General features: G+C 48.7%; 1 protein-coding gene and 2 long non-coding RNA genes across 5 annotated transcripts; 2 read left to right on the top strand and 1 right to left on the bottom strand.

Annotated features, from left to right (window-relative positions):
• Positions 1–46,013: 46,013 nt before the first annotated feature.
• On the top strand, positions 46,014–69,814 carry LOC110347217 (uncharacterized). The gene is made up of 4 exons (XR_002391671.2): positions 46,014–55,227; positions 55,808–58,135; positions 58,613–66,061; positions 67,724–69,814. It is a non-coding gene; the product is annotated as an uncharacterized LOC110347217 (long non-coding RNA).
• Positions 69,815–71,322: 1,508 nt separating this feature from the next.
• Positions 71,323–122,423, bottom strand: Smug1 (single-strand-selective monofunctional uracil-DNA glycosylase 1). Of its 3 annotated transcripts, XM_087209704.1 has the most exons (5): positions 122,288–122,386; positions 121,190–121,294; positions 118,324–118,625; positions 117,210–117,329; positions 71,323–79,858 (listed from the first exon to the last, which is right to left on the bottom strand). In XM_087209704.1, the coding sequence occupies exons 3-5, from the start codon at positions 118,612–118,614 to the stop codon at positions 79,379–79,381; spliced, it is 891 nt and encodes a 296-aa protein (XP_087065830.1). In that variant the 5' UTR covers positions 118,615–118,625; positions 121,190–121,294; positions 122,288–122,386; the 3' UTR covers positions 71,323–79,378. The 3 variants fall into 3 exon arrangements, with proteins under 3 accessions (XP_087065830.1, XP_021106223.1, XP_004872841.1); XM_021250564.2 differs by lacking the exon at positions 121,190–121,294 and having other exon boundaries at positions 122,288–122,423; XM_004872784.4 differs by lacking the exons at positions 71,323–79,858; positions 121,190–121,294 and having other exon boundaries at positions 114,135–117,329; positions 122,288–122,423.
• Positions 98,350–103,164, top strand: LOC106008492 (uncharacterized). Its single transcript, XR_001182825.3, has 4 exons — positions 98,350–98,548; positions 99,650–99,744; positions 101,983–102,005; positions 102,178–103,164. It is a non-coding gene; the product is annotated as an uncharacterized LOC106008492 (long non-coding RNA).
• Positions 122,424–126,545: the final 4,122 nt, after the last annotated feature.

The following is a 126,545-nucleotide window of genomic DNA, read 5'->3' as shown; positions in this document are numbered from 1 at the left end:
AGAGAAAAGTTTTCTTCTTTTAGGGCTCTTTTGGGATGAGCTATTGAGGATGATAGTCCCTGGAAATCTAGTCTCCTTAGAAGATACAGGTTTTGAGCTGATGATCCTGAAGCAGCAAAGTGACCTGTCAGGATTGGCTTCTCTGTTTGTTTAGACTTGGGGAAAAGGGTGAAGTAGAGGCCAGAGGCCTGAGAGCACCCCCTGCATGGGTAGGCCTCAAAGGCTGATGCCTGGAGATAATGATGGGCTTTTATGCTTTCTCCTAACTTTTCTCATGGGCCAGTCAGGTGTTGAGAAAAGAATCAGAAAGAGGCAAGGACCAACCCTCTTCCCACAGCCTCCCAGGTCCTGGCAGGGTGTGGGGATGACCTGAACAAGGCTCTCTGACTGATAAATAAATAAATATATATATATGTATGTATGTTTATATGTATGTGTATATGTATGTATATTTCCTTATGGCTAAGAAGAAGAAGGGGGGAAAAAACTAACTTGGATTACTTGAAGAATTAATTCAAGCCAAAGGCTCCAAAATAAGTCTGGTCCTGGAGATCAAGCCCTAAGCTAGGCTTGCTCAATTTTTTGCTTGTTTATTGGAAGATGGTTGGCGGAGGGCAGTTGGTGAAACTCTTCCCAGGCAATTTATTCAAATTTTAGAACGGAGGGTAATGAGAAGTAGAAGAGAGAGGGAGAAGCAACCTAAGGTGCTTAAGGATACCCCTTTCCTCTATCCCAAATTCTGGAGTGAAAGGCAATAGTGGGACCAAGTTGTGAAGATCTGTTTGATGTGTTTTAAATTTATTTCTTCTTAAACTACTTGCTGAATGTTACTTGGAATAGGGGGTGTGTGTGTGTGTGTGTGTGTGTGTGTATGCAAATGTGTTTGTGTGTTTGGGAGAATCACTTAGTCCTTTAGGTCTACTTTCTCCTCCCTCTATGATGCCCTAGAGACAGCAAAACATGCTGCCTACAGTGTGAGGAAGCAGGGCCAACAATTATCTGGAGTTATTTCATGTAATCAAGTGAATTAGAGCCTGATCTGACTGCAGCCCCTATCATCTTGAGGCAATTGCCTTTGGACAGGAAAAGGGGGGGGGGTCTAACTTTCCTTGGGAAAAGAGAAGGAACGTCTGAGAGCTGGACCAGGATGTCTTTGTAAGCCTGTAAAGAAGCTGAGGTGGAAAGGAAGTTGGGGGATGATTGACTTCAAATCCACAGTTCTTTCCTAAGCTTGCTCATTTGGAGAGATCAGAACTAGGAGGGGGGAAATCACTACATATATTTATTTTCTTCCTGAACTTACTAAAGGTTCTATTTAACTCAGGAAAAGCAGCTTTTAAAAGATTGGGGCACTTATTTCCCCTTCTTTACCACCTTCTGTTTTCTTTCTCTCGTCACACACACATAGTCTCTTCTCTGGTGTCTCTTTCTGTCTTGATCTGAAAAGGAGAAGCATTAAAAATCCATAATTTTTTGCCTATGACACAAAATTAAAATTCTCTAAGTTGAATTTTTGAAGATTTTGGCCTCTAGCCTTCCCTCTAGTGGATTCAATTTTCTCCACTTCTCCCAAAGCTCTCCTTTGCCTTGTACCTGACCACCCAGAATGGGCTCTGGCTCCCAGGAAGGGGGGGGGGGCAGCCAAGCTCCAGCAGTGTTGGTCCCCATGGCTCCACCTGATGCTGCTACAGCCTCACTGGGAAGGCTTTTATTGAAGTTGGGTTGAGCGGTAGGGAAAGGCTCTGGGGGAGGACACGGCCCAGGTTCACGGGGAGGACACAGCATTTTCTCTCCCATCGCCTTTATATTCACCAGCGCCTCTGACCTCTCCCCCACCCCCACCTCGGACCCTCCCAAGCCAGCCTTGCTCAGCCCCATCTTCAGATAGGATGCCACTGCTTTTGTAGGACTGGGGATTTCTTGCCCAGAGTCCTGGGAGAGGCAAGGCTCATGAATGCCTTCTAGTGCAGCTTTGCATCTCTCTGTTCAGTGGCTAAGTTAAAAAGAAGAAGGGGTGAACCGGAGACACCAATCTTCCAATTCCTTCTCTCCAAGCATCAGGAGATCCCCACAGGTCCCAAATCCCCTTGGCATGTAAGTAGTTAGCACTCGTTTGCTCTGGGGTGAGGAGCACAAAAGTTGAAACTGTCTGTTTGCCACTAGATTTTTGTCTCAACTCCTGGTGTTAGGGAGGGAAGTCAGGAGGTCCGATTGTGGATGGAAAGAATCTGCTTGGGGAAAACGGAGTTTCTCTGCTGGGTACCTGGGGAGTGAAGAAATTTGGCTGAAAAAGGAGAAAAACAGAGCCCTGAGAAAAATGAGACTAGGGGGAAAAACTGGGGCACTTTGTATCTCTGAGGATGTCTTGCTGCTGTTTGTACAAAGTTTCCTACAAAGTTTTCTCTGCAGTCATGCAACCACTTTCTTCCTATGTGAATTTACTTGACAGATTGAAATCCAGAGATGTCTTCTGTGTTTTCTGTGTTAGAAGGTGTGTGTGTGTGTGTGTGTGTGTGTGTGTGTGTTTGTTTGGGGAGAGAGTGTGTAGTAAGGGGTTTTCCAAATCTTGAGTGCTCTCTGCTAGGCACAGGTTTCTCCTAGTCCTGCCCTAGGTAGGATTTGGGGAGGCTGTCTCTGAAAGAGGCCCTTGAGATTGAAGGTGCCCCGCAAGGAGGAATGTGCTGAGGCAGTTCCATCTTTTGCTGGGCTTTTTGCTAGGCCCTGAAGGAGTTTAGTATTGCGCTACTCACAAACCCACTTCTCTGGGTTTCCACAGCTTTTATAGGAATCTCACCTTTAGAAAACTAATTCTAATTCAAATACTGGCCTTCCAAGAGACCTCTCCTAGGTCTGGAAAAAGTGATGGAAGATTCCCCAACTCCAGTGGCTACCAGAGCAGAGGGAATATTTATTACCTCTCTGCATGTCATTACCTAAGAATACAATTTTATGAACTTCTTAATCTGTTAGCTAGATTTATCTGGATGGGCAAAAGCCCAAATTAAACATTTGGGGGAATTTGGTGGGGGGAAAAGTCTGCCTTTGACCAATCTTTCTAATAGAACTGACCACCCCTCTCAGCCTGCTTTTCTGCTCCCCATATCACTAGCCCCATTTTCATTTTTCTCCTGTTGTGTGTGGCTGCTCTGGTATACAAGTTTTAGAGTTTTAGCTGCCTCTTTTGAGAATTAAAAATGGTGGGATGTTTGTTTACCTGCAGGGCTCCCTCAGACACCTTAAAACCTTCAGTGCAGGGAGCTCCATCCCCTTTTGAACTTGGGGGCACTGAGAGAAAATGAAGACTCAAGCTGATGAGGAGGTTTGCTCATCTGCCCACCAGGACTAGGAGCCCCTTCTCAGACCTGGCTCTCCCTCCACTTCTTGAGGGTTTTTTCCTTCTCTCTGGTGTCAGCTCTGTGGCTTCTTACAACACAGGGCCAGCTGATCTGGCGAACAGGGCAAAAGGCCTCTACCTTCCTGCTTCCCTTTCTTGCCAGGCCCAGGAATGAATCAGGAGAAAGGGAAGACAAGGCTGGGTAGGGAAGGTTTCAGAGTGTATTTGCGGGTGCACAGGGTTAAAGAGCCTAATAAAGAGGAAGGGATTGTTCTACACTTCCAGTTTTCATCAACCATTGCCGGGTCCTCTAATATGCCTGCCTGAGGGATATGGGTCAAGCCAAAGGAACTGTCATCTCTACTCATCCCTCATTTTTTATTCCCTCTATTTCTGGCATCAGAGATTAGGAGAGGAAAATGTATTTGAATTTGCAGGGGGAAGAAACCTTGAAATGGAGTGTGTAGGAGGCACTGCCAAAGGGCCAAGCCAAACCCTAGGTTCTGGCTTCCAGCCTTTGGCTTCCTGGAAAGCCGGGCCACAAAAGAATGGGGCAAATACCACAGTTTTCATCTGCCTGGTGTGTTTGCGTTTGGCAGTGGGGCTGTCTGCTCCTTTTCTTGGAGTACAGAGGTCTCCAGAATCACAAAATTGGGCGGCCCGGGCAAAGGCGAGGTTGGAGAGGCAGCAGCCCTGCTCTTCTCGGGTTCCATGTCTTGCATGCGCTGGGCTCGGTGTTGCGTTCGGCTGGGTCACGACCCAGGGCTCCAACAGCGGACAATAGGTCGCAGGACTGGGACGAGGGCTGCATGGCTGGCTGAGCGGGTTCACTGAGCGGTGAACTCCGATCTGCCTGGGGTCTCGCTCGTAGATCCCAACCTCCCTTTTCTTTCCCTACATCGCCTTCCAAATTTATTTGTTTGGGTTTTTTGGTTTTTTTTTTGGTACTGGGGATCGAACTCAGGACCTTGCACTTTCAAGCCAGGCGGCAGAATCACTGAGCTAAATCCCCAGCCCTTTATTTGTTTGTTTTTTGAAAATTCAGAGAACTTTCAGTTGCTCCTCCACCAATATCCCTACTGCTACCACCAAATCAGATTTCATTTTCCTTAGAACTGAAAGGACAGTTTTCTCCTTGTTAAAAGAACAGGAAATGGAACTCTCTCAAGAGTCTTTGTGAGGAAGAAGGCAGATGTAGTTCTCAGTAGGAACAGTCTGCAAAGGGCCAGCCCACACCCAGGACTTCCCAGAAAGGTCCCAGCAGGACAAAGCAAATCCCTGGTAGGAGGGATTCCAAGCCAAGAATGCCTGCTTCCTGCCCCAGTCACAGGTAGAATTACCTTCTTCTGTCCCCTGGATTTATCCCCCTGAATGCCAGCCTAGGATTAGGGCTATTATGAAAAGGAAAACACCCTTTCAAATCTGATAGGCAAGGATGGGGCTGAGCCATTGCAGTGGGAGATGAGTCACTTGGGAGAAGTCCCCCAAGCTGGTTTGTTCTTGTTGGGGTGCAGTCTCCCCACCATGATAATAGTCTGGCTCTTACTTGTGACTCTGCCCCTTTGGGTAGCACTGGGTAACTTTGTGCATGTGGAAACTTTCCTCTTAGCTAGAACAGATTTGGGGAAATAAGGGTACAGAAGGAGTAGGGCTTCAGTTCTAGCTGGAAGAACAAAAAGGCATCTAGCTAGCTAGTTTGAGGAGAGGAGAAAATGGGTGCAATACGGAAAACTCCCCATGTACCCTTGCTTCGCCTTGAGCTGATGTGCTCCAAGTGCCACTTCATCCCTATAGCCTGACCTGGCTCAGATGTGCTGGGGGCCTGAGTCTGCCAGCTGCAAACCTCTCTTTACCGGCTCAGTCTCTGATGATTTCAGCCCATTCTAAAATGTGACTGTCTCCAGCTGTCTGTCTGTCTCTTCTTGACTGTATCTGGGTGTGTGCCTAGCATTTCTGCTGCCTCCTGTGCTCCATATTTCCCTATGTCCTTACTCCTCTTCCCATCTCATGCTGCAATAATCTTCTGGCACAATCCCTAGCCCCAGTGCCCCTCCTAAGACTCCCCTCCAACTGTAAAAGCAGAGGAAGAAGCACCAAAAGGTGGGGGTGGCAATCTTGGAGGGCAGCTGAGGCTCAGATTCCTGGCTGGGCCCCCAGGCCTAGCCACTTCAGGGCTGATCTGACCACTCCAGAGTGGCCCCTGAGCCAGCAGCAAAAAGAATGAGGTTTTATAGCCAGGGCAGATGTTAGTTCAGCCATCTCACTAGATTCTCCTTTATCTCTCATCCACTGCAGAGGCTCCCATCTCCACTATACCTTTGTTCTCTTTCCTTTCCCACCTCCCCCTCCTCTTCTTCTGTTTGATCCTGCCACTCCCCCCCCCCCATTGCTTCTTTAGATCTGGAAGCATCTGTTCTTGTCGGCACCTCCCCCCAGCCCCTTCCTCTTTTTTCTTCCTCCACCTTAAGCAGTCGAAAAAGGCCCCAAACAGAAGGCCCCTTGCTTCTGGCCTATTCTGATATACCAGTGTCCAGGTATCTTTGAGGCTAAACCTTGAGACCCCTCCCTATCACACAGTCTCTTTTATTCCATTCTCTCAGATGAGGAGGGCCCTGGAATCCCACAATTTGCATCTTGGCCCCCAGGGTCCAGTCTCTTCTCTTACTGGGATAATTTATCCATTAAATTCAAGTAAAAACAAGGAATCCGGAGTTGAAGGATTTGGTGCTGAGTAATTTAGATAACTGCCCCAATTCTCTGCTGCGTTTTTTGGGGGCCCTAGATTTGGGGCACACTTTTACATTCTGACCACAGAGAGGAGATTGTTCACTCTTTTTCGTTTTTATTTTATTTTATTTTTCATACTGAAGATTGAACCCAGGAAGGCTCTGCCACTGAACTATATCCCTAGTCCTTTTTTACTTTTTGAGACAGGATCTTGTTAAGTTGCCCAGGCTGTCATTGAACTTGTGAGCCCCCTTTCTCAGCCTTCCAAGTAACGGATGTCTGCCCCCACACCCAGCTCTCTAACTGGTCACATCTTATCACCCCCTCCTGTCCTTCCCTTGATTGCAAAGTCATTTTCTGAGCAATCAGAAAGGCCCCTAGTGCCTCCTGGAATTTCCTAATTTAAACTAAAGAAATTAAGGCAGTACCTACCTTCTGCACATTGGGGGACTTCTTTTCTCTGATTTGCAAAAACGTATTTTAAAAAACCAAAATGACTTCCTCATATTCTCCTTTCTCTCACTTATCTCCAGGGAATACATGGTCTTCAAAGACTGAAAGCCAGTATGATAAACCCAAATCTAGATAGACATAGTCTGCCTTTTCTTTCTTAGTCAATCCACTCTGAGTCCAGATAATTAAGGTCCCATCCTCTTGAACTCTGCCTTTTAGATTTGTCTCTAGCAAAAACCTACTGTGTATCCCTGAGGTCCAGACTAGAATAATCCCAAGACCCTTGTCTGAGTACCCTCAGTTGAACACTGGTGGAAAAGAGTGACTCTGTCACTCTGCTTCCTTCAGCTTCATCCTGAGATCTAGACCCTGTCTAGGATCCTGTCTTCCTCTATCCTAGAAGAGCAGCAGTTGGCCAAGGGCTCCAGATTTTCCTGCCCCCCAGAGGATTTGCTCCTTAGTTTCCATGGTGATGAAAGACAATTGAACTACCTACCACCTTTTACGAAAGCACGCACGCACGTACGCATGCACACACACACACACACACACATATTGATTGGGCACACCTGGACCAGTTGAGATAGTCTGTGGGAGAACTATAACCCCAAAAGATACAGGGGGTAGGATTTTGTGATAACATCTTTGCTAGTTTAGGAAGAAAGAGGGAAGACAATGGAGAGAGTTCTTCCTCCCAATTACACACAAGCTTTTCTCTCTGCACACATGTTACCTAGAGGCATACCCTCAAACATACATGACACATACATTATAGGATCTGGACACACTCATTTCTTCTGATCATATATGCATTTGGTAGGCGATTTTGTTGCAGGTGATGTGTGTCTGTGTGCATGTGGCAGCAATGAGGGACAGACAGAAAATAACATCCCAGCCAGGCACCTGGGAAATGGGTTCTTTGATTTATCACTGATGTCATTAGTGACAGAGGCTTTTTCTGTCCTGCCTTCCAGATAAACTGCTCTAAAATGCCTGCCCTAGGGCCAGGGATTTAGCTCAGTGGCTCCACCACCTGCCTCGAAAGCACAAGGTCCTGAGTTCAATCCCTGGTACCAGAATAAATAAATAAATAAATAAATAAATAAATAAAATGCCTGCCCCTTTGCTGAGGACCATATGGCCTGAGGGTCATCCTTGTCCCCGGAATTGGCTTCTTAGGCCTGGGGTGGCTAAAAAGAAAGGAGGCAGAAGTCAGAGAACTTCCTAGAAGATCAGATTTCTCACTGCTCTCTTTATCAAAGCTAAATCAAAACTATAAACATTTATGTTTCTCCAATCTATTCTACCCATGAGTAGGACCTAGGAAACAACCACTGCCACGATAATAATAGAATCAACAGCCAAGTAACTATCTGCAAGGGTTGTTAACTGCCTTACAGTGGTATTGGAGGTTCAATAGATTAATGCATGAAAGCACTTAGATTAAGGTTTGGCACAGAGTAAGCTTTCAATGAGTGCCGTCTACCATTATTAACAATAGTAGCCATTTACTTATGCACTTGCTATGTACAAGGCATTCACTTGATTTGTTATCTCATTCCAGCACTACAATAACACGGTGAGAAAGTTAGTATATTCCCAGTTGACAAAAAGGGGAAGCTGAATGAGGCTTAGGAGGCCAAAGTTGTGCACCACTGAGATAGCCGGGACTCTAGTCAGATTTCTCAGATCCTAGGTGCGCTGAACCATGCCAACTCTTTGCTCATGATACATAGGCACTGGCTGTTAGGATGGGACAGTTTGGTAGGGAACATTTGTGAGGATGTGGACACAACACTCGCCTAAGGCAAATGGAACCTAGAGTAGCCTGGGCTTTGCTTCCTGGTTTGGTCTCACCTTTGCAGGTTCTTGTCCACTGGGCCTAACCCTACGGGTCTCAAAATTTTTGGTCCTAGGACCCCTTTACATTCTTAAAAATTATTAGAATTTCAAGGAGCTTTTTCTGTTGTTGTTTGTTTTTTGTTTTTTGAGTTACAGGATCTCCCTAGGCAGTTCACTTTGCACTAGTTCAAGGCTGGCCTCTAACTTGTGAAGATCCTCCTGCTTCATCCTCCCAAATGCTGGGATTACAGGCATGCACCACTATTCCCAGACCTCAAGGAGCTTTTATTTATGTATCTATCCATATTTACCCTATTAGAAGTTAAAAATAAACTCTTTTAAAAATCTTTAATACTAATAATTACATGCCAACACAACTACCTTTTTATTAGATATGACTTTTTTTGTGGATTGAACCCATGACCCTCACCCTGAACTACATCCCAGCCCTTTTTTATTTTATTTTGAGACAGGGTCATGGTAAATATATAAATTGCCCAGGCTGGACTTAAACTTGTGATCCTCTTGCATTAGTCTTCAAGAATGCTGGAATTATAAGCAGGCACCACCATGCCTAGCAAATATAACTGTTTTTCAAAACAAAAACTACTTAGTGCAAAGAAGGTCATTGTTTTACATTTTTGCAAATCTTTTTGAATGTATAGTTTCATAGAAGATGGTTGGATTATCTTACCTGTTGCTACATTCTATTTGTTCTGATATGCTGCTTTGGTCCAAATATTTAAAGTAAATAGTCTCATGTAGATATATAACTGTGAGCCAAAGGACCTGAAGAATTTTTAAAAGTGTCTTCAAGCTGGGCATCCTGGCATACTTGTAATCCCAGCACTTGGGAGGCTAAGGCAGGAGGATTATCATGAGTTTGAGGCCAGCCTGGGCTACACAATGAGTTCAAGGCCAGCCTGAATTACACAGTGAGACTGTCTCAAAAAACAAAAAGCAGGGGCCAGGGATTTAGCTCAGTGGTTCCAGTGCCTGCCACGCAAGTGCAAGGTCCCGAGTTCAACTCCCAGTACCAAAAAACCCAAAAAACGAAAAGCATCTCCAAGACCCGAGGGCTACTGGGATCACACGTTAAGGACCACTGATCTAACTAGCTGAGATAACTAGCAGATGTCACTCTATAATAATTATATTGGACATATTTTTAGCTCTTTAGTGGTGGGTGCTTCTGACTCTAAAACCCATCATCCATTTTACTAGTCTATGCTGGAGGTTGTGTGTGGTTGTGCGATTTTTGTTTTTGCTTCTTTTTTTTTGGTGGTACTGAGAATTGAACCCAGGGCCTTTGCACTGAGCTACATCTCCGGCCCTGTTTAATTTTTTATTTTGAGACAAAGTCTCACTAAATTGATAAATAGCCAAGACTGGGCTATGATTTTCCTGCCTCAGCTTCCTAGAGTGCTAGGATTACAGGCATGCACACACCACCATACCCAGCTTTATGCTATATTCTAACTGAGTTATCTTGGGAAGTTACTTAATTTTGCTATGTCACAGATAGGCAGATAGATAGAGAGATGATAGATAGATATGCTAGAAGTGTTATCAATTCACTATTCATTATTTTTTAGTATGAATATGCAGAGTAAAACATAAATCAATGGATAAAATAGCTTTTACATATTCAGCATTGTTTGAGGCAGGCAGCTCAACTATCATTATTAGGACTGGGGATGTAGCTCAATGGTAAAGTGTTTCCCTAGCATGTGTGAGGCCCTGGGTTGAATCTCCAACTCTGCCAAAAACAAAACAAAAAAACACATTACTATCAATCCCGTTCTCGGGGGGGACACTGAGAAGGATGATATGACTCACTGAAGATGACACAGTCAACAAGTGGTGGCCAGTAGACTAGAACTCCTGTCCTCTGACCCTTAGCCTGGGCTCATTCTCACAGCAGCCCTCCTCGTGTAGACATAGGTATATAATATGTGTAAGGAAAGTGGATGTACATGATGCTGGTATTTATCTGAGCATGTCTATATATGAGATAAGGAAATGTCTTATATTCCTGCATGCAAAGTTACAACTTTGCTGAGAGTTACCGGGTACCATCTGCTGGTGTTTTCCCTTTCTCATCAAATTCTCCATAGGTCTACAGTCCTGGGCTTAATATGTCCAATGTCAGGGATGCCTATTCCTTCTAAGTCCTCTGTTGGAATGTTCTTTCCAAGATTATATAGAAAGTTCAGCTTTTTACATGGCCACACCAAACAGGTATACCCTGGATAGCACTCTAATTCTTTTCTTCTTTTTCTTGTAGTATCTAACATACCATTTCAAAATAGATAGTCTACAAGAATACAAATAAGGAAAGCATAGCTGTATGAGCTAGGTGTGTATGTGCCTTTGCTGATGCAAATGTAGAACCCTCAGGTGTCTGTATACCTGCCTAGATAAGCCCTATGAAAATGTATGAGCAACTTGAGTCTCAACTCTTTCATTAATCTAATAGGCATTTATTCACAAATTCTGTATTTTATGGCTGTATGGTGTTCATGTTTATGCACAATCCAATGAGAAGAACCCTCAGTGGGAAGTCAGTCTGCCTGAATTCTAGCCAAACTTTCTGTTCCCAGTTGCCTTGAGCAAACCACTTAACCAGTGAGAGCTTCTACTGCATCATCCATATAATGGGGCAAAATAATTACAGTCTCAGCTACATCTCAGGATGGGGGGCGGTGATAGGAGGAGGAGATTCCTGAGCGAATGTGATTCATTTTGCCTATCAAAAGGTCCAAACAAAATAGTAGAGAGAATAACATAATCAAACACTCATGGGCCCATCACCTCACTTCAAAAATGACCACAGCCAATCTAGTTTTATGTATTCCTATACCCAGTACTGCCTCATATATTCTGAAGCAAATCTAAGACATAATATCATTTCTTCTTTAAGCAACGTCTAACAATGCAGAGCAGCTGACTCCCCTGTGTTGCATGCTCAGGGTTGATTAAAGTCAATGAGAGAAAATGAGGATGGGGAGAAAATGATGAAATTTCCTTTTTTATTTCCATCTTAAAACCCCAGGCCACCTCCAGCTCCTCCTCTTTACTCATTAGGTCCATTAAAAATGAGCTAGGAGGAGACCCTGGAGGTCTAGATGTGGTGGAGGGAGCCAGAAGAGGCCCTTGGAAGATACTGTGGACCTTATCTGGAAGAAAATCAGAGTTGAGCCAGAGGTGATCTGCGCCAAGGACCTGCCCAACGATATTCTCCAGCATCGGATTTCTTCCATGGTTTGCCAAACATTTGAGAGATGTCTTAAGTTATTTTGGAGTTACTAATCTCCAACAATGTGCAGATACATGTGATAGCATCCTCATACAGAAACCCCAAAACAACCAGTACAGAGGTAAGGTGAGCCTATCTGCCACATACAAACACACGCAAACATCCAGAGACAGATGCAAACGTACAAGGAACTGCCAGCAAAATTGGGCATATGAGAAAACACAGCAATCCAATTCCAAATACCTAGATGTGAATGAATATATAGGGATACAAACATGCAAGTTCTAGAACCAAATACAAAATTCCAGAAGCAAGCAGATGTACCTAGGACTGTCTGAATCACAATCAATTAATACGGCCAAGCTCCAAGTCTAGTTGGCTCTTTTCCCTCTCACAACAGCAAACAGGAGAAATTTTGACCAAGGCTACAATCTGAGTCACATTTACAAAAATGTGCACCTTAGATAAGTCATCCCAAGGCCTTGCCAGCACAAATTCTCAATCCCTCAGTGTTCTCTCCTTCCTAACGGCACCAATGAGAATGGCAAGAAGTGGTGTGATGTGTATGTGTGCTTGTGTCCACATGTACACACATTTCTTCATCCTGATGTGTCGAGGAGAAGGACACTAGCCATGTATAGACTTCAAGTCACCACAGGCTGACAAGGGAACATTGTTTTGCCTACACTGTGCTAAAGCTTTAGATTGTGCTGATGTTTCACTGAATTGATTGACCAAAGTTTATGTTTTAGCACGTTATAGACAAGACCTAAGGATGCTTTCTCTGTGTCTGAGTGGGGTTGATTCTTCTGAGTGAATTTACCAATCAATTAAAAGAATAAAGGTGATAGAACTGGTTGAATTAGGTTGTTGACTAGGATTTGCATGGCCGCAGAGTGATTCTGTGTCAAAAAAGATGGACAGAATCTGAAAGTTTAAAAACAAAGTCCATCAATTAAATAAAGATAAATCAGTGGGCTCCTTGACACTGTGTTCAGTAAAACCAGTCAATTGACTAAAATGCTCTCATTTCAAGCAATTTTGTGAGCTGCAGCAGCAGCAGCAGCCCAGTCAGGGACCCAAATGTGTTTGCATTGAACTCTGGCTCTCCACTGGCATTTGGGGTAAGGGAAGGGCTGTGTAAGTGACCACATTTGGAAGGAGAACACAGTGGCACAGGCTGTGTATGTGACTACTTGAGTACATGTATCTACAGCTTAACACATCATTGCAAGGAAGTAAAGTTATATAGTATATTTGGGACTTTTCCTTTATATGGACTCACAGAGTGTTAGATATTAAAAGGACCTTAAAGCCTATGTAGAAGCTGAGGCTTGGAGAGTTCTAAATGACTTGTCCAAGGTCATACAGAAGTAAACAGCTGAGACACATTTAGATGCTATTACTTTGCTACTGCTGTTATAACAAAGAACCACAGATGGGGTGATTTAAACAACAGAATTTTTCTCACATCTCTAAAGTTCAAAATCCAAGATCAAGCCAGGCATGGTGGCACATGCCTATAATACCAGCACTTGGGAGGCTGAGGCAGGAGGATCACCACAAGTTCAAGGCCAGCCTGGGCTACATAGTGAATTTGAAGCCTGCCTGGACTACATGGTGAGACCCTGCCTCAAAAAAAAAAGAGGAAGCAAAGTCCAGGATCAAGATGTTAGCAGCAATAGTTCCTCCTGAGGCCCCCTCCTTGGCTTGTAGACAGCTGTCATCTCCATCTCCCTCTATCCTTACTCGGTCTTCTTTTGTGTCTGTCTGTGAATTAGTCTCTTCTTAAAAGGACAGGGGACAGATCGGATTAAGGCTCATCTACATGATCACATTTTAAGTTACTTCTTTAAAGTCCCTATGTCCAAATATAATCACATTCCAAGGTATTGGAAGTTAAGACTTCAGTATCTGGATCTTGTTCATTTCCTCTGCGGTGCTGGGCATTGAGCCCAGGGCCTCCTGCATCCCAGGAAAGCACTGTACCAACTAAGCTGCAACACAACGGATTTAGCTCAGTGGTTCTGCCGCCTGCCTCTCAAGCGCAAGGTCCTGAGTTCGATCCCTGGTACCAAAAAAAAGAAAGAAACTAAGCTGCATCCCTAGCCCAACATTTGATTCTTGAAGGGACACAGTTCAGCCCATAAGAACCATTGTGTCCACATCAGACTAAGTGATCAGGTGGATTTTAGTCTTGGAACAGTGCAATTTTGTTTTGTTTCTTAGAGATGGAGAAGATGTTGTTTAGAGACAACATGAGACTGAACAATATTTTCTGGAGCCAAAGCCCAATGGGAAATGGAGGGAGCACTGGTCGAGGACCCTGGAACTAGACAAAGTGCCAGATCCTGGGAAACGGAAGTTTCTATCCAGGCTCTGGACTATTAACTTGACAGTCTCAGCAGGATGAGAACTTACCAGACACATTCAGGAAACACAGGTGTCTGTCAGCTGTCAAGGCTGACAAGTTCTTTCTTAAGTATGGTATCAGTATATCGGTTTAGGAATGCTTTTATTTGCAAACAATTTGGTTCGCAAACAGAAGCATTTGGCAAAATTTTGTTTTTATTTGCAAACTCTGCATCAGGTGACAAACATGACCACGGCCATCTTTCCCACACAAACACAAATGTGGCCATCTTTTCCAATTTTGTAGAACTAATTAAATTTGTGAGCCGAGGCACTACTGATGTAGCCAGCATTCCCCTGCTAAGCTCAACCCCAACACTGGCCTCTTATCCTCAGAGCTGGACAGAAGGATAAGCCCCATCCAATAAGAAGTTCTGTTTTCTTGAAGTTTGAAGAAGGCTTAACAATATCTTAAGGAAAGTTTTATTCAAGATGGTCTCTTTATCTCCTCACCTCAAGGTAGGAGTGGGGAAATTAGAGGCAAAATATGGTAGCTTGCCTTCACCCTTTTGCACTCTGTCCTGGGACCTCCAGCTCACCCCCACCCCCAGGCCTGGGCCAGCTCTAGGAAATGGATCGAGGCGAGTCAAAGTATAATGTGGCACAGAAATAGAGGGAATTTATTGTCACACAAATCGTGGATGAGTTCCAGTGGGATTCTGGAGCATGGAATATGATAATTCATGTGCCCAAAAGTGGCCGCAACCAGGAAGGAGGGCCCACTTTATTATGATCTTTGGTGACTGTGTTCTCTTCCATGGAAATCAAGTTAACATTCTGGGATCTGGAGAGAGCAACTCCAAACATATCTAGCTGAAATACAGAAAGTCAGATTCTGTCAGTTCTGAGGGGAATACTAGTTTGGAATTAGAATCCTGGATTCCCATCTCTGTCTGAGCCTCAGTTTCCCTTCCTCCACAATTAAGTGGTTTGATGAGCTTATCACTAAAATCCTTCCAGCTCTGACTCTAAGCAAAAGCTGGAGGATGCTGTAGGGCAGGGAGAAGGAATACTCTTTGGAGCAAATCAAATGATGGACTATGTGTCTCCGTGAACTAAACCAGGCACAGAAAACCCTCCATCTTCATTCCAGAGTTGGTGGGGGTTGGGGAGTAGGGGGTGTCTGCTGTGGTGTCTCCTCATTTGACAACTCAACCTTTTCCACAGAGCCCCTGCAGACATGCCATGGGGAACTGTTTTCCTTAAGGACCCTGCCCCTGAGGGGAGAGAGGCAGAGACAAGATGGGGCAGGAAGATGGGGAAGATGTCTGCACGATGCCAGCAGCCAGGTGAACACAGTGAAATCAGCCCACTGTCTGCTTAGTTTCAAATATCAGAATAAAGGGATCCAATTTTGTAGCTTTCATCTGAAGTTAATGGATAATGAGATGCAGGATCAGCCTTATGCGGTGAAGCAGTTTAAAGCCCCTGGGAAGGCTCTGTTTCCCCCTCCCCAATTATCCTGCCACTGAAATGCCTCAAGTTCCACCATTAGAACACATGTTGTTAAGTACAGCCCTCTGCAGATCACATCCTTTAAAATGCAAAAGCACCATGGGCTACTTTATCAAACAAGGGTACAGCCAGAGAAGTAGTGCTTAGAGGAGATGCTCAGGGCAATGAGGGGCTCTGAAGATCAATCTCTAGATACTAAGTTTCACAAGCCAACCCTTACAGGATAGCTGGACTCTGCTGGAAGAAGCAGGAACTCAAGGACTCCCCTAGAAACCAGAGGCCTGCAGTTATGGGTATATTCCTCATCTTGGGAAAGAGGTGGATTCTGATGACGGTAGTGATCATGCTGAAAATCACAGGGGCCTTTGATAAATCTGGATTAAATTCCTTTCATATACTTGCACCTGGGTCAGCCACAGTGGAAGCCAGTATAGAAGTGCCTTGTGGAGCTGCACTCTATGTACCCAGAGGATATTTCAGAGGAAAAAAATCCATTTCATTTCCATGATTTCTGCAGTTTATCTAACCTGTAAAGTGTGATTTGGAAGTGTTAGAACCTAGCAGATAGGAAAACACATGACCAGGGTTCAAACCCAGCCATGTGACCTTGGGTAGATGACTTAACCTTTCTGAGGTTACATTTCCTCATCAAATTCAGCATAAAGCATCTGGCATATAGTAATCTCCTACAAATGGAAACTATTACAATTATGAGTACTCAGGGGCTGCAGGACACTATGTATAGATTGGACTATAGTTATGGGATAAATTATCACCATGGTCAGAACAAATTAGAAGCCCAGACCCTGGTAAATTCATATATAATCTTCTTACCTAGAAGAATAAATTTTTCCAATTTATTTTTATTTATTTATTTATTTTTTCCAATTTATTTTTATTTTTCAAGATCTGGCAATAAAGGACCTGGGATTTAGCTCAGTGGTTCTACCACCTGCCTTGCCAGCACAAGATCTGGAGTTCAATACCCAGTACCAAAAAAAAAGATCTGGCAATAATAGAAGCAAAGTTCTGCACCCCTCCAAACAACCTGCTAACCTTAGCTTGGCCTTAACCACAGACATGATGTGGGGGCTATCAACATGATATGATTTAAGGAAAGTTATAAACCACCATCATTCAAATCTGTATAATGCCACCTCCCATATGGGTCTGAAATTCCATCATTTATGTCTACTTCCCCCCTTCTGAAGGAAGACCCATACCAAAAGCCACACAGTTGCCAGGGAAAATGTGTGCATCAATATATTGGTGAAGTTTTCTAAAGCTGGCAATCTGGCTGTTACCTAGTAAAGACTAACTAGGTATGGGCTGGGATACAAGACAAGTAAGTTTTAACAGAATTGGAGTTATTAAAAGGCCAGACCATAGGTCTCTTCCTTCTAGGAGGCATACAGTGTAATGTGTGGAGAGCAGAAAGACAGAGAACTATAGAAAAGGAAAAAGCACCAACTAAGGATGGGACCCATCAAGGGTGTCAACTTTGCTGTCTGTGATTTAGGGAGCTAAGATCTGTATTCAGGTTTTTTTGTGTGTTTTTTTTGGTACCAGAGATCAAACTCGGGTCCTTGTGCTTGCAAGGCAAGCAATGGAACCACTGAGCTAAATCCCTGGCCCCCTGTATTCAGTTTTAACTTGATATTGACTCCCTGGCCCTTGTACCTTCCAGCCCAGGCATGCTTCCATGCTTCCTCCTAGGGGCAAGTGTGTCCTTGGACAGGGAAGTGGAGGGCTGATACAACCACCTGGGTAGACTGACCAGCAGCTCCCAAGGTCTCAATGGCTGAGGCCAAGCAGCTCTGTCTCTGACCAAGATTACCACAATAGCAACTACAGTCCTGCCCTCTGGGGGGGGGTCAAGGAAATGAATGACAAAGAGTGTTCTACAGATAACTGGGACTCTAGGGGTCCTTTGAATTGGACCAAAAGTCCACCCAGAATCCATGTGTTTTGATCATAATGTCTAAGATGATACGTATTTATATTTTAAAATGCAAAGAAACTATTTTGAATAGCATTTGAAATTGAACCCAGGGCCTTCATACTGAGCTAAATCCTAAATCCTAGCCCTACCCCCATTTATTTATTTATTTATTTAGAGACAGGGTCTCACTAAATTGCTAAGTTGCCCAGCAGGACTAGAACTTGCAATCCTCCTGCCTCAGCCTCCCAAAGTGCTGGGATTATAGTCATGTGCTAAGATGCCTGGCTACTAAGACACAAATATTTTTTAAAAATATAGCTGCTGCCATGGTTATTTACTCAGGAAAAATGTGTTTGTGTGTCAGTATGTGTACACACACATATTCCTTCCTCCTTCCCTCCCTCCCTCCCTTCCTTCCTTTCTTCCCTCCTTCGAAAGAGACCAACGAGCTCTGTGGAACCTGACAGTTCTGAGGTCTGACCTGAACAGCCTGAAGGCCAGCAGAGTGGATGTTACATTTTTCAGGACTGGCCATGCTCCTACACTGGACTCAGACATCTGTGTATCACAGCAGCATGCACAAGTCTCTCTAATCCTTGCTGCCTTAAAAAGAGCAACCAGGAAAGTCAGGAGTCAGTTCCTCCCACATTATCCTCTATATTGATTGTTACAATATTAAGGAAACGATATTAATACCTAGGACAACCACAACAAAGTAGATCTCTCTAGGTTTCAAGGACTCCCCCTCCCAACACTTTCTTCTTTGAAGTATGGATAAAATTCCTTAACAAGGATGAAAAAACTGGAAACGGGAGAGATTTGGGCATAGGGAAGGATATGTCAAGCAGGTGTAAAGCACAGGAAGGAGTTCTGTCTCAGAGAGGTGACTGTGGATGGCAGGAGGAGAAGGAGCTGAAGGCTGGTAATTAGCTTATTATTGTATCCCCTGGGTGTTGTGAGAATTCCTTAGGAGACACTTGGAAAAAAGCAGAGAGAAGACAGTAAATACACATCTAATGATATGCTAAATAAATTATTATTGTTATTATTATGACTATTATTATAGCAATTGCAAGTTGCTCCTGGCATCCGAGTTTCCACTAGAGATGGGAATTGGTCCCCCTACATCCAAGCCTCCACTGCTGCCAATATACGCCCCCCCTCAGGAATTAGTTGAGTAATTGGGCAATAGAGATCAGTCTTCAGCTAACAGTCCTACTTTGCTGTTTTCTGTGGGAGGAGAGCTGATCAGAAGCTCCACAGACACACACTAGGCCTCTGCCAGGTGCCTGCTCTTGTGAAAAAAAAGGGGGGGGGAGCTTTGCCAAGAATGGCAGGGGTTAAACTTACAGAAGAACTTCCTGACCACCCCCCCACACAAGGGGACCCAGAGAGGAAAAGGAAAGGAAGACAAGGAGAGGAGACGGTCTCGGAAAGAAAGGAAAACTACAAATTAGGAACGTGCTCACCCTACAGAACTCGGGCTTCTAGGACTCCTTATAATCCCTGAAAGGACAGAAAAAAACAAACAAACAGTTTTTGTCAGCTTCTCAAAAGGGTCTGGGACCCTGAAACAGCTAAGAGCCCCTTGAGCCCAGGTAGCGGGACCCAAGATCAATAATAGTAGCCAGTGTTTCTTGGTTTCCTGCCTTTTGGCTGAGGATAATCGCTATCTGAGCCCCCTCAATCCTGGTCAGAGCCCCAACACCCCACTGGCCCAGAGTCATTTTTAGGCAAATATATGTAAATGCAGTCCTTTTGCATTTCTTTAGGGAAAAGATAATTATCCCTGGGGAATTGTGCTTTGGTTGGGAGGGAGGACTAGGAGCCTAGGAAAGGCTGAGGGACTAGGAAATAGGACTCCGGTTTACTTTAGACCCCTTTTTGACCTTACTCCTAGACCTGAAAGTCTTTGTTTTTCTTTTTGGGTACCGAGAATTGAACTCAGGACCTTGCGATTGCCAGGCAGGTGCAGTGGCTCTGAGCTAAATCCCCCGCCATACCCAAGATTCTTAGGGAAAATAAGAAACCAAATCTGGGATCCTTCCCGCGCTATACCTTAATAGGAGAGGGCAAGGCTGATCTGTCCCTGCAGGTAGGGATCCTCGCTAGATGGAGACTCGCAGAGCTGCCCATTTCGTCCTATTTACTAACAGTGATGGACTTGGCCCCAAACTCCTGGGAGGAACCAAACAAGGGAAAGTGGAAACAATAAAAAATAAATATGTGAAACAATCTGATTGGAGAAATTTCTGTATCAGAAAATCTGTGAACTTTTAAATTATAAATTAACATTTTTAGATATGAAGCCTGATCTGTTTGATGTCCCCAGATCAGGGCTGAGGCATAGAAAAAAGCCTTTCCTTGGCCACACTGTCTGTTTCCTGCTGATTTATTTTTGTTTTAATTGTGTATTTCTTAATGAATCGAGTGGTAGTTCCTCTTTAGGCCCCTCAGGCAGACAGACAGTTCCTTCCCAGCCCAGGACACACTCAGGTTTAGTTTTCCTAAGTCTGGGGGTCTAGGGGCAGAGGAACACTTTGGGTGAATGGCGTGCATGGGCTCCCTCTATTTCCAGGCTGAGTGCCTCACTCCCTGCCCCAATCCTGGGCTTGGTCACTCTCCCACCATAACCAGAGCCCCCACAGCCCACCGCATTATCCCCCACCCTGGTGCCTGCTGGCCAGCAGTGGCCACAGCGGTGCTCAGAGCCACAATGAGCTTTTGCATTGACTGCATTCTGTTCACCTCATCCTAGGGATCTGGGTTCTTGGATCTCAGAAGCAGACTGGCTACCCAGACTGAGTTCAGTCCTTCACACCATTCGGCATAGATACTTGTGACTCCCTGGTTAAAAAAGAAACCAACTAACCAACCAAAAATAATCAAACTGGGGTATGTGTGTCTTTTTTCTCTGGGATGGTTGGTGGCAGGGAAAGAATTGTGGAGTTGTGGTCCAGTGGTGCCTGGACAGGGAGTGACAGAGCTGTCGATTTTCGTAGAAGAGAGGTCTAGGGGCTTAGATCCATGTTCCTGCTTATTAAAATCAACCTCCCCCCAAACCAAGGCAGGACTTTAAAGTAGACAGTACCTACAGGAGAGGGAACCCTAATTTGAGGAACAACAAAGTACTCCTGAGGAGCAGAATTAAATGACTGAGGCCCAAGCCTGGAAGGGGCTGGTGGTGAGGAAGCCTCTCCCAGGCCCCTCCAGCAGGCTCAAGACTCTCAGATTCACCCTTCAATCCACAAGGCCCCCCATCCCAATCATACACACACCTGAGGCACGGATGGCCCAGGTGAGGGCTGGTTTGATTTGGACTCCTTGCCTCTTTCCTGGCTTTGTGATCCTGGAGCAGCGGTGGTGAAAGGGTACTTCCTTTCCTGCCGGGCTCCTTCCTACACCTCTTCACCTCTGAAGCCCTTTCTCTGAGACCCAAAAACTAAGGTTGAGAATTCTAGAGAAACATCCTAGGAATGGGTGGGGAGGACCACTCCCTCCTACCTTTAGTGCACTAAAAGCCAAACCGAAGCCCAAGGGCACCTCCAGGCGGGGCAGTAAGAGCGTCACGGTCTTCCTTCTGTAAGTCCCTAGTTCACACCTGTCTGTGCCAGCACCTCAAGAAAACCGCCGATGCCTTCTGACATACTGTGTTTACCGCTTTCCCTCCTCGGTCCTCTATTGCAGGGAAGCCCCAGTCACCCTCCGTTGGTCTCCCCTCTGGGATGCTTCCCATGCGCTATTTACCCTTTTGTAACTCCATTTCTCCCTGAGTAAAGAACTCTGCGAGCTAGTTTCCTGGATGGCCAGATACAGTTTTTCAGTGGGCCCTCTGCAGTTATCTCCATGAACAAGTCTCTCCCGGGGGCCCTACACATAAATATGTCTGTTCAGAGATACACTGGCCTGAATCCCAATGCGCACACATCGCGAGATAATTACACCTTATATACATACGGATCTCTATAGAGTTATACTCAAAAGTGTCTATAACTCTAGAGAGAGATAGCAGCATGTACATATAGGACTATAATTACTTATGTCTATTTTTATAACTATGTGGTTATAAATAGATATGCCTACATATAGTGATAATAATATAGAAATATCTCCATAGTCATATATGGCTGCAAGTGAATGCTCTAACTACTCTATATCACAATCAATAAGTATATATCTCCTGATACATAATTCTAATGATATACATTTATCTATACAGCTGCTCAGAGATATAAATCTGTCAGGATATCAAATGTCCATAAAACTGGATGGCTGTAAGAGAGTCATATATTTTCCCATATATAAATCTGCTCCTATAACTATTGTATATGCACAAATACAATGGAAATAATTATATTTTCCTCAAGCATAAATCTGTAAATACAACCACAGAACATTTAGGTATGGTTAGAGATAGAGCAATATTTTGTAGGCATCAGTCTGTCAATAGAGCCACCAGTGCCTCTGAATAGAAAGAGTTATAGAAGGAGTTATAAATAAACCCTCCAGATGTGGATGGATCAGTACAACTAGATGTAAACACGGCTCCCGAGTGAGCTGTTCTTTCTTCTTCTTTGTACAATATTCCTGAGGGAGCCCGGTCACATAGCACAGGGGGCTAAGGTGCCTGGGTACAGGTATTTTTTCCCCAAGGAGGGTTGGAGGTCGCTGGACTTTGGGAAGCCAAGCAGGAGTGGGTGGGGGGCAGCCCAGAAGCCCCTTCCGTCAGTGTCCTGGTGGGTGAGAACTGGGCAAGTAGAGAGGCCTACAGGAGAAAAATGAAAAAGCAGAAGCTAGCTTGAGTCACTTTGCCCCGTCTTGGGCCCAAAACCCTTTCACCAGGGAAGCCGGCCCAGCCTCTGGCCGAGCCAGTGAGCCAGAGGGCTGGCTGGGGAGGTGGGCGGCCGGGCCCATCGGTCTCCAGTGCCCGGCGCCCACCACCCTGGACCTCAAGGCCTGGGCCTTCTCCCTCAGCTCAGCGCTTTGCCCAGTTTTATTTTATTTTATTTCTATTTTGTCCTCCTGGTTATCGAAGTGTAGTGTCCTCTGTGTGGTATTGTTCTCCTCTCTAATATGAGGAGCTCCGTGCTCCCTCTGAATCTTTACCTGCAGGGTTTGAAAAAGGTGACTCAGTGGGTCCCGTATCTCTGCATCTCTTTTCAGACCAAATGGGTCACCGCTGTTGAAAAAGAATCCAAACCTCTGAAAAGGCTTGTGAATTAAATCTTTTAGAAGTTCTCGTGCTTGGAGATGGTCGTTTTCTTTTCTTTTTCTCTCTTTTAAAAAGTTGGTTGTGTGATATTATATTTTTTTCCTTTTGTTTTTTGTTACAAGTGTCTTTAAAGGAGGGATTTCGTTAGACCCGAAACGGTGGGTGGGGCGGCTTTTTCTCCCGCAAACGACGTATCACTACCCCTCTGCCTCCCACCTCCCCCAAATAAATTAATTGATAAAATTATCAGAAAACTGTACCTGGAGAGAAGGAGGCTGACACTGCAGGAACCCGGACCTCGGTCTTCGCTTCCTTTACAGAAATCCGCTGGGCTCTAATCTCCAGGAGGAAAATTCAAGGCGCCTCAACCTCTCCTTTCTTTTTAAAAAGACTCCAGGAAAGGAACTTTCACTTGCAGGAGCCCCAGCCTCACTCGCCCGCTCTCCTCACTCCCGGGCGGGCGGCCATAAATATTTTTCTGCTTTCTCCCCGGCCCCGCGGCTCGTCCTCGGGCACTTCGGCGCCCGGCGGCCAGGACCGGAGACTGTGGTCATCGCCCCGTCCTTCTTTGCCCCTCGGCCTGACTCGGCACATTTGGCCTCCTCTTTAAAACAGGGGTTCTCAGAGAGCCCCCAAAGCTACTAACCACCCCATATGTGGAGTAAACGCCATAGAAAAAGCAGCAGAAAAGTGGCCTCCTGGCTTTCCTCCCCTCCTGTGGGCCAAGAACCCAGTCTGGGGAGGGGATTCCCAACCCCAGCCCCTCAAAGGCATTTAAAGAAGCTAACTTCCTTCCTTTCCAGTCTTCCCTTTAGATTCTGAGATGGTGACTCCTTCACTGGCTCCTCAAAACGCCTCCCCTGACATTTTATTGTTATCCTACTAGGGAGGGACTGTTAACTACTGTTTTTATTAGTTATGTTATTTATTGTTATTATGATTGCTGTTAGAGATTTGTTCACCAGGTTCAGGGGACAGCAGCCTGGCCCAGAGGGAGGCCTCCTTGTCACACGTGCGTGGGGCAGGCAGACACTCACACCTAACACAGTGCACACACAAATATATGTCCACAAATGCCTGCTATGTTTAGGCCCTTGCACGGCAACTCAAAGGAGGCAGAGGTGCTCATACCCCACCACACAAACCACACGCTGCCCACGCACACCAGCATTCACGCAGCATACCACCCCCAGACCAATGCGAAAACCCACACGCACCGAGCTCCTAAGGCAAGGAAAAAATATAAAAATCCCTTCTCTCCCACAATCTGGAGGGGCGATTCAGGCCTCTGTCTCTTTCCCCCAGTCTCTCTCGCTTTCTCTTTTTTTCTCCTTGTTTACAGCTTCAGAGAGCTCAAGGCCCATAAATCTTGAGGGGCCTACAGAGCACAGAGCACATTTGTATGCATCGTTAGGACTCGCTAATACCTAAGCCCATTAACGGGCGTGTATGCGCGTGGTTTCCGGTGTGTATTAACTTATAGTTAAATTCTGGAGGAAAGGGCATTGTGAGTTAACATATAGCAAATCCATCACAGGCTTTTGTCATATAAGATTAGTCAGCCATGAGTTTGGGGGACCAAGTTGCCAGGGTCGGGTCGAGGTGTACGAACCCTCCAAACTTTTTGGCGTAAACCTGGGGACCAGGAGAGAGAAGCGCTCTCCTTTGCAGTCCGGGTGATTCTGCTGCTCCGGGGTCGAGCGGCTGCACACCGGCTGGACGACGGTGGATGGTTCCCGAGGTCGCCGGCACAGGGAGGCGGGCGGGCGCGGGGAGGCACATCCGGCTGCGGGCCAGGGTTGAGCTGGGGCCGCTCGGCCCCATGGCCGTTGGGCAGTCTGGTTTCCTCTTTCCGAGGGAAATGCAAGGAGAGGCAAGTGGAGTCGCTGAACTTTAAACAGAAAAGAAGACAGTGGGAGGAGGAAAACGCAAATCGGAGGAGGAGGCTGCGGGCCGAGAGGCCGAGGAGAGGAAGGGAGCCCTGCCTGGCTCTGCAGAGCTTGGAGATCTCTGCCAGGGGCTGGAAGCTGGGTCGCTGTAGGGTTTTCCTTTCCCAGTCCCAGCTACTCCGCCTCAGTGAGGAGGCTAATCCAAGCCCTCTCTAAAAGAAAAGGTAAAGAAAGAAAATCTAATTAAATGGTGTGATTTCAGCCAAGTAATCCTCGTCCCAGTAACTCAGAACCTATGGGAACCCCAAGGATCGGGATAATAGGGCCTATACAGAGATGAAGGATGCGTGTTCTCCAGGGAGGATGGAGAGAGCCCATCTCTTGGAGTCCTGTAGAAAATACCGAAGAACAAACAAGCTAAATTTTTGTGTCGGTGTAGATCTATTTGACTACTTAAATCACAGCAGACTTGGGTCGGGGGCGGGACGGAGAGGCTAGCCGGAACCTTTGCTTCGCGGACCCTCCGAGGGCCTCCCCAGAACGCAGGCTGCCCAGCGAGTCGGGCAGTGCCGGGCGGGCGGGCTGGGTCGGGGCCGGCCGGGCCAGGGAGGGGGATGGGCGGGGGTGGGGTGGGGTGGGCCCTGGGCCCTCCCCCTCCCCCTCCCTCCCCGGGCGCTGTGAACTTTAGCTGGGCCGCCGCCTGTCAGCCCCAGAAAGCGTTAAAGGTGCAGCAGCCCGCGCCAGCCTCCGCAGCCGCCTTTGTACGCGTGATTTATGACTTCAATCTTGGTTCACCGAGAGTTCACACGGTTTTCGCTGCTGTTGAAGGTTAAAAGATGGTCTTCGCTTGACAAGTGGGACTATTGAAAATTCCTTCTTCTTCGTTTTTTTTTTTTTTTTTTTTTTTAAAGAAGCAAAGAGAGAGGAAAAATTGGGGAGGAGGGGACGGGGGTTGCAGGTGGGACAAAATGGTAGGCCAGGAATGTTTGGCCCTATATTTAAATTTTTGTAGCTAAGATTTGTATGTGTGTGTGGGGGGGTAAAGAATAGGAGGGAGCTAGGGAAAAGTTTTAAAGATCTCTCATATTTGGAGGCCAAAGGAGTAACATTTTGAGGTGGGGGGGAAGATCACTGCTTCCAGAGTTAATTATTTGGATAACTTGAGTTAAAGGCCCTATCCCATCCTCCTCTTGGGACCAAAAGCGGGTCAAGTAAAGAGCAGGGTGTAGTGTTCTTGTGGTAGTAGTTTCCTCCCAAGTGTACCTGGCTGATTATCCACCTTGCCTGGGAAACTAGGTTTCAAGTGCGCTCTTGTACCCATGGATTTGGACAAGGGTATTTCTGGGTCTCAGTTTTCCAGCTCCCTACATCCTGTAGGTTTAGCCTAACAGATGTGTTTGATGCAAATGAAGAGGAAGTCTTTAAGGTTGGGCCAACCCCAAAGCCCTTTGGTCCATGATCCAGTCTCTCTTCCTTGCAACACTTTGGAGAAGATAGTGCCACAGCAGATGTAATGGTTTAGCATATTTGGAAGAGCAAGAATCTGTCCTGGTTAGATTCCCTGAGGCAGAAAAGGAGATCCCCTGGAGCTATGAGGTAGGAGCTCTTTGAGGTTCCTTTAAGATATTTTTAGCCAAGTATGGTGGCTCACACCTGTAATCTCAGCACTCTGGGAGGCTGAGGCAGGAGGATAGCAAGTTCCAGCCCACTTTAGGCAACTCAGTAATTTGTGAATACCCTGTCCCACAAGTGGGGGAGGGGAGTCGCTCAGTGCAAAGTGTCCAATACCAAAAATAACATAAAAAAAAAATTCCAGTGTGGGAATTTGGTATTATGAGTGCTGGGGAGGGGAGGAGTTGAGATCAAATGACTTTTTTTTTTTGGAGGTGCTGAAGATCAAGCCCAGGGCCTCAAGTGTGCTAGGCAGGTGCTTTACCACTGAACTACATCACCAGCCCTGTAGATGTCTTTATAGGAGGTCAGAGTTGGCCTCTCAAATCCATATCCAGGATCCAAAGGCCACTTTGGCACCAGGAAGGGCACTTCTTGTCTCTCCTCCCTCATGGACTTGGAGAGACTTTTCACCATAACAGAACTCCTAGACACTTCCCCCATGAGATGGGAAAAAAAGAGGAAAAAGAGCCAGGAAGATGCTGCATCTCTCCAGTACTCCCGGCACTGGCCCCTCCAGCAGGGGACCACATCTATAAATAGCAGAACAGAGAGCAAAGCACAAAGAGGCCCCAGAAATCCAGAGTCCAGGTTCTGAGATCATGTTGGCAAGGATAGCCCTCTGGCCTCAGGAAGAACAGAGAGGCAAATGTGGTGGTGTGTTTAGGGACATGGGAGTAGGGAGGGGGGCGTTAGGATGAAAGGCCAAGGAAGCTAATGAATCTCTTCCAGGGTCTGGTTGGGAAGCAGAGGAATGAACTTAAATGGCTTCTGGAAGTAATGGCTATACTGAAGTCCCCTTTCCACTGCCTCTGTGTTCCTCTCTGGGAAATAATTTCAGGGGGCTTGTGCTTATCTTCAAGATGGGAATAATTATGAATTATTAATTTATAATTAAGACTGTTGATTGTGACCATTGCTCTCCAGTGAACATGTGAGGCAGAAGGCAGCTTCAGTTAGCCCCTGCCCTCTTGCCCTCTGTGACAAGCAAACTGAGGCCTGGCCCCTCTTTAATGGTACTTTTTTTTTTTTTTTTTTTGGTACCAGGGATCGAACTTGGGTCCTTGCGCTTGCCCAGCAGGTGGCGAAACCACTGATCTAACCTCCCCCCGCCCCCCCCCCCGGCCCAAGCATGGCCCCTCTTTAAGGCAGCCCTTGAACTCGGTTGTGTGTGGAATGGTTGCCTCATTATTAGTCAGGTCATGTTGCACCTCACGGAGTATTTGTGCTCAATGCAACCACCTCCTATTAACTTCAGATTTCAAAGTGCTTTGTAGGCTTGGCTCCTGGAGAGAGAGAGTAGGGACATGAGTGAGACTCCAGCAGGGAAAGAAGCTTGGGCCAAGCTGTAGGTGGAGACAGGAATGAAGGCCAGGTGGTAGGACTCCTGGGGTCAATGCCCAAGCAATGTTGGATCAGGAGTGGACGTTCTAGCTGGGTGTGGTGGCTCACACCTGTAATCCCAGCACTCAGGAGGCTGAGGTAGGAGGATGGCTGCAAGTTCAAGGCCAGCCTGGGCTACACAGTGAGTTCAAGGCCAGCCTGAACTACATAGTGAGACCCTGTTTTAAAAAAAAAAAAAAAAAAGGAGTGGACTTTCTGTCTCTCTTACCCTCAAGAGATGCTGGCTTCCCCCAACCTTCTAAATATACATTTGGCCATTTTTTTTTTAATCTCCTTTTTCCCCATCTCCTTGCCACCTCTATTGTAGGCAGGCACAGGCATAGACACACTATGCTCCCTAACAGCTGGAGGTGGGGAGGAAGTATCAGCCCGTTGTTTCACATCTGTAAAGGCCCAGAGAGGAAGAAAATCCTTCTATCCCAAGAGATGGTGTCCTTCTAAGTCCCTGCCTTCAATTCACCTCCCCCAGCATGAAATAGTTCACTTCATCCTCTTTCCTATCCTCTGGAAATATAAAAGGTTGAAAGCAGGTAAGACAGGTCCCATAGCTGCACCTCCAGAAAGAGTCAGAAGTAGGAAATGGGGAAAGGGTTTCAAATCTGTGGCTTCCACAAGCTTTATCTCCATCCTTAAAACTCAGATCAACATCTCCTGGAACCAGGGCTGGAGAAAGTCTGTCCCCCCACTCTCTCTTTCACAGGAAAGGATCTCTTTTTCCCTCCTTAAGGCCACCACTGCTCCAAAATCTTTATCTAAGAACATTACTGCTTTCCAAGGCACATTCAGGGACCCAATCCCATGCACCTCTCAGTGCCTATCCGATCCAAGGAAGCCAGTGGTCCAGCCAGCACAGTACCATTGGCCCTGCAGTGGGCCAGCCCATGGAGGCACCTCAACCTCCATCCCTCCGCTCAGACCTCACCCGCTTTTCCCTCAAGCTACCCCTGCATTCCTTGGTCTGTCCAAAGCCAGGGGACAGCTAGGAAGCCCATCCAGAGGGTTTCCCTGAGCTAGCTGTTTAATGTACTGTTAGATGGTAAATAAAGAGACTTTGGGAAAAAAGGGAAGGAGCAACTGCACCTGGCATCCTCCCACCTGCCCCTCCTCTGGACATTGGCTTTCTTGATGAAACAGTGCACTGTTGTTCTTGGACAACCGTTCCCCACCATCTCTGTTCGAAGGTTTTGAGTTTCACCCTCCGTTCACCCCCATTAATCACCCCAGTAGCTAAACATCACCCAGCCCCCTCTAGCCCTTTCTCTTCTTCTTGCCCTTAGTATTCATGGCGGAGCATTCCTCAGTGCTGCAGGCCTCACAAAGACCCCTCCTCCAACACAAGGTCCCTCCCCCTGCAGTTACCCAGGCTGTGGTAGGCACTGCTCACTGTTCTGGGTGTTCTGACTGTCAGCTCACACTCCTGGGCCCACTCTCCCGCTTTCTCCATAGCCACTGCCCCTCCCCATACACAGCATCGCTCACCAGCTCGCCACATCCTCCCTCAGGCCCTGGATCCCATCCCCACCCTCCTCCACCATTCCTTCCTCCTGCCCCACCTGATCCTCGCCCCCAGCCTTCCCACACTTCTCCTTTCTTCTCTTCTCTTTCCCTCCCCCAAGACCTTCCCTAGATCCTTCAGATAATGGCTTTGAAGTCCATTCCCCTCAACCTTGAGCAGCTGAGAGGCAATGTACCACAGTGGTTAGTTAAAACCATGGTTTTTGTATTCACATCCCAGCTCTGATACTTGCTAGTTGTACAGCTGTGGGCAAATTACTTAACTTCTCTGAGCCATCCATAAAATGGACATACCCACTGGCCTCCCAGAGTTGCTGTGTAGATCAGATTAAATTTTATTTGCATAGATCCAAGCATTCAGCAGGGGCTTGATAAATTGTAGTTATTTATATCAGAAGCTTCTCCTGGAGAAAGAAAGGGATGTTCTTCCGGTTTCAATAAAAGTGAACGAGTTGCCCACTGCCGCCCCGAGAGGGTGGGATAAACATGACAGAACCTTTCAGATAAGCAGGACCCATTTGCCAGGAAGCCATGCTCTTCTATTAGTCCTGTAGGGACTCAATTTTGGTGGCACATTGGAAGCCCCTACCCCCTGGAGAGTTTAAAAAACTCTGATGCTTGGGCCCACCTGAGATTCTAGTTTGGTTTGCCTACAGTAAAGTCTTAGCAACTGGATTTAAAGAAAAGAAAAAGAAAAAATGAAACTCCCCAGGTGATGCTAATATGCAGCCAGAGTTTGAGATGTAGCCCTAGGAAGGGAGACACAAAAGGCATCACTGGTGTCTCAGGTGTGTCCCTGCCGGGGGAGAGAGGAGGGATGTTATCAACATGGGGTACCCACCCTCCAGCCACATTGCTTTGGGGAGGGAGAGGTGTCACTCGGGATGAGTTTCTCTTGAAATCTCAGAATTTCAGGCTCTCATCCTTGCATTTTTGACAGCTATTATGATTTAGAAAGGGACCACCCCAAGATGAGACAGGAGAATGGACAAACTGACCTCTTAGCAGCCCTTCTCTCATCAGAAAATCAGAGTACCCAGACCACCAATGGCAAAGACAAAAGCAGCTACCTTCAGTAGTAGGAATATTTGTAGTTATTTAGTAAATGGAGTTTTTACCTGGTTGCTACAATAATAGGCCAAGCAATTAGGATACAAGTTTCCAGAATCTTTTCCTGTATTTCCAAAAAGATAAATCACCCCCCAGGAACAGAATCTGCATATTGTAATTAAGTGATAAATATTTCATGCCTGGTTCAAACTTTCCCTTCTTCTATTTAATGGCCACAAACTTGAGCACTCAGGAACCAGGGGGATGAGGAGAGTGGGGGTTTTGGGAGGGGTTCTACATCTCAGCTATGGGGGAGGGAAACACTGTCTCAGTGACGTTTTTATTTACTTTCCTCCTGTTCTTTTAAAAAAAACATTGCTTGGGCCGGGGATTTAGCTCAGTGGTTCCACCGGCTGCCTTGAAAGCTAAGGACCCGAATTTGATCCCCGGTACCAGAAAAAAAAAAAACATTGCTCACCTAAAGCAAGTCAGATCACAGATGGTAGAGGGTGTGACTTAGGCTTGTGGCCTCAGCACTGACCTCTTCCAGGAGAGGCCAATCCCTGGTGACTCTGAGAGCTGCAGGGAATGGCAAGCTTTGGAGTCAAGGGCCCAGTGTTTAAAAACAAGATCTGTTCGATCCCTGGTACCAAAAAAAAAAAAGCCAAATAAAAACAAGATCTGTTCTTTTAAACAGGATGGCTTCAGGCAATGTATTTACTTTACCTGAAATTTAGTTTCTTTATCTGTAAAAGAATGGCAATATCAGGGCTGGGGATTTAGCTCTGTGGTTTCGCTGCCTGCTGCGCAAGCACAAGGACCTGAGTTCGATCCCTGGTACCAAAAAAAAAAAAAAAGAGAGAGAGATAAGAATAGCAATATAGATTGATTGATTGATTGATTGATAGATTACAGTACTAGAGATTGAACTCAGGGTCTCCTGCATGGTAGGCAAGTGCTCTACCACTGAGCTACATCCCCTGACCAGGCATAGCATTTACCTTGTAGGATATCCTATGCCCAGTAGGTCTCAGAGCCTGGTGACTATCATTATCAAGAATAACAGTCCTAGGACCGGGGGGTTTAGCTCAGTGGTTTCACCGCCTGCTGCGCAAGCGCCAGGACCCAAGTTCGATCCCCGGTACCAAAAAAAAAAAAAAGAAAAAAAGAATAACAATCCTAAGTAAGGCCAGGGATTTAGCTCAGTGGTTCTGATGCCTGCCTCGAAAGTGCAAGGTCCTGAGTTCGATCTCCGGTACCAAAAAAAAAAGAAAAGAAAACACCTAATTAATTGTATTCCATTGTACCCCTTCTCTCACACAAACACGCGCCAGTGGGTAGGACACCTAAACAATTGAATCCTTACTGTGAATATGGTGAATGCCTTATCTCATTTAATTAGCACAACAACCCTATGAAAGGAATATCTTTTTATTCCTGTTTATTACCTGTGTTTTGCAAATGAGGGAACTGGGGCATGTATAAAGTATGGTGCTGAGGGTCACACGGTTAAGTGGTTAAGAGTATGGGCCCTAGCTAGGGATTTAGCTCAGTGGTTCCACTGCCTGCCTTGCAAGCGCAAGGACCCGAGTTTGATCCCTGTACCCCCCAACACAGAAAAAAAAAAAAAGAGTATGGGCCCTACAATCTGTGTGGCTTCAAATCTGGGTTCTGTCTGCCTAGGATGTAGCATAGGCTACTTAACCTCTCTACTCAGTTTCTAGTTGTGACAGTTAAGTGAGAAAGGCATATACAGTATCTACCTCAGTTCTGGCACATCACAAGTGCCTAATAAATATGAGTCCTTTTTATCATCATTCATCAGCATCAGCACCATCGTCATTGTGCCACTCTGCATCCCAGGGCCATGGGGCCCATGCTCTTTGGTGTTTGGGAAGTGAGTGTGCATGGGGTTCCTTCAGAGGACACAGAGGTATTCTTCACTACACACATACACACGCGCGCACATGTGTGCGCACACACATACACACTTCTAGGACTTGGGGAAAAGGACGCTAAGCAAATTATGACTCCATTTCAGGAATTAAATCAAAACTAACTTGATTTGGCTTCTGAGGAGAGGGAAAGGTTAAAAGGGAATGAGGAGGCGTCTGGGTGCATAACTGGTCTGGATCAACCTCAGCCCCACTGCAGGGCTATGCCCAAGGGGGATCCTCTGGGTGGAGGAGTGGAGGAGCCTTAAAACTCCCACACACTGGAAGGTGGGTGGGGGGCTGACACACTGTCAGTAATGCTACCACTACCGCAAGAGGGATCTTCTCTCACACCACCTCTGCCTAGCCCTGGATTGCAGGTTACCCCAAGATTGGATGGGACTGAGGGCCCAGACTGGAGGCAGCAGTCCCTGAAGAAATACCAGAGCCCATACTCTTCTCTGTGAGGACATCCAGGCAGGACTGGTGTTACTATCTCTTATTTTCTGATGTATTTACTAACCTAAAGACATACATGTATGTGTATAAAAACTGACGCTTGCCGGGATTTAGCTCAGTGGCACCACGCCTGCCTCGAAAGCGCAAGGTCCTGAGTTCGATCCCAGGTACAAAAAAAAACAAAACAAAACTGATTCTCAGCCAACATGGTGGTGCACACTTGCAATCCCTGCACTCTAGGAGGCTGAGGCAGGAGGATTGCAAGTTTGAGCATAGTGAGACCCTGTCTCAAAATAAAAAATAAATTTTGAGGGATGTAGTTCAGTGCAAAGGCCCTGGGTTCAATCCCAGTATCTCAACAACAACAATAGCAATATCAGTAACAAACATTATCTATGTGAATAGCTACTTTGCTCTTACTTAGCTTCATAACTTTAGCTCAGATAGTTTCGAGCACTGCATACTGAAGTAAACAAATCCACTTGAGGGAGAGTGGTAATTTTACCCAGCATTCTCTCCTTTGCTCCCAACACTCTCCATCTAGCCTTTTTAAGACCATTACAGAAGACCACTATACAGAAGGGGAAACTGAGGTTCGTAGATGAGTTGCATATTCAGAATCACAGACACAAGTGTGGATCCAAGCAGGATTTCAAACCAGAAACAGAGGTCTTGAGGGAGAGAGGGCAGGGAAAGCCCCCAACTCTGCCCTAACCAGGAGGCCACTGCCCACTCCCCCCAAAAAGCCCAGGAAATTAAGAGCGCCTGGGAGGCAGGTGCTGTGGAGGGAGGGAGCAAGGGACTCCTGGCTTTTCAAACAGCGGGGCCTCGGGGCGAGAGCGTCTCCAGCGCGTCCTCATTCTGCGATTACTGTCAGGGGACCATCCATCAGCGCCGCCTGGGACGCTCAGGCCAGACTGCCCGCCGCCCGCCCGGGTCTCTCCAGATCGCATTAGCGAGGGGCGAGGGCGCAGTGAGGCACCGGCTGCCAGCCAGCGACGGGCTGGCCTCGCTGGGCGTGGGCGGGGGAAGCACAGCGGGCCACCGCGGGGCAGGGGAGAGGCTACTAGGATCCCTCCTCTTCCCCCAACCTCCCCTCTGAGGTCTGAGGTTGATGACTGCAATAGAAGAGGTGGATGTGTTTGCCAGAACAGAGGCTCCAGAGAGGGCCAGGTAGTGGCAGAAGGAATATCAGAAGGAAGAGAGGGAGAAACACCTGTACGGGAGGAAGGGAGAAACTGAGAAAGGGTGCAGAGGTTGGGGAGGTGGGGGTGAATCAGCAAAAGGCAGATGAGAAAGTAGGGGAATAGAAAACCAGATTGTCAGGGGTGGCAAACAACTTACACATAATTCCCCCCCCCATTTTACAGATGAAGAAACTGAGGCCTGGGGGGAATCCCTCATCCACACCCACTAGAGCTGCTGGCTGGGCCAGCTCCTGCCTGAGGCTTATGTAGTCCTTCGGGGGATGAGGACACTGGGCTGCCCAGAAGACCCAAGTTCCTCCCCCCAAAAGCTGTGTCTTGCCTCAGGGGAAGGGGCTGAGCCTCCAGAGGTGCTTCCTTCCCCCAGGCCAGGAAGGTTCCCTGACCCCACCTCCCCATTTTCCCCAAACCCACCTTTCCCCCTGCTGTTCAGCTTCTATCCTCTTGAAGCAGGCCAGTCCATTGGACAAGGCAGGCACTTGAGAGTTGGCCAGGCTTGCACCCTCCCACAGCGAAGAGGCCAGGCCTAAGAGCAAAGCCATTCCCTGCTCAGTTTACCCTCCACAACTTCATTGTTCTGTGAGTTCAAATTGAACTGAGGACTGAGGTTGGATGTGAAGAAGTGCTTCCAGGTCCCACAGTCTGGAGCCATTTTTGCTGAGACTTTAAAGCAGCTGACTGTCTCTGAGCACAGAGCTGTGCCATCTCCCATCAGGGTCTCCAGATGGTCATGTGGGAGGCTTTGTGTAGAGCATGTTGGGAGTTCCAGGTATCTGGTCTCTCTGCTCTAGATATGGATGGCCTGACATTGCTCTGGCTTTCTCCCCACTTGGTGCTGGCTCTGCAGTGTCATGGAATCCCCACATCCTTTGCAATTCCCAGATCACCTGCCCTTCCTCCTTCCTCTAGGAAGACTGGGTGAATGGTTCCATATAACCCTTCACAACCACTCCCCTTAAATCCATTTCCTGATGATCAGGAAGTGCACCTTGTATCTAAACTTCATTCTTCCTATTGCTGTGGCCCAACATTAGCACCTTGACTTGGCCTTTTGTCACAGGGGCTCAAGTAGCTCACTTTTTTTACAAACACCCCTCCCTCCCAATGATGTTCACCCAGCCCTTGATGGCTAGGCCAGGATTGGAGGCAGCCTCCTAAAAAGAGCTCAGGACAGCCTCTTTCCCCTCTCTGAAACAATTGCCTGTCTATTCTAAGGGATGGCTGTCTCAAGGGATTATCTTTCCTCCACAGTCCAGCTTACATTTGTAGGCAAATGTGAGCTTCTAATCCCAGCATCTTAGCCTCTGTACTAATCCCCTCTGAGGCATGGGGCTCAAATAAAAAGAGAAATGACCAGAGCTGGAAAAGGAACAACTTCCATTTCCTATCCCCTTGTTCCAGTCCCAGCTACTATGGCCAGGGCCCCCCACAGGGCAAGCCACAGACTAAAGACCTACAGACAAATTTTAGCATTATTCATCTTGCAGGCAAACTGATATCCTTGGGATCTAACCAAATGGAAAAGCCTGGGAAATAGGCTATTCTGCAGCCCTTGACAGTTCATCCAGAGCAGATGTCAGCTTCAGCTCAGGAGCAGCAAGGAAGTGGAGAGTTTGGGAATAGACTGGGAAGTACGTTTTCCCAGGGTGTCCCAGATAAAGAGGTAGAGCACTCAGTCTAGAAAAGCTTCCAAGGAAGGAGGCCTAGGAAATAACTCTCTGCATCTTGGTACTAAATTCACATACATTGTCTCATGCAATCCTCAGTGCCAAGTCTAGTGCCTGGCACAGATTACAAATGTACGAATGAAATTCTTCCAGAGGAAGGTCAGGATCTTCAGTTACAGATGGAGAAACAGACACAGAAAGGTTAAATGACTTGCTCAAGGTCACATGTCTTTTCTAGGCAAGTTTCAGTGGAAAAGCCAATTTGATGACAGAAGGTGGTAGAAAGGAGGGAGGCAGGAAGGGTGGGAATGAACTATCAGATACCACATAAGGGAGGGGTTCAGAAGAGAGATCCATAAAGAGATGACCACTTGGGAAAGGAAGCTTTTAAGACTGTATACCTTTTTAAACAACACATGGAAGGTTGCTTGGTAGCTTATGTAAGTTCTGCAGTTAACATGGAGAGGTCAATGGGTAGATCAGGATATTGAAGACCGAAAGAGAAAGCTAACACAGAGAGTCTGGACAGCCACCCTTGAGACCTTTGCTAGATTTTAATGTCTTGTGACCTCAGAACAGTCAATAGCCCATTGCCTTCCCAAGCTAGAAAATGAGGATACCAGACTTGAGGGAGAATGCACATGGGCAAGAAGAGCAAAGTCATTGTTCTCAGGGTAAGAGCTGGAGCTATCAAGTTCCTGCTTCCTTTGATCTATCCGTTCTTGTTATTCTTACTGCTTTTGTCTGATTTTAATAATTTGTCTTGAATAGGAAATGTACAAGGCTCAAAATTCAAAAGGCACCCAAAATTATGCAATGACAAGTAAGTATCCCTTCCATCCCCAGGCCTCCCGGCCACCCAGGTCCTCCATGCATTATAACCACGATAGCCATGGTCTTGGATTAACCCTCCACAGGTATTTATACTTCTTCAGCCTTGTATCCTGGGGTCACCACAAAGCTGTGTTGATCACTGATGTTTTGGGGAGAGATAGTAAGGGGACATACCTTGTTGGGTCTTAGAGTACTAAATACTCTCCATATCCCTTCCCACCCTGGAAAGATGCAGAAATGCTGGGGAAGGAGAGAGGGTGAGTGGCTGCGAGCTTAAGAATTCAAAAACCTTGGAGGACAGGGTTCAGGAGCCAGGCAGAAGCAGGGACCCTCCCTATGGATCTAGTCCCCATATTCCTCCTGCCCTGGAACTGCTTAGAGCCTCAGGACCCCCCACCCAGCCTGGCTGAGGTGTATACCTACCTGATTCCTGCTCAGGTTTTCCAGGGAACAAGGCTCTACATCAGCCCTGTACCACCTGTTGCATTGTTGGGAGGTCTTTCTTGATGTCCAACTCAAGTTCCTTCTACTTTAGGTGCAACCGATGGCTTTTTATTCTGCCCTCTGTGGAGAAGGAACATCCTCAATGGCTCGGTAGCCTCTAGTGGCTGAGTTTCCTTCTCCCACTTGCATGAAGTTGTCTGTCAGAACCTCTCTTTCTGCCTCAATCTTAGAAAAGATGTGTTGCTCTGCTGTTTTTCAACTACACTCCCCATTCCTTGAAGGTTGCTGAGTTCCCAGCCTAACTCCCATTTCCAACAGCCTCGTTCCTACTTGGTATATCCCTTTGGTATTATTATTATTTCAAAGGATACTTTGGTCATGAAGATGATGAATCCCAGCATAAAACCAAGTCCTCTATCAGATTCAGGGATAAATCCAATTGAGTCTCTTTGCAATAGAATCTCCCATTTTGGGGATGCCCTAGCACAACTCTTGAATTTGTGCCCATCACTCATGAGTGCTAGATCCGCCATCATGGCCTGCTGGGAGGTAAGGCACAAGTTAACCCCAAGGGTGAGATGGCTTCCCTTTCCCTTCCCTTCCAAACTCTGCCCTGGTTAACCTTATTTTTCCATTTACTAATTAAGCAATTATTATTGAGCACTATTCTAGGTTCTTGGAATACACTGGTGACCAAAATTAAAGAAAGATTCTTGTGACGTAGAGCTTGTATCCTAGCAGGAAGACAGCTAATGAACGATGTACTCACTAAATAAGTGAATTACATCACATATTGAAAATGGTAATTGTCACAGAAAAAAATAGGTCCAGGAAAGAGGATCAGAAGAGGGGAAAATCGGAGATTTTAAATATAGTATTCAAGGAGGTCTCACTGAGAATATAAAATTTTCACAAAGACTTAGAGGTGACAGGTAAGTGAGCCCACAGATATGTTGGCAAGAATATTCTAAGTAGGGTCAGGGATTTAGCTCAGTGGTTCTGCCATCTGCCTCGCAAGCACTAGATCCCAAGTTGGATCCCTGGTACCAAAAAAAACAAAAAAAAGAAGAAGAATATTCTAAGTAGAAAGAATGGCTCATGCAAAGGCCCTGAAGCAGGAACATGCTTGGCAAATCTGTGGAATCTGGACTCTCACACAGCTGGAAGAGAGTGGACTAGGAGAGTGGGAAGGGTTGATATCCAGAGGTAACAAGGAGCCAGAGGATGCAGGGTTATCTAGGCTAATCTAAGGGCTTTGCTTTTCACTGGGAGGAAAGGGAAAGCAAAGACCTGATCGGACTTCAGTTTTTAAATGGTGCTTCTTCTTATTGAGAATGGATGGCAGCAAGGTGAGGGAAGGTGCAAAGAGACTTAGAAGTCTAATGGATAGCTTGGGCCAGAGTGGCCGCAGAGTGGATGTGGTAAGAGGGGCCCAGATTCTGAATTTGGTGACAGTTCCTCCTCCTCAGCTTCCTTCCTTTTGCTCTCTTCACTTTCTAGGTTGTGTTTTCTCTTTCCTCAAAGGCTGACAGCTCTCTGAGGGTGGAGCTCAGCTCCTGCCCAGGGTTCTGCCCCAGCACCCAGGCCAGGACTCCATGCCAGAGGCAACAGGCCCTAAAGCTGCCTAGGAATGGGCTGACAAGCAGCACAGCCTGCAGCCCTCCCCAGCTCAAGGCTCCCTGAGTGAGGAGAGGAGGCTGCTGTCTCTAAAGAGGATGTGATGGACAGTTATTGAAGGCGCTCAGCTGGGGCCTCCACTCAAGTCTTAATCTGAGCCGCCCTCAAGGAAATCATAACCAGCTCTTAAAAACATGTTAAGACCAAAGCTGGTGTGTGTGTTTGAGCAGAGCCTCAGACAGCTACTTAACACTGGAGGCCTCCGGGCCTTTGATTCCTCTGCTCCTTGCCTTGCCCTCTCCCCCATCTGGCTGGTGTTTATCGCCAAGAGGTTTAAATCACACTCGTTTTCTGTAAACATTTCACTGGAAATGCCATCCTCTGTTCCAGAAATGCATCTATCACCAGCGTGGGGTGTACTCACGGAGCTTTGGGGTGATGGCTCCCCATCTCTCTCCCTTGTCCCCTGTCATTCCTCCTCCTCTGGCCCACATTCTCAGGTTTCATGCCTTAAGAACTGCTTCCCCTCAATGAAACAGGGCACTTAGTGCCAGGATTATTTACAATGCTGAGAAGGGAACAGGCGCTGGGGAACAGCCGGCCCATGAACACTTTTTCTTTCAGAACTCGATAAATATACTGGGATCGCTGTTACCACCTGATGTCTCAGCCTCCTCTGTGTTTCCTGCTGGTTTCAGGGGAGCGTGAGGGGATGGGGGAACATGGATCTGGTCCAAGACAAGGCTGTTCTCAGAATTTAAGGTGCTTGTAAGCCCGGCCCCAAATAAATTTATCCCCTTGCTATACCTCTGGGCCTGGTACTTCCCTACCCCAGGGCAAGCACTTCTTGGCAAGGAGCAGCTGGTAGAGCTTATTGTTTCCCAGGGGCCTCCTGTCTCCCCAGGAAGGCTGACATCACGCTCCCACCGCAGTGGCAGAGCAAGGACTCAAGCTGAAGCCATCTGAGCTGGATTGGAATAGGGGTGTGGGAGATTCTGGGTGCTCCTTCTGGCTCAACTCCTTCTATAGCAGAGACAGGAGGGTGGATGAACTCCCTTCCTGAGGACTGAAAACTTTCTTTCTCTCCTCCCCAGCCATAGCCAATCACTTCTTCAAAATCTGAAGATTCTGCTGGTGTTTGGCACTGGAGGATCCTAACCCATTTTACAGCTCCTCTCCCTGCCTCATTATTTTCGCTAGTGTTGCAGTAAGGAAAAGCATTGCCAGACCTCCTCGTCCTTCCCAAGGGCCTGACCCAACTCCTCTCCAGACACTGAGGCATTGCCACCTCCTTCCTTCCACACTCATGACACTCCCCACACTGGGGAGACTCCTGGGTGAGTTCCAGAGAGTCCAGGCGAGAGGCTGTAAGAAGGTAGAGAGGGAGCAAGGTTGAGCCAAGGTGGGACAAGCAGGGGAGGCAGCCCCAGTCTTTGGGGGTCAGGTAATGCCCCTTTACAAGCCAAATGAAGAAAAGAAGTTCTAAGGGGACCATATGACTCCATAAAATAAAAGGACATAATTGGGAGCGATATCTAATTTATCTATTGAATGCCTCCTACGTACTCTTTTATCACTTAGATGGACAGAATATAATTGGTGCGCTGAACGCCATCAATCTCAAGGCCTGGGCTTCCTGTGCTGGCTACACCTATTACTGTCAGATTATGACACTGTAATACCAAGATCAATGACATTTTAAATGTGTTCCAGTTATGGGCAATTGCTGACAATAAAAACAGTGACAAATTGATGAAACTTGGGCAACGATGATCTGATGTCAAAAATAAACCATAAATAATCTGCTTTCAAAACTAGGAAAGGTGCCTGGGACACCAGCTTGGGGGAGACGGCCCAGGGAGAGGAGACCCTATTCCCTCCACAACACCTTGGCCACTCAAGGAGCCCACCTACTTTGGAAATCTCCCTCCAGCTGGACCTACAGGGCCCCAACGGGAAGATGGAGAGACCATCTTTGGGTCCTTTTAGAGAGAATCCCCAGCACTGAGAGTCTGAGAATGGTCTGTGTGTGGCTGTCAGGGTGGAGGCCATGCAAGTTGATGGAGGTGCTGGTGGAGGCCTCTCAGTGTCCTCCCGCACTGAGGTGTTAGGGGAGAGTGGCTGAGTCACAGAATCAGCCGCAGCCAACATTGAAGCTGAGAAAGACCTTGGTAGTCTCTCTTTGTGCAGGGTCAACCTATGTCCTCCAACCTCGCTCGGCAGGTGGACCTGGATCCTACCCATCCTGCCTCAACCTGCTCCAGGCATTAATTCTCCAGGGCAGCCCCCTCCCACCCATTGAAGGCAACTACAGACCTTCAGCCAGCACAGCTATTTTGGGGTACACTAAGGTAGATCCTCCCCAGCTCCTTATTTTTAAGGGACTGCCTTACTTTATAATGTTGCTATCACACATATCTCTCATTTTAATAATCACATGTTAAAAATATGGGTACCATTGCTAATATTACTATCACAAAGATTATTACTATTGGCAAGCATTTGTTGAGTGACTACTACATGCCAGATTCTGTCCAGGTGTTTCACGTATGTTATTTTTAGTCCCCGTGTGATTAGGGATTATTTTTCATATTTAGGAAGCAAGGGCCCTGAGGCTAAGAGACCTAGCAACTTGCCTAAGACAATATAGCCAGTAAGCAAGAGAGCAAGACAAGACTAGGATGCTGGCTTATCTTTTTTTCCATTGTCCCTTTCATCCCATTTTATAGATGAGGCTAAGGAGCTCCCTCAAGAACTTGTAATTAGTCAGGGCAGAGCTACACAAAACCTAACTTGTCTGACTCTTCCTATGTTATACCCGTGCTCTTTCTAGATATAGCACAACAGCCCCCTTTCCCTCTGGGCTACTACTCACCCAGCCAGGGCCTCCAGCCTTAGTCTCTAGGAGGTAACAGGAGACTCAGTCTGCTTTGGAGCTGAAATTCAGAGAGGTGTTTGAATCATCACTCTACCACTTTACAGCTGTGTGACCATAACCCAGCTACTTCTCTTCACAGAGTTTTTATTGTTTTGTTTTTTTTTGGTACCGGGGATCGAACTTTGGTCCTTGTGCTTGCACAGGAGGTGGCAAAACCACTAAGTTAAATCCCCGGCCCCAAATATGATCTCTCAATTTTGTTTTGTTTTTTTTGGTACCAGGGATCGAACTCGGGACCTTGAGCTTGTGAGGTAGGCGGCGGAACCACTGAGCTAAATCCCCAGCCCTTCACTGAGTTTTTAGTGGTTATGAGAATTTAAACTGCATAATACAAATAAAAGCATTTGGCATGGAGCCTGGCACACAGTATATGCTCACTAAATGGTAGCTATTAGAGATTTAACCTGTGAGTTGCAGGGAGCTTTAACAAATTGAAAATTCAGAAAGAAAAGGAAGTCATTTGGGGGTCACAATTTGCACCACCTCTTATCTGGTGCAGTTGCCCCAGGGCCACACTCCAAAGATGGTGTGCTGGGGTGTTGCAGGATACATAAGAAACCTCTCAGAGCCACCGGGAGGATTGTTTTTTATTTTGGGATTTTGTTGTTCTTGTTGTGTTGCATTGTGATGTGTTGTTTGTTTATCTTTTGGTACCGGGGATCGAACCTGGGTCCTTGCGCTTGCGAGGCAGGTGGCGGAACCACTGAGCTGAATCCCTGGCCCTGTTTGTTTATCTTTTGGAGACAGAATCTTACTATGTACCCTAGGCTGGCCTTGATCTCATGGTGATCCTCCTGCCTCAGCTTCCCAAGTGCTGGGATTACAGGCCTGCACCACCACACCTGGCTAGAGCCACAGAGGATTTTTTTATGACAAATGGTTTAAAGCATCATTTTTATTTTAATATGTACAAAACATACAATGTAATACATTGCAAAGTTTTGCATATCTGGACCTATTTTCTTATTAATAGAAAAAATCCATTTTTCTGTTTGTTTTGTGTGTGTGTGTGTGTGTGTGTAACTGGGGATCAAACCCAAGACCTCACATCCCCAACCTAAAAAATCCTAATTTCATATAAAATAAATAATAATATGATGCATCCTACTCTTTTTTGATTAAACATGCTTTAAAAAAGAATTAAATGGGCTGGGGATTTAGCTCAGGGGTTCTGCCTCCTGCCTCACAAGCTCAAGGTCCCAAGTTCGATCCCTGGTACCAAAAAAAAAAAAGAGAATTAAGTTCTTGCTTATAGCCTTTCAAGCTAAGCTGTGAGACTGCTGGTCCAAGTTCACCCTCTTCTCCCTAATCTTGTAGGGAGTTTGGCAGAAGAGCTGGGGGGTTCCTATGTCAGGGAAAGAGCCTAGACAAGAGCAAAGGTTTCCAACTTCTTCACTCTTTAAAAGAACAAAAAAACCAACAACATTGTTGCTTCTACCTTCCCACTGTTTTACATTCAAATTTAACATTAAGGATAAGAAGTTTTCAGCCAAAATGTATGATGCCTGTTTCTGGTTCTTTCCTGTTTAATTTAATAATTACCAGCTAATCTCTAATCATCAACTGAGTGAATAGTCACACTTTATAGAAGGCTGCAAAATTACTTGGATTCTTAAGGAAAAATACAAAAGCTGTCGCCTGTCATTTAGATTTCTTTAAATTAAATTATATACCTGTAGGGGAATTTGAGCATCTATACCTTGCTTCGAATGGTCGTTGTCTCTTTCCAGTGTTCCTCTAGCCCTGCACCAATCATCTGTGGGTACCTTTTGTAGGTATTGTTTGAGGCTGCCCAGGGCTCAAGGCTGCTGTGTTCTAAGGGGCCCTACAGCAGCCCGTGACCCATTAGAACATCTGCAGAACACACTCCTCCCTATGGCTCTGTTACCCAACTCAGCAACATCCACCCACCCTCCAGTGTTGTGGTCATAACTCCTGCTCTTTCCAAAGTTTTTTTGTTTTTTATTTATTTGTTTTCAGCGCTGAGTATTGAACCCAGGACCTTGCACATACTAGACAAGTACTCTGTCACTGAGCTATAACCACAGCCTCTCTAAAGTTTTATTTTTTGTCATAGTGTATGTAACATATGTTAATTGTAGAGAAATTAATAGTCTAGATAAGTCTTTTTTGAAAAGGAGGAAAAAAGTCTGTAATTTCCTTGCAGAGGAAGGACCCTAGTTAGCTGAGCAAGTCACATGACTTTGGGGATCCTGTTGAGTCACTATCTGTTTAAGTGACAGTTTGCATAGCCTGATAATCTGATATCTTAGGGCTCTTCTCAGTGTTCAGGGGTTGAGGGAGGCGGTATTCTACAATATGTCTTGCTCAGGTAAAAATTAAGAGTGTCCCAGCTCAATGTGGGAGGTGACTGGCTGTAGCCTAATGTGAAGATAATTAGGTTGGTCCTTTGGTGGCTGTAGGGGTTGGATCCATAGGACAAGAGACCTTGCCATAGATCCTGCCATACCTCCAATAAGCAGTTTTATGGAAAGGCGAGTCCAAGATCTTCCTCTCCATTGCTCCACAATATTTAAAATTCCTTGAGTAAAGAGCAAGTCTAAATTGCAAGTACTTCTAGGAAAAGGAATTGAGTGATTTAGAGCTACAACAGCTCCATTTCTGAGAGAAAAGCATGACTTACTCTGCCAGATCAAGCAAAACTAAAGTGATGCCTCTGATTCCCAAGAGAGGGCCTCTGGGGATGATAAAAGCAGTCCTGCCCTAGAACCAGGGATGAAGTAGGGAAATGCCCCTGAGACACAATACCCAACACCTACAACTTAGAGGAGGAGAGGTTTGTTTTGGCTCACAGTTTTAGTCCATAGTCAGCTAGCTCCAAGGCAGAAACAGCGCGGAGGAAGGGTCTGGTGGAGGAAAGCTGCTCACAACATGGTGTCAAAGAGAGAAGGGAGAAGCCAGGGAGGGAGACATATCCTTCCAGGTCACACCCCCAGCATCTGCCTCTAACCTGCCTCTAACAAGGGCCTGCCTCTTAGCTGATGAACTCATCAATGGGCTAATTCACCCTCATGATTTAATCGCCTTCCAAACACATGAGGCTTCAGGGGGACACCCCAGATCTAAACCATAACACCAAGCTATTGAAAACTCAGGTGAGGAGCCAGAAAGAGACAAAAACAGAGAAGGACAGAACTGAGCAGCTAGACTGGGTTCAGGAAATCCATGCTGGGGGCGATAGGAGGAGAGAGCAGGCTTCCAGGAGTGGCTTCTGGGGGTGGGAGTAGGGTTAGAACGAGTCCTGGAAGAAGCAGTCTGAGTGAAGTCCTAAGGAAGGCAGGGGATATTTGTAGGTGAGTCCGCAGCTGGGACTTGGGGAAGGAGGGAGGGGTGCCAGCGACTTTGAGGAGTTCTTTGCAGAATGCAGCCCTCATAGGTGAAGGGCCAGAGCCTCGGGTCTTCACAGTGGAAAAGCAGTTTATATTTTACCTCCTTCTTTGAATACAGAGATTAGATTTGATCAAGAAAAAGTCCCCGGGAACCAATTATGAACACCCCACCTGTTTGTCTTGTTGATGAATATGTAGTGGGAGCAAATTTGGGAGTGCAGGCATCTGACAAGGTCTTTATGATTCTAGAATCGTTTATTACCTTCTTCCTCCTCCTCTGCCTTGGCTAATGGGCTGAGGGTACCCACTGCACAAAGGGCAAGAAAACACTCGCTGTAGATAATGCAGAGGTTGGGCCCTGCCCTCTTGCCCTTCAGAGGGAACTAGTGCTTGTACTCAGTTTGTGTTTCAACTCTCCTTTTACCTCCAGCAGGACTAAGCTTTCCCCCTTGCAATCTCTGGGTCCTTTCACGTCCTTCATCAATAACCATCTGCTATGGGGGTCCCAATCCAGAGAAGTGGGAGCCTGGCCTTCCTCCTAGCATCAGTCTCTCCCATACACCACAACCCCATTTGCCTTGGACCACAAAGATGGCTTCTCAAGCCATCTTTTCTTGCAATTCAGCTCTTTTTCTAGGACCTTCATCTTGGAGACTGGGACCAACATTCAGTGAATGCCACTGGGCCAGAAATCTGGATACCATCCTGGACCTCTCAGCCTGTATCAGACTCTTTGTCAACAGATGTTTACTGGGCATCTTCAACAAGGTCCCACGCCCTGTTCATGGTGCTGAAGAGCAGCAGGCACAAAACAAATCCTTGCCCTCACAGGTTCGGCATCAGTGGCCTGTGGTGTGGACTCTCCCCCTGAGAATCTGTTACCTCGGTTCCCTCCTGCCTACTATCCCCACCCTGCTCTTCCCCTGTCTGGAATCCTCCATTTGGTAACCAGCATGATCTCACAAACCCATTTCTACCTTTGGGATGCTTTGCCAAAAACCTCAAATAAAGATCTCTTTAAAATGTGGATTGAAAAATAATGTCATAAATTCTGTCATAAGTGTTGTACAGCTTTAAAAATACACTCAATAAGATATTATTCTTGGATATATGTGTATAGTAAAAATATAAAGACAGAGACTGGAAGAATGAGCCCAAATTTGTGACAGCAGTGCCTCTGGGTTTCAGGAGTGTGATACAGGAGAAGGGGACAAAAAGGGACATTTGTCTGTAGTTACTTGTTTGTGTTGTTTTGAAACTCAAGAACAAAGTTGACCAAATGTTACCAGTAACTTAACAAAACCTTAAGTCTGATAGTGAATACAAGGATATTACATTATTCTATTTCCTATATTGCAGGAAACTGTATCAAAATTTAAACCCTAAAACTCTCTGGGGTCCCTCTCTGTCCCTACCCCCTGAGCCTGGCATGTCAGATGCAAAACAAACGTGTGCCCGCCCCTTCTGCAGCCTCATCTCTACACTGAGGTCCTCTGGCTCTGCTTTCCTCCTCTCCTAGATGCCCCTTCCTACTTTGCTACCTCCTTCCAGACTCTGCCCCAGGAAGGTGGTAGGGGTGGAGGCAGGATGGCTGGTATTGGGAACTTTTTCTGCAGAGGACAATTCCTTCTTGTCCTGGTTTGCATCCAGCTGCAGCTAGAGGCAGATCACCTGTTTCTTTTTAAAGTCTGGTTTGTTTCAAAACTATTATCAGTGAGGGGAGGGTGGAGAAGAGTAAGACCCTCCTCGGTGCCCTCCTCTGCCTGCAGCCAGCCTTCCCAAATAGCCCAGCCCGGAGGTACAAGCTTGGAAACAGAACAGGCAAAACTGATAAGCTCATCCCCTGGTCTGTCTCTGTCAAGATTGTCCTCTAGCTTCCCTGTGGTGTTGGAAGAGCTGCTTTAGAGCAGGTCATGTCATCCTGAGACTGGAGGCCAGAAACTCAACTGGGTGTGCCTGGGCTACAGGCTCCTGGATGCTGCACAGGCGCCTGAACTCTGGGCCCAGAGCACCACCCCGTGCCATCCACACTGTCATTCTGCAGTGTTTTCAGAGTTCCCTGTCCTAGGTTGGCGCAGCCCTTGTCACAGACTGGTGTTGGTGCCTCATCTGCTGCCTGCTCCCTCTCCCCTCCCCACCCCTGCAATGGAAGCTGTCCTTTCCCCTTGCCAGCCACCTCGGTGACAGGACTGCCTGTCTGTGTCCCTGTCCTCTGTGGCAGGTAGTGCTTGCCAGTGGGGGCAGGAGTCCCGCCCATCCTGTTCACAGCTGCATCTCCAGGGCCTGCAACTCTGCCTGGCTCATAATGAATGCCCAGTGCTCTTTTTGCTTTTGGTGAATGAGTAAACTGTGACCGCACTAGGCTGTGGGCTGCTTGTTGATGGGCCCTATACCCTGATCACACCGGCAGATCTTTAGTGCCTTCCACAGTGCTTACCACATTGTGAGTGCTCAATAAATACTGATATGGATCAGTGGGACTCAGTTTCTCCCCTTACAATGTAGGCAAGAGGAAGAGTCTTTGCCTCTCCCTCTCTCTTCCCCTAACCATGTCAAATCAAGGTTGAAGCACACAACCAAACCTTCTAATGGTACCACAGAACAGGGTAGAGTCCCTGAGGACTGGCATCCCTCCCTAGGCCTGTAGCCCACAGCCAATGATCTGAGGACTCCTCGGGAGAAAAAGGGCAGCTCCAGGTCACTCTCCATTCATCTGAAGATTCCACTGTCCATTCTGAATTCTCCCTGTTCGCCCACAAGTCTTGTTTAATCTTATTCTATTGTCGGAAAATGTTGTAGCCAAGAGTATCTATGCCTCACCCTAAAACAAAATATAGAATCTATCCCACCTTAGAACAGATGTTTCTCCATCTGAAACTTTCTTTTCAACTTCCTATCACCATTCTACTTCCAAATCCAGTCACTTCTCCAGAATTCTTTCTTGATTAAGCTAAACATGTTTTTGGGGGGTTTCTTGGTACTGGGGATTGAACTCGGGACCTCGCACTTGGGAGGCAGGCAGCAGAACCACTGAGCTAAATCCCTCATCCTCAGCTAAACATGTTTTACTATTCACTCCTTTCTCTCATTACTCTATACCCCAAGAGCACCTGCAGTTTGTACTTCTTCCTTATGCTGTTGAAGTGTGTTTTGTCTTCCTAGCTGTCATGCATAAGCAGCACTATTTTAAGTAGGTTTGATAGATGATTATCACAAATTGACAAGAAGAAAAAATACACACCAACAAGAAGGTAGAGGAGGTTTTCTTTTTTTACTTTAACATAGAATTTGTCAGTGCATATGAACTCTGTAGTACAATAAGAGAATCTGTCTTCTGTAAAACCTTTCAGGAAGCATAAAGTACCTGTAAATACACCAAGAATAAAGGCCATATGTTTTATTGTATTATTTTTCTAATCCCTCTACTCTATAGGGTTTGTTCAGAGGCATTCCTTTAAATCCTGAATGCTGATTGGCTGATTTAGCTTTGGACTATGGTCCATTGAGATCCCCAGATCCTTTTAAAACAAAGATTTTCGGTCTACCCTGTTCCTGTGGGTAGGAAAAGAACCCTGCAGTGTGACCCGTGATCCCCTGATTCTCAGGCCCCAGGCTGAGTGGGGTGGGGAGGAGGAAGGAGAAAGAAATACTGTATACACTGAGCTGGGGGGGGGGGCAGGTTGGGGGTGGAAAGAGGGAAAGCGGAGTCTGGGCTGGGGCCAGAGGTGGCTCCCCTGGGAGTCCTCAGAGCCGGCTGCCGGACGTTGCTCCATCCTTTCCGCCTGACGGATGGGTCTGCTGCTCAGGCACAAGCTGTCGGACCAGGCCGCTGCCAACTGCCAACGCAGAACAGTGGCGCTTCTGTGCGCTCCTTCGCCCGGAGAACGGGCTGGCCGGGAAGCCGCCGGTGATGGGGAAAGCAGACCTCCCGGAACAGGAGCCTTGTGGGGCGGGACCGGGCCTCTGGCTCACAGGAAGCGCGTCTGCCGCCCGAAACTCGGGCCACGGGTGTCAGTGCCGGAAGCTGGCGGGGGGGGGGGCGTGGAGGACCCCCCGGATTGTTTGGGGAGCTGTTGGCCGGAAAGAGGCAGACAGCAGGAGGAAGGCTGGGCTGAGGAGCTGGAGCGCGTGGACAAAGCCTTGAACAACAGCAGCCATTTGCCTTCAGAGATGCCGCGCCTGCTTTCGGTCAGATGCTCTGCAACCTGCAGGCGACTCCCCACACCCCTTCGCCTTCCCAGCTCTGCTGACATCGTCCCACCGTCTCCCCTGGCTCCCTGGGCCTCGGCCCACCTCGCTCCCCTCCGCCGGGCAGGCTGGGGTCGGGTCCGAGAGGCTCCGATCTGAGCCCCTGGCCGGCTCTGACCAGCCCGGCAGCCGCCTCCCCCTCAGCGTTAATTAAAACCTGCGAGATGGAGAGGCTGGCGCGGGCGGCTCCGTTTTATTTGCTGCATCTTTCATGCTGCTGACGATCGTAAAGGGCTTTAATATTGAAATATGGGCCATTTTCCCAGCTCCAGCCCTCGCCGCACGCTCCCCACACCCCCACACCCAGCCACCCCGCGCTTGATAAAAGAGCCCCTGCAAATCCATTAAGAAGAGATAATTGAAAACTCCGGGGTAATATTTAAGGCCGCGCGCCGACGCGGGGCGGAGGGCCCGACGGTGCCCGCGGTGCCTGGCGATGCCCGCCTGTGCCAATCTCTCACGCTCGGGCGCCAAGGCCACCGCGCTCCAAGGGCCCGCTAGGCCTCTCGGTTTTGCGGGAACCAGGCTGGAGATCCCAAGCTGCAGAGTGCCACGACCCCCTGGGTAAAGGGGGCGCCTGGGTCCACTCAGGCGGTGGCTCTGTTTAGCGCCTGTGGCCCCAGCACTCCCCTGGATCCGTGTTGGTCCATTTGCAGAATCGCTGCCCCCACCCACCCCCGCAAACGAACCCAGCACCGTGGACAGGGATGATGGTATAGACACCAAGTCTGAGCAGTGGTGGCCCTTGCCAGAGCTGTATGGTGAGGCCTCATGGGTTTGCTGTTCTTTTCTGTCCTGTTTTGTACATTTTCAGTCTTCCACAACAAAAATGTTTAGGTAGTAGCTGTCTCATATTCCTTTACACCTTCGTCTCCTAACAATACCAGCTACGTGTCATATCAATACTGGCTATGTTGCTGTCCCTTAGCACATTGTTTTGTTGTTGTCTATTTAAAGTTTGTCCTCCTATCAGACTATGATATCTTGAGGCCAGGGATCAAGTCTAATTTCCCCCTTAGCCCTTCCTCCTGGCCCAGTGCCAAGCACAGAACATGTATTCAGTAAACGTCATCAAGTTGGCTACTGTCTGGGTCCCTTGGGGTCTCCAGGGTTTCAACATCAGGCTGCAAGCCCATATGGGCTGGTTGGCAGAGCATAGAAGGGAGGAAGGACCTGTGACATTGGTGGGCTCATGTCTGTCTCCCATAATGACTGGCTTTGCTCAGAGTGTACCAAGGCGGGGCGGGGGGGTGTCCTGTTCTGCACTGTGGTTTAGGAATCCTTAGGTCTCTGCCTGGGTCCTTTGAAGGTGTTTCCACACTTGATTTGGCTCAGTCTCCCAATCAGGGACTGGACTCTGTCTATCTGTCTGTCTCTGTTTCTGTCTCTCTCAGTCTGTATGTGTATGAAGTTATTTGAAGACATAGCCATGCAAAAGGCATCCCAGTCAATGCCCTACTGCCCTCTGTCCCATCCACTGGGCCTTTCCTGATCACTCTCATGCCCAGACTTCCAGAACGCTGTGCCTGATACCTTCCAGAGATGCATTCCCAATGAGGAAGGGGCTGTTCTGACTGAGCCCTGAGGCCACAATTGAAATGATGAATTCTGTGTGGCCAAGGTGAGAGCCAGACCCTTCCACCTCTCCATTTCCAACCAAGAACTCCTGGTAGAACCACAAAACGTCAGAGCTGGATGGAGCCAAAAGAACCCTGGGTCCAGCCCCTCTTAGTGTCTATGGGGCAGTTGTAGTCTAGAAAGGCTCTGCAATGAGCCCAAGTCACAGAACCATTGGTGACAGAACCAGTGTTAGAATCCTAGCAAGTTCATGGCAGAGTTGGAATTAAAATCCCAATCTCTTAATCCATTTGAATACACACAATTGGTATTCTAAGTGAGCCCTACAGACATCTCATTTAAGCCTCACACACTTATGAGATAGTACTACACCTCCCCATCTGCAGATCAGGAAAGTACGGCACAGCGTTCGGCAATTTGTCCGGTGTCACACGCTAGACCCAGGGTTTGAATTCCGGTCTAGCTGCTTCCAGTTCCAAGGCCCTCTTCACACCTTCCTCAACCGTCTCCCAGGCCCCCAACTCAGCAAGGTGGGGTCAGTTTCCCAGACACTCAGCTTTCCTCCATGGGACATCTGCTTTAGAGGTCATTTTCCTCCTCAGCTGTCCTCCTCCCACCCAGAACAGTGCTCTTTGCCGTGTGTGTGTGTGTGTGTGTGTGTGTGTGTGTGTGTGTGTGTTGGGGGGCAGTCCCAGCTGTGGTCCTCGACACAGACCTCCATGAACTGAAGCCATGCAGAGCCAAATCTCCCAGCCCTGCAGTCTATCTCGTCCTGTGACATGTAGTGCTACTCCTGTTCATGGCCACCAAGGCCTCGGCCATAAATTCCCAGGTCTCAGCTCATAACCATTAGCAAGCGATTGGGCTCATCAGGACGACTTTATGAGACTCAGGTCAGATAAATGGATGGCCAGAGGTCAGGCATAAGGGATCTCCTGGCTTGCCTCGCATCAGAGGTGTTCCCACCACCCAGATATGAACAGATTCCATTTGACTCACAGCTGTAGGTGGACGTGGGGTGATATCACAGCAAGGTAAAGATGGAGCCCCAGTAATCCATACCCATGGGAGGGAAGGTGCAGCCTCAACTAGCCCATGGTCTAGGACTGCAGACGTGTACACACATACGTGCACACTCTCAGACCCCATCTCTGGTTCAAATCCAACCTCTTCAGCAACCCTCAGTGGTGCCCACCTTAAATCCCCTGATCCCCTCACTCTCTGTCCCACCCTTGAGGTGCTATAGAGCAGTGCTTGCCAGAGATCTGGTGTGGCATCTGGGATTCTGATTTCCAACCAGCTCCAGGGTGAGACCAGTGCTCCTTCTCCAAGGATTTTAGACAATGAGCTAGAGGGGGAGAAGTTTTCAGAATGTGGAAGAGATGAAGTATAGAGCATGGAAAGCTCCTCCTCTCACCTTCCCACTCCCCCAAATTCTGCTCTGCACACTCAGGTGACTGATCCACTTTTAGAATCCTGCTACCCCACCCTTCATGTGGCTCCCTCTCAGCCTTACAATCTTAGCCCAAACATTACTACCTCAGAGGTTTCTCTGGCCATCCAATTTATGGGTCCCCTCTCCACCCTTTCTGTGATCACCTTAGCACTCTTTATAACAGGTATCAAGATTTCATCTTAAGTATTTGCTTGTTTGTACACTTTTTTTTTTTTAATCTGTCTCGTCCTATGGCATACAGAGTCCATGAGTTCAGGGATCGTGCTTGGCCAGTTTATTCATTCATTCTCAGCACCCAGCACCCAGACATCGTTGATACTCAATAAATATTGCTGAGTGAATGAATGAAGCCTTACCGTGCTGACAAATGGTGCAGGAAGTGTCAGTCAGGGACTGAGGCCATAGATAATCTGAGAAAGCTTCTTGGAGGAAGGAAAGAACATTGTGTGGAGGGCTGGAGAGAGGTGATCTGAGGGAAGGAGGAGGCAAGTGTTTCTGGTAATAGATCACCCATTGGCCCATGGAAGGGTGGGAAAGGGGTTCTGGAGGTGGGAGTGGGTGTGCAGAGGCTTGCAAACCATGGCAGGCATTGGGAAGGCACACGGTTTACTCCCTGACCTGTGGGACAGGACCTTCATTGATTTATTCTTTCCTATAGGTGGCAACTTCTTACTGATCCTTTATTATGAGCCAAGCACTCCACCGGGTGCTGAATACACAGGGATGAACACAATGGGTCTCATCCCGCCCTTGTGGAGTTTACAGTCTCTTGGAAGAAACTGACATTAAACTAATCTGGTACAGCTGGGCTAAATCTACAAAGGAGAAGCCTGTGATGACCATTAGCAAGTGACTGGGCTCATCAGGGTGATTTTAGGAGACTCACGTCAGATAAGTGGCTTGCCGGAGGTCAGGAATAAGAGATCCCCAGCCTTTCTCACTTCAGAGGTGTCCCCACCACCCAGATATAGGCATCCAATTTAATGATGATAAAGAAGCTTCCTTAGGGAATGATAGTCACCCAGAGTCCTGGCGGGCAGGGCTCTTCCTGCCCAGCCCCCAGAGTCCTCCACCTTCCTCCTGGACCTTCCTGCGCTCCTCTGCACTGCCCCTTTAAGAGAAGCACCTCTTCCCTGAGTGAAGGAGGTTCCGGGCACAGAGCCCGAGCTTGCCAAGGCTGTGGGCCATAAATCAATGCTGGCATTCCCTTGGCAGCAGGCTCTCCTCTGAGCTGCCCAGATGGCAAGCAGGCCTGGGGCTCTAGGGGCAGCCACGCTCTCAAGATGGGGGAGGTGGGCAAGGTGGGGACACAGCTAGGCCCTGGACCCCCTGAGGCAGCTGCCCACCTCTAAAATCCCGGGGCCACAGGAAATGTCAAAGTCCTTTTCCAGTCTCAGAGACCTTCAGACTTGAGTCACAGGCTAGCATGGCCTTTTGAGGTCATTGCCCCATCCTTTGATGGTGACTCAGGTGTTCCTCACATATACCCTCTGAGCCCATGGATGACCTCTTGGAGTCCAGTCTTCCCGAGTCTCCAACCTGGAAATTCTGGCTATGGTCTGACCTTCTTCCCTCTTGCTGTTCGTGCTCTGTGAAGGACAGCAGCTAGCTCCCCCTGTGGCTAGAGACTGGGGCTCTGGTGACATAATCCTCTCCTTCACTCTAAGCCTCTCAGAGAAGCAGGACAAAAAGATTCTCAAGGTCAGCTGGCAAGGGTAGAACTCTGCCTTCTTGGGAGTTGCCATCCCTTAGCTGCCCTCGCAGGTGTTGTGACAGAGGGAACATATGTCATTCCCACCCAGAGGATAATGACATTTCAGCAGCCATTGCCCCACAGAGCTGGGCTCAGCAGTTCTTGACAGAACTGGAAAGGCAGCCTCCCTCTAAGCTGAGTCCTGGAAGCAAAGCCCCAAGACACCTCCCACAGAGGAACAGGGGCCTGGACTGCTTTCCCCCACCCACTCCCAAGCCATCAAACAGTGGAAAATTCTGCTATAGAGATCAAGAGAGACTTCCCGGGTGGCCTTGTGCTCGGATTTTCCAATGAAACCCCAGACCTCACAGGTTCTCAGAGACCCTTTCTCATACACTCATTATACAGATGAGGAAACCGAGAAGTTAACCCAGGTCTTTGAGCAGTCAGGCTATTTCCTCTCACAAATTTACCTCCTGAACAGAAATCCCTGAGCCACCACCAAGCAGGATGTATTACACTCTAACTGTAATAGGGTAAATGGAGGTTACTGGAAAGAAAGTAAATCAAGGATTGAGCTTTCCAAAACAGCAGAAATCGGGGAGGGAGGGACCGACTCAGGAATCAGGTTGGAATTCAGCAAAAAGGAAATGCAGAGAATGCAGAAGTATGCTGGTATGGAGCCCAGAGCAAAGCAGGTGGGGTGTGGGGCCTCTGGGGTTCCTCACTTTGGACCCCCCCCCAACTTTCACCTGTCCCAGACTTCTGAGTATTTACAGTAGTTTAAATTCAAGCCTTATCTCTGCTGATTCTCTTGGGTTATTTCTTACTCCCCCGGGATGGCTTATCTGGCTGCCAGAGTCATTTGCCATCTCTAATTTGTGTTTCAATTAAAGTTCCCACAAACAGGGGCTTAATGTGCTGTTACCAAGAGCTCCTGAGCCCCCTGCAGCTCCGGGAAGCTGAGGGGAGAAGGAAGAGGCTGTTTTGCATGCACCACCGCCATCAAGGGGATCCCATTGGCTGCAGAGGCTGCAGGGGGCTCAACCAGGTGTCTCTGTCCTTGTTCTCTGTCCAAACTGGTAAGGCCTATAGGCAGGGAGGGACAAGCATGCTCACAAGGAGCGAGAGCTCCCCACGGTTGTTCAAATGTTTTCATTACCTTGGGAAGAAGGCAGAGGAGGTGGGCAAAAAGGAGAAGGCAGGGCAGTAAATGAGAAGGCTCAGGAGGCTCCATTTTTTAACACTCACCAGTGCTAGGCACCAGCACAGTTCCTGAGCACCTCAGAGCTATGAAATCACTCAACATTCACCACTCTCCTATGAGGTAGGTGTTATCACCAGCCCCATTTTATAGGTGGGGGAACTGAGGCACCGGGAGGTGAAATAACACACCCAAGACCACACAACCACTAAGAAGAGGATGCAGGATTCTAACCTCAGCAGTCTGGCTCCAGGTTCCAGCACTAGGCCAAGGATGACACTTGAGCCAAGATTTGTCTGTCGCCCTTCCCAGTCCGTGATCACAAAGTGGGGCTTCTCTTTGCCAGAGCACCTGAGACAGAGTGAAGCTCCTGTCCAGCTCCTCAGAATCTTTACCTCTGGGTCGGAATCTTTTCACCTGTAAAATGAAGATAAGGTACTTGAAGGGACTGGGGAGTGGGAAAGTTTCAGTGGCAATTCCAAGGAGGGACTGGGACAGCTTATCAGAGTGACCTTTCCGGGCAGGTCCTGAGCAGCTGTGTTTCCTTCCTTGTGGTTTAATCACAAGGCTCCCTAATGCATCTCTTGACTCTGCTTTCAAGAGAACAGGTGGATCCCTTCATGCTGGGAACATGCATTAGTCCAGTCCTTGACCTGCCTCTGGGGAAACCTGGAAAAGTGGGTAATAAAGCTGCAAACTACCCTGTGCCCACTGTGCCCCCAAGCAAGCCAGTCAGGGTTCCAACAGGAAAGAAAGGACACATTCAGAAGGGCTTCACTGAAGGCTTGAATGATATGATGATCTTTAAAGATGTAGACAGAGTTAAGGAAACCAGCAAGAGCCAAGCAGTAACAGGAAGGCCCAGAGAGATGGATATAGTGTTCCTAAGCCTGGAGTGACCTGGGGCCATGGGAGAGGGGCAAAGCTGCAATCCCTGAGAACTTCAGGCAGGCAAGGAGGCGACAGGGAATGGAGAAACAAACACCCTGACTCTCCTCTCTCCCTTCCCTGCCAGGACCTCTGTTGGCCAAACCCACAAGAAGCAAGACGCCAGAGAGCCCAGGTGACAGTCATGGTGCGTCAACCTCCCAGGACACAGAGTAACGCAAAGAACACAGGGCGGGGGGCGGGGGTGGAATAACCCTATCCATCCCACCCCATGATTCCTGCTTTGACACCAGAGCCTTATTCTGCTGCTTTATCATCACCTTTGCTGCTGCCTGCAGTGAACTGGTGACTGACAGGGGCAGGAGACTGAAGACTCCTTTGCCACAAATGTCCCAGCTCAGGGGGAGGTGGGATCCAGGCAGAAAGCAGCTTAAGAGGAGAGGCCACGGCTATGTTTGAGTACACCAGGGCCTGGGGCTGCTCAGTCCCAGCTTGGAGAGAAAAAGAAAAGAACAATGCTGGTGGCTGGGATGTCAAGCAGCAGCAATAGTCAATGACTCTCCCTCCTTGGTATGTGATACAAATCATTGTGAAGCTTCCCTCTGCCTCCCCTCTCTAGAACGGGAGTCCCTGTGGGGCAGGGATTTTGTCTTTTTCATCCTCAACACCTAGCCTCATGCCTCTTAGGGGCATAATCAGAATTTATGGAATACGTAAGTAAATAGATGGAGAAATGACTGAACAAGCCATTTGCAGCTCATGCGCACAGCCCTGGGCCCGAGTCAGGGAGCACTGCGGGATGAATGACAGACAGCACTCTCACTGAAGTTTCATTTCAGTCACCTGCCACCTCAGATTTCCCTTGCAGCCATTCAGTCACTGGCCACATCCGCCCACATTTGTCTCCAAACTGGCCAGAGGCTGCACTCCGATGGCACTGTTCAAATGCAGTGACTTCATTTGGCTCCTCTCAACAGGGGAACAGGAGACAGCAAGTTACTTCATTTCTTACAGCAGCCTTCCGGAGAGCTCTTTCTCTGGGGAAACCTTGATCCATGGCGAACGTCTGTGGCATTCCCGGCTGGAGCCCTTGGCAAGAAATGGAAGGAGAGGATGACAGTGCCAAGGAGGCAGCTGAAGGATCGTCACCCTGGGAGCCACAGCTCCGACTTGCTTTTTCCAATGGGCCATAGAGAGTGAGGGAGGTGGGGGAAGAGGAGGGCACCCACACAGATAGACTAGTCCTCCCAAGGGGAGCTGCCATGCCAGGCCCACCTGGTGAAGTAGTTACACACACTCTGGGGCCATGTGGCTCCTTAAGCCCTGCTCCACTACTGGCTGGCTCTATGACCTCAGACAAGAAACTTGAGTACTATGCCTCACTTTCCTTATTTTAAAAAAGTGTGGATAATACTAAAACCTACTTCATATGGTGGTGGCAAAGAAAAGTTAATAGTGCTGAATATTTAGCTGCATGTATGGCGCATAGGAAGTCTTACATAAATTTCATTATGTAAAATTAAGCTGGACCCTTGGGTTATAGCCCCACAATCTTCTTTCTGTAATAAGCTCAGCCTCAAGTACCACTTGTTTGCTATGAGAAGGAAATAATAGGTGAAGAAATTAATAGCAGATTAGAAGTTTGTTATTTGTCATCAAGATTGCATAGGAAGCTGGATTTAGCAGGGGGTGGAGAGCTGCTAAAGGGCCTTCAGTCATCAACTTCTGATTATCTGCCTGGTTGAGGTCTCCTTGTCAGCATCATCAGCCTTGGCTTGTTCAAGTCTTTTGTTGACAAGAGCCAGACCTCTCACGATTCCTCCCACATACAATGGGGCAGCTCAGCCAAGGGCTCCAAGAAGAAGTCTTTGAAAGCAAAACTGGTCCTTCGGTCCATGACCAGAAGTCAGGTGAGCCTCCTGGCAGCAAGCTGTGAGAGAGGAGCCTGGCACCTCCACAGCCCACTCTGGGTGGGCAAGACAGAGTGAGAGGGTGACCAGCTAGTTATTCAACTTCTCCGAGTCTCAACTTTTCTCCTATTCAAAATAGGAATAATTATGCCTAATTCAAAAGGTGAAAAGCTATGTGATGTATAAACTCATTGGTATATAGCTGATCCAATGAATGGTTGGTATAGGGCTAATCCAATGAATAGCAGCTAGTATTTGCTGACATTTTGCATTTTCTACATGCCCACCCCTTCCAGGGATCGAAAATTAATGCTAACTTCCAGACTAGAAAAGGTGTGGTAATGGAAAGTGATTTGTAACTATGATTTTTTTTCACATTTTATTTCCAGACTACAAAGTAAGTACTGATACATTCACTTGTTCATTCATTCAATAGATGTTTACCAAGCTTACGTGGCTAGCTGTTATTTCATTCACTTGTGTTTGTCTTGCTCTCACCACCAGGACTCAAGGGTCAGGAGGCCAGGGACATTGTCTGTTGCCAGGTGAGAAAAGGGACACAGCTCAAGGTGTGCTGAAGACAGGGAGGGTCTAGGCAGGGAGGTGGGGGCAGGCTGCCTGGATTCTGGTCAGTTACACCTCCAAGAACCTAACTTTCCCTCGATCTGGGAGCCTTTGCAGACCTTCTTTCAACTGTGAGACACTGCAGGGCCACTTGAAACCAGACCCAGGGAACTAGTCCCCAGTCTTACTATGTAGTTCAGGCCAGCCTTGAACTCACTATTTAGCCCAGGCTGGCCTGGAACTTGTAGCAATCGTCCTGCCTTAGCCTCCTGAGTGCTGGGATTACAGGCATGGGCTACCAGGCCCAGCTCTTGTTTTGTTTTGTTTTGTTTTTGTTTTGTTTGAGACAGGGTCTTGCTACATAGTTCAGGATGGCCTTGAACTCACTATATAGCCCAGGCTGGCCTCAAATTCATGATAATCCTCCTACTTTAGCCTCTTGAATGCTGGGATTACAGGTCTGTTCCACCACACCTGGCAAGACACACCTGTTCTTGACCACGGACTTCATTCTATATGATCCGGGCTGACTAGAGACATGTGAGAAAAGAGGAAGTCACGTCAAAAAGGTGGAAACAACTCAATGTCTACCAGCTGATGAACAGATAAATAAAATGTGATGCATCCATACCATAGATGTGATTCAGCTATGAAAAGGAATGATGTACTGATACATGCTTCCATGTGGAGGACCCTTGAAAACATGATGCTAAGTTAAGTAACAGAAGCTGTCCCAGAAAGCCCCTCATTGTATGATTCATTCTCCTGAAAGTCCACAGTAGGAAAACTATACAGAAAATACCTTGGAGACTGCTTAGGCTGGATGGAATATGAAGGATAAGCAGACGAGAGCTAAAGGCTACAAGGTTTCTTTTTGAGGTAATAAAAATGTTCTAAAATTGACTATCTTGAGGGTTACACATATCTGTCAGTACACTAAAACTATTGAATTGTACATTTCAAATGAATTGTATGATATGTGAATTATATCCAAAGAAAGTTGTTTCAAAAGGGGGAAGGGCAGTTGAGAAGAAGCAGGAAGGCCATGACCAGAAACAAAGCCCAGGCACTGTCTGTCCTGGCTGCCCCCCAACTCAGAGTCTGAATCCCATACAGGCAATGTTATGGTAGCCCCCAAGCCATGACGCAGGAAGATAAATTGACCCCAGAAGGTATGGGGCTGGGTCCCGTCTCCTCTGACAGCTCCCTCTCTGTGTGTTTTCTGGCACAAGAAACATGCTGTCTTCTTGTATAAATAGGGGAAATTTATGACAGTTTTTCCCGTGCTCCTCCCTGGTGGGCTACTAGGAAGGGCCTAGGGGGAGGAGGAGCCTCAGATTGCAAATATAAATGTGGAAAGACAGAGGGAATCCAGGAGATCTCTCCCTCTTTGGCTCTGGCCCCAGCTCTCCCTTCCCCCCGCATATTGACCATCTTGTAATGAGAGTGAGGAAAGAGTGACCCCTTCTCCAGGCTCAGGGAAAACAGTTCCCCAGGGGCAGATATCCTACAGGAGGGGAGTCGAAATGTGGTTTGACTGGCCCAAGCTCTCCTGGAGGAGACAGATTCTTCTGACCAGATGTGGTTATTTTTGTGCCTCCCTGTTTGTTGATGTGGTGGGAAAAGAACTCATCTCAGATTCAGAAAACTTGTCAGAACAACTAAAGTGCATGACCTTAACCAAGTCATATTTCCTCTCTGGACCTTGTCTGTGAAAGAAGAGGAGAGAGAGACGGGGCGGTTGGGGGGGCCGGAGAGGGCATTTAACAGACTTTTTCAAACCAGTTTTATCTGCCAGGCCTTGCTTTAAATAAAACTTTATGTAGTGACCCAAAACAGACCATGGTGGCCTGCCAAGCTTCATGAGGGTGGGAATGGTTACAAGAGCTGGCCTAGCATGGGAAGATCTCCAAAGTCCCCTCCGGCTGTGTCCTTGGGAGATTTGGCCCTTGGTGATGAGTATAACCCCACTCTGCCATCATGTGTCCATTGGCACCTTATTTAGCTAGTTTTGGCCTCAGTTTCCTCATTTGTAAATTGGAATAACAGTAACATATCTTAGAGTATTGTCATGGGATGATATTAAATAGTGTACTTAGAGACCTTAGCATGGTATCTAGCTCAGTAAATTTTATTAATATAGTAATTTCCTGATCTGATGGAATCCTTTTGATGAATGTGAATTGACAGATTTGGTGTAAGATGTGTTAGGAAAGGTAATGGTAACATTGTTATAACAGAAAGGCCACCAAACACACTAGCATATAGAAAATAGTTTATTTCTCACAGAGCATTCTGGAAGGAAGAAATCTTGGGTATCATCACCTCTGCTCTACATAATCAACTGGGAACTTAGGTTCCTTTCATGTTGTCACTTTGATTTCTCCTTAAGCGCCTGGTCAAACTCAGCCTCAGGCTCATCTGTCCAGCACAGGATAAAGACAATACAAAGAATTTACCACTGTCCTCAGGTTCTCACTCCCTGCTGCCCACACCTGGTAGCAAGGGATGACTGGGGAGTAGGTGTTCAGCTGGGTCACTCTCTGCCCTCCTATAACAGCGAGAGGAAGGATTTTAGTGGACAACTGGCCATCTTAATCTAGGGCTCAAACCCACACCTGAGCCCTCTTCTTTCCAGAGAAAGAGAACTAAAGGCCACTACCTGGTGTGACCTCAGTCTGGTCTCGGCCATTCATCCCAAGAAAATGATTTAGAAGCCTCCCTCCAAAAAGAATGTCCTCCTATCCTTCCTTACATGGCTGTAAGGAAAGTTTATGTCCTCACTGCTTGCCTGCCGCTCCCTCTCTTGGTCTCACCCTACTTCCTGACCCCTTTTTTCCCACCACTGGTGTGACTACAAATGTGGAAGTACCAGAAATGGAAGGAGAGACCAAGCCACGGAGGCCACACTCAGCAGGCAGCCCAGGCACGGGTTCTGGGGCCAGGAAAACCAAGCTACCAACTATATGACCTTGCCGGGTGTGGTAGTGCACACCTGTAATCCCAGCATTTGGGAGGCTGAATCAGGAAGATTGCCATGAGCTCGAGGCCAACCTGGGCTACATAGTGAGTTCAAGGCTAGCCAGAACTACAAGACCCTGTCTAAGAAAACAGAAAAAAGAAAAAACTACCTATGTAGATATTAAACATTGTGAACTTCAAAGTGAGCATTAAAGATTCTGAACTTCAACTGAGTCTTTAGAAATAGGATTGAGAAACCTATTTGTGAGCCAGGGATTTAGCTCAGCGGCACTGTGCCTGCCTCACAAGCGCAAGGTCCTGAGTTCGATCCCTGGTATCAAATAAATAAATAAACCTATTTTTCAGAACTGTTGTGAACATTAAATGGGATAATGTATGTACCTGACACATAGTACATCCTGGGGTTTTTTGTGTGTTTTTTTGGTACCAGGGATCGAACTCGGGACCTTGCACTTGTGAGGCAGATGGCAGAACCACTGAGCTAAATCCCCAGCCCCACATAGTACATCCTGAATAAATGCTACCTAATTTTACTTGGTGCCAGCAAGGCAAATCTGATTTATACCCTTTGCTCTCACCTAGCCTTCGTATGGGTCCTGTCTTTCTCCCCTTTTTTTGGCTCCCTCCCATTTCTAGCATCATCATCATCATTATTATTTTACAGTATCAGGGATTAAACCCAGGGCCTTGTGCATGCTAGGCAAGTCCTCTATCACTGAGCTACATATCCAGCCTTTTTTGTTTTTGCTTTTGAAATAAGGTCTCTAAGTTGCCCAGGCTGGCCTTGAACATGTAGAATCTTCCTGCCTTAGCCTCCCGAGTAGCTGGGATTTTAGGTACAGGCCAGTTCACCTAGCTCCCTCCTGCTTCTTTACTTGCTATCTTCATTCCTTTCCTATCTGATCCTGACCCATAATCTCTTCCTCCAGGAAGTCTTCCCCGACTGAAAAATTCCCAACTTCTTTTTCCCTTCTCCAGCTTGCAGCTGCCCTATGATCCTGGCCTGGTCCTTGCCCTAGGTTTATATGTGCCCCACCCACCTCTCCCTTCAGAAAGTCTCAACTCATACTTTAAAAAGTGTGCAGCATAGAAAAGATGAAGATTTGTTATCATGAGTCAAATAGTCCTATGCCTTAAGTATGTAATAAATTTGTGTGTTCTTTTTCCTGTATAATTTTTTAAAAAAAGATCAGAGCTCTTACTCCAGCGTTGCTACCTTCTAGTTTTATGGCATGGTCAGGTCACTCCTCTGGATCTGTTCCTCCCATCCTCGGGTGGGTAGGTAGGGCTAGACCACAAGCAGATGGTATTTAGTACATCACATGGCATTTAGTACATGTCAGCCTCCCCCACCCCACACTCTGCCCCACAGGAAGCTACTAGACCAAGAGAGTAAGTCCCTTATCACCACTCCCCAACCCCCAACCCCCAACCCTTCACCCCCATCGCCAGGCAAGGGAGAGAGAAGGGACTTTCCCCTGGAAATCTATGGCCACTCAGAGGGTGTTACCATCAAAGCAAGAGCTAGAGCAGAGGCCAGGAAAGAATTGGGGCATCCCAGCCCCAGGGGTTACAGGCATGGAATGCAGCCCTAGTGCAGGACTAGACCCAGGAAGGATGACAAGGTGAGCAGATCACAGTCACAGAACCCATGTGAATGAATTCACATTTACTAGCAATATCCATGTACCAAACTCTGTGGGAAACACATTACATGTATTTCATCTAATCCCAAAGGAGCCCCTGAGAAGAAGTCTGTTACTACTACCCTTTGTTTTACAGGCCAAGAAACTAAGGCAGAGAGAAAAGTTAAGCAATTTGCCTAATGTCACAGGCTACATAGTTTCAGAACTCCTAGTTGTTTGCCCCCAGCTCCTGCTTCTCGAGGTGGGCTTTGAACTAGCGGTGCCTCCCTTCACAAATCTGTTTTACCCCAGGGCCCACAACCCTTGTTCCCCAAAACTATTGTTCATCCTTGTCCCTTTTCCTAGTCCCCTCCCTCCCTCCACCCCCAAACTTTCCTGACCCTCTTCCACAGCTTGTGAAATTCAGATGAATTTCCACAGACTAAGGCCCTCAGATTTTTCCCAGTCAGGCCCCCACTGCGCTTGATCTCTGCCCCTCAAGGGTGGAGGGAGGCCCCGAGGTGGTGAAGCTGGAAAGCCAGAGATACAATCCTCCTCCGCTCCCCCACCCTTCTCCCCATCACTCATCTGGGAGTCCAGGGCGAAGAAGGGAGCTAAAGTGCAGTGTTCATTTAATATTAACAAATTGAAATGAATTCTTTTAATGCCAATTAACTTGGAGCGGCCCCTTATTAATAGTAATTTAGATTCATACTTGGGAGAAGCGGGGATGGGGGGATGGGGGGATGGGCCAAATGTGCCCAGAATGTCAATGTGACAATGGGGGGCTGGAGGACAGGGAGGGGAGGAGCCGAAGTTATACTTCTGCCCACTTGGGTTCTGTTTCCCTGAGAAGAACAAAGTTACCAGAGGCAGATCTACTTCCAGGAATCATGACTTACTCTTGTAATTTTATTTTACAGCTGCAAAGGATCTTAATAGGTTGAAAATATGTCACACAATTTTAATAGTTTACCTTCATAGTAATGCTAAAAAGGGAATTCCCTCAGACTGAGGATTTAGCCCCAAACTTCACTAAGTCAATCCTCACTGGCCAGAAATAAGAGTCCCCTAGCCAGCTCTCTACTCTTTGTTTAAAGCCAGAGCCAGAAGCAAAAAGGGGGCCTGGACCCCTGTCACTTCCAGGAGGGAACATCATTTGTTCCTTCTGGGAATCTTCCCCGAGGAAGTAAAAGACCCAAAAGGCTGATTCCCCACACATACACCAGCAGCAGCTTATAATGAAGGGAGAAATAAAATTTGCTCTCATTTTTCTTAGAATATAGGGGAAAAGCAAGAATTAAAAATTCAACTTTGTATAGCAGAGAGTTGCCCAGAATAAGACCAAGCGGAAAGAACTTAAGTTCTGAACTAAAAAGTTGAAAGCAATGCTGTTCTCACTGGTTTTGTTCCTAGAGAGGTAGGACTGGAAGAATCCAGAACTCAACTGAGCAAAGCCTCTGTCCCACCGCCCTGCTGAGGATATGTGCTTGTTCCCAGTTGCCCCCATCCCCTGGGCTGAAAGGAGAGGAGAAGCTGAGAATTACAGAAAGTGGGGGTAGGGGTTCTGAAATAGAGTAGGCTGGAGGGGAAAAGGTGCTGGGGAAAGGGAAGGAGATGTACGAAATGGTGATGTTTATAAAATAACTTTAGAAATGGTTTAACATACAAAAAGATTAACTAGAAGTCAGGTTTTAAAAAGGAGGTAAAATACATCAAAATTGAGACATAATAAAAATAAGGAAGTGTATAAAACATTTCAAGCAAAATTTTCTTCATGGATAAAGGGGGCTGGAACTAATCAAAAGACAGCTTGTTCACACCCCTACTGAGTTTCCCAAACAATACATTCATTTACAAAACAAAACTAAATGCCAGTCTACACATGGGAAAAAAAACTGCAAAAATTCTGTAACCACTAAAAAATTAGCTAGGGAAAAGAAAAAAATGAATAAACTTACAATTCGGGAAGTGATTATTTGTAAATACCTACACTGGAAATGGGATAGAGAAAAGAGGTGAATTTGACATCATTAAAAGCATTAAAACTTGCAAAAACATAAGGTCTAATTCATCCCTAAAGAAAGTAAACTTTCCACAAGTAGGAAGCTTTTCCCCAAGAGAAGGGATTATAAGATTATGAAAGATAAAAAGTACCACTCACCCTTGCACAAAAAAGTGTATTAATCTGAATTTCATTTTCTTTTTTTTTTTTTAAGTACCCAGATCCTGGTATTTCATTATAGCAACAAAACAAATTAACAAAGGACAAGTTTTCTAATCATTAATAGTCTCTCCAAAGGTACAGCTGAATTTCATTTTCAACCAATTCAAGTTGGATTCTGCAAAAGAACACAAGTGGGTTCTTTTTATTCCAACTAAGAGAAAAACAAATCTGCATTTCAGCTGTCTAATGTGGCAAGAAAGAGGGCATCCTTTGCAGGTGTCAGAAACAGGCGAGTGGGGCTTGAGGAGCAGGGAGCAGCTTACCTTGCTCTGGGGCGGTGGCGGCCAGTCGGAGTGGGCGAAGGACCCTGCTAGTGCCTGCTTGTTAGGGGAAAGAAACACCAGGGGATCCGAGCGCCCCTTGACAAATGAGGGTAGGATGGGGGTGCCCATCTCCCCACCTCCTCCCGCCTCTCTCCCGCCGTACCCAGGCCTAGAGAGCTACTGAAAGTTACAAATTGCTTCCATTATTAGCTCATCCCGGGCGGCCTGGTCATTGGCCAGCCCCTGAGCACGTGGTCCTTCGCACCGATCGATCGGATTTCTAGTTGCAATTCTCTGTCTGTCCCTTGGCTCTGGGGAGGGAAAGGGGGAGCTGGGGCGACAGGGGCTGGGAGGGGCTAAGGGGCGACCCTCACTCTTTCTTTTCGCTAAGTGAGGGTCCTGAGCGCCGCCAACGGGGTTGAGGAAATGCTGTGGGCCGAGGCACACCCAGGAGCGCAGGAACTGGAGGAAGGAAGAATCAACGCCAGGAACCCAAGGCCCTCTCTTTCTAGTTCCCCGGCTTGCCCGGCCGCGCTCGCCACTCCCTCTTAGCACCGGCTCCGTCCCTGACCGTTCCGGGGCCTGGCAGCCTGGCCCTCTGTCCCAAGCACTTGGATGCTCTCTCTCTGGATCACTGCCTCAGCCCCTGCTTTGGGGACGATGGATCCATCTCCTGCTCTCCCCGAGCAGCTCTTGATCAGGTGTCTGCACGCTCAAAGGCACCCTCCCCGCTCCTCTCCCCGAGGGCCGAGTGTGAGAAGGACAAACTTTTGAGTGGATGAAAATCAAGAGGAGCCAGTCCGGGAGCAGGTGAGTTTGGCCGGGAGGGGTGTGATTTACCCTGAAAACGATCCGTCTCTCCCAGTCTCTGTCTCTTCGTCCCGTTCTTAGTCCCTTTTCCCCTCTGGGCAAACAGGAATCTACCTGCCCCGCAGGAATTTGGGCTGGGGTTGGGCGTCCGTCAGAGGCTTGGGGTCAGCACTTCATCTTCTGAATTTGGGTACTAAGGTGGCAGCTGGTAAGGAGGGGGCGGGTTGTTTTTGAAACTGAGAAGGAAAGGAGGAATTGGGGCAGAGGGATCCTAAGAGTAGGCAGGAGACTCTTCCCAAATGCAACTTGCAGGAACTTCAGAAAAGTTTTTTGAAGGGAGATGGAGAAGGGAACAGAGTTGGAGTTTTGAGGTTTTAAGTGTGAGGGGAGGGGACCTTGCTTTCCACACCGACGGGAGGATCTGTGTTTGCTAGTTTCCCAGTCCGGACTAATTACCCACGAAGAGCCGGGCGGGTCCCAGACCTGTAAGCCCTTAGAGACGCTTGGAGATCCCTGAGGGGGTCTGCGGAAGGGACGAAGTACTAGCAGAGAGCAGCAGCTCCCCCTCTGCCTCTGCTGCCATGGGGTTGGTCGGGCCCGGAGCCTCAGCCGCCTTGAACCCTGCAGTCCCGGGACCTTTTGCTGATTTTAAGTTACAAGGCACAGGGAATAACTCCCAACTATCTCTCCCCCTGTAGCTTGACTCAGAAACTCCTTACCCTAAAATGGAGCCAAGGGTGTAGTCCCACTTTCTCCTCCCAAGACAATGTTCCTACTTTCTCCAGCGCCAAAATGGGGGCCCAGGAAGACAGGCCCCTGCCCCCTCTCAGGGCTAATATTGCCCCTCCCCAAGACGCACAGGAGGAAGAGGTAGCGAGGCTCTTCAGAGGGGGGGCACAAGGTGAGTCAGAGGGCACAGCTGAACTCGGGGCCCAGGGACAAGGGGGAGTGGGCGGCCTGGGGGCGAGCAGGTGCATTTCGGTCCAGCTGGAGCCTACGCCTCGGGGAGGGGCCTCTGCGCCTCGGGTGTCCAGGTCAGGCCCCTCCAGAGTCACCCCCTGCTGGAGGAACCAGGCCGGCGGCCAAGGGTGTATTTGGACCGCTGTTTGAATCCCAGGAGAGAATCAAGCGCTTGGTGTCTCTGGCCACGACTGGCCCGCGCCTGCAGAGGCCACGTAGCCATGAGTCCGCCCTCCCGACAGTCTTTGTTTTCTGGCTCCTGAGGATTTTCTGCAATGCTCCCATGGCTGTCCTGGCACCTGCTCGCCAAGGGTCAAACTGGGCCTGACTGGTTTAGGAGGGCCTGAGCTGGAGCTGCCTAGAGCAAGTTTGTGGTGGCCCCCAAATTGGACCTTTGAGAAGGACATGCCTAGGGGCAGACATTAAACCCACTGATATTCAAAGCAAGTCTAAGCCCTTTTCTTTCCTCCCATCTCCGGGCTTTTCACACTTTTACAGCCATTTGGATGTCAGGGCCTCAGGCCTCCCAATGCCCAAGCTAACCTGGTGGCTGGCTTGGGCTTCTCTTCGAAGGCTGAAGGCTGCCAGGACTCTGGTCCCAGGCTTTGCCCTCTCTCCTTTTGATAAATCTGGTTCTTTTTGCTCCAATGCGTTCCTTACTCCATGGCACAGATCTATGGGATTGTTTCTCTTTCTTCATAGGGTTGATGGAGTGACAAGTGTGGCAAGGCTTTCCTAACCCTGTAGTGCGAAACTGATTTTAAGCAGGGGGAGACAGCCTCCTCTCTGGGCCCTTGAGATGAAGTCCCAAGCTGAGAAGAGTTGAGAAAGGATGTCTTGAAGGAGCTGGGCTGGCCCAGGACAGAACCCTCTTCTGAGGGGCAGTTTGATGCCACATGCCTACTGCAGAGAAACCATTCAGAAACAAAGGAAGACAGAGAGAAGACCTAGGAAAACGGCACAAAGAACTGGAAAAATCCAGAACAACAGAGAAGAGATTGGGAGAGGAAAAGACCTGAGAAAGTACTGGAGCCAGAGGAAGGTGTGGGGAGGAAGATGGGTAGGAAAGGAATATGGAGAGAGGGCAGAAGGAAGGGGCAGGACTCTTTTTTTTTTTTCTTAAGTGAAGGATAAAAACAGGAAGAAGGAAGACTAAATGTAAGAAAGGGGGAGCTAGAGAAGAAAAGGGAAGGAAAAGAAAGGGGCAGAAGTGAGGGAAAATGGGAGGAAGAGAAAGAAAAGATAGAAAAGGAAAGACAACATAGAGGAAAGATAAGAAAGGGAAAGAACAGAAGGAAATGTAAAGAAAGGGAAGAATATAAAGAAAAAGTGAAGGCTGGGCAGAAAGAATGCCCAAAAAGAGAAGGATAAAAGAAAGCTACAGAGAATAAAAAGGAAGGAAGAGGAAGGCAAAAGAAAAGGAGAAGGAAGGAGAAAAAGAGAAGAAACGGGGTTCTGATTCAGGCTGACAGACTGGCTCCACAGAGGCTGACCTCCACCACCACTCTGCCAGCCCAGGTGCCGGCAGCCTGACAACTGGCCTGTGTGACTGGCTTGCAATCAGCTGACCAGCCGACCAGCTGACTGACCCATCAGAAGGTGGAGGCCCAGGCCATCACCTGAGGACCAGCTTTGTGAATTGGCTGAGTGAGCTGGAGAAAGATTTCCTCCCACAGCAGGCAACTGCTACCTGCTCTGGCTGATGCCCAGCCACTGTCCACCTTAAGGCTCCATGATAATCAGATTACAACCTGGGCATGACTAGAGAAGCCACAAGGGATGGGCTTGGGGCATGTTCTCTTTCTGGCTCAGACCCCTCACTGGCAACCCTGAGGTTTCCACTCTGACCTTGCTGGCAGAGGCTGCCTAGAGACTGGGCAGCCTTGCTCATGCTCTGCAGTGCTCTGGCTCTGTGACCTGGAGCCTTGGTTTGAGCATTTGTGCACTGGAGGATTGTTTTATAATTTTAGTTATCCTTCCGGTTAGCCTTTCTGAATATATGAGGGAAAGAGACAGAAGATGATAAGGCCTGATCACTTTGGGTATGGGGAGGATCTTATTTTCTTCCTATGGTAAGAAGAAAAACCTTTTAGCCTTAGCAAAATCTTTGCTACCCTCTCCATCTTTGCTCCAGAAAAATACCTTCCAGGTCAAGGAGTTTCTCCATATCAGAAGAGGTTGGATTCATCTGGAAAGAGCTGGGCCTGAGTTTGCAAATCTAGGAAGAGCTGGGGCGGGGGGCGGGGGGTGTTGAAAAGAATGAGGACTATTCCTCCTAAAGCAAGCAGACTTTTGGTTTGCAGTGTATTTTATTCACACAAAGAGATGAACTGGCAAAATGATTTTAGATGCAGCCTGTAGATAGGATTGACTCCGGTCTGAGAGTAACTGTTGCCTGCCAGCCCTCACTCCCGTGCCCTGTTCTTGTACCCCAGTGGCAACTGCCCAATGTGATTCAGGCTTCTTAAATACAATTAAATAATCCCGTATCTCCCCAGAGTGAGATGGGACAGGTCTCTGAGGTCAGCCAGGTATTGCAAAACAGTATAACCCTTGAAAATGGGGGGGGGGGACTCCTAAACTGACAACTGCAGAGGCATACGTGGCCATGTTTTTAGTAAAACTTGCAGTGCCCTCTCTGGGAGGCCTCTGTCTGGCACTTACTAACATTGCTTTTTATGCTTTTCTTCCTCTCTTTTCTCTGGTTTCTTCCTTTCTGTTTTCTTTCTCTCACGTGCTCTCTTTTTCCATTTTCATTTACTCCATGCTGGAATTTTTGTGCTATTTTTATATCCCAAAAGGTTTTGCCTCAAGACCTTCAGGCTAGCACCCTGCCCTCAAGAGTTCACTGTGCATATGCAAATATTAGGATTCAAAAATTAGGGGTTAAATGGGAGAGTAAGCTTTGCTACCCAGGCACAGAATGAACCACCTTGTCTTTTTATTGATCATGATTATGACCTTCACATTACCCTGACTCGCTGCAGACAGTTCTTACCAGCCCATCCAGTTGGCCTGTCCCTGATCCTGGGACCAGAGCTGCCAGTGACCCGAGGCTGTTGCTTTTAGATTGAGTGAGGTCAGTGATGCTAGGTTGGATACTCAAATTCTTTTTTGGTACTGGGGATCGAACTCGGGACCTTGCACTTGTGAAGCAGGCAGCGGAACCACTGAGCCAAATACCCTGCCCTGGATACTCAAATTCTTAAGCAAAGCATATTTTCCTATTCCCAGTCCATGTAGGGGTCTTGTTCCCCTAAAATGGAGAGACTGATTGATTTTGGCCCCTGAGCATCTGTCCATGAGTCACCCCTGATTATCCAGGCCCACTGCCATCCACATCTGCTGGGCAACACAGGCAGGCAGCTCCTTCCAGGCTATGATAGAGGGGATGCAGGCTGTCTGCTGGAAAAATTGCTTTGCTCCAACCTGGCCCTGCAGGGGAGAGAACCCAACTCACTTCACAGGATCCGGAATCTCAGCAGGCAGAGCTGATAACGCTGCTGCATCCTGGAGCCTGCTGCAGAAAACAGCTTCGGCCTTTGGGCTCTCCTTGCTGTGTTGGCCTCAGCTCCATTCAGTTTGCCATTGTGTTTTTCTCCCCTTTTTGGGGGTTGCTGGGGACAAGGAAATCAGATGTTTCTCCCCAGGCCCCTAATCCTTCCCTGTGCCCCGCCAACCTCAAAGCTCATTGCCGATAATAATGAACTGCAGCTTCCAGCACTGTCTGTCATCAAAGCAAATTTAAAATTTTTTTCTGGGCAGGAGAAGGGCAGATGCTCCCTCCTCAATCCTTCCTTGCTCATTGATCCATTCTGAGGGCACTTAGGGGTCAAAAGTGAGACCAGATTGCTTTAATTGGTATAGAATTAGCATTTCTTATCACACCAAAGGCCTGGATCTCTCACCCCAAGGAACAGGAGATCTTTGCCCAGACTCACACCTGTTCTACAAACTAAAGCTTTGTGGAGGTGGAGCAATAGAAGGGAAAATGAGCAGTTTGTTCTATGTAGCAGTCAGTAGCTTCAGCTGCTCATTTTGCTAATGTTTATCTAGTATATGCCATGTGCAAAGCTTTGTCTGTACCTGAGTTTGCCATGACTATCAGAAGATTCTTGCCACTGTGAGGCCTCAATGTGTTGTGGACAAATATACAAATAAACTGATGGGAAAGCATTTGGCTTGGATTCACCTGATTTTCATTGCAGCCTTCAACATACAGGGTCTGAGAGCCCCTATCTTCCCAGCTCCAGCTGCACAGCCCCGGACAGATGAGAAGCAGGATGACTTTGAGCCACTGGTTCCTCCCACTGGAAAACTACTAAACTAGAAGCAAGAGATGCCCTGGGGTTGGTTCACACAAGCCTTGAAATAAAGGTTTGGGATGGTCAGCAAAAGGGCCCTCCAAAAATACTTCCCATCTTTGTTGTGGGCATTGCTTGGTCAGGGTGTGTGTGTGTGTGTGTTTCTCCAGGTCACTAGGAAGTCTGTGAGTTTGCCTTGGTAATCGCATGCCTGGAGGTGACAGCAAGGCTGTGCATATACAAGTGAGCTGAAGGAGGGTGGACAAGTGTGCCTGCATCACCAGGCTCACACACACTGGGCCCAGTAGCCTGCATAGGTACGGATGCAGGTGTGAGTGTGGAGGGGGGTGTGGGTGCACAAAGATCTAGACGTATCTCTGCATACTCGACCTTCTGTGTATGTGAGAGTGTGTGTACTCCCTGAATTATTATAAAATTACACTGACCCTTGCAGAAAATCCATACCAGCCTCGGCAACCCTCGCCGACCTCTCGACCTCTAGTGGGCCTGAGGAAAAAGCTGACCGGGTCACTGCCTCCCCCTAGTCAATGAGTCTTTCTCCATTAGCATAAAACATGAATTTGCTGGCAGCTTGACAAATTATAACTAGCAGCCAGAGTTTTGCCAACTGGCTGGCTTGGGCGCTGTCTATTTATCATTGAAAATGGTAAATCATAAGAATCCAGATGACTTAATTATTCAAATCCACCCAGGACCCAGAGAAGCTGCAGTCCCGTCAGTCTCACCCCTGGGCTCAGGGAGAAGGGCAAGGGAAATGCCATTAGCTTGTGAGCTGGGAGAGGCGGGTTCCATTGCCACCCCTACCTCCAGACAGCAACTCCTTCCCTCTCTGCTTTCCTGCCTGCCACTCTAGGCACAGGCTGGCCAATGGTGCTGGCTGTGGCCCTCCTGAGGCTCTCCCTTGTCTACCTCCTGCTGCCCACCGCCCTTCTCTGCTCCCTGGTGTTTCTCAGGCTCTCTTTGTGTGCATCTCCATCGGCCCTTGCTCTCTGTTTCTGTGCTTCATTTTCATTTCTTCCCTAACTCCTATTGCTTTCACAGTTTCTCTTCCTTCCTGTGCCCCTACAGATGGACACTGGTCCCCACCCATGGCCTCTCCAATAGCTTTGCCATCTGTCCTTGCCCTTTGTTCTCGATGTGCCTGGAGTGTCTCAGGATCCCCATGCATACACACAGCACTACCCAGGACTTCTAGTCCTGAAGGTGTGAGTTCACTTCTCTGCCATGGGTGACATGGAAGCACAGTCACCAGTGGATGATAAGGGACTCTCTCCTCAATCTTTCTGACCCTTTCTTTGGGTTTCTCATGATTTAGGAGGTAGCAGTCCGGCTGTCAGCAATGAGTGCCCCCCCCCACTATCCCAAAAAGCCCTGTCCCTGGGCTGTCCTCCCACTCCCAGCATGGCACCACCTCAGGTCCTAGCAGAGAGATTGCTCCATACATGCTTTTCCCTAGAAAAAGCTGTTTACAGAACAAATCCTAGATCCAGAGGTCTGCATGCTGGGCTTCTGCAGGGTGCTTTGATCTTTGGATCCTTTTATCTTTGCATCCCTCACAATCCAGTAGAAATATATGCTAGTATTTCTTGGAGTCCTGAACCCCAAGGTAAGCCAATCTTCTCCCAGATCCACAGAGGGGCACAGGGCAGGGGGTGCTATGCAATCACCAACGCTGATGTTGCTTTGACATACCAGGAGACCCTAGGGGACAAGGTCACCAGAGCCCCTCTTTGGAAGGGCCTGCTTTACCTCTGTGGGCCTTGGAACCTGCTCAGCCCACTTCTCTGTCTGCAGATGCTCCTCAGTTTGGTTCTGAGGATACTTTGGGGGGGAGGGTGGCACACCCTTCTGCAAATAAGTGGAAGTTTGGACATATTGAGGAGTCATGCTTGGTGGCATGCATGCCTGCACACGTACGTGTATAGGTTTGCTCACACATGAACACACACTTCCAGTAAGAGCCCCTGTGCTGGAACAACAAGTGACAATGTCCCCACCAACAGGACACCTGAGGAAACAACCCTCTCACTATATTCCACTTTAAGGCCTCTGAGCAATGTTGCTCCTCAACAAAATATTAGACTTGCATTTTCACAAAGTTCTAAAGAAGGTGCTACCTGTTTCTGCTGAAAGGAAACTCTTCCGAGAACCTAGCCTTCTCTTTCTTTCAAGGTGGAGTAGGGGGATGGTCAGGAAGCTTTGGAGGGGTCTCCCCATTCCAGGAGCACAAATATGACAAACAGGGCCCTTCCACACCTGGGCCCATCCCCACTGCAAAAGCACTGCGCCCCTGCCCTCTCCCCTTCCTCCACCTTCCCAAGCCACATTAATGTTTAACAAAGCCAGTGGTGAGGGGTGAAGTCTGGGTGGAGAGGATCAAGATTCAAAAGCAGCTCAAGCGGCTAGAAGGCAGGAGATCAATAAGGGGAGACAGATCAGAGACAGGTTTCTCTCACGTCTTTTTTCCTGCCCCTGCTGGCTCAGCGCCCTTGCCCTGGCTCCTGACAGCAGGTGGGAGACAGAACTCTGCCCTGGCCTCGATCTGCCCTTCTAACTCAAACAGGTTCCTAATCCTCGGGTGGAGGGTAAACAGCTTCCAAGCACGGCCAGGATTAACCGCAGAAATGCCACTGATGTATTTGGAGGCATGTTCCTTGCCCCTGCCCCCACTCCACCCGTGTTACTAATTAGCCCACCAGCTTGGGAGGAGCTTGGGAGGAGCGGTTGAGAATGCCTTTGTGCAGCCCTGCAGGCCGGCTCTGAGCACCACTCAGAGCTCTGGATAGTGTTTCTGGTGCCAGACGAAGGAGCAGAAGGTGCAGAGGGATTCCCACCCCCTCCCCACTCACTGACTCCTAAATCAGCTCAAAGGCAGAGGGGTGTTTTTCCTGTACTCCCTCCCTGAATCTCCCATCTCCCCTTCGCTGTTCACAGCTGGGAGGCAGGTGGGAGACAACAGGGAGAGTGGAATTGGCTCCAGAAATCAAACGACCCAATAAAAAATTAATTGTCTAATTAAAACCATGAGGAAGCCCCTTGCCAGAGTTTGGCTCTGAGTCGTCAGGGCTATAAAGGGTGGGAAAATGAGTCTCAGCTCCTAATAAATTCCTGATTTGCAGCTTGGGCTATCAGCAAAGGAGCACTGTGAGTTCTGCATGGCTGGGCCTCCTGGAGGTCATTCCACTGCTCCCTCGATCCTAGCCCCAGCCATCACACCTGCCACTCCACACACACACCTGGCTCAAGCCCAGAGGCAGGGTGTCCAAGAGGGACAAAGAAGCCACACCCATAGCAAGCAAAGGCTCCTATGACTCAGTCTCCCAGATCTGAGGCTTAGCCATTTCTTCTTGGGCTTTCTTCAGAAAAGAGAAGTTCCAGAAACTTCCTCACTGGAGTTATTTATTTAGGTTAACTAATAATTGTTATAAGTTACTGTGTAGGTTCATTGTGACCTCAGCCCCTCCACTTCTGTGAAAAGTACATTTAAATAAAATTCACAAATTCCCCCTATTAGACCTTAGTGTCAATTTTTGCAGGTGAATGACAGAATCAAGCAAAGAAATTAATCTCCTGCCTTTAAAAAAGTCTGTTCACACTCTCCCCAACTGACCAAATCCTCTAGAAGAATAAACACAGAATGAGTCCAGGTGGGAGTATCATGAGGAATATCAAGTTCAAGTGGAGGCCCCAGCCTTCTCCTTGGATTACTGTATCACCTCTTCACTTGGGCCTGCTTCGTGGACACAGCCTCCAGGCCTCCAGTCCCTCCCTGCCTGTGCCAAGGCAAATTTGCGATGCCTTGCCAAAGCATTCCATTCACTGCAGCAGGAGGAGGCAGTGGCTCCCGCGTTACATTCATTTATTATATAGAACGTATGACCTTTGTCTGTGATTAGCCTCTTTAAATAAACAGCAAAACAAACAAGGGTTGTCCTTCAAAACAACCCCCCTAGGAGGACATATATGTACTTATTCTATATGTACCTCTAGTGATTAAAATATTTCTGCAAGGTCTCCTTTAAAACTTGACTTTACAGCCAGCCAGGTATGGTGGTGCACACCTGTAATCCCAGCTACTCAAGTGGCTGAGGCAGGAGGATCACAAGTTCAAGGCCAATTTAGGGAGACCCTGTCTCAAAATTTAAGAAGAATAAGGAGAAGGGGGAGGAGAAGAAAGGAAGAAGCAGGAGAAGGAGAAGAAGAGAAAAATGTGCTGGGGATGGCTCTGTGGTAGAGTGCTTGCTAGGTGTGAGTGAGACTCTGGGTTCAATTTCCAGTACTACACACACAAAATTTTTGTTTTGTTTTGTTTTTTACTTTAGAGGCAATTTACAAAATGTTCAAGACAAACAATTAACTAGGAGTTTTTAAGGTTTGATTTTTTTAAAAAATCAAAGAATACCGGGCCGGGGATTTAGCTCAGTGGCTGCATGCTACTCAAGCGCAAGGACTCAAGTTTGATCCCCGGTACCAAAAAAAAAAAAAAAAACCAAAGAATACCAATAAAGATTTTTTTTTTTTTTTTTTTGGGTACTGGGGATTGAACTCCGGTCCTTGTGTTTGCAGAGCAGGCGCCAATAAAGATTTTTAAAAACACAGAGTCATATACTCTGAAGACAATTGCAAAAGAGGAGCTGCAAAAACTGTCAGTGCAGCCTTGCTGCGATGAGGGGAGCTCCCTGCAAGGTGACTACTCAGAGGCAGTGATGCTCCTTAGACTCAGCTTCCTCTGGCCACATCTGGAGCATATTATTTATCATTCCTGATGATTCTCCTTTCGTTCATCTGGTTGTTATTTTTCATCCTAAACAATGAACTGAGCTTTCCTAAGAAGAAGAAAAAGAGAAGGAAAGAAATTCCTGACTCTCAGAAATGGGTCAGGATCCCATTTCTGATTTCAGCTAATTTCCATGCATAAATGTAACTGACAGAGCGAGGCCATTCTGCTTCGGAGAATCCCAAATGCGAAGACTGCAAAGTAGACTGATTCTGATTCACCTCGCATTAGCGAGTGCTATCACTGCGTGCTAACTTCCGCATTGTTATCCTTTTCCATCTAGGGACTTTAAGACAGTGCTCTTTTCTCCCTAGATGAACTTTTCGCTTGTTTTACGATAGTCCGACTGCACACTGCTCTGTGGACCGGTTGTTCCAGGGGACGGCTCCCATTTCCTGGTGCTCAGTTCTCATGCGGACTTAACTTAGGAGATCATTTTGTCCATCTCTTCACCTTGCTCGGTATTGCTGGTTCTCAGGTTGACCAGTTCAGGCTTATAAACAGAACCCTGATCTCCAAAGGGTGTGAGGGCAGCAGGCTGTCTTACATCTCAGAGGAAGAGGAGGCATCTTGCAAATGGAATTCTATGAGGAGGACACCACCTAGAGTTGTGGCCCAGGAGTGCAGTGATTGGTGTCAATCAGTCAGCCTCAGGCAACTTCCAAAAATGAAAAGTCAAGTTTTGACAACTAAGGTGTCAACACCTTAGCCCCTAGAAAAGGGTTCAAAGTGGAGATCCTCCCCTTCTCCTTGACAGTGAGGAGATCTAGGCTCAGCACACAGCCCACCAATCTTTTCTCCATCCACTTCAAAGGCAGCTCCAGCCCCAGGGCAGACCCCCAGGGTATGGAACAAAGCTGGTTTGACCCAAGCATGGTGTTGGGTGATGTTGCTGGGGCTGAGGCTGGGCTGGGTCTAGAAATCAGAGAAACTTCAGAGCCCATCTGGCCTAGAGTGTGTATGGGGGGGTGGGCGGGTAATGGACAGTGGGCACAATCCTGAGTGCTTACAGTTTCCCAGGACCCTCTTAGGTATGTGGCCTGCCAGCCTCACACTTGGGTTCTCACTCAAGGCAAAGTTGTATCGCTTCCTTGCAGTCTTCCCGGTCTATCCACTGGATGTTCTTCTGCCACTGCCCCACCTCTTTCATCCTTGTGTTTCCCAAAGACTGAATAAAACTCACTGGCCTATGTCTTCTCCAAAATGCCCCCTCAAACACTCATTCTCTCAGCTTGCAGAGCCATCCAGGACCCTATGTCTTTAGCTTTCCGAGACAGCTCCTTTTCTACCCATTAAGTCAACACATCTCTGCCGAATGTGGAGGCACATGCCTGACATCTCAGCATTCTGGGAGGCTGAGGGAAGAGGATCACAAGTTTCGGCCCAGCATGGGCAACTTAACAACTTAACAAGACAGTATCTCAAAAAAATAATTTTTTAAAGCCTGGGGATGTAGCTCAGTGCAAAGGCCCTGAGTTCAATCCTCAGTACCACGAGAGTGGGGTCGGGGGAGAGAAAGAGAAAGAAAGAAAGAGAGAAAGAAAGAAAGAAAAGAGGGAGGGAGGGAGGGCAGGCCAGGATATCTCTGATCATCAGGGCACAGAATCTCAGTCACACAAGCTCCACATGAAGCCACACAAGCTGACACATCAATGATGGAGCCGCCAGCACTTAAAGGAGAGGGTCAGCTAGTCCACAACCAACTGACTTTGACTGAGTTCTTCCCTCCTGCCGGGCAGTCTGACCCCAACAAGTATGGTCTCATGGGACCAAGAAAAGACATATCCACTCCAAATCTTAAAATAATAGGGCCGGGAATTTAGCTCAGTGGCACTGTGCCTATCTCGAAAGTGCAAGGTCCTGAGTTCAATCCCTGGTACCGAAACAAACAAACAAATCTTAAAATAATACCAGACCCAACCATAAAAGTGAGCCTTATGAAAAATAAGTTTCAGAGGCAGGAGAGAATGCTATCAACCAGGGTCCTCACCCAAAACTCCAAGACGAGATGAGATGGGCCATCCTCTTTCTCCAGAACATCAATCTGGGAGAATGGGCTCCAGCTGCAGCGAGTAGTACCGCTGAGCGCCTACACTCTGCCAGGCATTGTGCTGGCACAGGGGCACAAGGAAGGCCAATACCTTCAAAGCTGTGACAGTTTAGATGGGGAAAGAAACCATTATAAAATAGATCCTTATAAGGCAATGTGAAAAGAACAATACTGGTCACACAGGGGAGCACCAGGTGCACACCTAAAGCTCTCTGAGTCAGGGACAGCTTCCTAAAGGAGAATAAGATATGTAAACTGTTAAGCAAAAAGATATGCCCTTTCCACTGCCTGCCTTGAAAGTGCAAGGTCCTGAGTTCAATACCCGGTACCAAAGAAAAAAAATGATATGCCCTTCTTCTCTTCTGCCCTGACCAAGGTCATCTTCCATCCCAAAAATAAACCACTGGCTTCTTACACCAAGGTCACAGTGAGGTGCCGACATCCAGCCCACTCGATCCAAATCTGAACTGCAATTCCAGCAGGATCTGAGGTACCTCCCTGGCCCACCTCTCCCACCATCCATCCCCCACCAGCATGATGTCCAGGTGTCCCAAGCATGGTGTTGACTGAGACTGGCCAAAGCCTGGGGAGCGTGCAGGGGCTAGCCTTCAGGCTCCCAGAACTCACATACTCTGCAGCTTTCCCCTTTTCTGCCTTTTGAGAAGATGGTCCTGCTTCCCCCCAGTTCTCCACCCCTGATCCAGCTCCCAACATCCCCCTGCAGCAGCTGCTCCATCCTCCCCCACCTTGGAAAAATGCACCCTCCCCTCCAGCTCTGCCTCCACTGGGTGTAGAGTAGGAGGGAAGCAGCATATGGCCCAATTTTCCTTGGCCTGGGTAGGCTATTTTGGAAATGAGAAACCCCCTTGCCCTTTCCTCCCCTCTGGGGAGCACCCTCCCCTCTGCACATTCCCCAGAAGTTCTCAGGCCGAGATCCGCCCTACGTGCAGTTATGTGGTGAAATCACCGCTTTCCTTCCCCCCAGAGGCGCCAGAGCTGGGAAGGGAGCGTACTGAACCCTTTGATGTAGGCACGTTTTAAAAGGCTCACCTGTCCCCTTGCTCCCCAGCATACCCCACACCCACACCCTCCCTCCCCGCCACCCGAACTGCCAGAGCCCCTGATCACAGCTTTAAGTCCCAGGCTACCCCCACCCCAGCACAGCCAGGACCGGGTCACACAATATCCTCTCCCACTGGGGGTAATCAAACCCAACCATCCTCACTCGGGACATCTGTCTCCTGTGAATAAGGAGAGATCCCAAACTCAGGGGTTCTGTGACACTTAAAAGCTTCAAGCAGGAAGATCTGCATTTTCTCTTGGACCAGGGCCTGTTGGGAGGGTTGCTCAGAAACCCTCGTTTGATGTTGTGCTTTCATGGCTGTGGTTTGATCCAGATGTTCCCCAGTTGTGGGATTTTCTCCTCGGGAGGGAGGGGTCCTTGGCTGTGCAGACAGTTCCATCACGTGCACATTTGGATCTGGGCTGGCTGGGCGGGGTCTTCTCCCAGCTCTCCCCAATCCCACCCTTTTCTCTGTGATCACACCCAGAGAAGAGAAGAGGATCCGGACAGGGGGCTTCCCAGCTTCTCGCTGCTTTGCTGTGTGGCTGTCCAGAAATGGCTCTACATTTCTGTTCTGGCACCAGAAGATGGGGCAGAGTTGGTTTCCAAAAAGATTCCAGATCTGGGAATAGGAGAAAGAGTTCAAGAACCAGATTTCTGACCAAAACAGGAGCAATTATCCAAAAAATTGTCTACAGAATCCCACTGAACATAGATGAGTCCGTGCAATTAAAAAAGCAAATAATCTGAGGCAGGAGGATAGCTGTGAGTTCTACTAGATTCAAGGCCAGCCTGAACTACACAGCAAAACCCCATTTCCAACAACAAGGGCTGGGGATGCAGTTCAGTGGTGCAGTGCCTGCATGGCAAACACAAGGCCCCGAGTTCGATTCCTGGTACCAAAAAAAGAAACTAAGGTGGGGTTGGTGGTACTGGGGATGCATCTCAGTAGTAGAGCTCATCTAGGTTTGATCTCTAGTACTAGAGTGAAAGAGGAGAGAGAGGAGAGAGAGGAGAGAGAGGGAGAGAGAGAGAATTTCTTTCTTTTAAATTTTTTTTTTTGGTACCGGGGATTGAACTCTGGTCCTTGCGCTTGCGCAGCAGGCAGCCAAAACCACTGAGCTAAATCCCCAGCCCTGAGGGAGAGGGAGAGAGGGAGAGAGAGAGAGAGAGAGAGAGAGAGAGAGAGAGAGAGAGAGAGAGAGAGAGAGAGAGAGAGGAGAGAGAGAGAGGAGAGGGAGGAGAGGGAGGAGAGGAAGGAGAGGGAGGAGAGAGAAGAGAGAGAGGAGCTTTCCCTCTTCTGGGTCAGTCTGGCAAGGATGGCAGTGAACCCTTCCAGACTCACAAGTCTTTCAGTTCCCTGAGAGCTTGAAAAGGTCAAGATCACCCCTCTCCCCAAGGGCTTCACTGAAACCCTAGAAATCTTTCCTTTAAGAGATTTTGGTTCGAAAGGTACAAGATCCCAATGATGTATGTAACTGTATTGTATACCTAAAATGTACCAATAAAGTTAAGAAAAACAAAAAGAGACTTTCATTCTTCCTGTTGTCCAGCCTCAGTCACTACTTGCTGTAGCAGGAGATAGCATCCCCAGGGGAAGACACCTCAGTCCCACTCATTGGTCCTCCCAGCATCCTCAACACTTCTGCCTCCTGGGGTCTGAAGAGGTGCTATTAATGACATAAAATGTCAGGCTGCTCCTGGGTCTGCACTGGTGACTCCAGACACACGTGGATCCTTACCTATGTGGTGGGGGTCATAGCCTAAATTGGCCTTGTGGATGCTGAGCACTAGAGGACAGAAAAAAGAGTCCAGGCCCTAAGGACTGAGGCACCATCTCAGGAATGGATTGGAAAAGACTTTCACCAGAGGCAAGTTTGGCGAAGTGGACCTTCTCAGGGGGTAGGGCCTGCGTGGGGAGACAAGAGGCCTGGAATGCTTCTTTCAGGAAGAGGAATTTCAGGGCCGGGGATTTTTTAGCTCAGTGGTTCCAGCACCTACCTCAAAAGCACAAGGTCCTGAGTTCGATCCCTGGTACCAAAAAAAAAAAAGAGAGAGGAATTTCAGAGGAAACAGATTGGGGAAGCCACTGCATGGCCCAAGGAGCTGGGGAGAGCCATGATCCACAGGGCAGTGGGAGAACAGAGCACTGTTCCTCCCTTAGACCAGACAGAAGGGAGGGGAGAGAGGTGGGCACAAGGTCGGAAAGAGGAAGATGGGGAAAGCTCCATGCGGTCGTCCCACCTGGAAATTTTAAGCAGCTGTCCCCACCTCCCCCTGCTCTGTGCAATATGGAGGAAATGCATGTTTTGGGGATCAGCTTTTCCTCCAAAGCCCTGAGGAGTAGTTCTCAGACCTCCCCCTCCCCATGGGCTCTAATCCAGTCAGCCCAGATGGGTCAGGTCATGATGGTGATGGGGGTGGATGGCACTGGGTCTCCTGGGCTTGAATTTTTTCTCATTCCCCATGTCCTCTTTCTTAGGCAGTAATTTCTCATTTTGCCTGGTCTTATATAGCCCATATGTCTCTAGCTCAGAGAGCTAAAAAACACTCCATCATTCTTAAGCTGGGCCTTGCCACCTGCAGGCCCCTGCCTCCCACACATATGTCCACACAACTGGGGCAAGTGATTGGCTTCCCTGTGGCCCCTCCAGCCCCCCTCCCTCCATCCCACCCTTCTCATCTTCCTGGCCAGAGTGAGAGCCTCCTCTCCATGTAGGCAGAGGGAGGGGCATGTAAGGGATCCTCACAGCTGGGTAGCATCTGGAAGAGCCCCACCTACCCTGTGCACTCATGGTGACTCCCTGGAGGGGACCGAGAGCAAGCGGGGAAGCTGTGGGAGCAGGGAGAACTCCCGCAGTGGGATTCTCTACCTAGCCTGGTCTGGGGGCAGGACCGGTGCTCCCAACAGGTCCTGGGTGTCTGAGCGAGGATGGTGAGTGTGAGGTCAGCCTTCCGTCAGCATCTGAAAGCTCCTGTCCCCGACTCCCTCTCCTCCCTCTCCCACTTGCCATTACTGTGGAATCCAGGTAAGGACACACCTTTGCAGGTACTGCCCTCATCCCTCCCTATCACTCTACTGCCATCAGCATGCCAACTTCTCCCCTGCAGGGTACTGGAGTCCAACCCAAGTCTCCCCTTCAGAGACAGACCTGTCATCAGCTCCCGCTGGTGCTGTGCATGGGGAAACTGAGACCAGGACAGAGGACCTGCTCCTGTCTCCTCTCCTGGGGGCCTGGTAGACACAGAGTCAGTGCTCCCAGGCTGAGAAGAAGAACCTGAGAGCTGAAGCCTGGGAGGTGTGAGGCTGGGGCTGGGGCAGTGATGCTCTCACACTCCTTCCTCACTCTGCACTTGAACATGAACACCTCCCCCAAGGAAGAGTTCTGCTTTGGAACCAAAGGAGGCCCCATCAGGCCACTGCTCATCTTCCTCTTCCTCCTCAGTGGAGGAGTTATCAAGTTGTTTGGGCGAGTTCTACCCACAAGCCTGGTTTAAGAAGTTGGTGGGGACTGGGGGTAGCTCAGAGGTAGAGAACGTCCCTAGCATTCTTGAGGCCCTGGGTTCCATCTCCAGAATGGGGGTGGGGTGGAGGGAGAAGAAAGAGGAAGAGAAGCAGGAGAGGATGAGGAGAAAGAGGAGGAGACAGGAGAGGAGGAAGAGAAGAGGAAAGGGAAAGAAAAGACAGAAAAGGAGAGTTTGGGTGGGAGGCCCAAAGGGAAAGATGCTTTCCTTAATGTTTCCTGCAAACCCAGCCCAGCTATAGGTGCCAGACCTGTCCTTGCCGAGCCTTGTATCAGACCCACTGGGTCATTCATTCCATCAACACTTCCCCAGCACATCTGTCAGATATATATGCATTCACTGGAGCCAACAATAAGATCATGGCCAGAAAGCAATCAATACAGAGCACCTACCGTGTGCTTGTCAGTGGGCTAGGCTTTGCTGCAGAACATGGGGAGGAAGGACCACTTCACTGAGCTTGCACCCCACATGCCCCACTGACTCATAGAGAGGCAAATTACAAGTTCCGGAGACTCAGGCTTAAAAAGAACCCCATAATCTTGCTCTCATTCCCATTCAGACATATGTGAATCTCAAGCACACAAGCTAAGCAAAAGAACTTCCCTAGGGGGTCAACACTGTACAGGAAGATCATCAGACTCAAAGGACTCTCTATTTGGAAGGCAACAAAGCAGGAGAGACCCATCTTGCTGAGCCAGGGGTAAGGTAAGGCTCTGGTCTGAAGGCAGGGGATCCCTGAGAAGACCCTTCAAGATCCCACCCAGGACAAGAAAAGAGAAGATTCCAATTGACAGACATGAGGAGGAGGGGACAGAAGGGACAGATGGGTGGATGGAGGGGTTGCGGGGCTGGGGGAGCCAGGCTGGAGAAATGAATGATCTTGACAGGACTGATGGACGAGGTCAGGATGGATGGATGGCGACTGAGGTTTGTTTACTGGCAGCCCCCAGCCCACCATCACCCAGGGAGAGGAATGGCGGCTGGCACATCAGAGGGCTCTTAGGGAAGCTCATGGAGATGATTTAGATGGGAATGAATCAGCTCCATATGGATTAAGTGTCCCTGAAAATCCCAGGATCTTACTGATGAGGAGACGGGGCAAGGGCACCGGAGGGAGGGGGCAGTGTGGAGCTGGTGAAGGGAAACACAGGCCTGGAGCTGTGGAAGGGTGCCTCGGAGGGCACGGGCAGGGCAGCCTGGCATAGATGCAGCCCTCCCAGGGCCCAGTAGACCCACGGTTCCTCTGCTTGGTACCAGGCTTTAGAAAAATACCCACTCCGCACTGAGCCCTGTTTCCCTTTGCCTCAGTCTCTCTTTTCCTAAGTCTTCTCGTGTCTTTCCTTCTTCATTGTTCTGTTCCTCTCATTATCTGGCCTTCTTTCTCCCCCTTTCCACATAGCTACCCCCTCCCTGACCCTTCTCCCTGTGGCTCTGTCCCTTTCACTAAATGCATGAAGATGCTGGTCAGTTTCACTAACCTCAGCCCTTCCCTCTGCCCTCCTCCTGCTGCGGGCCCAATGCTGTTCACTCGCAGGGTCATCAGACTCAGGGGTGGTTGAGGAACAGGGAAGGTGGTCTGAAAAATGACTTTTGGTGACAGGTGGTTCTTTCTCTTCCTCTCTACACTCTGTCTCAAGCCGTCCCTGTGCTGGTGCCAGAGGCATGAAGGGGCACTGACAATCTTCGGCCAAGGGCGAGTTGAGTACACTCATTTTTCCCAGGCTGCAGAAACAATGGGTCGTCTTCTGGCTAGAGCTATGGAGCCTTCCTTCACGTGCCCTGTGCAGAGGGCCTGAGCTGACTCTAGTTATGAAGCCGGCTGCCATGTGGACAACCTGGAGTCAGAGCATGGGATAGTCACATATGACAATCGGTTGAAATATCACAGCCGCTCTCCCCTCACCCCCACTGGTGATCTATGGGCTGCGTGCCCTGTAAAAATTATTTATCGGGGCCTCAGAGTGTCCTGATTTAGTGCTGCTGCCTCTGGGGCCGAGAAGCCTGCCTGTCCGCTGGAGTCTAAGCGTTAAACGACGCTAAAAAGTTAAACGGCCAACGTTGGGGGCTCACTTGAGGAGGTACCATAAAGCTGTCGGAGCTGCTTAAATCAGGAGCGAGGATTCCCCTGGACATCTTCTCTCCATATGCCACAAGCCAAGAGGACTCTCCTTGTCCCTGTGCTGCTCAGTCATGCCCAGCAGCCCACACAGGGAAGGGGGCCCACGGGCACCTGGGACAGAGCCCCAAAGAAGGTCAAGGATGACCTTCCCTCAGGGGTTCCTCCAGCATTACTAAGGGCCAGGGCCCAAAACTGTAGGAGGTCAAATTGTTCAGCCCTCAGTCTCCGGGCAAGAGGCTCCTTTTCAGATCCAGGTGTTTTTATTTTTCATTTTTCCTGTGAACCCAGGGCCTCACACCTGCTAGGCTGGCCCCCAGGTGCAGTTTTTAAGGACTTCCAAAGAGGAAGTCCCATAGTCTCTCCCAGGGAACTGTGGAGGAGTTCTTTTCCAAGTTTATCTCATTTCTGTCCATGTTTCTGTGGATCAAATCCACCGGCACACAGGGTGCTCCATGCTGGTGTGGAGAGGGTGTTTCGTCTACATCGACACGTGCCCTCTGCCTTCTGTGCCCCCTCCACTGGCATGGCTTTCTGAGGAACAGAACCCCACCTCTTGAGCACCAGCCTCCACCAGGGCACCACTGGGTGCCAGCACGACCCTCAAGGTTCACATGCAGATGGTTTTTCTCGGCCGAACCCCAGTCCACGCTGCCACCACCCGGCTGCCACTGAGAGTGAGGGAAGGTGAGTCTCCGCAGGCTGTCTATCACACTTTCTTTCAGCAGCAATAAAACTCGCCTCTTAAAACCTCCGCTTGGGTCCCTAATATTTGCCTGGCTGTATATCTCCGGTGATATATGGGCAGAAATTGCTCATAAATGGCTATAAAACCTCTTAGTGGAGCTGGGGAGGAGATGCACACGAGGGCGGGCATGGCTGAGGCTGCGGGAGGAGCAGAAACTGAACCACTTCAATGAGCACCCAAACTCGACCCTGGATCTCCAGGAGTTGGGCAGCTCCAGTGAGGATGGGGGAAGGAGACCCCGAGGAAGAGAACTTCAAACCCCTGAGGTGGGATTATGGGGCTGTCTCACCTAGCTGCTCCAATGATGTGCTGTGCAGCCTTGGACAAGTCACTCAGCCACTCTGTGCCATGCTTTCCATCACTAATAATGACACCTACCTAGGCTCCTTATGTTGTCATGAGTATCAGATGAGGACACATATACAAAGAATTCATTCAAAGTAGAGAGACCATATGTATCAGGTGCTGCCCCTAGATGGGCATGGTGTACTTGGAAGGCCTACTAGGTGCTGGATTCTTCCAATTATCTCCAATCCTGCAACACCCTGCTGTGTAGATATTACTGTCATTGTGTTGCAGAGACAGACCCTGAGGTTCAGAGAGGTAAGCACAGGCAGTCAGAGCCAGAGAGGGGATTCAAACCAGGTCTGATTCCAGGCCTGATGCCCTTCCCACACTTCAAAATGAAATCCTGGCACTTGGAGGGACAACAGGGGACTTCCAAACAGGGCTGATAGTAGAAGGTGGCTTTCCTCTCCTGGGGCCTCCCCTCTCCAGAGTGCAGGCCTCTCTTCCTCTCTGACACTTCTGTTCCAGGCCTTCAAGGGCCCAAGAAGCTAGGGGTTCCCTTTGGCATATTCCCACTCACTATCCCCCACCACCACGACAAACAGCTCTCAAAAAGGTGAAGACTTGGGGCTTTGTGGGAAGCCAGAGCCCTCTGCCCAGGACAGGAGATCAGGAGACAGAAGTCCCAGGTGGGCTGGCGGGCAGAGAGGCCTCTGTGGGACCAGGTACAGACTATGATGGTCACAGACCCAGAGACCTTGGTCCAACACTCCCCAAAACCCAGCCCCTGGCTATTCCTGCTGGTCCTCTGCCCTGTCTGCCAGTTGCTGGATGCCTCTTCTGTCCTTGACTCCCAGCCCTTCTCTGCCTTGTACCCCACATCCCCCTCTCCCACAGCATCCCCTGAAAGTCTCTGCCTGTCCACTCTGGCTGTTACATCTTCTCCCTCCCACCTACAGAGTCCCTCCAGCCCCTACCCGCCCCTTCCCTCCACCATGACCCCAACCCTCCTCCTCTCTCTCCAAGTCCCTTCCAGCCCAGCTGTCCCCTATGCTTGCCCATCCTTCCTCTCCTAGGATCTCCCACCTCAGGAGTCCCCAGCCCCAGCCCTTCCCCTAGTGTCCCTCTAGTCTCTTCTCACCTGTGCCCAGGCCCTCCTGCCCCTGCCCTGCCCTGTGCCTCCTCCTGTGACCACCAGGACAAACAGTAGGAAGGCCATCTTTCTGCCCCACACCTCCCCTTCTCTGGGGGCTCCCATCCCCAACCCTACTTTTCTTTAAGTTTCCAAATCAACCTTCCTCCAATAATAATGATAAAGCAGGAAGCTGGGCCGGAGGACAGTGCAGATTTTTCTTCTTGACACGGAGTTTCCGATTAAAGGCAAAGGGACATAAATCCTCCCTCGTAATTGCTGTGCTCCAGCTCGGAGCCACTTGGGAAGGAGGGAGGCTCCCACCCCCACTGCCCCTGCCCCTGGGGGCCCCACCCCCACCCTGAGCAGGTCCTGGCCCCCAGAGCCTGAGGGTGGCCAGGAAGGCGGAAGGTAATACTGCCTTCATGGGCAAGGCTGTGGGAAGGGGAAACACTGGAGCAGCCCCTCACATCCCCATCAGGGATCTGAGCCAAGGAGAGCAAGGCCCAGGGGCCATCCCAGAGCTGCTTCCCTGTCCTGCTCTGTGAAAGCTGGCTGCAACTTTGATAGAGCTTCTTGGTTTTTATCATCGCATCTGATACTTAGAAGGATCTTGACAATTATAAATATATCAGGCGGGGAGGGGCCCAGAGAAGTCAACCTGGGCAACTCCCTTGTTTTGTGGGGAAACTGAGGCCTACTGAAGGGATCAGCTTGTGGCAGAGCTGGGACTGGAATGTTGTCCTAGCCCCGTGGGTCCCTGACCGGTCATGTACGGGGAGGGCCTGACAGTGTTTGGATCTATTAAATCAAGGGCCCAAGTAGCCTCCTGCCAAGTGATTTGCTCACCTGCCAGAGAAGTAAAAATCAGGAATGCTTGATGCTTTTATCCTTTCTTTACAGATTAGGGAAAGATGACACAAGAAGCACATGTGAATTGCGGCCCTTTGTTTCCTGAGTCCAAGTTTACTCTCCTCCCTCCTGCTCAGAGTTCACATCTATCTCTGAATAAAACTGAACCCTGCCAATTCCTGTGTGAGCTCCTTGGACACTGTGATAAGGTGGCAGATAACTGGATTCTCTACGGACCCGACTGTAGGCCTCCGTGCCCCATCAACAACAGGCATGAGCTGTGTGCTCCCCTCCTGCCACCATGGCCATGCTCAGTGGACAGTAAGAAGCAGGGAGGTTGTGGAGCCTTAGAGAAGAACATCCTGTTAGAGAAGAACATCCTGTTTGAGTCAGGGAAGAAAACATGGGCCAGGGCAGCAAGGAGAGAGTACAGAAGTCTAAGATGCTCCTGTGGGGGCCTGTGTTGGGGTTCTGGGGTCATGTTTGGGGTGGTGCTGGGTCTGGGAGTTCTGGGTTTTACTATAGGGGCCTGGGTGTTATTTGGGGTTCTGGATGCCACTGTAGAGCTTTGGGTATAACTGTGGCATTGCCCTGAGATCATAGTGGGGGGTTCTGGGCTTCACATTAGAGGTGCTCTAGGCTTTCCAAACGATTACTCCAAAAGACACAGTTTGTGCTACTGCCTGTGCCCAGAGGAAGTGAGGGAGCTATGGCAGTAAAGGAAAACCAGGGGCCTTTGGGGGAAGGAAGTACAGAGGTGGCCAAGGCTCCCATAGGCAGGGGTAACATGAGATTGCAAGGCAGCAAGGCTCCTGCCTTGGTGTTCACATCCCAAACCCTGGCCAACAGCCTCATTTGTTGGCAGTGAGGGTCTGGGAGTGGAGAAGCACTCCTGCTGCCCAGAGAATGATTGCAGGCAGGAGAGGATGCATGCTCCTGGCCTTCTGTAGGCAGGGAACAACAGGCAAAGGGGCCTAAGCAGCAGGACAGTCTTCCCAGTGGTCCACCTGGGTATACGCCCCCAACAACTAAGCTCTGAGCTCCCACCTTGTTTTGAGAGAGCTGCCCTGTGTGTTGCTGAAGCAGGGTGGAATCCAGGGGGTAGATGTAGATAAGATTCTTCTCCCCAGAGGATGCTAACTGTTCAGGAATGACAGACCTTCATCTTGGATCTAGGCATGCAAATGCTTGCTTGCTTTCCCTTTTTTTTTTTTTTTTTTTTTGAGACAGGGTCTCACTATGTGGTTCAGGCTGTCCACACTAGCCCAGGGTGGCCTAGAACTGGCAGCGATCCCCCTGCCTCAACCGCCCAAGTGCTGGGATTACAGGTGTGCACCACTACGCTCGGTGAAGGGAATTCTTCTTGCATTTTAATCACAGAAAACTTCCTGAGAAATGAAAGTATGAAGTAAGAATTAGGCAGAGAGGTGGGCGGGAAGTCCCAAGCGGAAATAGAATGGAGGCCATTTCAGGGGTGAGCAAGGATGACAGTGAGTTCTAGCCCCAGAGACTTAGGGTAGAGTCATTTTCCTTCATATCCATTATTTGCTCAGCAAACACTAAGGGCAGCCATGGATCAGTCATGGAAAACACAGGGATGAATTAGAGCAGCAGGGACAGCATCTAGAGAGGGTCCCAGAAACTCAGGTTGCTCCTCCAAAATACTAGCCTCAGCTTTCAGGGCTCTCTGGATCCATTCTAGCTAAACTTCTACCTCCCTGTCTCTCTGATGCAAAAGAAACATGTTCTTCCTAATCCTTGCTTCCTTCTTCCCCAAAGACCCAACCCTGCCCCATATTCAGGGCATTCAAATATGCCTGCTTTTCCCTCCAGGGAGACACTGGGAGCACCTCCCAGCAGCAGGGAGGAACTGTGCTGAGGTGCTGAGCGGTAGGCCAGGGAAGGGATGTGGAGCTTGCGAATCCAAGCCCGAGATCCTCAGCCCGACTTTGCCTCTTGCTGGAAGAGGCATCATTCATCCGCCCAGGGGTGGAGATGGGGCAGGGGGAGGGGAATGAAAAACACCCACAGCCCATTAACCTACTTCTGCAACTTCATTAAAACAGAGACTCTGACTTGTCACCATAAATTGTCTTCTGAAGAGGAAGCAGATCCACCATCAAGTTCTAACAGAAAAGCCTCCAAGAAGAGGCCAGCGTTAGCAGGTTGCAAGGGACACTATATATGTGTGATGTTAGGGGAGGGAGGTGTCCCTATTTTAAGGCTGGACAAGGCAGTCTAGCTGCTTAGTGGAGGGTCTCCTGGCCACTGGGTGAGGCCCAGGGAGGGCTTTTTATATAACACTGTACACTGCTGCTCTAAGTGAGAACCCTCAGAGCTTCCTGGAGTCCCTCATAAGAAAGCTAAAGGCTCCTCTCAGCCTTTTGAGGCCTCCTTCCAGAAGCCCTGTTCTATCTAAAGCCCTTTTCTGCAAGGTGCATGCTCAGTGTTGGGCTTCACAGGCCACCTCAGCAGCCCCCAGAGCGACCAAGGCCAGCACTACCCTGGCTGGGCAGGCGGTCCAACCCACTGGCCCATAGGTCAGCAGGACCTAGCTCCTAATCCCTGGTGGGTGACTGAGATCAAGACCTCACATAGCAGTCACGGAGTGAGTGCCCAGGCTCTGGAGATGGCTGCCAAGGCTCAAATTCTATCATTGCCATTGAAGGACCTCGAACAAGTTATCTAATCTCTCTGTGCCTTAAGTGTCCACATAGGAACAAAGATATCTCATAAAATTGCTCAGTTTTAAATGGGATGACCAAAGAAAATGCATAGCACTTAGGATATGGCACATCCTAGGAGTCAAAAACACTAACTGTTGTTGTTATGTATTTATTTATCTAGAGTTTTATAGGCCTGGAAAAGGCTTTTGAAGTTTATGGATTCTGATCATCTGGTTTTATACACAAGGAAACTAAGGCCCAGAGAGGGGAACTGACCTCAGTCAGAATCAGAACCCAGATGTCCTTTCCCTCAACATGAGGATCTTTCCCTAAGATACCCCCATGCTCTGGGCCTTAGTTTCATTTGTATAGTGCAGGGTTTAGAGTAGACCAATGGTTTCCTTGCTCATTATATTCTATTATTATTACTGTCTGAGAACCTCTTCTCAAACAAACCTCTGTCAGAATCCCCGAGGCAAAGGAAGATCTGGAGAGACCCGAGTAGGGCCAGGGCTGAGGGGCCAGAGCCTGAGCCATCTACCCCAGCAGCAACCCCAGAGCCCTGTCAGACAAACCCTGGGGGAAACTCAGGCCTCAGGTCCAGGCCCTGAGCAGGGTGGTCATGAGGATCCCACCACTGACACTCAAGGAGGCAGATGCCCTGGAAAAAGCAAAGGCCTCTCCAGGGAGGGAAGAAAGGCCTCATGAAAGACGTTGTGGGATAGAATGGCTGTACCACACTACACAGACAAGGCAGACAGGGCGGAGGCGGGGATGGAGCAGAGGGCCTCTGGGTCCAGCAGCCTGTTCTGTCCACCCAGGTGTCCCACTGCCGACATGCCTCCACCTTCTCCTTGCTGCCCATTTTGGAGCCGCCCACACTCCCAGCATTGCTGCAGCCCAAGAAAACATGGCTATAAAACAGACATTTGCTTGAATTTTCACTTGAAGGGACAATTTAGCACAGGCCGTTTGCAAGCTGTTGGGAGTTCTTTATGAGACTCTATCATGTTTTCCCAAAGTGCTCCCCCAAAGCAGATTCTGGGGGTCAAAGTTCGCCCATAACTAGGAAGAATAGGGGCTGGAGGGAGCATGGAAGATTACTGACAATAGAAAATACATTTTCTTTTGAAGTCACATCAAGAGTGGCTGGGAGGGCCAGGGATTTAGCTCAGTGGTGCCGCCGCCTGCCTCGAAAGCGTAATGTCCTGAGTCCAAACCCCAGTACCCCAAAAAAAAGAGTGGCTGGGAAAATAAAAGCAAGAAAAAGGCCAGCCAAGCCCCTGGTCCCAGGCAAATGCTGTGTGACTTTACCCAACCCTTTTCCTTTTCTGGGCCTCCTCCAAGCAAGGGCCTGTCCCATCATAAATAAGAAACATATGACCCAGACCCAGCCTCTAGGGTCCTCACACCTACTCACCATGACTCAGATACTCAGTATTCACAACCAAACCAGCCTCAATGAGTCCATATGTTGACATTTTCTGCTTCAGGATCTCTCTAGCTCTCACACCCAGCAACATTAAACATCAGCAAACTGCTGACCCTTCTCTGCCCTCAATTTCCCTTTCTTGACTCCTCCTCTTGTCTTCTAGATTTTCCTAGGTCCTCCCAGATGCTCTGAGGAGGGGAAAAGTCACCACCCTTACCTCCTTTCAAGGCTCGGCTTGACTGCCTCTCCTCGATTTTCCCACAGTCCTTCACCACTTCCCCCCAGGGCCAAGCTGTGAGGCAACCACAGGAATAAACCTCCCATTCCATACACTGAGCAGCTGCTCCAGAGGCTGGATGTATCCAAGGTCCTTGGAGAGCAGAGAGGGTAGGGGCTGGAGAGCAGAGGGGTAGGACTCCAGGGTCCCCTGAACTTGTATGCATCAGCTCCCTGCAAAGAAAGTTTCCTGCCTCTGAGGGCTTGTGGGGCTCAGAAGTTTGGGGATGCACTTTGGGCCTCCATCCAACCCTCTCCCAGGAGTGACATGGGAAAATGAGGGTGAGTGAGTGGCTCTAATGTAGGACAAGGTCTCCGCTCACTCAGGGCTCCTCCCCCATCCTTACATCTTGGAGGAATTTTCCTCCTAAAATTCCTGCCTCAGTATTCCCAGGGAAAGGGGAATGAGGCAAGGGGGACAGTTCTCAGGCTAGGAGAGCCCATGGAGGTCAGAATGAGGAATGGAAGGCAGGATGTCTTGGAAGCAGAGGAACAGGAAATCTGGGAACCTGGGCTGGGGTTGGGGGTGTGGTGGGATTCCTGCCCTAGCAGCAGCTTTTTAGAGAAGACTCCACCAGGGGCACTGATTGGACGCTGGCTAAGGCACTCAGCAACATTCCTGTCGCCGTACTGGTCAGCTTTCCCATTGCTGGGACAAATTACCCTACACCGTAACTTAAAGGAGGAGAGTTTATTTGGCTCACCGATTCAGGCTATGGTAAGTTGGTTCCAAAGCAGGAACATCATGGTGGAAGGGCATGAGGTAACAAAGCTGCTTTGTTCATGGTGGCCGGGAAGCCAAGCAGGGGAACTGAGGCACAGAAGAAGGGGCCAGGACCATATATAGGACCCAAAGTTGCACCTCCAGGATCCAGCCAGACACACCCATACACAGCCAGCCATGGGCTGCAGTAATCTGCTAAGTGTTTCTTTTCTTTTTTTTTTTGGTATCAGGGATCGAACTCGGGACCTAGTGCTTGCAAAGCAGGCAGCAGAACCACTGAGCTAAATCCCCGGCCCCTGCTAAGTGTTTCTTAATCAGACCCCATGCAGACCTGATGCTAAGTCACTACTGTAACTTATCTGAGAGGAGGTGAATATGGGTACCCCCAGCAATTATCAAGAGGAAAAACAACAGACTAGAGTTCCCAAAAGGGGGAATGAGAAGGGAGGGGAACAAGACATAACTTCCCAAATAACTGAATCCTTACATGTACCATGTGTGTCAATTAAACTTCTACCTACGTAACCTCTAAAGTTCCAAAGAAGCCTGTAATGTTAATCTCATTATTTTGTGTAAATAAGCTAAGGATACAAGAAGTAAAGGAAGTAGCCCAGGGTCACATGGATCTGCCTAGACCTGACACTAACCTGCTTTCTCTCTGGGTTAGGAATTCTCCAAACATAAGTTCAATGCCACTGATCTGGTTACCACCCCCAGCTTCTTACCCTCTATATTAAGAGATTATCTGTGCATATACGCAGCTGAGCTTTTGTCTCCATCCTCATTGCCACAGACACAGAATCTCAGAGCAGGGAGGTCCAAGCCCCTCATGGTTCAATTAGGAAATGCATGCTCAGAGAGGGGAAGCTGCTTGCTCAGGGTCACAGAGCCAGAAAAGAAGGAGTGGGGACTTGGTACAATTCAGAAGGATGCTCTTCCCTGGGGCCGGGTTCTCAGCCAATTATGTACATATACAGATGGCAGGCACCTGCTTGGCACCAGGGAAATAGATGACTAAATACAGACCCTGCTGCAAGAAGCTCCAGAGGTAGGGAGACAGGGCTTCCTGCCCTAATCTGCAAAACAACTGGCTTTCCAAATGCCACAGACCACCTGCTAAGGAAGAAGTTGCTATAAGCAGGGGCAATCAAAAAGGCCTCCTGCAGGAGCTGAGCCTACACCAACGGGAGATGTTAGTGGGAGGGGCTGCTCTGCTATCCAGGCAGGCGGAAACATACATGCATGTGACTAGTGTCCTTGGGAAGACACTTCTATTGGAGGAGTATGGGAGACAAGGCTGGAATGCAGGATGAGACCAGATCAAATAAGGCACTGAATGCAAGCTGGTAGTCTGAGCTTTACCTAAGGGCACTGGGGAGCTAAAGATTTTTGTGTAGAGTAAGAAGGAGTGCCATGTAAAGCCAGGTGTGGTGGCGCACACCTGCAATCCTAGCATTCGGAAGGCTGAAGCAGGAGGACTGCCATGAGTTTGAGTTCTGGGCTACATAGTTAGTTCAAGGCCAGCCTGAACTACATAGCGAGACCCTGTTTTAAAAAACCAAAAAGGTGGGGGGCTTCCATGTAAAGGGATTTATTACAAAATTTACCCTAGTAGCAGCTCCCAGGGCAGACTTCCTGGGAGAAAATCTGAGGCACCAAGCATGTGAGTGTGAGTGTTGTCTCTAGGAGTGAGTGTGTGTGTATGTGTATGCCAGGGTATGTGTACACATACAAACTAGCATGGTGCTAAGCCCAGGAAACCTAGTCTCAGAAAACTACCCTATTCTGCTCCTGTGGGAAGATGATGGATGGCCAGCTCTCCACCCCTTCTGTCTCCTTCCCATAACCCTGAATGGGCAAGAGTGTTGCCACTTCTCCGAGACATTCTGCATGCCCTGCACCCCAGCATGCACAAGAGCAACGCTGCTGAGCAGCAGAGACACAAACACACAACTGGGAACACAGTGAGCATCTTCCCTGGTGATGACACCAGGACCAGGGTGGGGGTGGGGCAGGTGGGGCTGACCATCCCCCAGCCCTATGCACTCAGAAGGGCAGCAAGCGGATGGTAAGGCAGGGCTACCTGGTCAGCCCAGCCAGTTGGGCCCAAACTTGGGGAGGGGGATAACTGGGGGAAATGCCTTGGAAAGACGTAAGTAGTGATGAAAGGACACACTCAGAAGAGGGCTCACCAGGGCCATGAGGAGCCCATCTGCCCCTTGTCTTCCTGCTCACTGCCCTCCTCACTACAGGCACTGACTTAGATCATGGGGAGATCCCTCCTTACCTGCATGGGTGTTTTATTTTGTTCCTCCTTTGGAACCCAGGGTGGCATTGCACTCAGGCCATCCTTCTCCCTTCTTCCTTCACCCAAAGAACCCCCAAAGATGGGGTCTGTGATTATGAATCCTTGTGGGGTTGTCATCACTGTGACCCACATTATCAACTAACAGTGATTAGAAATTATCACAGCCGTGGGCCAGGGATTTAGCTCAGTTGTTCCACCGTCTCCCTTGCAAGAGTAAGGACCCGAATTCGATATCTGGTACCAAAAAAAAAAAAAAAAAAGAAGAAGTTATTACAGCTGGGGCATCATATGCATTGCCACCCAGAGAAAAGGACCTGGCCACTGGGATGCCTGGTGCTACTCACCAGCTCTGTGCTCACCCTTCCCAGATTCCCTTCTCAAAGCCTGCAGAGAATCCTCTTGTGGGGTCTCATAGATGGCATTTCAGAATCAGAACAAACCTACAAGGTTTCCCCACCTCCAGCCCAGGGTACCTCTACCCGCCAGGCACTATGCTGGGGAATTGTTGAATACATGTTTCCGCCCCCTAAGAGTTCGCCGCACCTTTGGAGACTCTGAAGTTCTGCCATCCTTCCAGTGCCAAGGTCTTCACCTCCCTCTGCAAGCCAACTTTGACCCACAGCCTTCCACACCAATATGTGACAAGTTCCTCAAACATCCAGTGTCACTACCCCTCCAAGAAATCCTTCCAAGTTCTTAAGCCCTCCTCTAGCTCCTGTCTGCTTCTGCAGTCCTTCGCTGTGAGCCCCCCAGTCAGCAGGGAAGGATGACCCAATGTGATCCACTGTCTAAGAAGCCTTCCAAACCTCTAGCCCACAGTTCTGCCTGTCGCTTAAGTATATCTCCTCCCTGAACACCAGGCACTTCTCCTTCACATTTAACCTGAGTCTTGCCCTATGTAGGGAGCACTTGGAGAAAGGTCATTTATTTAAAGTCCCAGCATCGCAGGTCACTGCTGTTGTGGCTGTGATGTGCTTTAATTCCCTCCACTAGACTTCCAGAAGTGCTCCCCCATTCCATGCCCCGCACCAGTGCCCTCACCCACCCATCCACCAGGGATTGACTGCCCCCAGGCCTGGCTCTAGCTCAGATGTCAGCCTGGCCCCAGAGAGGAAGGGGCTGCATGTGGCCCAGCCCCCAGCCTTCCCTCTAGAAAAGGTAATTAGGAGCTATGAGGTCCCTGTCCCTCAACAGGTACAGTTAAGCAGCGGCATCCATCATTGGGGGCAGCTGCCAGAGCTGGGAGGGTCACGTGGCTCAGCAGGACCAACAGCAGGGCGAGGGGAGGCCTCAGGGCTGAGGATTGGCTGGTATGCAGCAGGAGAGTCAGGGCTGCTGGGGAAAAGCTTAGAATGACCTTGTGAGGACTTTAGCACCATTGGCTCTGCTCCTCCCTAGACATCCACCTGCCCTTAGTCCCTAACATGAGTCCCTACTCACTCTCCCGGCCCTGGCATTTTCTTCGCTTCCACGTCATTACTCTGGGTGTAAGGACCCGTGTTACTCTTCTTCTTTTAAAGGAAAATGGCCTCTTGTGTGCTTACGAGGTCTGACTGGAGGGTGGTTTCCTGGCCTGAACAGGGACTGATGACTCTACAAGGGGGGGTGCCCTGTTTAGAGGGAGGAAGTGTTGGTGCAGGTGCAGTTTTCTCTAATTGCTTGTGCCTGTGCCAGATCGCGAGTATGGAGAAACATGTGCTGGCAGTCGAATGCACTGCGTCGGCCTGGGTGCAGCCAGGGACGTGTTTTGCATACTTGCATTGATGGGGGGGCACATTACCACATGGTACCGTGCACTAGGGCCGAGATGGGCACATTGCCCTTGTGCTGTGTTTCTGTGCGAGTGCACAGGCTCACGTTCACACATGCACATGTTGCTGTGCCTGTCCGTGCACAGGGATACAATGGGTTTTCACCTTGACTGTTGCTGACCCAGAGAGGAAAGCCCTGCATCTGGAACCCCTCAGTACATCTCCCAACTGGGGATCACCTCCCACCCCCAGAGCCACAGGTCAGAGTGGCAGCTGGCAGGAGAGAAAAAAGGGGAAAGAGGAGGGGTGGCTTCGCCAACACCTGTGAAGGTTCTTCGTTATATATGCAAATATCCTCATTAGCGATGCAGAGCACTTCCCGGAGCTAATCAGCTCTGCAGCCATTTCTGTGTGGATGTGCTGAGCAGAAGAAGGCTACAGGCTGGGGAGGGAGGAGGCGGCACAGCGCTCCTCTGGCTGGGCAGTGCCAGGGCTCCCAGTCCCTAAGACCTGTCCTGGGCAGTCCTGGGGAGCGGGCTGGTGAGAAGCCGTGGCAGGGACAGCATAACTAGCAGGTTTCAGCACTGGCCAGTTGGCTTTGCCTGGGCTCCACCCCATGCCAGGACTTACAGGGGGCGCCCAGGAAGAGTGCTGTGGCCAACTGTGCAGCCCCACCAAGCCCCAGAGCCAGGGCCCTCTGTAGGACACGAGGAGATTCATCACTCTTACCGATTCACCCTGCTTCCTCGGGCCTCATTTCTTCCTCTTTTCACCTCTGCCATTGAGCACCCAGAAAAATATATAACGGTAGTCTTTTCCTGTCACCCCAACCATAGAGAAAGGAGCCAGACTCTCATCAAGCCCATCCTGTCCCCAGCCTCTCATTGGACCAGCCATTTCTAGGGCTTCCAACTCACTGCCACCAACATGGCATCATCAGAGACAAACAGAAACACACATAGGCAACTCATGCTGCCCTCAGAAACATGCAAACATCTGCTTGCCTCATCACAGGGGCACACGGTCCTGTTCGTATTAACCAGTACTTAAAGACACACCCACACTGAAACAGTCCCACTGAATTCTGCTGTCCTTGTACATCCATGTCACCCCATTTTGGGGACAGAGTCCAGAGAGACCTCCCCTCCCCTCCCCCTCCTTTCTTTGATTCTCCCTCTCCATCCCACCCGCCTCCCTGAGCACCCGTTTGCCAGGGTTATTTATAGAAGCAAGCGATAAATTCAGTGTGTTTCTCGGCGCGCAAAGCTATAAATAATGGCACAGATCATTAAACCCCGAGAGCAGGCCCAGCCGCCCTGCAAACAAGATGAAGTACAAACCACCACGTGAGAGGGAAACAGGGAGGCGCAAGGACAGCCCCAGACTCACAGCCAGTGGATCCCAGCCTGCACCCCTCAGCCCAGGCCCAGTGAACTTACTCTGCAAGGGCCTGCCTGGGCCTCGGGGAGGGAAGAAAGAGCTGAGAGAAGCCTGGTTTGTAGAAGGATGAACAGGGCTCACTGCCTCCCCCCCCATTCTACACCCTTCCTTCCTCTTGGACCCTCTTTCCCATCTCCCCACCCTTAGCTGCTCTCACTACTTCCCTCCCTGTTACTTCATCTTTTCCTATATTTCTTTTTAATTCCCCTTTCCACCTCTCCCTTTATCTCTCCAAATTCCCCTTACCTTCTGCCCTTTATCTCCTCCTCTGCACCTGTTCCTCCCAGCCCTTCCTTTCCCCTATCCAAAACCTCCAGCCCTGGGAGGGGCCCTGATCCCACCAAGGAGCCCTCAGAGGCAGAAAGTCCCCCGTCAGCAGAATGCTGGAGATGGCTGCTGATTCAGTGTCTGTAATCTCCCAGGCGGAGGCAGCCCAGGCAGGGGGTGGGGGAGCGGGGCAGGGAAAATGGATGAGGAGCACAAGACAAAACAGCACAGACACTAGGGACAGGCCCTAAGCTGAGGGCGGTTCTGGGGAGCAGAACTGAGCCCCAAGCTCCAACCCAATCCTACTACCACTAGCTGGTCAGCCAAGTGAAAACGTACTTTCTAGGGATGGAAGGAGAATACCGTGGGAAAGAACAAGACAAATAGAAAGGAACAGAGCGGACAGGCTGGGGTGGCAGGGAGAAGCCATTAGAGTTGGAAGGAGGCATCAGGAGGAACCCAGAGGAGCAAGGGGCCTTGACAGGATGACGGCCCCACCCCGTCCCACCTCATTCTCAGATCCGGTGTGGACCTCCCCCCGCATACTGTGTTTCTGAGTCTGGGCCTCAAAATGGAAGGCTTTGGGGTTCCACCTATGTCTACTCTAACCCACTCTCCTTCACTTTTAGGAAGTACCTCTACTCTCTGAGGTTCATCTACCCTACTCTGGCCTACTTTGCCTCAGTCCCCTCTTTAGATCCCTATATTCTAGGGTCTTTCATCCCTTTTCACTAAGAAGTTCTTAGCATTTCCTGCTTCAGCATGAGCCCTCTTGGGAAGGCAGAGGCTACCTCTGTCCAACATGAGCAGAAAGCCAATCAAGGCTCAACTTGGAAACAAGAGCAAACCAAGGATGGTTACCACTTCTTTTCTTCTCTGGCTATACAGGAAAATAGAATCCAAATGGAGCAGCAGTGCCAAACTCCAGATCAAGCAGAACTGACTTCTCGTGCTAAGGGATGGGAGACGCTGGCACAGGGCGGGTAAGTCCTCTGAGGGTAGACAGCAAACCCCATGGGCCTGCACAAAGCACAGCCTGGCTTTGTGGCCGGGGCAAAGGCCTTGGCACCTTCCCCACCTGCTCCCACCGTCTCAGGACATGGCCAAAGCAGCCATCTGCTCCTGCTCACTCCCATTGGCAGCTTTGATGCAGAGCTCAGTTATTTGCCCTGGGATTTATAGTAGGAGCCAGGACAGCAGCTAAATCCCCCAGCCACAGAGTTAAATCAGCTGCTGCGATGGGCCGGAACGAGGGAGCTGTTCGGGCTGGGAGGCTGCACAGCAGGGCTGGAGAAGAAAACACTTGTCCCCACTCTCTAGGGGCAGCCACCCATAAATCCCCTCAGGCACCGATTAGGGCTGGCAGCCTCACCAAACCTCAGAGTTGGCAGTGCTGGTGGCAAAGATGACACCTTAGCAGTAGCGCCCACAGAAGCAGACTGTGCCGAGGACTTGGGGGTGGACTGTAAGGAACATCTGGGCTAGTAACAGAGGGTGCTGCCTGTTTCCCCAGAACTGTCTGGAGCAGCATCTCCACTGGGAGGGCAGGTTCCTGAGAGCCAAGATGCCTGGGCTCAAATCCTGGTCCTGCCACTTATCAACTGTGTGAACACAGGCAAGCTCCATGACTTCCCTGGGCCCGAGTCTCATGATCTGTGGATGAGGATGTGAATAGCTGCTACCTCCCAGTCACCGTGACAGTTCAATGAGATCATGACAGCAAGTGCATAGGCCCGTGCCTGGCATTACCCTGATAGTGGTGCTGTCATATAGAATAAGCTCTCAAAGCTGCACTAGGTCTAGGGTTATGCAGAAGGAAGAGGGACCGAATGATCTTTGGGGGAACTCTGGGGCGCTGAGATGATGTTTGAGAAAAAAGGAGGGTTTTGTGAGCTCACAGAGAGAGGGAGAGGCCAGCTTTTCCCAAGGGTATGGTAAAGAGCCCCTTAGGCAGGCAGCCCTGCATTTGTGTCTCAGTGCTGATTCACTGTGAGGCCTTCTGCAAGTTACTTAACTTCTCTCTGTGCCTCACTCTTCTCATCTATAAAATGGAATCACACTTTACAAGATTGTTGAGTGAACTGTGTGAGATCAGACCCAGGTAAGTTTTAGTGATGCTTGTCCAGTAAGTACTCACTAAACTTTAGTCTTATCATTACTATTTCATCCAAAGAGGTTCTGAATGAACAGACCCTGAATCTGGGCACTAAGTCCTCTGAATCCAAGCAGCTTAGCTAATGAGGACAGTGCTATTGCCAAAGGCAAGAAAAGGACAAAAGGGCAAGAGGTGAAGGTTATAGGGTGATGCAGAGGGAGTCATTAGGAGAAAGTGAGCTAGAAAATGTAAGAGAAAGATAGAAGCCAGGAGGAAGAGAAAAGAGGCTTGTAGTCAAAAAGAGAGAGAAAGGGGGATGGCACAGAGCAGAGTAAAGGGAGAGCTGAGGGAGGGATCCAAAGGCGACCCTGCTGGGGCAGAAATGGATGGGGAAACAAAAGGGAAACTTAAGAGAGCCTGGAGCGGGAATCAGAGAAGTGGAATGGGGAGAAGTGAATGGAGGGGCTTCCGGGTATTGAGAGCCGAGCCCGGAGGCAATGTGGGGAAGTGGCCCAAGAGAAAAAAGAAAAGAAGAGACCCTAAGGCTGGGAGACAAAGGAGGAAAAACCAAGCCAGAGCCTTCCAGCTCGTTATGCAAACATGACTCTAGGCGCCGCTCTGCTGCCCCTTCCCCAGCTTCATTTTCAGCTTGGCTTCCTCCAGCCTCCCTCCTGCGCCCCTCCGGCCAGCCTCCACCTTCTCTCTACTCGTTGCCAGCCAGCTCAAAGGCATAGGAGGCAGCAGGGAGGGTCAGGGGCTTGGATTCGGTACATCAGGGGCTGAGAAGGAGAGGCAGGAAACTGTCCCCAAAGCAGACGAAAACCCAGGGGTCCACACCTCCTCCTGGCAGCTCCCCCTTCCTTCATCAGCATGAAGACAGAACAGCAGCTGACAGACTAGAGACTTTTCCAACTGCAAGAGTAGAATAATCATAATAGTTGCTAAAACATTAGCCTTTTGCAGTCTGCCAAGTGCTTCATAAGCCCGTCTCACAACCATTGTGAAAACTGACAGTATTGCCCTTACTTGTATTTGCATCAATTATATAATGTTCACCACATGCTAAGCACTTCACATTATTAACTCTCTTATTCCTGACAACAGCCCTATTATCCCCATTTTGCAGATGGCAAACTGAAGCCTAGAGCGGTAAGTACATTAGAGGCTATGCCTCTCCCTCTTTGCCTCTTTTCTCATCTCTCCTCCAGAGCTGCTTTGACCCTCTTTGTGTTCTTGCATGTCTTCATGTCCTCCTTTATTTCTCTTCTTGCAATCATGCTGCCTCACCAAACTTCAAGTTAGACTTTTGTTCACTCTCCAGGCATTCTGAGCAGGACTGGTGTGATTGAATATGACCAGGAGCCCCTTCATGCAGGGCCAGCTGGCAGGTGACAACTCAAAAGAAATCATAGGGGGCTGGGGGTTTAGCTCAGTACTGCCATGCCTGCCTTGCAAGCACAAGGTCCTGAGTTCAAGCCCCAGTACTGAAAAAAAAGAAAAGAAAAAATAAATAAAAGAAATCATAGAGTGGCTGAATTGAAATGTAACAATGCTTCAGAGCTGCTAACCCACTTTCTTCCCCCACCCCCACCCCCCAAAAAACCAGAGATGACCAAATATATAACACCCTCAAAAGAACCAGAACAGATAAAGAAGTGGAATGAGAAAATGCCCTTGGAAAAGAAACCTAAGAATGGACAGTTAACCACTGAGGAATCCAAACTCAACCCTCAACTTCCTAACACTAAAAGTAAATGAAAGCAAGTAGCAACCAAAAAGACTCCTCACCTATGCCAGACCAATTGTGTCTATGCCAACTGGGTACAGAACATCAGCTACATGTCATACATCAAAGATGTGACCAACACCAGTCACTCTACAAGTTCCGGAAGATTGTGCTTGAGATGTGGAGCACATGAGCTGCAGAAGAACTGCAAGGACATTAGGCTGAAAAAGCTTGATGCAAGGAGGAACATAAAGCAGAGGCCATGGGACATAGGAGAAGAAGGGCCCCCGCAAAGTTCTCCCCCAGGGTCCCCCCGCCAGGGCCAAGAAACTGAGTCCAAGGTGTCAGTGACAGTCCTTGGATCGGCTTCCTGCCCCTAAGCCCTTTCAGCCCCCCTCCCACTCCTGAATGGCCTTTTGGGGTCTCAGCCCCTGCCAGGAATCATTCTACCCACTTTCCATGCAATGCTGGTGAGAGCTGCTCCTGGCTTCTTCTGTTCATTAGCACATCAGCATGGGGATCATCAGCAACCCAAATAAATCAAATGAAAATAATATCCCATGCCTCCCTGCAGAAACAAAATCTGCCCTCCCTGTTGGCACAATTTGAGGCCTGCAGGAGAAATGAGTACCAGTAAGAGAGTGATCTCGGGCACAGGGGACAGGGGACATACAGGGAGGAAGGAAATGGATCCTTGTCAGGGAAAACTCCAGACCTGCAAGCTGGGCTCCCTCCCACAAGTAATCACAAAAATGCTACCTTTGGTTTGGAGCTGCGGCTCAGTGGTAGAGTGCTTGCCTAGCATGCTCAAGATTCTGGGTTCAAGGGCCAGGGATTTAGCTCAGTGGCGCCACGCCGCCTGCCTCACAAGTGCAAGGTCCTGAGTTCGATCCCCAGTAGCAAAAAAAAAAACAACTTTGGGTTCAATTCCAGCAACACACACACACACACACACACACACACACACACACACACACACGTCGCTTACCAGCAGCCAGCTATAAAAGGGTCTATGTGAAATACACAGGTATTGAACTTAAGGTTGTTCTTAGGAAGGCTGACACCTGGTCTGGACAGTGCTGCAGGTATCTAAGCAGGAAAGCCCTCAAGTATCTGGCACTGGTGACATGTAGGGTACCCACGCCAAGGTCTTGAAATGTTGATGTTGGTGAAGGGAAGCAAGTGGTTGGTCCAACACTGGAATAAAGCACAGTCCCAAGCAGGCAAGCCCATGTGCTCACTGACATAGGCTGGTGATGCTGTTACCTGCTCATCCACTACAAAAAGGTGACCTCCTTATTTTCCCTCCCCTTCCTTGTCTGAAACATAGTTAGTTTTCACGAGGAGGTCCAGGGCAAAAGAAATTGAAAGTAAGAGAGAAGATTCTAAAACCTTCCACAGAGTGAAATTATTTTAGCTCTCTTCCACATGGAGAATGAAAAACAAAAAACCCACCCCTAAGGGCTGGAGATTTAGCTCAGTGGTCCAGTGCCTGCCTCACAACTCCAACGACCAGAGTTCAATCCCTGGTACCGCAAAAAAAAAAAAAAACACCCCCAGCTCATCTCTAACCCAGGACCACGCTTTCACTTTCACAACCTAGTCCAGCCCCCCATGAGTACAGCCAGGGAAGGGTGCACACTGTAGGCCAGGTAAACCAATAGACGCAAAGCCGGCCCCAGTATACCTTTCCAGATAGGTATACAGATTTCTTTTTTCTTTTTTTTTGTAATATTATCTTTTTTTTTTTGGTACCGGGGCTCAAACTCGGCTTCTTGTGCTTGCGCAGCAGGCAGCGAAACCACTGAGCCAAATCCCTGGCCCTGGTATACAGATTTCTTCACCGATTCCCTTCCACAGCTCCCTAGGCCACACACAATAAGTCTACATTCCCACTGAAGTACTGATTCCTCACTTAAAGCACTCCTTAATGCAGACCCACACCCAGCTCTTACAGCTTCACTCCCCCGAATCACCCCCCTCTCCCCAGCAAGGTACCTTTCTGGCGCAAGGCACATGACCAGAACCATCCAGCTTTGACCCTTCTTGCCTGCAGCATCCTCGCCACCACTTTTCAGGGCCCCATATGCTCTCTCCATTCTCCTCCAAGGCCAAATTTCAGTCCCTACTTCTTTTGCTGGAGCAAGATTTCTCCATCCCCATTGGACAGGCCTCCTGCCTCCTGTCTACCTGAATGCCTGGTGCTGAGAAGTCGAATGGGTAATGTTTGCAGAACTGAATGTAAACTCCAAGCCTGACCTCTGCCAAGCTTCCTCTTCTGTGACCCACAGTGTTCCCAGAAGTAAGGAGGCCAATAGAGGACAGAGACTGCAGAGCCCCACCTCTCCACAGGCCTTGAGACACAGACTCCTCCCCACAGGCCTTGAGAGCGAGGCTGCTGTGCTGCTGCAGGTGCTTCTAGGCTTCCTAAGATGGATGAGCTGGAGGCTTCTTAAGGGCTTGGAGGCCTTCAAGCCAGTAGCTTTAGACTTCTCTTCTTCCTTTGTTCCTTTCTCTTTCACTTCTCAGTCTCCCTCAATCTTCAGCTGTCTGTCTGTCTTTATTTATTTATTGTACCAGGGATCAAACTTGGGACCTTGCATTTTTGAGGCAGGCACGGGAACCACTGAGCTAAATCCCTGGCCCAGCTGTTTCTATTTTAGGCTGAGGGTGCCTTCTGCCTAAGAGACACCTCCTTTTTGACCCTTACTTCACAAAATATGATCTGAGAGCCAGCAGTATTAGCATCCCTGGACACATTCTGGAAATGCAAACTCTCAGACCCACTCCAGACCTATTTGACCCAATTTTCCAGCTTTACAAGATCTCTTGGTGACTTGGGTCCACATTAAAATTCAAAGCAGTAGCCTAAAGAGCCAGAAAGGCTAGATCAGGGGTCCAAGAAGGAAGCTGAATGCCTAAGATATTCATTTGTTGGGTGTGGTGGCTTATATGTGTAATCCCAGGATTCAAGAGGCAGAGTCAGAAGGATTGCCATGAGTTCAAGGCCAGCCTGAACTACATAGTGAGACCCTGTCTCAAAAAAAGTTCATTTACGGGACTGGGGATTTAGCTCAGTGGTTCCGGCGCCTGCCTTGCAAGCACAAGGTCCCAAGTTCAATCCCTGGTGCCAAAAAAAAAGTTCATTTATCCATTTAATATTTAGTAAGCAACTATTGGGTGCAAAATGCCATGCTAGGTATTGGAGATAAAATAGTGAATGAGTCAAACCAAGTGCTCAGGCCAGAGAGGATGAGATAAATATTCCCACTTGGTTGTTCACACCCAGCTCCCCAGAGTGGGAAGGAGCTTGGCTCAGGAACAGGGGTGCCTTTGACTGGAGAATCTCTCAGGGCCCTAGGTTGGTGAAGGATCCCTTCTACCTCCCAACCAAAAGAGAATCAATGAGACAGAAGGGAAGGAACAATGAGAACAAGAGAGAATGCAGAGCAGAAACGAAGAAAGAAATGAGTGGGTCTGGAAAGAAGCAAACCCCGACACGCTCCCCAGGCACTTCAGAGGTGCAGTCCACCTTACCTCCTGACCTCTTCGTGACACCTCCCTCCAGGATGCCATCAAGCTCCCAGTCCAATGGCCCCCCAATACCAGTCCTCATCCTCTGTGAATAGAAGCCATCCTAGGACCCTCCACACCCTCCACCGCTGGAGCTGAGAGGGGAGAAGATGGGAAAAGGAAGATGGCTCAAGCCAGAGGGACAAGCTCAAAGGACGCAAGAATGATAAAAAAGGACACAGACACCAGAGACGGGGCTGGGGTGGGTAGTGACTGCTGTGTGGGCAACAGACTTTAGGGAGACAAGCAGGAGGGATCAGTTGGGACCACCGTGGTTGGCAGCACAGGTGAGAGAAATGGGTCATGGCTAGGATGGCACAAAGGAGTCCTGGGATGACATGGTCAGAGCTGGGAAACATTTTGAGCTAAGTGGCTCAGGCCCTGAGCCCAAGATTCACCTGATGGCTTAGATAACCCACAGGAACAGAGAAGCAGTTCTGGAAAAATGGGTCAGAATAAGGTTTGGAAGGAAGGAAAGATCCATGGCATGGAGTGGGAGGAGGAGAGTCCAAGGTGGGCAGTCACAAGGAATGGAAGCAAAGAGAACTTCATCCTTTGTCCCACTGGGTGCCTCAGAGTCCTCCCCGCCATCCTGCATGCCGTGGGCATGATCAGATGCTCTGGAAAGACACGCTGCCCATGGAGAAGTGATACAAAAGGCAGTGTGGGTGGTAGAAATATACAGCCTGTTTGAGGAGCCCTGGTCACCTGTTGACAGAAAGACAAGTCCACTATTTCTCAGGGCCTCAGTTTCCCTGCTGGCAAAGCAGTAAAGGGGACCTGAGACATTCAGGTCTCTTCTAGCCCCAATTCTCTTTCCATGGCTCTAAGCCACAATGCTGAGCTTCCGAAGTCCTTGTAGCCCTTGAGCAATGGGGCATGAAGTGGTCAGTCTCGCTGTCATGTGGAGCTCAGAGGGGAGAGAAGCAGAGGCCCAGTGAACTGGGACCATCTAGATATGGGCCAATGAGGTCCTGGTCACCAGGTGGCTGACAATAAACAGAGATTAAACCAAGAGCTCCTCATATCTCTTCCCCAAATCCTCAGCAATTGTTTTTGCAGCCTAGAAACTTTTAAATATTGAACTACCAAGGGCCGGGGATATTTAGCTCAGTGGTTCTGCTGCCTGCCTCACAAGCGCAAGGACCTGAGTTCAATCCCCAGTACCCCCCCCCCAAAATATTGAACTACCTAGACTCTGACCTTTCTTGGATGTCCTTTATTGTCTCCTTAGATTTCATACAGTAGCACTGACAACTCCCAAATTTCTATCTCCACCCTGGACTTCACATTTCCTACTAGTCCCTTCTACTTGGATGCTTAGCAGGTGCCTCAAGCCTAATGTGTCCAAAGCATGTCCCCCAAACCAGCTCCTCCTGTAGTATTCCTCCATGTCAGGTAGTGGCAAGTCCATGGTCTGGTCACTCAAGCCAAAAATAAAAAGCTTAGTCTTACCCTAACTCTTTTCTTTCTTTCTTTCCTTCACACTTTCCATCAGATCCATGGCAGGTGTCCTGGCTGTATCCATGAAGTATATCCAGAATTTGACCACTCCTTCCTGCCTCCACTGTCTTCCCGCTGCTCCAGTTCCCCACCATCTCTTACCTACTACAGAAACAGGCTCTTAGCTGTTTTCCCTATCTCAGCCCTTGTTTTCTCAACCTATTCTCAATACAACAATAAGAATTTTCTGTGAAAACACAAGGCAGATCTTGTCACTCCCCTGCTCTGCCCCTCCAGTGACTTCCCATTTTTCTCAGAGTGCAAGGCAAAGCTCCACTGTGATTATTAGTCCCTGGATGATCCAGTTCCCTGTGACCTCTTAGATCTCATCACTTACTGTCTTCCCTACCTTCTCTGCTCCAGTCACGTTGGCCTCACTGCTGTTCCCCCAACACACCAGACATGCTCACTAGAGGGCCTTTGCCCATGCTGTTCTCTCTGCTGGGAAAGCGATTCCTCTAAATCTGCATGGCCATGTAGCATCTGGTAAATAGCAGCCTCCATATGTTGGGGGGCCTGAGTAGGGATGGGAAAGGGAGAGAAAAGCAAGAGACGACAGTGGAGTCAGGTCCCACATAAGACACAGAATGGCTCATCTTGGTTTTGCTTTCTATCTTCCTCAGGTACTGGTTTCAGGAGCTCCCAGGGTTGCCTTACGGGGGACTTGGCCCAACCTGGTTCTTCAGAAAATTCACACTCACTGTCCTAAACCCAGAAGAACCTCAAGTCCTGATGGATCACATCTCTCCAGCACTCTTTGTTTTTTGTTTTTGGGGGGGCGGGGGGTTGGTACCGGGGATCGAACTCAGGTCCTTGCGCTTGCGCAGCAGGTGGTAAAACCACTGAGCTAAATCCCCGGCCCTCTCCAGCACTCTTGAGGACCTCTAGATAGGAGCCAGCTCCAACCCCTGTTGCTGGGTGGGACAGTCCTCTCCGTACTGCTCCTGAAGAATGCAGGGGAGAAGGGGTCGCTTCCATCAGGCTGTATTTATTGCTACCACCTTCCCCAGAAGCCAGCGCCCATCTTGATCAGTCCACCACACCAGCCCTCTTCTCAGCCTAAGCTGCTTCCTCTGCTTCCCATGCTTCCCTGCTCTTCCCAGGCCACAGGCCTCCAGACTGGCGGGCTGGCGCACGGGAGGGAGTCGGCGGTGAAGGCCAGGGGCAAGGCTGGCACAGCGAGGCCTCTCCCAGGGTGAGGACACAGGAAACTGCGGCAAAGAGACAGAGGCTCTGATGAAATGGTGATCCAGGGAGAAGCTGATAGCATCAGCCAGAAAGAGAGGTCAAAGCCAGAGACAGGAACACCAGAGACAGACGCAGAAGCTGACAGATGGCACGAGCACAGGAGAGACAGGCAGCGCATGAGAGTCAGACACCCAGAGAGAGAGGGAGGCAGGCGGACAGATGGACAGAGTCAGACCAAGAGGAAGAGGCAGGGAGACCTCGGAGGAGCCTCCAGGAGAGGGGCGGTGGCAGAGATGGACCGAGAGAGATGGACAGACTGGGACCCAGAGGCAGAGACACACACACGTCAGACCAGAAGGCTGCGGAGAAGGCGAGGGAGATAAAGTGTGGAGGCGGGGAGCGGCGGCGAGCGGGGCGAGCGGGGCGGGCGCAGCGGAGCGGGCGCGGCGCCGGGAGCGGGCTCGTAAAAGCCGCGCCGAGCGGGGAAATTGCCGCCAGAATCGCTGAGCTCCACAAAACGCCGGCCGCGCGGGCCGCCGCCGCGCCCGCTCCAATCTCCAGCCTCATCGCTGCGCGGGCTGGTTATGCATTTAAATGTTATTTAATTGGATTGCGGAGAAGCTGGGGGCCACAGCAGCCCCCACCCCCGCCCCGCAAGCTCCTCACGTCTGTTTTCCGAGTCACAGATTGCGGCACACCCCCTCCCAACGCATCCCTCACCCAACGGCTCCCCTTTGAGTCTGGGCTCCTTCTCTCCTCCCACCTCCTGAACAGAGCCAGAGGACACTCAGACACAAGCCCCCTAAAGATGCCCGAAAACTCAGAGGCCACACAAAAATGCCACAGACGTACAAGACACAACAGGAGCAAAAATGGGCTATGCTCAATTACACAACTGTCCATCTGGAAGGTTAAAAAATCCAGAGACGAAAAGGTCCCATGGCCCAAAAAGTACACAAACGCATGTAAAACACTGGAGACTCACCCTGCAAGGGAACACAACTCTCCTCTCCAAACAGTACTTAACAAAGTGACACCATCAAACAAGGGCACAAGAGGAGGTGAACTCAGTGAACTCACAGGGTGGCGCAGAGCAAAGGAGCAAAGCACACATTCACTCTCACACTCAGAGCAAAGCCATCACACCCCATCACCCCACTCTGGCCGTCCAGGGTTGGAAGGCAAAAACTTGTGCAACAACACTGTTCTCTCCACACACAGCAGAAAATGTCATCACATCAAGTTCTGAGAGGCAACTGCATTTATAACCAGCTAAAAACTGAAAACAAAGAAACAAACAAAACTGAGCCCACATTGCAATAGGCTTGAGGGTAGACTTGAGGAAGGCCTGAGACTACAAGAGGCAAGGCCAGGCCTTTGTATGAGGCCAGGCTTCTTCCCAGTTGCCTGCAATCAGAGGCTCATTTCTGCAGCGTGGATGAGAAAGAAGTTGGCACCGTCAAGGTAGATGAAAGGACAGAATGACCTGCAGAGGCGTGTCCTCCACACACTCCCAGCTAGCAGACAGGAAATTGCTGACCTGAGATGATCAGGGTCAAGCTACTTCAATTAATGAAAATGAAAATGGCAACCTGGCTTGGCACAGGCCACCACAGAGGACTGTTCTGGGCTCTCGGCCATCCATCCCCTCTGCAAGCAGGGCCTAGAGACTGACGTCAGACTGAAGACCTTTGAGAAAGATACAGAGGCAAAAGAATGTAAAGAAAATGTGCAGGAAAATTCTATTGCAGTTGTTTGCTTTGTTTTTGAGAGAGTGAGGGCCAAAACAAAGAGGGAGAGAAAATGTCCCCAAATGCATAATTCAGCCTTGACTGTAAGCATAGCCTTGGGCCAGGCCTCTTAAAAAGGCCTCTTTAAAAAAAAAAAAAGCAATTCAGCTTTCCCCAAAGCAATTTATTTCTGCATTACCTGATGGTCATACCTGGGAAGTTTACTTCTTTAGGGCATTATGAAAAACCAAACAGCTAACCTAACCTATATACTCTTTAAATAAGAATATTCAGAGTCAAGACTTGGTCTGGGATAGATCATAATCTCCTATTCTACCACTAGCTTCTTGGCCACAGTTATGACCAGGCTGTGTTTCCAGTCTTTTTGTTTGTTTTGTTTTGTTTTGTTTTGTTTTCTGGTACCAAAGATAGAACTCAGGACTTTGCACCTGACAGGCAGGCATGGGGCCGCTGAGCTACATCTCCGGCCCCTTTTTTTTTTTAACCTTTTGTGTATGTCCATCTGTGGGCCTGGGGGGGGCCAGTGTAGGGGCAGTACTGAGAATCAAACTCACAACTCTGTGCTTCTCAGCAAGTGCTCTACTACTAAGCTACATCTCCAGCCTATTTTTACTAATTTTTTATCTAGTACCTGGACACTCCCTAACACAATCTGCTGCAGTTTTCCATCCTGGAAGTTCACAGAATAAGAAGTTCCTTCTTCTTTCCCCAGAGCCATGCCCAACCCTTGGCTTCCACCTCCCTCTTCTCATCCTGTTTCCTAACTCCTTGCAGTTGGGGCTGAACAGTTCTTGAACATGTATGACACAGTGGGTCCCTTTTTGGAATATCCACTCCAGGAAAATGGTAAGATTTAGGAAGTGATACGAAATCTCCAATGGCCACCCTCTCCCATTGGCACACACACCTCTACATGCATTGAGGGGTAATGGCTTCCTTATTCAATGTGTCCGGAGTACTGGGTTGGCAACTTGTTCACAACATGCTTTTAGTTTGATTTATACTGTAATTATATACTTCTGTCTCCCAGGACTAGAAAGTCACCAGCATGAAGGCAGAGCATCATCTGATTCACCTCTGTCACTCCCTACAGTGCCTAGCATGGGGAATGACACATTGCACATATTAAAAAGGTTTGCTGAATTAAGAAAGGCAAGTGAGAGACCACACAGTGGTCAAAATCAAGACTCAATCTTCCTTTAAGCCATCCTGTTTCAATAAGGGGACAAAAGAGATGATAAGGCCTAGTGTGATGGCACATGCCTACAGTCCTAGCACTTTAGACCTCTCACAATACTGTTTTGTAGCAGCAGAAGTCTCCAACCCCTTTGGCTCAGGAGGAAACAGCAAGCATCCTTCCCCTAAGGACACGCTCATTTGCACTTAAGAACTGAGGGGCAAGAGCCTGTTTGGTGGAGTTGTCCACTCAGCTAGCTAAGCTGCTAGATCAGCTTCCAACTCTGCAGACTGAAAAAAAGGCACTCCAGAGTAACCTATCTTATTTGAAATTAACACTGATAAGGGGGTTGGGGATTTAGCTCAGTGGTTCTGGCACCTGCCACATGGTCCCGAGTTCGATCCCCAGTACCAAAAAAAAAAAAAAAAAACCACTGATAAGGGACAAAAAAAGCAGTGACAAGACTTTGAGTGCTTGTTATAAATTACATCCCCACAAAATTCACACATTGAAGGCCTAATATGTCTATTTAGGGATAGTACCTTTAAAGAGATAAGGCTAAATGAGGTTGTAAGAGTGGGGCCCTAATCCAGTGTGACATGTGTCCGTCTAAGAAGGGAGGAGCCCAGGGACGTGCACATGGCAAAAAGGCCAAGTGAGGGCATGGGTGAACACTGCTGTCTGTAAGCCAAGAAGAGGCCTCCGGAGAAACCTAACCTGCTGACACCTGATCTCAGACTTCCAGTCTCCAGAACTACAACAACATAAATTTCTGTTTAAGCTACTCAGTTTGTGGTATTTTTGTTGCCAGTATACTAATATAGTACCCTTGGGAAAAGGTAGGCCCAGCACCCAATCAGCCTCTCCCTAACAAATCACAGCCAGGAATTGAGGCCAACAGCCCCACTAGAAGCCAAACCAGGCAGTGACCTGCCAAACTCATGCCATTAAGTCATCATTATGGTCTTCACTGTCCAAGTACATCTATGCACTACCCAACACTACCGGCACCATCTCATGATTCTCACCCCACTGCAGCCTTTCACCTCAACCCTGCTGTGCCCTAGGATGTCCTCCCTATATGCTGATTTCATCCCAATTCCTTCCCCATTGCACCAACACTGCCTCCTATATGGTGTGCTCCTTTGTGATGGTTTAGATCTTGAATATCCCCCCCAAGGCCCATGTGTTGAAGGTTTGGTCCCAGTCTACAGTGTTACTGGGAGGTGGTAGAATCTTTTAAGAGGTGGAACAGAATGGGAGTTAGGTCAATGGAGTTGTGCCCTTGATGGGATACTGGGACTCCAGCCCCTTCTCTGTTGGCTTCCCTGCTGCCCTGAGGTGGACAGGGATCCTCTGCCATAAGCTCCTGCCACAATGTACCGATGCCACAGGCCCAAATGACCATGGACTGAAACTTCTGAAATTATAAGTCAAAACAGCCCTTCCATCCAGTAAAGCAGCTAAGTGGTAAAGCACTTGCCTAGCATGACAAAGGCCCTTAGTTCAATCCCCAGTACGCACATAAACAAATGAACCAGCCAACCAACCATTTTAGATTGATTACCTCAGGTGATTTCTCACCGATGGAAATCTAATATGGTGCATTCTTCCATTTTCATCTGCGGGATTTCCATCTCTGGTTGGGTATTTTCAATGTGTGTTCTATGTACCTGTCTTCCTGCACTGGGCTCCAAGTTTAAAACATTACTCTAGCACTCATGTTCCTTCACAAGCTGACCTTAACCCACCTCTCCATTTTCTCCCAACAGGTCCAGGCCAACATTACTTTCCACTCATTGAACATAATAATGTTGTTCTCACTGGGTGTGGTAGCACTCGCTTATAATCTCAGCACTAGGGAGGCTGAGGCAGGAGGATCACTGCAAGTTCAAGGCCAGCCTAGACTGCATAGCAAGACCCTGTTTTTTTTTTTTTAAAAAAAAAGGTTCTCTCAAACTTCCCAGTCCCTAAAGCCACCTGAAATGTCACTTACACCTTTCTCTGGCTACCTTAGCTAAATATATAAGGAACAACAGCTTCTATCTCTCCTATTATTCCACATAGCCTAATCCAGTGCTCTGCACTACAGGGAGAAAGAGGAAAAGAGCCTAAGGCATGTAGCAGTACAACAGTATACTGCATGCAATTCTGATGCTAATGACCTGGATTTGTGTATACACTGCAGGTTTAAGGGCATGGTTCCCAAAACACCTGCCCTCACTTCAGATTCCAGTGGCATCTCTGGGGTCCCCAGGCCACTGCACTTCTGATCAACTGACTATAAATTCAAGGATTCCTGCAACCCTTCTGGTTCAATAATTTGCTAGATACACAGAGAGCTCAGAAAAAGACTATACTTATGATTACAGTTTTATTATGGAGAATACAAATCAGGAACTGGGAATGGGCTTAGTGCTAGAGTGTGTGTTCAGCATGCATAATCCCCCAAATTTTATCTCCAGCACTGTAAAAAAAAAAAACCAAAAAAAACCCCACGACCAGTCAAACAAAAAGAAAGCAAAGTCTGAAAGGGTTCCAAACACAGATCTATGCACTTCGCCCTGGAATCAGGACACATCACCTTCCCAGCATGTTCATGTGTTCATCAGGAAGCTGACCAAAACCTCAGTGTCCAGAGCTCTTATTAGGGTTTCATTACTTAGCCATGACTAATTGAAATCAGGGGCCACGTGGTTGAACTGAGTGTCCAGCCCCATTCCCACCCCAAGAGATCAGGTTGCTATCGCCCAGGTGAAAGTTCCAACCCTCTTGGGGCCGGGGATCTAGCTCAGTGGTTCCGCCGCCTGCCTCACAAGCGCAAGGACCGGAGTTCGATCCCCTGTACCAAAAAAAAAGAAAGAAAGAAAGTTCCAACCCTCTTAAGAATATGGCTGGTCTTTCTGGCATGGTCAGCCTCCATCTTGGAGCAATCTTAGCATAAATGTGGGTGTGGTCTGAGATCAAATCTCAATATAAATTTAAATTTTTTTTTTTTGGTACCTGGGATCGAACTCATGACCTTGCGCTTACAAGGTAGGCAGTGGCACCAACTGAGCTAAATCCCAGCCCTTAATCTCAATATATATTTAAGTGTGGTCTAAGATCAAATTTCAACATAAATTTGGGTGTGGGTATAGTTTGAGGGACCTACCATGAATAACAGACATTCTATTGCTTGGGAAACTCCAAGGATTTAAGGGTCTCTCTCTTAGGATCTGAGGACAAAGGCAGATCAAATTCTTTATTTTACAATGAAGTCAGGAAGGTTTTTACTAAAAATCTTATTAATTTTTTAAATTAATTTTGAGACAGCTGGAGATGATCTATGTTCCAGGACAATCAGAGTGTTCCTCATTACGATGGTCTCAAGAGCTGCTCTGTTCCCAACTTGGTTCTCTTTCCCAGGCCTTACCAAAGGGCCATCCAACCAGCCATTCAGCAAGCAAACAAGGCAGACAATATGGATTTTTATAGTCATTGTTCCATCACTGGCAGGGCAAGAATTTGTTCCTTACCCAGGCCACAGGTGGAAGCCCAGACTTCCCCAGCAAGTCTTCCAAGCAGAAAGGGACTTCTCTTGTAGTGCAGTGACTTCCATCCAGGTGCCTATCTACCCTGCTGCCTGTTCCCCGTGGTGCCCAAGTCAGATAAACTACTGGGCAGGCCCATACCAGAGACCCTGTGGCTTTGATAAGGCAATTAGATGTTACATCCCTCTTCCAAATGTCCAAAAGAACCTCTGCAGAGGTACAAGCAGAAAATATCTAAGAAGCCAAGTTCCACCCATGATGTTCAGGAGGGGGGAAAAAGGTACTGACACAAGAGAGTTTAGGAGCTCTTAATGCTTAGACAAAAATCACAGGCTGCATTTTTCATAGTTATTGGTCCATCTCACGCAGAGCACAAGTGGAGGTCCAAACTCCTCCCAGCAAAGAGTTCAGAGTGGAGAGGGGCTTCCTTTGTAGTGCAGTGGCTTCCCACCCCAGAGGACAGAAAGCAAAAAGAGTATGTAGTGAGCACCATGCGTTGAGCTTTTGCAAGACTCTCTGAAGTGTGAACTCTGTTCATCTTCACACCGGCTCCATGAGAGAGGCATCCTCATTTTACAGATGAAGATCCTGAGACTTAAGACTAATCAATTTGTCTATTACAGAGTTCACAAGTCTCACAAAAAGAAAAACAAAAAACAAAATTTAAAGAAATACAAAAAGTACAATAAAGTCCACAAGTCTCAAGCTAGGAAGAAAATCCAGGTCTTCTGACTTTTCTCTTCTCCCACACTGAATTCTGATCCAGCCTCAGCCTCCCACAGGAAGATCACCCTTAACCTTATATCCGAGGTTGTGCCCTGGTCCCTGTTAGAAGGGTCAGCTAAAAGAAGCTGTTCTGTAAGGCTGAGGAGGAATCCTTTCCTCTGGGTGGATAAAAAGGAGGCTGGATAAGTGCACACTGTATGTGTGTATGGAAATATCACACTGAAAGGGCCAGGGATTTAGCTCAGTGGTTCCAGCGCCTGACTCGAAAGTGCAAGGTCCCGAGTTCAATCCCCGGTACCGAAAAAAAAAAAAATCACACTGAACACCATTCATGTGTACACTTAAAAATGGTCAATAAAAATATGAGACAAAAAAATCTTCCCTCTGAAACAGCAAAAGTGACCGCAGAAGTGTCCATCCAGGACATTCTCAGCTGCACAGAGGCTTGCAAGGAAACAAAGAGGTAGAGCAGTCTGCAGAAAGCCCACCTGTGCTGATTCTCCGTGGAGTCAGACACTGTAACACAAAAGGGCCAAGGCTCAAAGAAGGTGCAGGAAACAAGAGGGCAAACAGGAGCAGTGTCAACTACTCATCCAGGCAATCAGACACTGCCTCGGGAGATCAGGTCAGAGGACACATCAACAGATCAAAGAACGTGGTTGCTGGCACCAGAGAACCCTTACTGGTCCAGTCCAGATGTGCAGTCATCTGCTTGTGCAAGGATGACCTGGGGCCCTTGAATGAGCCATACGCCAGGCCCTGGGACTTTCATTTTGTCAGCAGAGGCAGCAACCCCAACTCACTGAGTCTTTCCTTGGCCACCGCCTCCCAGCCCTTGTTGGCCTGTGGGTTTCGGGGAGAGGGATGCAAGAGGCCCTCCACCTGGACCTCAGGTGTCAGGCCAGCCAGAGCCCGTCTTGCTCGCTGCTCTGCCAGTCGCCCCACTCCCACCACAAGGCGCACCCCCAGCAGCTGCACCTGCCGGCAGAGGGCTGCATCACAGATCCCCAGAAGCTGTTTTCGCTGCTTAGCAGGCAGTTCAGCAGGGGTGAGGTTTCGCCCACTGGGTGCCAGGAAGAGCAAAGGACAAAGATTGTGGACAAAGCAGTGACGGAAGAAGACCTCAGGCTGTCCACAGAGGTTCCGGAAAAAGCCCCAAAATCGGGCACCGCTCACCTCTGACTGTGGGCACTGTAGTCCCAGCACCGGTCGCTTAGGGTGCTCTTGGGCCGGAGTCAGCACAGGCCCCCCAATGCCCAACCAGTCTCGGACCACACTCACTTCCCCAAAGGGCACCTGTGGAGGAGAGAGACATGAACTGACCCCCTTCCTCCTTCCATGAGGATGCAGGGTGGGCCCACCAGGCCACCCCCCCTACCCCTCAACCCCACCCTACACAAAGATCTGAGATAGATTACTGGCCCTGTGGTTTGGACCTGTCCATCTTTCTTCAATGTCTTCATTGTGGCCTGTGGTCCAGAAGAATCTATTTGTCTGCCTCCACCCTCACTAGGTTTGGGACCAGGTACAGGGAGTACACTGGGACATCTGACCCTACACAAGGCCTGATGGTCAGTAATGGGGACCCAGATGGCCTGAGATAGAATGACAGCCAAGATTAAAGGAAGCACGAGGACAGGCTGACCACTGCTCTCTGGGTGCCCTCTCAGCCCCAAGTCCCAGGTTGTCATTTCCATCGATCATCATTGATCACCTTTCATCACCCAGTTGGGGTCAATAAAAGCAATTGAGCCTTCTGGCCTGAGGCCCCTTCCCCTCCCCCACCTGCCAAGCACCCCCATGAGGGGCAGTCACTCATCCTGAGCTCTGAGAGGAAAGCAGGCAGGCCCTGGAGCCTGGCTCTGCTCTTAACCTCTGCTCAGCCATGAAACAGAACCCAGATTGCCAGGATGCCCTGCTCCTCTTACTACTCACCTCTGCCACCCAATCTTCCCTGAGGACCCAGCAGTCCTAGTCCCTCTCCTAACCCCAGCCATATTCCAGGGACAAGGGAGAGCCGGCAAGGTAAGGCAAGGATGGGGGAGGACAGAAGGTAGGGCTCTCAGAGGCAATTAGCACAAAGCCCACAGGGGAAACAAAACTACCATTAACGTGCTCAGTTAACAACGGGCAGAGGGGCCCAGAGTGTCTGAGACCACAGGAGCCAGTGTGGGGATTGGGGGAGGACACACATGTCCACAATCATGCACATGCTCCTCCTCCCACACCCAGCCAAGCGTCCACCTAGAAGCCTCCCACTCCACCCACCAGGGGAAGCCAGGGCCTTTACCCCAGTCTGGGCCATGCCAAAAGGTCCCGGGTTCATGCCTAGGAAGAGCACTTCTTTGGGGCCCTGGCAATAGCGAGTCACATAGCTTCTATGTGGCTCCCATGCATAATCCACAGGATTGTAGATGAGGCCCACAGGCTGTGAAAAGTGCAGTTGGCTCAGCTCCACATTAAGCCGAAGCTCCTCTTCCAGGAAGCCCTCAGCCAAATTTTGAGCACAGGGCTGGGCTTCCATCAGGGCACCTGCAGGCTCAGGAAGGGGGCCCACTGGAAAAGCTTGAGGCACAGCCATGCTCCTGTCACCTGGAAAAGAGGAAGACAGAGGCCCCATCAGCCCTCAGCCCACAGTGGGAGGGATTCATGCTGGCTTGGGCCTCTACTACCATTTCCCGGGCTCAGAAGAAACCTTAGGAGACCATGTTAGTCATCCACCACCTGCCAAGTAGTACTAAGCTCAAATTTGGTTCTTGTAGTAAAGGCCCCCACCCCACTTCTAATATCCTTCCTCTTCACATAGCACCTGATGAGAGAGAATAAGCCAAAACTAACTGGCCACCCCTTACTCCAAACTCCTTTCCATCAGGCACAGGACTGAGTTGTGAGTTCCCAGGTCATACTGAGCACGTAGTAGGTTTTCAGTGTACATTTGCTGGTGGCATCCTCTCTGCACATCATCCTCAATAAAGCAAGGCCAACCAGGATGGGCTGTGTCCTGGAAACCACTGTACTGACGAATGAGAGGCAGGTGCACAGCCACAACCCAGAGACCTGGGAGGGCTAATTACAACAGCTTCCAGGTGGTGAGCAATTGCTGTACACCAGGTACACCTCATTGATTTTATAACAACCCCATGAAATGGGCATTACAGCTCCCGTGTTAGAAGTGAGGAGACTGAGGCTTAGCATGATCAAGCAACTGGCCCAGGGTCAGGCAGTTAGCAAGTAATGAAGTGGGATTTGAACCCACACTATCTGACTCAAGGCTATGCTCTTAACTACCCACACCATCTTGCCTTAGATGATTTGATCAGCCACCCCACTAGTTCTACAGCCCCCTAGTCCCAGCCCAACTTCTTTCCCACATTCAAGAATCCTCAGCAGTAATCATTCTGCTTACCTGACTCAGAATCAACTCTTGCAAGCTATGCAATCATGGCCAGAGCCCCGGATTTCCTCACCCAAATACTAAGAATAATTAGTATTTGTTATGCGTAGGTGAGGGGAGGAAGGAAAGAAGAGAAGAGGAAAAGAGGAGAGGACAGGAAGAGGAGGGAACCTGACTGCAAGCCTTATAACACACTGCAAGGGCCACCCCTTCTCAGCCTTCCCAAGCAAACCCAGAGTTCCAACCTGATGCATTCAAAATGCTCATCCTGTCTCAACTCCCAAAACTTTGCACCTGCTTTCTCTACAAATCTAAGCAAAAATACTTCTTGAGACAAGGAGGGCATCACCCAGTAGACGCTCAGTCAACCAGGACAGTGACTCCCCTACATCTCTACACATCCAAATCATACCCTTTCTTCAAGATGCAGCTCAAACCACTCTTCTGTTAAAGCTTTCCCTACTGAGAATGCTGCAGCATTTACTATAAATTCCCAAACACACACACACACACACACACACACACACACACACACACACACACACACACGACTGGCTGAGGCCTGGACAGCTGTATTTTAAACATGGTGATTATGATGGCTAATGAATGCTGAGAGCCACTGCATGTCACCATGGTTAGTGGCTTCATCATAAATTTACATCTTGCCTTCCCCAACTAGGGCAGATCAGAGGGCCAAGTGCTACTCAATTTCCATCCACAACTCCAATGTTCTAGCTTTTCTTAGGTACCCAACAAACACCAGCTCAATTCTAGCCATCCGTACATTATCAGTAAATCTTATCTAAAACTACTTTCCACCAAGGAACCATTCTTTCTGTTTCAGTGCTTTGAACATACTAGGCCAGCGCTCTAACCCTGAGCTATACTCCCCCCCACTTCTACAACTTGAATTCACTCAAGGCTCAGCTGTTTGCTTTCAGGACTTGCCAGACTCTGGGTGTGTTTCCATCATATCTGGGCCTCCCATATGGCAAGGACCATTGTCCTTCTCAACCTCAGCCCAGGTCAAGAGTGACTGCTTGCCCCAAATGAGGTTGTTGTGCCTAGACTGACGAAACAGTCAGATGCCAGGGGTATATGCCTATAATCCCAGTTTCTTAAGAGGCTGGGGCAAGAAGATCACAAGACCAGCCTCGGAAATTTTAACTTAAAATTAAAATAAAATAAAAAGACCTGAGATAGAACACACCCCTGGGTTTGATCCCCAATAATGAATAAAAAAAAAAAAAGACTGACACAACAGTTTTGGGAGCCTATTCTATGATCCTAGATTACGGGAAGTAAAAGAAAAAAATAACAAAGGTTGAACTTTAGAAGTCCTTCTAAAAAAAAAAAAAGATGTCCTTCTAATTGCAGAAGTCTTTAATCTGTCCAGGTGGGCACCCAGGACCAACTAAGCATATACAAAAACTAAAGTGCAGAAGGCCGGGGATTTAGCTCAGTGGTTTCGACACCTGCTGTGCAAGCGCAAGGACCTGAGTTCGATCCCCGGTACCAAAAAAAAAACTAAGGTGCAGTGAACCCAAACATTTCAAGGGGTCCTTCCTTTGCATCTCTCCCTGCTCCACTCTAGGAGCTCTCTAGGATGGGTCTACTACTTTTCTCATTTAGAGACCTGAACTAGAAAAGGCAAGAATAGAGTACACAAAAGTGACAAGATCTTATTTTCAGTATTCCAGTGTTCCAAAGCCTGATCTGATAGTAAGAACTATGGGCTGGAGGTGAACTGACTTGAACTCACCCTGGTTTCATCTCTAAAAAGGTTCTCTGTTTGCTGTTTGTTTGTTTTGTTGTGTTGTGTTTTGAGACAGGGTCTCACCAAATTGTAACCCTTCTGCCTCAGCCTCTGAAATAAAATAACTAGGATTACCAGGTTATACCACTGTGCTCAGCAAGTCACTTAACTTAAGCAAGTCTTTTTTTTTTTGGTACCGGGGATCGAACTCGGGTCTTTGCGCTTGCGCAGCAGGCGGCAAAACCACTGAGCTAAATCCCCGGCCCTCTTAGGCAAGTCTTTGAAGCCGCCACTCTAGGAAAATCCCATATGCTATTAACCAACCACCAGCTGTTAACTTGTTTTTATTTATTTTTCAATATCTGTGAGTCTTTTACATGACAAGCACTTGTGGAGTCTCTTTGTGGGGAAGAAATTCAAAGTGAAAAAAAAAATGTAGGTCAGGCTTTCATAAGTCATAAACTACTATGAGAGAACAGATAAGCAAGCAACTGTAATTCAATAAACCTGAGCTTTAATATCCTGAACAACACTACAGGCGCCCAAAAGTGGAACTGGGAAGCTCTGCTTAAAATTCGCCAGGAGCCAGAAGCTTTAAAAAAAATTGTAGATGCTTTAGAAAATACAGTGTCAGATTAGATTAAGTGCAAAGGCAGTGGGGGCAGACCAAAGCTAGAATTTTGACTGATAACAGACTTTTCTGACATCCAGTCGAGGAAGTTTATATGGAACCCACGAAACTATCCACTCCCGTCCCTTGGAGGCACTTCAGACACCCACATGGACAATAAGCAAATCTTTAAACAAAACAAAAACAGAGCATAGACTCAAAAAGATTATTCCGCCCTCTGATTCCCGAGGGGCCAAGGCCTAGCACCCCACAAAACTAGTCTGTGCACGCGGGCTCCGCCCAACAGGAAGGCTTTGATCCGCACGCCTCCCAGGCGGCCCGGCTCAGCTCTCCCTAGCCTTGGGACTAGCTCCACGCCGGGAGGGTGCTCCAAAACATCGGCTCTCTGACCACTCTCTCGGGTCTGCCCCGAGGACCCTGGGAGCCCCCAGCTGGCCTCAGCACCCCACACTCCCAGCCTCCCGTTCCCTCACCTGGTCCAGCTCCCCATCCAGTTTCCAGTTCCTTTCCCCACGCCCGCCTCGAAGGACAGTGGGAGTCGTAGTCTACAGTATTTTGGGAAAGAGATTGGCGTAGCCGCGGCCACTTCCGCCGGAAATGCCCAAATCTCCGGAAATTGCGCTAGGTGAACCCTAAAAGGCGTTGGGAGTTGTAGTTTATTCTTTTTTTTTTTTTTTTTTTTTTTTTTTGGTACCAGGGATTGAACTCGGAATCTTGCACTCGCGAGGCAGGCGGCAGAACAGCTGAGCTAAATCCCTGGGCCAGTTCATACAATCAATGCTAAATCTAGCTGGGAGTGGTAGTGTACAGCCCTCAGGTGGCTGAAAAAGAACAAAATCTGGAAGTCTTGAGACGTGAGAAGACCTAACCCTAAAGTTTATTCCCAACCATCAGGAAGCTCCAACCATCCCAAATCACTCACCCACCTGAGGATATTGACAATGGCTAAATTCCATTTGTACTCATCTGGCTACCCCAGGTATAAGAGACTATGCCTTTGAAACCCTCGTGGGTCCATTAATGTATGCAGAACATCAACAGAGGAGTTTCTGGCATCTCCTAAGGACTCTTCAGCAGCCAGCACCACCCCCATTAGGGTCCAGCCCCTTCACAGCTTCACCATTTTGACTTTTCTCCCTCTTCTGCCTTGCTATCTGCCCAGCCCCATAACCTATATTAGTCAGGGTTCTCCAGAAAAACAGAATCAACTGGATATCTATCTTCCTCTCTGAGGAGCTTTATCATGTGACTGGCCCACAGAATAATGGAGAGGCCAAAGAAGTCCCATGATCTGCCCATCTGTCAGTAAGCTGGAGAACGAGCAAAATCCATGGTACAATTCAGTCTGAGTCTGAAGGAGGGTTGCAGGGAAGCTTGCTGATGTAAGTCCCAGAGCTTGAGGGCCTGAGAACCAAGGCCCTCAGACAGATCTCCAATGAAGTTCAAGGGTAGAAGATAGATGTCCTAGCTCATAAAGATAGATGTCCTAGCTCATTATGACCCATCCTATGCTTTTTTGTTCTATTGAGCCTTCAAAGGATTGGGTGATCTTGACTCAGTCTACCAATTCAAATGCTAATCTCTTCCAGAAACACCCTCACAGACACACCTAGAAGCAAAAACCAACTACAGTATCTGAGTGGCTTTTAGCCCACATAAGTGGACATATAAAATTAACTATCACACCCCCCACTCTTCCAAATCCTCCCTCTCAAATACTTTTCACAAGAAGCCTTCTTTGACCCATCCTAATTCCATGACTGCACCTAACAGCCCACCCCCCACCCCCATCCCAGAACCAGTAGCCAAAACTATTCAATTCCTGGGTTTGTTCTTGTCCTCTAACTGGATCTTTCTCTGTGTTCTGACTATAGAACTTTCAATAGAGTGGAAATCCCCTAAGCTAGTTATTTTCTGGGTTCCTCACACTCCCACTCCTGCACACAGTCTGAGCACAGCCAGAACTCTGATCACCAAAGCAAAGCCTCCCTGTAGGTGGTAGGGAAGGAGACTAATGAACCCAAGAGCAGGAAGAAGAGAGAGAACAAGGATGTTTTGCTTTTCCCAAGCCTCCTCTGGTCTTCTATTAACAGACAAACTTAATAGGTGCAGCAGGAGCTTCAGGGAGCTGTAAGCAGTGACCCCTCTGACACCAAGGTGAGAAACCACTCCCACCCTTGCAAGACTTCAGAAACTGAATGAATCATCCACCTCATGAAACCCATTATTTTCTGAGCTTTAATTTGTACCAGATTCTCCCCCTCTCCGTGTCTTTGTCTCTCCCCACATAAGTAAATTTATCTCATCTCTTCTATAGCTTTCTTTCCATATATTTGTGTCTGTCTCCCTCTGCGTATATCTGTCTTTGCTTCTTTCTCTGGTATGACTGAAATAAGAGTTAGCTTCTATAACAGGCTCCTCTATCTCCATAACTCTTAGCACCTATGTCTCTAAACAAAAACAAGGGGGAGGGACCTCACTGTGGTGTTTTCTCATTGTTTAAGAATCTTCCTATCTGGCCAGGAATGGTGGCATATGCCTGTGATCCCAGCACTTGAGAGGCTGAGGCAGAAGGATCATTAATTCAAGACCAGCCTCAGGTACATGCAAGATCCTGTCTCAAAAAAAATATTTTTCTAGGGTCTCAACCATCTGATAGGTATCTTTCTACTCACTCAACCCCTCTGCCACTTGCTTGCCCAGAACTTCTAGTTTATCATCTTGGCAGCCCCTCCACACTGCCAAATCTACCTCTGGCAGGACAATAATAAGTAAAATGAGTGACAAGCAAGCAAATCTGCCAAGACCTTTACTCTTTTAATGTTTACTTCCTGGGAGAACCAGGTAAGTCTTTCTGTCCCTATAAGCCTGTCCACCTCAGCAAGCTCAGAGACAGGGAGTCCAGAGAAAGAGAGAAACCGAGGCTTGGGCATCCCACAGTGATTTGCTACAGCTGACCCTACAGGAGTTTCAGGCCCTTTCTATCTCTAGCCCGTGCTTCTCCTCTCCACCTTGTGCATCGCTCGGGGAAGATGGTGCTGAGAAATAGAGACACAGACAGAGGCTTTCAAGAGCTAGAGCCTGAGAGGTGAGACATAGGCTTAGGTGACGCCTTGTCCATTACTTAGTCTGATGGCCCTCTGGGAAGTCTTCAAGGGGCCGGACATAGTGATTTATGGATAGAGCCTTGGGGTTGGGAGCAAAAGCAGATCCAGGCCTGGGTAAGGAACTAGAGAGTTGGATCACCTGGGCTGAGGAGGGGTCGCCCGATGCCCACCAGCCTGTATCTCAGGCCTGAGCCTAGTGGGGAAGGGGTTAACCTGCTCACTTGTTTTCCGTAGGTTTCTTTGGGCTATTGAGGCTGTGTTGGGCCATGAGCGCCATCTATCGGCCCCTGGAGCTCCTAGCTCTGACTCCCAGCTCACTTTCCTAAGCGGCTCTTTCAGCCTTTCCCCTGCTTCCATGCTTTTACAGTAGAGAAGACCTGTCTAGCGCAGGCCCTGCAGCTGCAGAAAACAAAGACTGGATATTGGAGAAAGTAAAGCCATATTTTCTCCTCCCTAGGTACCAAGTGTCACCTGGTCAGCTCCCTGAAAAACCCTAAGGAATAGGGTGTACCTTCCCCAACTCCATGACACTGGACCTTCAGTCAGCCCAAGAAGCATTAAAAGAACACTGGAAGCTGAGTGTGGTGGTGCACTCCTGTAATCCCCGCATTCCTGGAGGCTAAGACAGGAGGAGTGTAAGTTTGAGCCCAGCAACTTAGTGAGACTCTCTCAAAATTAAAAAAAAAAATTTTAAATACATTTTATATATATATATATATTTACACATGTACACATGTATGGAATGTAGGTCAGTGCAAAGGCCCTGGCTTCAGCTTCAATCCCCAGGAGAGAGAGAGAAAGGCTGAGAATGAATGAATATGAATTGGAAGAGAAAGAGTGTAGTAGGCTCTAAAATGAGGCTGCCTGGATTTGTATTCCAGCTCTGTCACTTACTAGTGGTAGCCTTGGCCAGATTACTTAATTTTTGTGTGCCTTAGTTATCTGAGCTGTAATATGGGATAATCTTTGTAATCTATGTCTTCTTTTGTGATAATTAAATGACTTAATTACATAAGGCGCTTGACACAGTGCCCAGCACAGAATTTGTGCTCCATGAAGGTCATTTGCTGCTGTTATGACAGCCAGGGTCTCAGGCAGATGCTGAGCTAAACTCTCAAGATTCAAGCCATAGAACCACATCTGACACAAGCACAGAGGACAAGTCTGAGCAAAGAGTTCAATGAAGACAGACCAGCAAGGGCTAGGTTTAGGAGTAGAAGTTTAGGGTTGAAAGGAAAATGCCTCTCATGTGTCCAAGATCAGCAGGAGATGGGATGAAAGGGGTGTGGCAGAGTGTGTTCTTTTGTTTGTTCATTTGTTTGTTTTGTTTTGTTTTTGTTTGGATATGTAGTTCAGCCTGGCCTTGCACTCACTATGTAGCCGAGACTGGCCTCTCACTTGTGGTGATCCTCCTGCCTCAGCCTCCCAAGTGTGTCACCACACCCAGCTCAGAGTGTGTCTTTTCTGTTATTTGTTTTGTTTTTTGCATTACTGGGTATTGAACTCAGAGCCTTTACATTAAAGTATATCCCCAGCCCTTTTTTCTTTTGAGATAGGGTCTTACTGAGTTGCCCAGGCTGGACTCAAACTTGTGATCCTTCTCCCGCAGCCTCTCAGAGTGCTA

This window comes from Heterocephalus glaber, unplaced genomic scaffold (assembly GCF_053883595.1).
Source record: "Heterocephalus glaber isolate CG9 unplaced genomic scaffold, H.glaber_assembly_v1.0 deba00001060, whole genome shotgun sequence".
Classification (NCBI taxonomy): Eukaryota; Metazoa; Chordata; class Mammalia; order Rodentia; family Bathyergidae; genus Heterocephalus; species Heterocephalus glaber.
This window is presented reverse-complemented; position numbering and strand designations above follow the sequence as displayed.

Bases quoted from the DNA above. Each gene is read 5' to 3' on its own strand.
- Smug1 (XM_021250564.2), bottom strand. From the start codon at position 118,614: ATGGCTGTGCCTCAAGCTTTTCCAGTGGGCCCCCTTCCTGAGCCTGCA. The intron at 117,330-118,323 runs GTAAAGGCCCTG...TCTCCTCCACAG, and splicing joins TTGGCATGGCCCAGACTGGG to GTGCCCTTTGGGGAAGTGAG. The intron at 79,859-117,209 runs GTGAGCGGTGCC...TCCTATTCCCAG, and splicing joins TACAGTGCCCACAGTCAGAG to ATCTGGAATCTTTTTGGAAA.